The sequence below is a fragment of the Plecotus auritus genome, assembly GCF_963455305.1.
Source record: "Plecotus auritus genome assembly, chromosome: 9".
Lineage (NCBI taxonomy): Eukaryota > Metazoa > Chordata > Mammalia > Chiroptera > Vespertilionidae > Plecotus > Plecotus auritus.
This window is the reverse complement of record NC_137783.1, coordinates 148515389-148637284: the sequence shown is the minus strand read 5'-3', so window position 1 is coordinate 148637284 and position 121896 is coordinate 148515389. Positions and strand designations below refer to the sequence as shown.

The following is a 121896-nucleotide window of genomic DNA, read 5'->3' as shown; positions in this document are numbered from 1 at the left end:
ATTACAGCCACAGGAGACAGCTGAAATTTTTATTCTTTGCTTTTACAATAGAACCAAAGGAGTCAACTTAACAGCTAATATTACCTGCTACTTTCTGCAAACTAGTCAGTTTAACCATACTCTACCAACAACAATAGCTTAACAGTGATCATGGAGAAGTTAATTGGATAATAGAGCTTTTCCACAATTCAAATAGAAACACCTAAGAAACTAGATAAATTTCAGTCCCACAACTCAAGATGCTACGGATGGAAGCACGGCCGGTGTGCCCGCTCTCCCTCAGTGTCCGGGCGTTAGACGGGCTGATAACCCCTCGGCCCTGGGACACGCCCGCACTCAGATTCCTTGGGTATTCAAGGATTCTCTAGAGATCTCAGGTTGTATCTCAGCAGCCCACCTGGAGATGTTATTTCTAAGAATTTGGGGAGAAATCGTTATGGCTTTTATGCAGAGAAGCCTCCAGAGGAAACTCCCCGAGGGGATGAGGTCAATAGGGTCGACTCTTTCCTCTCCCGCCTGGTGTCCACCCACCAGCACTGGGTGTGTGTGCAGAGGTCCCCAGCTCACGGGAGCCCATGCTCCCTCCGGGCCCCGCCATGTAGTCAGTCAGGCCCCTCCTCAAACAGGGGCTGTGGATGCCAAGCCCTCCCAGATTAAGCCCCCTGGGTCCCCTGGCGCAGAGGGAGTGCCCCACCTCGATGGTGCAGCTGTGGACACAGACCGGCCTGGTGTTTCTTAAAGCAGCCCTCTCCTCCATGGATACCTGGAACCCCGAGCGCAGACCCGCGGCTCCCCTCTGCTCCCCACCTTCTCCTCTACTCCATCTTCAACCCTTTGGACTTAAACTCGATGTGGAGAATCTGGGACAGGCACCTCCCGAACTCCTCCAGGACCATCTGCTGGGCCAGGCACTCCGAGCAGCGCCCCTTCTCCGCCTCCTCGCCCTGAGCCAGCAGACAGGCGCACGTGGCTTCCACCACCTCCCAGGAGATGCACGAGGACCGCCTGCAGAGACACACCAGTCAAGGCCACGGTCAGAGGCCCGGCCGCTCTGAAATGGCGGCTGTGTCCAAGGGGACGGGCTTGTCATGCATTTCAGAGACTGTCACTGGCAAAACCAAATGTCGTCTTCTTGATATTGAAAGCTATTCACTAGAATAATATCAAGGATTGCTTTTAGAAGGAAAATACAGAGGAAGTTAAATCTGTCATCTTCTTGACATCCCTCTCGTGGTCGATTCTAAGTTTCTCAAAATTAGATCCTTACAAACCCAGAGGTCTGGGCTCCAGTCAAGCCCGTGGCTGGGTAGGAGGAGCAGCAGGAACCTCAGACAAGACCAGTCCCTGCGGACAAGCAGCCTGGGTCCCAGTGCCGTGCAGGGCTGTGCAGCCCTACTGGGCGCCTGCCTCCCCCACAGGTGCACATGGAACTGGGGAACCCCGGTGGCTCTGAGGACTCCCTCGTCTGTCACCCCTGGGGTGCGCTTGCTCTGACTGCCCAATGGGCCCTGAACAAGGACCTGCACGACACTGGGCTGTGTCCTGCACGGGAAGCCACGTCCCCAGGAGCTTGGGTCAGCGTTGCTCAGCTCAAGGCCTGCTCACACTGAACAATGTAGGAAAACTCTAAAGTATTAAAAAGTGTTGGGTTATGAAAATAGAGATAGATGTTGGGACTGGATAGATGTTAAAATCTCTCCACAGCCCTAGCCGGTTTAGCTCAGTGGATGAGCCTTGGCCTGCGGCCCGAAGGGCCCCATGTTCGATTCCGGTCAAGGGCACATACCCGGATTGTGGGTTCAACCCCCAGTGTGGGGCGTGCAGGAGGTAGCTGGTCAATGATTCTCTCTCTCTTCCTCTCCCTTTCTCTCTCTGAAATGAATAAAAATATATTAATAAAGTAACATACTTAAAAAAACAAAAACCTCTCCACAAAGGTAACACGCAAGAACTGAGTTGAAGGTGAGAGAACAGGGCTGCTCAGGGCGCAGCCATTACACTGAGACCAGAGTCCACGGCTCGGAGCGCCTTGTCACTCTCCATCGGACACGCGGTCCCGGGGGAGGCGGTCACACTATCCCCTGCAGTTTCACAGAGGACTGGGCCACGCCTGGTCAGCGTCCACTGACACAGACCTCCGCAGGCCACAGGGATGCCACCTCTGATGTCTCTAAGCAAAGAAGCATGAACGTGGCTTTTCAACAAAATTAATAACATTTGAACGCAAAGGCATTTTTTAAACGGATAAATCTAGTCCAATATATAGTGAAGTTATTATTCAGTCTTTGAGACCTACGGGGACCACCATATGGCCGCAGAATAATTAATGGGAAAAATCCAACTACATGGGCTCATCGCGCTGGGGAGGCCTCAGCCCGTGCCCCAAGCATCTCTCCGCTACCACCACACGGTGCGGTGACGCGTGGCTCAGAGGTTTGCTGTCTGGACGCCACACCCCCGCAGCCCGAGGCCAGTGGCCTGCTGGTGGCTCCTGCTCGGAGGACAAACAGGACAAAGCAGCGGGGCCTCTGAGGACAGTGTGGATCCAGGGTGAGTCTGGAAGGGGGAATGGCACCCTCGTCCAATCCTTGGCGCCCGCCCTGCAGACAGGCACGTCCCTTCCAGTGTGTGAATGAACTCCCTCAGATTAGCCCCGTTCCCCGTCAGGAGGGTCAGTCAGTTCGAGCACCTACCTCTCCTTCCTGAATTTGGGTGGTCCTGACACGTGATGGCTGCCTTCCAAAGTGCCAGCTTCCGTGTAGCTTGGCACGGCCATTAGCGTTTGTTTGGGGCTTTCTTCATAATTTTTGCAGCCAATGCATTTGCAGATAGAGGAGCACATGATTTTGGCCTGGAAATAGAGAATTGTCCTACAATCCACCCAGAAGAACAAATTCTGTTTGGACCTGCAATAGCTTTATGTTTGCGTGTGCACGTAATCTGCAATTTTCATACCAACAGTGCAGGAGTGAGAGGAGCCCATGGCGGTGCCGCTGTAGAGGGGACATGGTGTAGTGCGCTGACAAGGGGGTGGGGAGGGACTTTGGGAGGCTGGGTGAGTGTGGGTGGGTCCGCAGGGGGCGCTAACTCTGGTTTTGAATGCAGCTGCGTCAGCTGGTTACACAATCCCAGCTCGGGGTTCTCACCTCGGCCTGCAGTTGAGGGCACCTCGTGCTCCCACTGCGGCAGAAGATGGGCTGGCGGAGGAGTCTGAACCCGCCGGCCAGCCTGTGCTGGGTGTCCTGGGGCAGGCTTCCTCACTCCCAGTGGTGGCCTTTATTCCTTGTTACATGGCAGTGTTGCACCCCGGGGGCAGGGAGGGGTAGCGGCTGTGTCCAGCAAGCCTGGGTCCAAGCCCTTGCTCGTGCCCTGGGACCCTGGGGTTTCAGCTTCCTCTCTGCCCAACCCCTGCCATTTCCCTCCGTTCCTTCCAGCTCAAAGGTGTCCGGTGTGTTTTACTCTGCACCTCTGGGTGTTTTGAACAGAAGGTTTCTCGGGATTTTTACTCTATAATGCCAGGGACTACAGGTCCCCTGCACCTCACGTGGCTGTGGCTGAGCAGAGGCACGTGGCTGACCCAGCGTCACCCGGCAGCCAGCAGGGCGCAGTGAGGAGCAGAGAGATGCCACAGCGCCTGGGGCTGCGCTCACTTTTAGGATTCGCTATCTCTGCACCAGTTTGGACTGTATTTTCAGGATCCGCACGGGGTAAAGATGGGGGGACGGCTACGTCTGCTTGCCGGACCTTTCAGCGCCTATCTCCAAAATCATGAGGCCTTTCTTATGTCTGAGCTTTTATGACAATTTTTTTTTTTTTTAAATGAAGCTCACAGCCCTGGCCGATGTGCTCGGTGGTTGGAGGTCAGCCCATGCACCGAAGGGCTGAGGGTTCAATTCCCTGTCAAGGTCATGTACGTGGGTTGGGGGTCCCCTCCCAGCCCCAGGTCAGCTTTGACCGTCACTTGCACTCACTGTTCCCTGGAGGAACCACAGTGACCGGCTCCGCCATCCGTGAGAAAGGCACCGCCCTTCCAGTCACTCGGTTCACACGCTGGAGGTCTCCTGCAGGCAGCCTTTCGGGCTTGCTCCCTCCCACCCCCGAGGGTCAGCGTCATGTATGTTTGCTGGGTTTTTGCTGTAGAAAACGAATGGCTGGTGAAGATGCCAAGGAAGTGGCTGTGTCTGTGGACGCATCTCCTCCCAGGGCTTCTTGTTGCTTTTCCTGACAGTGGGACCCTGGGGCTCTGCCGTTGGCTCACCACTGCCCACGCGCCGCGTTCCACATCTTCCCGTGGGACCGACACAGCCACGTGGGGCGTGCGCACGCCTGCTGCCCTGGTCTTACAGATGCAGAAACCGAGGCGCCGGAGGCTGCATAGCAGACGGCAAGTGATGGCATCGACTCCGAGGCCCAGAGGCCACTGAGCCTGGGTCTCGGGCGCTGGGCTTGCTGTTCTCATGCAACTCAGCTGCCTTTTATCCGGCTTGTTTACATGTCCTATCCATCTACCTACTTTCCCTCTACATACAGATGTGCACATGTTCTTAATAACAGTGTGACCCGATGCTCTTCATAAACAGACACGAGTCACAGCGCAGTCCAGTCCCGTCCGCAGGCTGGCAGCTGGGACCTGGGCCACGGGACCTGCCGCCTGGAGCGAGGCTGCGGGTGCATTTCCCTCCGTGCTGCAGGATGAGCGAGGACTCTGAGCAGGCTGTGCCCCTGTGTGCCCACCCAGGCCAACTTAGGGGACGGCCCAGCCCCGCAGACTCTGATGACGCCGGCCCATCGGCAGCCCCCGGGGACCCTGTCCTGACTTTGGTGCTTTGTTCCGCCTCTGCTGGAACTTCATGCGGGTGGAATCAGGCAGCGTGCACCCTTTCCGGCTGGCTTCCTCCCGCTGCTGCATGCAGCCCTCCTCCTTCCTGCGCCGCTGACGGCCAGCATTCCAGGTGGCCAGCGCTCAGGCTCATCCGCCCTTCCACGGACGGACACTCGGGTCGTGTCCGGTTTGCAGCTTTTGGGAGCAAAGCTGTTGAGGGCCTTCTTGTAAAGGCTCTGGTGGACATTCCCATTGGCTGTATTGTTAGAAGTAAGCAAACTGCGAGGTGATAGTACATGCCAGGGTCAGCTGTCGTAGTTGGTGCCAAACAACTCCCCACAGTGGTTGTACCAGTTTATATTCCTTTCAGCAATGCCCGGGGACTCCACCCCTCTTTAAATAAAGCTTCTTACACTGCTGCCAGTGCCTTTACCTGAAAGAAAATGCTGCTAAACTGAAGTCATATGTGTCATCATTTCCAACAAACGTGTCTCTAATTCAAGAGGGGAATTGGACTATTGCAGGAACAATGAACTGACCAGCCATGGCTCACGGCGATCCCCGGTCCAAGGTGATGGCCTCATCCCCTGTGCAGACGAGGCCCCGCCCAGCCTCACCGTCCTCCCTGCTCTGGGCACCTTGTGTGTCCACAGAAGGGCGGCCTGCAAGCTCCCGCGGGTAGCCTCTAGCAAGCGGCCTGCAGGGCGGTGGCCCTTGAAGGAAGCCCGGGTTCTCCCGTCACCCGGACGCCCTGGAGCACATTCAAGACATTCGTGATGGCTGAGAGCTCTCCCCATTTCCCCTGGACAGTGGGCTAGCCACATGTCTGCAGAGCACGCTGCTCCAACGTGGGCCTCTCTGCTACATGTATGACCCAATTTCTCAGGTCAAGACAACATGGACATGTGCGTGTTCTTGAATCAGGACCTTCCGAGACCGGGGTGTCCCACGGGGAGGGCAAAGCTCCGTCCGTGTGACGAGTGGGGCTGCCCTCAGGACAGTCACGTTCGGCGTATATTCTTCAACACCCGGCTTTCCCCAAACTGAAGTGCAGAATCTCTGGAGGTGGCTCTTACGCCTCCGATACAGTCAGTGCTTCTGAGATGCGTTCCCTGAAGGGGAAGGTTCCTTACCTGAAGGGCCTTAAAGCGCTCGAGTCCGTGGCGGAAGGTGCTGCAGCAGGTATCACAGCTGCAGTTGCTGCAGAAGTCCCCGCTGGCAAAGCAGTCGCAGTACCTGGGGGACAGTCACACAGCGTGTCACAGGCCGTGGCCGAGTCAAAACAACCTCCTGGAAATGTCCACGGATGCCCCTTCCCCTGGCCCCACTGCTGTTGTCCCAGGAACACAGCAGGTTGGGGTGGAAACATCAGTTAATAAAGAGCCATCTTCCCATCAGCTGTCCCCACCCCTCCGCCACGGCAGGGGAGACCCAGAGTGGGAGAGAAGACGCGGGGGACCTGGAGGCCGCACTGCTCTAGGCTTTGTCTTACTGTCTCTCCCGTCGGGTGCTGTGGGGGGGAGATGAATGCTGAGGACACACGTGTGACAGGGTTCACCCTACGCCCCTTACTTGCAATCAAACCACCTCCTCCTTGGAAAACGGAAAGACCTCGTCACTGCGCCAGCTCCCAGCCGCTGTGGCACTTCCAGCTCCGGAGCCCCTTCCTCGCTTCCCCCTGGGCACCCCCCTCTCACCACCTCTCTCATCACTGAGGCTTCTCTCTCTCCCTCTCCCATCCTCTCTGAATCAATACAAACATATTTTAAAAGTTTCCAGAAAAGCGGAAACTTCATATTCTTTATTATAGCCGTCATTACGTTACCAGAAATAACAGCGGCCACGATGCGTCAGAATTCACACCGATGCTGGTGCTCGGATCATTGGAATGACACCGGGTGGCGGACGGACTTTTATCAGCATGATAAGCTAGTTAGTAAGTTAGCAGTCACACCCAACTCTGAAGGACGACTGGGAGTGAATTCACCCATTCGCCTGCGGGCCAGACCCTGCGCTGACCTGTGCCCACATCCCCTACTCGGTAAAAACCGTCCGAACAGAGCTCCTTCCTGGTGTCTCAGACCCGGCGTGACCTTGTCTTGTGGAAATCAAAAAGGAAGCTGATGAAGAACCTAAGAGGTGCGAGCTGTTGGCTGGGGCCGGTCAGAATGGAGCAGCAGCAATCCTTGACCGCCCCTCACTGCAGACACCAGGCCGCAGCACAGGGCGTTCAGATGAAGATAACCGGCTGGGTCTGCGCAGTGACAGCAAATCAAGTAATTATTTGGAGCAAAAAAACACAAAGCTCATGTTGTTCCTGGCACATCATTTATAACAAAAAAATTCGTTATGGCCTGTATAATTACTTCCAAAAAAGGGGACTGTGCCGAGAAAACCTGGCAGAGGCTGGAGAGGGGGAGGGGCACGGGAGAAATGGGCTGCAGGGAGGATCCCTCACCACGGCTCTGCCCCACGACCTCCAGCGGCGCCCGGAGGGACCGGGGCTGTGCCCTGGCTGTGGGAGCAGTCCCCTTGGGGTCCTGGCGGCGCCGAAGCACACAGCAGAGCTCCCGATGACAAGGAGGGGAAGCCAGCGTCTTCGGCCCATGACCCTCCCGCGGTGCTGCACAGCCACACCTGCCCGCAGCCAAGCGGGGGCCACATTGCGCTGTGCTGGCCACGACCACAGGACCAGACAATAGCAGCAGCGCACCCCGAGGGAAGCCCGAACGGCCTCGTCTTCCTCCAGGGAATTAACTGAAATTCATCGATCGTCGGTGCTCACTCCTCACGGCCACGCAGCCTCCAGAACTGAATGGGGTTCCCTCGGCCTCTCCCACTGCCCGCGCCGCCCGGTGAGCCTGTGCCCCTGGGCAGCACCGCAGGAGCCCCTCCCCACCGCCCGGGCTGGCCTCCTTCAGGCCCACGCACGCCGGCTGCCTGAGGCTGAGTGCCCCGCACCCCTGGGGGCAGGACAGACGTCTCCAGGTGCGGAAAGGGCTGCCCCTCCCGGCTGGTCCGTGAATGTGAACACGGAGTCTCAACCAGCTGGGCTATTTACTGAGTTGCAATTAAAGCCACCACCTGAAAATGGCAATCGAGTCCCAGGCAGGAAGTGCAGCCACGTCCCCTGGAGACCGCCTCGCCGGCCGCGCTGCTGGAGAGCGTGAGGGACCTCGCGGGGAAGGCGCACAGTAAGTGGCTGCCACACCACTGCTTACGCTGATGACAGCAAAACAGAAAAAAGAAATACAACAGCTCATGTGAACCCATGTGAAACAGACGAGCCTCTGACACACAGCCCAGCGGCGGCATGGGGCCGTCCCGGCGACACCAACCCCACGCACACGACACTGTCGCAGCGCTGCTCCATCCAAAAGCTCTTTTATTGCTCATGAGGGCTGCAGGAAAGCTAATTTTTCCACTTAGAAGAAAATGACAAATGTACCCACGAGAGCCTCTTAAATTCTTGAATGAGTGACAGTTGATGGCTTTGGTCCTTACCCAGCCAGAGTTATCCTGGGCGGTCCGGGGAGGGCTGGTCCCGAGGGCAGAGCAGACCCCGAGGCGGCGGCCGGCTGGGCTCCGTGGTCCAGCTGCAGAGAGTCAAGGCCAGCGTATTTTGAATTAGTGGATGTTTTAAAAGTTCCTCCCAGTCAGCCCCTCGCTACAGAGAAAAACAACCCTTTTTCTCCTGCTTTTCCCTCACAATCTCTTCCCAACAAGCCTGGGTCTGTTAGCAGGAACGTGCCACAAGCCCAGAAGGCTTCAGCCCGGGTGGTGGCCACAACTGGGAGCCTGGCCACGGGGCGCCGAGGCCACGGGCCCTGCCTGCGGACCGGGGGAGGGGTCCGGGACCCAGGGCCAGGCCACCACCAGCTGGCAGGCAGCACACACAGCGGTCAGCCGCTGGCCAGAACACTGTATTGGAGGTCTTTTTCATTTTGTGAAATAAATTTAATTACCAATTTCTGTAAACTAGAAATGGCCATTATTATTGTATCCTTAGTATAACATGAGAGATCTTGATGTCTCATTAGCAGCCATTACTTATTCATCTATTCAAGAGGAGCATTTCATAGTCAACGTTAACAAATTCAAAGGCAATGTGGTAACCTCTGCTTTTCCCGTGGCCTCGGCTCTCCTGCGTCTAGCTTATTTTTCTTTGTTCCTCAGCAGCATGGCTCACAGGGAAAGGAAGAGCTAGCGAAATCGCTGACCTAGTTTTCTCCCTATCAGAGCTTGAAGAAATGAAAAGTATTGGGGACATTTAGGTTTTGAGATTGTCTGTATCACAGCTAAACATCCTATCCTTGTCCCTCCACTGAAAACTTGAAACTTAAAAAGAAGCTTTACTGAAGCAGACAGTCTGGGAAAAACACCATTTTACCCATCCTCCTCATTGTCCCCCTTTCGCCTCTTTTTAAATTGTGTGTCACCGCTGCCTGTTGGGGCTCGAGGACAGTGAGCAACCACCCTGGCCCAACTCCTCTGTGCAAAGCCTCCAACTTGCACGACTCCGTTTACAGGAGGGACGTGCCCGCGAGTAACTCCAGCCAATGCTTCCTCCGTCCCAGACACCCGTCCCCACGTCCAAAGAGCTGCGATTCTTTTGGAGAAAGGATCTCACGGGGTTGAGGCCATTCTTTGCATAAACCAGGTACAGTTTCTCCCCCCACTCCCCCCGCCGCCTCTGCTTAGGCCCAAAGTAAAGCAGAGAAAAAGAAATGTCTTCTAAGTACCACGCAGTAACAAATCTAGGGCAACCTTTTGCTAGAACCCACATCCTTCTTCAGCGGCGTTTGGCCACCAGGATGGAGACAGGGAACCCGTATCACCTGGACAGCTGCAGGGATGCCTACGCTACGGGTCCTCAAAGCACACCCTGAGGAGTGAGGCTCTAACAACACTCGGAACTGGGGGTTGGCAAGGAAGCAGGGGTTCCAGGGATGCAGCTAATGCATTGCTGGGATAATGGCCCAAGGTCCACAGGGTAAGAAGTCAGGGGAGCCCAAATGGGGACAAGAATAAGCACAGCCAAGGAAAGCCGGGGGGAGGCTGTGGTCTAGAGGGCATTTCTCGGGCAGGAGCTCAGAGGAGGAAGGGCAGTGCAACGTGGGCCTCTCGGAGCTGAGGCAGCAAGGAGCGTGGGGGTGGTGTGGGCGGCCAGGAGGGAGGAGGTACAAGGCGGTAGGAACAGACTGAGTCAGGCGCTCACAGGACCACGGCCATTTGATGTCTCATTAGCAACCCTGCCCTCCTGGCTACTGTATCATCTGAGAAACATTTACTCACTCACCAGATATGAACTCTACACCCACATGCTCAGAAATCTCTAGTCTGCTGGCTGTCAATCCCAGGTGTGCGGACTCCTCCCTCTGAGGCCTGAGCTCCACATTCCCAGGGGCACTCAGGCTGCCCCCCACCCCCCTCTCTCAGCTCCGAGGGCACTCCCCCTTGCCCGTGTTCAGGCTGAAGACCCTGGCATCCTTGGCTCAGCTGATTCCCACATCCAGCCTCTCACAAACATTGGCGCAGCCGTCAAGGTACCCTGAGGAGCTGCTGCTTGTGGCCACCTCCACTCCCGCCGCCTGAGGTTGTCGGGGCAGCCGTTTACCACTGGCCTTGCCCTCCTCTGGGCCGGCCCCTTGAAGCCCAGTGAAGGCACAGCCCTTCCATCACCTTCCTCTTCCTCCTGCTCACTCACCCCAGCCCCGCGGTCCTGCTCTCCGTGCTGGGCCCTGCCTGGAATCTTCCTCCATGAGGCACCACATGGCTCCCTCCCTCCCTCAAGGCCTTCTCAATGGAGCCAACGGGCCGGGCCGCCCTCCTCCCAAGGACCCCCGTGCCCTGTGGCCATCTTTGGCTGTCCTGGCGCACAGTGTTACTCCCTCATTAGGTCTGTTTGCTGTCTGTCTCCTGCAGGAGCGTAGAGTCACGTGTCTTACGTTGCTTTGTTTTGGGGTTCACTTCGCGTTAGCTCACTAATGTAACCCAGGTGCTCACACCTGCACCCCCTGTTGAAGGGAGTGATGCCAGGCTTGTTCCCGTTCTCAGTTTAGAGACAAACAGGACTCACGAGATCCCTGCTCCTGCGGAGCTCGCGTCCCAGAAGGGATGTGCAGACACACATGCGCACACCCCAAAAACAGAGCGCGCTAGTGCTGTGCAGGGAACAGAAGGCGTGCGGTGACAGTGGATTATGGAAGGCTCTTCCGGGGAGGTGACATCTTATATTGGGAAAGCCCTGGCTGGGTAGTTCAGGTGGTTAGCGTGTCGCTGGTTACACCAAGGTTGCAGGTTCACTCCCCAGTCAGGGCACAGAGTCAACCAATGATGCATAAATACGTGGAACAACAAATCAATGTTTCTCTCTCTCAGATCAATAACAAATTAAACAAATACTTAGGGGAAAGATCATATTTGTCTTGTAGTTATATTTAATATATGCACACTATAGTGCAATTATAAATTTTAAAAAAGCATTTTCATCACACTGAGAAAGGTGAGGACTCTAGACCAAATGGCGGCAGTGCTGACGCAGAACCCCCACGGGCAGGTTCAGCAAATGTGCGGAGGATGGTCTGAGGGTCCGAGAGAGGACAAGCCGTTTCACAGGGGGACAAAGAACCCTGTCTTGGACGGACCCACGCCTCCCAGGCCTGTCACTGTGGGGACGGGGCTGAATACTTGGTAAACGGTTCACTGTGGACCTTTAAATGGAGGATAATACTATTTCCTGAGAAATTCCAACTTTGACCATCAAAATTTCAAGACAATAATGCCCAGTTGTTATTGTTTTGTTAAAACATGACTCACTTGTGTAATGAGATTTACTTTTGCTGGCACTGGCAAAAATCTTCCTACTAAAGTAGTCACTGGTTTAGGGACATCTGTAAGGAAGACAATTAGAATTAATTGATACCATATATTGTTTTTCTTCCACGTGCACACGGAAGAAAGTTCAAACATGAAACTGTATCATGGATTTATCATCATCCTCTTTTTTATCCTATAAAAATTTTCAAGTCAGTGTAAGTTTTTACTAATTACACCCTTTTTCTTTGCCATAGAGCTACTTAGCTTGAGCTCCAGGGATAGTCTATCCTAAACCATGTTGCATACCCGGGTCCCCAAACTGCTGGCTGAAGTACCCTGGAGTAGGCAGCAAACTCGCCAGGAAGCCGCCAGAAATTTTATTTTCAAAGCGAGCACAGCGACATCTGTTGGTCGCCAGGTGAAGTACTTTCCATTTATGTGTTTTCTCTTTCAACTGGTCGCTAAGTTGTTAGGATGTAAATACTGATCAGGCTATTTAGCCCAAACTACCTGAGGAGTAGAACTGATGGGTGTTTCTTGGGCCCAAGGGCACAGTGACAACCATTCCTGAGACACTAGGGCTTGGAGGGTCCCAGGGGAAGGAGAGATATGCCTTCGTCTCCTGAACCACCCACCTGCAGCCTCTGAGTGATGCTACCTTAAGACTTAGGTCAGGATGCAGTTATTTCATGCTCATACTTAGTATGTTTACAGCATAACAAAGGGGACTAGGCAAGGGAATCAGGATCATCTGACAAGGAAGTCCTTCTGCGGATCTAAAGGCACTAGGGCTTGCCGTGGGCCAGAAGGGGGGGATTGGGAAAGAACCCCCTGCCTGTGTGAGGACCAGAGGCAGCTCTAACCGACAGGGAACGGAGCCTGAAAGCTCCCGGCTCTGAGGACCAAGCCCAGCCCTGCTCTGCACGCTGAGACAAAGCAAAGTCCTGAAGGCCTTGTCTGTCCCTGGATGAAGGGACTGTCGGATGGAAGAGGGTCACAGTCTCTCTGCCCTAGATTCTACAGGTCCATGGAAGTGACATCTGGGTTTAATGTTGATTTAGATTATGGGCAGTGAATCATCCAGTAAGGGAATATTCTGGTTAAATCAAGATTTGGAGAAACACAATTACATATACAGTCCACATAGAAATGCCCAGTTTTTAAGAATTCTTGTCTAACTTCTGTAAGCACAATCCTAAAGCTATGCCATTCAGTCTCTCTTTAGTCATGCATAAGGCATTACAGGATAATCAAGTACTTGCATGTCGCTTATTACTATTGTGCCAGTTTGAAGAAGTTTCTGAGTAAATGAATGTCAGATAGTCAGCATTTTATGCTGTTATTTCAGAACTCCTGGGGATTAAATGAAGGCATTTCCATTACATGCAGTTTATACCACACCTGAGGGCCAACCCCCCACCCAAGCTGGGAGAGGCTGATGCTTCAGCCAGGCCCCTCCAGCACACCCACCTGCTGAGAGGAATTGCCACCTGTTAGGATGGCAAGGCTGTCCACAACTAGCGGAAGAAGGGGACGGCTATCCCCAAATTTGAGACAGTCAATACAATGCACATAAATTGGTCTATAAAGATATTTTTCTATTCGTCGCTCACTGCTATGGAACATGAAGTTTGCCAAATTGCCTCCTTAATACCCTCACTGCCTATTTCACTTATTTTTCTATATATAAAGCCAAACATGTTCACTTACCAACTTACAGATATGACATAATTTTTGAATTAATGTACTTTGTACCTGACTGCAGAGAATTGTTTTGGTCTTGATACTGAGGAACCAAATGGAGCGCTTTTAGTTCTCTCGTGCTCGAATTGTCTGTGCACAGCATCTGTGTCCCCCCTTTCAACTGACACAGCACCTGGAATGAAAAACAAGGTCTCTCTTGTCAAAGCCGCCCCCGGGGGGAGGGGACTCTTTCCCCTCCCACGTGGGAGTCTGTGCTGTGAGATTCTTCCCCCCTCCCACGTGGGAGTCTGTACTTGCTCTTCAATAAATTTCCACCTTTGCTATAAAAAAAAAAAAGTCGCACAGAAACTTCCACCGAGAACATAGCTTTCATCCAGAATTTACGTTTTCCTGGAAAATGGCGAACTGCCCATCTGTTCCCGATTTCCTGCTGCGCAGCACGCTCTCTGAGACGCGCGGGCGGGCTCACCGAGGTCGCTGCCTCCTTCTCCAGGCCCCCGTGAGCGCAGAGTGCGCCGAGCCGCCCAACCCCGGCCCCACTCAGAATCTTCTTTAATTTCATGACAATTGTTTTTCCTGCCACACTCATGTGTTATTAGTTAACATGTGGGATTTTTTAAAACATCTATTCAAGTTATTTCCTACAAGTACAGCTTAGAAAGGTTAATCCAGCCCTAACCGGTTTGGCTCAGTGGATAGAGCGTCGGCCTGCGGACTCAAGGGCCCCAGGTTCGATTCCAGTCAAGGGCATGTACCTTGGTTGCGGGCACATCCCCAGTGGGGGGTGTGCAGGAGGCAGCTGATCGATGTTTCTCCCTCATTGATGTTTCTAACTCTATCCCTCTCCCTCTCTGTAAAAAATCAATAAAATATATTTTTTAAAAAAAGAATAAGAACTTTATAAAAAAAAGAAAAGAAAAAAAAAGAAAGGCTAATCCAAGAACTGGGAAATTCTAAGAAGCCACGCAGTGTCCTGGGCCTGGCCAGCACTCAGGCCACCTGACTGGGCTCTGACCATGAGTAAACCCTCCGTGAGGCAGGTGCCTGCCACTCAGGCACGTGGGTCAGGCAGAGCCCGGCTGGAGCCCTCGCTGGTGGCCCCGTCCCAGGAAGGCAGCAGCGGGTTTGCGCACACAGCTCTCACCTCGGATGGGAAGCCACAGATCCCGGCCGCTGTGCTTCTGCCCGAGGTGGCCTTTGGGCTCTGAGACAGGACAACTCCAGCCTAAAGGGTCAGTGTCACCAATCACAGGGGAGCCCATACTCCCGGCAGAGCTCCGGGCACTCTGACCCTGGACGAGAGGCCAGCATTCACGTTCAGTGGGAGTTTATTTGTATCTGGAGGATTAAATTATAGCCACTCACGTCCTCTCTCTCTCTCTCTCTCTCTCTCTCTCTCTCTCTCTCTCTCTCTCTTTCACACACACACACACACACACACACACGAGAGAGGCGCAGGGTGGACCCCAGGCCTCTGTCCATCGAGCACCCGGGGCCTGACTCAGTGGTCTGGTGTAAATGGAGGAGGTCCCGCCCTGCTCACCGTGTCCGTGTGTCCTGGAGAGGCTCTGCCCTCATTCCCCGGGGGCCTGACAGGGAGGTGAGTGCCGTGCATGCCAGAGCTAAGCCGAGTTCATTCCCTGGCAAAGCGTGGGCTTAGGGCGAAGGCCTCTCTCCCAGAGTAAAGAGCTACAGGGCTGGGGGGCAATCTGGGTTGTTGGGCTCTTTGTTCACGGAAGGCTTGGGGCGGGCCCGAATCCTAGAGGCGCCGTACAGGCCGACTGTGTAACATCTGTTTTCTTAGCCATAAAATGAAGACAAAAATAATGCCCACCCTACAGACCTGATAAGAGAATTACAGGGAAGTAGCACATAGACCACACGTGTCACTGCCTGCCTGTCCGAGGACAGAGTTGGTGGTATTAGGGACTTGGAGGTGGGCAGGGAGGGCAGCAGCCTCGGCCCTGCAGCCGCAGCCCCGCCTCCCACCCACATGCCGCCACCAGCTCAGCCGGCTGCTGTCGGGCCCAGGGTCTGCGCTGACTGATGTGACGTGTGGTCACTATCCTTAAAAACACAGCCATGTCCTCGTCCTTGTTTGACTTGCTACATCTGGCTGGAGTGAGAATCTTAGAGCTGGGAGGATTAGGCAGGCACTAATGTCCCTCTGCAGGAGACAACCAAAATGTTGCTTCAACAGGTAAGCAATGACAAACCACCAGTGCAGCTGGCTCAGCCATAGTGATGAAGGCCCAGCATTCACACAACAGCCGCTTTCTCGCTTTCCCGGCAGGGTTACCATGGTGTTCGCGTCCTTCTGAGAGCCGCCCGGGGTGTCCTCTGCGTCCTGCGAGGACGGGAACTTGCAGGGCTCCTGGGACGGAGGGTTCTGCAGAGCGGCCTCCTCCGCGCTCTCTCTCGGCACAGCGCCACCTCCTTCCTTCACTTCCACCTGGAAAAGCAGTCGCTGCTCAGAAACCACGTGGGGGCCATGGGGTGCAGCAGCTGCACAATACAGAACATTCTCTGGGGAAGTCACACTTGGCCCTTCCTGCCTCCTTCCTTCCTCACCCTCTCTCCCCCTGCGGGCACAGTCGTCCCCCCAGCCTCCGTGGGGCTGAGGGCCCAAGCCACCTGGCCGTGGGGTGCAGAGGTGTGAGCTCCATGTGGCCCCGGTGTGACCGAGCAGACGCCCAGGCCAGTTGGCGCCCCTCGAGCTGCTCGCCATCCCCCATTCCACCAGAGCTGCAGCCAGCGGGACCGTCCTGAAGTGCCCACCCTTCAGTACCACCCTGAGAGCAGGCTCGTCAGCTCTGTGGAATGTTCTGGTCCATTGTTTGCTGTTTCCTCGCAAAGCCTGAAGTCCCTGCTGCTGTTTGGCAATATTTATAATGTAACTTACAATGCGCTGCTAGCGGTAGTAGGAGAGCTTTCCTAACTGAACAGTAGGACAACCTGAGTGTGAAACAGTGAGGGTAGGAATGACTGCCACCTTCGTGTCCAAGCTATGCTCTACACAACTGTCACATCAGTGACACACCAGCAAACTGCCAAGAACAGGGAGAAATACCATGATATTACTGAAAATCAACAGAATAAGAAAAACACTAAAAAGTCTCAGTTAAAAAACTTACCCTCAGAATTGAGGGCTTTGAAATTGAGATACTTGGTAACTGATAAGAATGTAAGGAGGCTGCCCTTGGTTTTTCTCAGTGGTTAGAGCATTGGCCTGCAGACCCAAGGGTCTTGGGTTCGATTCCCTGTCAAGGGCATGTACTTTGGTTGTAAATTCAATCCCCGGGCCTGGTCAGGGCACATATGGGAGGCAACCAATTGATGTCTCTCTCTCATCGATGTTTCTCTCTCTCTCTCTCTCTCTCTCTCTCTCTCTCTCTCTCTCTCTCCCTCTCCCTCTCTCTCTCTCTCTTTCTCCCCTTCTCTCTTTCTAAAAATCAATGGGGGCGGGGGGAGATGAAAGAGAAATAAATAAAAACCAATAGGAAAATATCCTTGAGGATTAAAAAAAAAGAATGTAAGGAGGGTTGCCCTAACCGGTTTGGCTCAGTGGATAGAGTATCGGCCTGCGGACTCAAGGGTCCCGGGTTCGATTCTGGTCAAGGGCATGTACCTTGGTTGTGGGCACATCCCCAGTGGGGGGTGTGCAGGAGGCGGCTGATCGATGTTTCTCTCTATCCCTCTCCCTTCCTCTCTGTAAAAAATCAATAAAATATATTTAAAAAAAAAAAGAATGTAAGGAGGGTTGAAAACACAGTCAACCTAACTGTGCACCCTCTGCCCCCCACCCTTAAGCTCCACCCGCCCAGCTGCCTATGAGACAGGGCAGGTAGTCCTTCAAAAAAGATGGCATTTGTATGGGAGCTGTGCCAGGACCAACAGGCAGAAGCTATCAGGGCAAGTTTGGCAAATGGACATTCACACCATCTGAGAGGTTCTGGGGGAGACCTCCGTGCGAGGAAGGCTTGGTGGCTGCCTGCTCTGTGGTCCCTCTCAGTCAGATGGGACCTTTACACCAAGGAGCAGTGATTGTGCTAACATAACCCAAAACACCAGAAAGCAGAAATCCAAGGTGCTGCTGCTATGGCTTAGGGGACGTGGAGTCTGGCTCCAGCCATCTCACCAGAGCAAAGGCTTAGCCTATGACCTGCTCAAGGGATGTAATGGATGTAATGGATGTAATGACTTAGCCTATGACCTGCTCAAGCTTTCCAAACTAGATCCTTTTGCGGGGAGGGTGGGGTGGGAAGTGGGGAGGGGGGCACAGCATACATTTCCTTGGGATCCTTTGCTTTTTAAAAAAGTAAATGTGTTGCCCTAGCCCAGTGGTCAGCAAGCTGCGGCTTGCAAGCCGTGGTTTGCCGCTCTGTTGACTAATGAGTTTGCTGACCACTGACCTAGACTCTCGATTCCAATAATTACAGGCTGTTCTTGTTCCTTGTGATTAAACCCCTGTCCCAGTGGTGGGCAAACACATTAGTCAACAGAGCAGCAAACCGCGGCTTGCGAGCCGCATGTGGCTCTCGAGCCACAGCTTGCCGACCACTGCCCTAGCCAATTTGGCTCAGTGGATAGAGCATTGGCCTGTGGACTGAAGGGACCTGGGTTCAATGCCAGTCAAGGGTACATGTCTGGGTTGCAGGCTCAATCCCCAGTAGGGGGTGTGCAGGAGACAGCCGATCCATGATTCTCTCTCATCATTGATGTTTTTTTCTCTCTCTCCCTCTCCATTCCTCTCTGTGTGAAATCAATAAAAATATACTTTTTAAAAATGAATGTGTTTAGCGAGGACAGAGCAGAAGATTATCAATGATTTTCTTCAGCAAAGGAGGGTAGTTAGCTGAGAATTGGCAGGAAGTTGCTGTGCTCTATGACATAGGCTTGAAGAGCAGAGCATTCTAAATATAATTCTAAGTCTAAAGCGGGAAGAAAGTAAAAGGCAAGAACATGAAAATTCAACCATGTTCCGTTTGTTTTCACCAGTTACTCTGACAACCAGGGCTTCTTTCCGAAAGCCAGTGACAGCACCCTGATGTTACCCACTTTCCATCCTTTTCCTCTGTTGTCGGGCGCCCCCTGCAGGGCTAGGCCAGGTGTGAACCAGGGACCCAGGACATAATTCACCTGCAGTCAGAGTGGCTTGGCTGGCCGGTGTGTCTTGGGTTACAAAGGGGCGCACCCTGTGTGGCGGGACACCAGCCAGGGGTGGGGCTGACACAGGGACATGCGGTGGCAGCCAGCAGTCTCCCCGCCCTGCTCTGGGAGGGGTGAGGGGGTACCGTGCCCATTATTGCCCCGGATCTTACTGGGATCACCCGGACGCCGGCGTGGGCGGCTCCGTCCAGGGCCCAGGCGCCCAGGGGCACGAGGGCAGGACTCCGGTGCGGGGTCAGCAGGGAGGACAGTAGGTGGACGTTGTAAATCGGCGGGGGCGGCGGGGCCGCGGGGAGCACGGCGTCCTCCAGGGGGTCAAGCTCGGCGAGACTCGGGAACTGGCCCAGGATCTCCTCCTCGTGGTCATCCACCAGCAGCTCCACCTTGACCTTGCTCCCGAAGTCCGCGCTCAGCGGGGGGTTGAAGGCGTGCAGCAGGGGTTCCTTGGGGCCCGCGGGGCTCAGGTAAGGGTCCTTAAACACGTGGAACTCCTCCTCCTCCGCCTTCACCACCACCGGCGCTTTCAGGCCTGTGTTTTCCGAAACAAACCGACCCTCTGCGCCGAACAGGTCCGGCCCCATCTCATCTTCGGGACTGGACATCCCGCTCAGCAAGGGCGCCTCGTCCATGTTCCCGACGGGACCCCGCACCTGGTGCCAGGTGAGATCGGCAGAGCCGCGCACCTGCAAAGACGCGGCCAAGTAAGAGGGCGCTTCCGCACCGCGGCCCCCGGGCTGATGTGGGGAGAGGGGTCCCACCGTCCCGACCAGGGGGTCCAGTCGCCCCGAGGGGTTGACCAGGGGCCCACCGTCCCCCCCGCCCCCGCCTGCAGACCCGAGGCCGGGCCAGGGCCCTGGGAGACCCGACGGCGGCCGGGGATCTCAGGTCCGGAGACACTGAGACAGGCCTCCTCGGAGGGCCAGACCTGTCCTTGGGGTTACTGGAGCACAGTGTGGCGGTTAACGGTTGTGGAAGGGGGCGGGGTTGGGGTTGGAGTGGGCGGGGCATAGAAAGGGGCGGGGGCGCGAGGCAGTGGGCGGGGCTTGGAGGCAGGGCCCGCCGGTGCGTGGGGCGTGAGCGGGGCGGGCCCTGGGAGTGGATTGGATCGCAGGCTAGGGGGAGGGACCTGTGACAGTGGGCGGGATCTGCAGGGCGGGGCGCGCAGGTGGGGCGTGGATTGGGTCTCAGGCGAGGGGGGCGGGGCCTGTGGCAGTGGGCGGGGTGCGCGGAGAGCAAGCCGGGACCAGCGACCAGCCATTGCGTGGAGGTGGGCAAGGAAGGACACTCTGGAGCTCAGCAGCTCCAGGCTCAGGTGGGGAAACTGAGGCCCCTAGACCCCTCTGATGCAGCGCTGGTGGGACTCCCTCGCTTGACTTATGCCTTTAGTCTTCAAAATATACTTTTTCTGCTCCTCAGAGCTCCACACCCTGAGCTCCCCCCACCTCCCACCATCGCTGCGGGTGGACAGAAGGCCTGGCCAAGCACACACTTCACATCCTTGGTGCTGCAGCTTGGGGTGTGGGACTGAAGACTGGGTATCCCTAGTTAAAGATAAACACCCAGCCTTGATGACTGATGCTGGGGAGGAGGTGGAGTCCCGCAAACCTAGACACAGCTCACACTAATGTGACGCACACTTTGGGTGGGGAGTGAGCTAAATCCACCCTCCATAGCAGTGAACGCTGCAAGAAGTGAGAGCTTATTTAGGGTGATGGCCTGACCTGCCACCCCAAAGGGCAGAGCTGAAAGGGATTCTGGGGATGCGAGGAGAGTGCCAGGGGTGAAGATTCACCATAACTCTCAGGTACCCTTTCACGTGCAAGTATTGTTTGGGTAAAATTAAAATGTAAACACATCAACTTCCTAATCTCATTTTTAAAAATTTAAACTTTTCAAACAGTAACCAAGACAGCAACACTGTATACTGCCATTTAGCTGTACACCTTACCATTCAAGAAATCCCAAGGAAATTTCATGCAGTTGAGAATTCCCAAATTCAAGGCACAGCCTTAAGTGTCCTAGGGCTTATCTGAAATTTTTTTCTGGGACATTAAAGTTTAGTTCAAAAGAAGACAATGTAATTAAGATACCCCTGTTGGAATTTTCCTGCCATGTGAATGACCTAAAACATATTCCCAGTAACTAGTTTATTACAAACGTGCTTGACTTGAAAGGAAGCTCACGCCCACTTTTTGGACATTCACTTCCTGTTCCTGTGATCCACAGGGCAGGACTCCATAGAAGGCTCGGCTTCTTCAGATTAAAGCTGGGATGGCTTTATAAAAATTATATTAAAAACCCCTACTGAAATATTTAAATATCACAGACAAAGCTGACAGTCCCTTGAGCACCATGGTGTCCCTAATCACGCTGCCTTGCAAAGGAGGGTCACTGTGAATGAAGTCCTTCTGGGGGATTTGCATACATATGTGTGGAGATGGTTTTACACTAATAACTTTATGGTTGTAATAATCATATTGAACTCAGTTGAGTTTGAGGGGTCCGGGCGGTGGGGTGGGGGGGTGGGGCGCGCTCGCACAGAGAGTACAACTGCAGGGACCTAGAAGGCAGCTAATGTAAATCCGAGAGCCCAAATAGAAAAGCGAGTGGCTTGAATAGCCTGCACAAGCACACCGCCCCATCCATTCATTCACACATCAGACATATTTACAGCGCATGCTCCCAGGTGTCAGGCATCACCTCTGATGCGCACAGCCACCCGGACACCAAGCTGGCCACTCGCTGCTCTCCGAGCCCTGCTGGGTGTCTCCCCTCAAACCTGTTTCCAAATGAGCCCCCTTCCTGGGCCTGCTACTCGCCCCTCCTCCTGCGAGACCCGCCCATGCCCTTACCTGCCCTTTACAACCCTTTTGACTGGTTCTCCTGGTGAACTGCTCCCACTGGGATCTGATCTCCATCCACAGTCAGAACCTCGTGGGGTCCCCACTGTATTCCCAGTGTGTAAACCAACGCTTAGCACAGTGGGCGCTCAGAACTGTGGAGAACACGGAACCCATGCCGTCATTGGAATGATAGTTACTGAGCAGCTGCTGTATGTCAGGCACTGTTCTAGGCACAGGACAAAGGCGTGGATGAATGAATGGATGGATGTGGAGTGAAAATCTACAGCCCTACTTACCAGCCTCCCTTCTCAGCCAGAGCACGAAGCCAGTGCCATCCACTCTGCCCGACCCCAGGCCTTTTTCTGCAAACCTTGGTTTCTTATCTTGGTCCCAAGTGGCCCAGCTTGGTGGCTGACTTACAACCTCCTTGTTAACAGAACAAAAGAGTCAGAAACAAAGGCTGTAGTAGTCTGGATTAATGCTTTTATTAATGGTAACGTTCATACCGCATTTCTAAGGTTTACTACCGAAAGAGCATATTGTATTTACATGCAATGGACAGTCCAAGCTAACAAAAGCAAACCACAGTTCCGGTTAAGACCATGGTTTGTTCCAAATTAAATTAAATACATAATACTCTTACCTCTTCCTTTCAACATGTACAGTAAAAACCCACTCTTCCATCTTTTAAGGAATATAAAAATTGCATTGACAACTGCACTGATTAGCAAAAATATTTAAAACCTGAGAGATAAGCCCAAATATATTTGAGTGCTAACACGTGTACATTTGAACGCTTGGTAACACACACCGGTCAGTGGTCGATAATGCATGATGCAGGTGGCTCTGAGTGCCTGCCGGGGCTCGGCCTGGGACCCCCACCGCCTGGGGCAGAGCGGGCTATGACCCCCCACGCCTCCTGGGCTGTGTACCACAGATGAACTGGGGTTTTTCTCATTATGGTTGTGTGTTTCTCTGTTTTCATTTCTTCTTACTTTAAGAGAAAAAAAACTCTCTGGCCCACTCAGGTGGGATTTTTACATGACAACACAGACACAGTACACCACGCACGAGCTCCGCGGCCGGCACCGTCGCCCCCTCCTATAGTTCAGCCCACCTGGTGTCCCTGAGTGCGGAGCCCTCGCGAAGCAAGCCCAGCGGGGACAAAGTGGCCAGAAAACACACACGCAGTTCTTTAAACGGACAGCCGCACCCGCAAGGACACGGAGACCGTGGCAGTTCAAATTCCGGGATCCTTTCTTTTTACATTAAATACCGAGGGCGATTCAGTGCATATGTGTTTTTTGGTCACTCGCCCTCTCTTGGTAAGGCACTCCCATCGGAAGGGTAGGCTGTGTGAAACCCAGCACCCATCACTCGCAATGTTTTTTTTAAAGTACATTTTTGCTGATTTCAGAGAGAGGAAGGGAGAGAGAGAAACATCCATGATGAGAGAGAATCATCGATCCGTCGCCTCCTGCACATCCCCACTAGGGATCGAGCCCACAACTGGAGAATGTGCCCCCACTGGGAATCAAACCTCAACCTCTGGTTCATGGGTCGACACTCAGCCACAGCCACCCTGGTCGGGCTCGCTCACGACATTTTCGCCGGTCACCAAGGGCGCACTGTTCCCCGGCTCCTTGGGAAACAAAGTGGGTGCTCTCTCGCCAGGTGGGATAGAAAGCTCCCCGCCTGGCGCATCGGTGCTGCCCTCTCCTGACACTTTGGAGGGTCCTCGTCCCTTTTCTCAAGTTTTGTTCCTTTCTCGGGGGCAGATGTCTCGTCTGCTTGCCATGAGTTTGGTAAGCGGTACTGCCGAGGCACACAGTATGTTTTATTGTTCAGGGGATGCTCCAGACACACAATATTGAACCATCCAACGTCCCCATTTCTGACGCACGCCCACTCTCGCTCGAGGCAGGCAGTGGGGTGGGGGAGCCCGCAGAGCTGCCCTCAGAAGGGCGCCGGTCTTTCTAGGGGTACAGGAGCCACAGGAAAAGGCCTACTTAGGGTTATCCACTCAGTAAACTGAGGAGTAAGATGCCCACAACTCCACCTAAAGACTACAGAATAAATCCCTTGTCCGGTCTCGCTTACATGTAGGGCCTCCTGTGTTTAAGGCACTGGGATTTGAATACTCACAAGGTCAGGGAAACTGAAGATGCGCAAACTACATGCTTGAAACGCGGACAGGCAAGCACACGCAACCAAACTCGACGAGGGCGGTTCCCACAGGGACAAATCGGTGTTCAGCAGCACAGCGTTTCCGTTAGTGCGTTACGTGTGCGTCAGCTGTTGGCTGCTAACACCTCCACCCCCCACAGCGCTGTCTCCCTGGACGGAACGCATTTTAGTTTTACTCTGAAAAAATTAAACACCCCTAAGTACCAGGTCCCGGGTCACCACCGAGGAAGTGTGACTGTCCCACTTTCAACATGTGTGAAGTCACAACCCCAGTGATGTTTTCATCCCTCAGTAAACGCGAGCTGATGCGAAGACGTTCGGGGCGCTTCCTCAAGTGCCCCCCGACGTGGGGACCTGCCTGGAAGGAGTAAAGTGGAGCCCGCTGTTCTGGAAAAACAAGAAAACACCAAGCCTTCGACGGCAAGAACAGTTCCGAGTTTTTTAGAGCAATTTTCCATCCTGAACTAGGATCAGGAGTAACAGCTATGTTTCATTTGGTTTCTGTCGGAAGAGCCCCCTTTCCTTCCCGCAGCCGTCCTGGGAATTACTTTCTGGAGTTGGAGCTGAACCCAAAGAGAGAGATGATGTCGGTCATGGCTTGTCTCAGGTGCTTCCCGAAGCGATGAGAATCCTTTCGTTTGAAAACAAAAAAACGCACGTTACCACGTGGCCACTCCCCCTTTTCCGGCCTCTCCCCAAGTAAAAGTACATAATTGAGAATTTCTGTCAAATTAAGGACATGATTCGAGCCCGGCTGGCGTGGCTCAGTGGTTGAGCGCCGAACTATGAGCCAGGAGGTCACAGTTCGATTCCCGGTCGGGGCCCATGCCCAGGGCTCGAGCCCAGTAAGGGCCGTGCAGGAGGCCACCGATCCATGATTCTCTCTCATCATTGATGTTTCTATCTCCTTCTCCTTCTCCCTTCCTCTCGGAAATCAATTAAAAAAATATTTAAAGAAGCAGCCCTGGCCGGTTTGGCTCAGTGGATGGAGCGTTGGCCTGCGGACTGAAGGGTCCCAGGTTCTATTCTGGCCAAGGGCACAGGCCTGGGTTGCCGGCTTGATCCCCAGTAGGGGGCGTGCAGGAGACAGCCAATCAATGATTCTCTCTCATCATTGATGTTTCTATCTCCCTCTCCCTTCCTCTCTGAAATCAATAATAAAAAAATAATTTATATATATAATAAAACAACCACCACCACGAAACACACCCCATCTTCCGGGGTCGGGGGGCGGGGGGCTTTGGTCTTTACCGTCTCAGGGCAGGAGAACTTGGAGGATATGTGGAAATTGATGAGGTTCTCTCCCACCAGAATGTAGGACACGCCGTAACCATCGTCAGCAACCTGCAGGACAAAGTAAGTTGAAATTTAAGCTCCGGCTTTTAATGGTGACAAATAACAAATCCTATTTGTGAACGAAGAACCATAAAAACAAAACCGATCTGTATGAATGACCAGCAGGAATTCCTGTGTGGCGCTCTGAACCCAGACAGGCGGGCCGGGCAGTGCTGGCCCGGGACCTGCCGCTGTGTGCCCACCGAGGCCCATTCACTCACCGGCCCGAAGCCCCCGCCGCTGCACACATACTCCGGGTTCCTCTCCAAGTCAAACAGCTCCACCTGCTGCTGAGGGGTCTGGCTGGTGGACAGCCGCCACGGCTCGGACAGGACCTGGGAGGGAGCAAGGATGTGTTCTGTGACCCTCTTCCCAGCCCCGGCCTCACGGTCCCCAGGAGAGACGAGGACCGGCCGGCTCAGTTTTGGAGCAGGTGAGGACCCCTGGTCTGGAGTGCGTCTTTGGCACAAAAGGTGGCAGATACATGGAGATTCGTAACGGGTCCCTGGGCAGACTGGCACCAGGTGAGCCAACTGATGACTTCCAGAAACCTCTCAAGCTGCTGGTGAAACACAGCCATTCCTAGAAATTAAGTTTTATCAACTTAAAACGAAATAAGCTCTAACAACAACACAGGTAAGACATACTCAGGGCTCGGCACTTCTGAACGGTCTCCGTGCCTTTGGCTAGTATCTGTGCTCTGGGCTGGTTACGCCCGTCGGTCAGGATGGGCGGTGGGAGAGCAGAGCGGTCCGGGGCTGAATCTATGCAGCCGGAGACACAGCGCCAACTTCCGCTCCTGGTGACAGTGGAGCCCTGGGCTCCGCCGGCTCTGCCCGGCCCGGTCCATGAAGCGGTCCCACTAAGTCAGCGGTCGCCAGCCTTTCAGATCTCGTGGGCCACCGGTTGGCGACCGCTGCCCCTCCTCACTACGCTCTGGTCCAGGCCTGAGGGGGGCGGGGTGGGGGGCGCCACAGGAAGAGTGACTCACTTCCTTCAGGAACGGGGACTCGACGGCCAGGTACTTGGACACGACGTACAGGCAGAAGAGGTGGCGGTCGATCCCCGCACCGGTCATCGCCAGGCGGTACATGTGCTGGTGCTTCTCCGACGCGATCTTGAATAATCGCAGTCTCTGCTCCATCTGAGTGACAAAGGACATGGCCTGTCAGGTTGTGGGGTGCAGACCAAGCTCCAAAGGGAAGGTCCCAGCCCTCCTTGGCAGGGGTCCCACAGGACGCTGACCATCAGGCCACTGGGGTGTCCGGGAGACACGGCCAAGGCGACCTGCTCAGCGCCCCGCGCCCCCTCCCGAGGCTGTGGAGGGGCTCTCTGGGGTCCTGCGTGCAGCCCGCCGGTGGCATTACACCTTTTACACCGAGGAGATCGGTAACACAAAAACCATAGTAAATGGAGCCACTTTCAAATGGAGTCAGTGCTGCAACCCCAGACGCTGCCTGCGTGTCTTACGCCTCAAACCTTGGGAACGTTAAAACAGGGAAACTGATGTCTGGACTGGGCCTAAAGCAACACCGTCTCCCCAAGAAGTGTTTGCAAAGATAACCAGGAAGCAGGAATCATGGCTACCCACCGCCTGACAATGAGGAATGCTGTTGGGAACCCGCGTCACTAAGTTAGGCTATGTGCGATAGACACGCCTTCCTTCCGCGCGTGGAACTGTTCCCCTTCTCGTGTCAAACACCGTCGCTTTGTCTCCCAGGGGAACATCCTTTGGGCTTCTGCCTGAACTGGTGCCCCCCATCTAGCTATTCTTCTGTGATCCCACAGAGACGCCGCTGCCTCTCACCGAGGCCTTTTATTTTCAGGTGAACACAAAGCAGGCAGGAGGGCTCGAGGCCCCGAGTCTCAGTCTCTCTTCTGGAAATGAAGTTCTGTCTGCAACGTCACCAGAGGCCGTCACTGCCCCCCACCGTGGCTGGCTAACAACTCTGCTAAGACAGCCTTCTGGACGTTCGCGTCTGACCCGGAAGGCGGCCCCAGGCTCCGCTGGGCTCTGCTAGGCCAGTCACAGACGAGAGGAGGCCCGTCCAGGTGTGACCCCCCTTGCAGACCTGGCCATCCGGGAGACCCACCTCCACACCTGCGGCTCCCTCCTCAGAATGGAAGCCTTTCCGGAACCAAGCGCCCGTCCCCGCAGAGCAGAGCGAGCCGAGCCCTGGGGGTCTCCGTGCTCCGGGTCAGGCAGACCTGGGCTGAGCGCACCTGCGTCTCGGTTCCTTTAGCTACAAAAACGAACGGCTAACACTTCCCGGGCCACCGCCGGGATGTTCCAAGGCAGTGCACAGGGCGCTGGGCCCCGCCTGCTCGGGCCCCGTCCCCGAGCTCAAGGCCCCCGTGGGCTCACCCTCTCCTCACTGCACACCGACTGCCCGTCCCGAGCGCCACACCCTGCCCGTGCCTCTGCTGAGCGCTCTTCGAATGGAAAGGCCCTCGGGGAGCCTGGCCGGGTGTGCAGAGTTACAGACGACAGAGGACTGGCTCCAACGGCGGTCAGCCCCTCTGTGTGTGTCCCCACCGGTACGCTTTAACTTCCTGCTCCCGTGAGAGGGTGGAGGGAAGGAGGCGGCGAACATGGAGTCGCTGGATAGGCAGGTACGCACAGGATTTCATCGGAGACCCCGGGCGTCCTTCTAGAAGCGTAAGAAGCGGCGTCTCCTTACCGTTTGGGAGGGGTCCGCCATGGCGAGCACAAAGTTGCACGACTCCACGGTGCAGGATCGCACGGTCTCCGTCCTCCCCTCTCGGAAGAGCCGCGTCATGGACGCCTCGTACGTGAGGCAAAACTTGCCCATGTCCTGGGAAAGGAAAGGCATTTTCATACAAGGCACGCCGAGGACGCAAACACATGAGCAGGGCCGGTTAAGGTCGGCAAGGAAATGAGGCCTTGGCCGTCAGCTGTAGCTTTTAGCCATCGTCAGTTTTTACACGGGGTTATGAGCCGGCAGATGGAGACGCCGTTAGCTTTAGAAAGGCTAGGAGTCCATTCCCGATGCAACTGATGCCATGGCACACGCCTCCCCGAGTGCTCACACGCCTCCCCGAGTGCTCACACGCCTACAGCATGAACATGACAAGCAGGCCTGCATGCACCTGTTTTGGATTATCGGTGGGGAGTGGACGGGAGGTCTCTTTGGGACACTCTCGCTTTCTCGGTGACACAGGTCACCTGCCGAGAGTAAGGACGTCAGAGGTGCTGACATCTGAGGGGTGTGAACCAGGCATTCAGGGCCACAGAAAGCAAGGTGCCCGGCAGCCGCCAGAGTCACTGCTCATCAATCGAGTGAGACGAGCCGGGGGCTCGGCGTTTTCTCTGGCCACACGGCTTCCGGGAGCCGGATGACGCAGAGCGCTGGACGGAACCAGGCTGTGCTTGGGGTCACAGGCCGAGTCAGGGGTTGGAATCAAGGGGGACGTCTACGGCTGAGGAGAGAAGGCGGGCACACGATGGGTCCAGGACTAGAAAGGGTGGGTGGCGGGCAGAAGGGCCGGGTGCTGGGATGACAGCCCGGCAAGGGCTCGGAGGGCAGCAGCAGGGGTGAGGACAGAGGCGGGGCCCAGGGCATGGACATCCAAGCACCGTGGGAGGAAATCACTTGCAATCTGCACTTCCCACGGCCACCAGGCAGCTCAGGGACGCCGGGCCCAGCACGGAGCGGGAACGGTGAGTGGCAGTTTGTGGGCCCAAGTGGTTCCTGACCAGACAACGCCAGGCTTTCAGGTGTCGCCTGGCACAGGCCCCGGGGACCCCAGGGAGACAGAGGATGCCCTGCGACACCCAGGAGAGGGCCCAACACCAAGGCTGGCCTTCCCGGCGTGCGGCCCGGCCCTGGGAGCTCTCCCTCTCCCCACGGCTGTGGGGTCGCCGGGACACCCCCTTCCCTTCGGTCCTGCACGAGAAGCCGGCAGGCCCGGGCGAGGGGCTGGAGCCCTGCGTGAGCTCCTCTCGCCGCTGTGACTGCCCAGCCTCCTGGGTCCACACTGAAGGCATCCCCGGTGCCCCCAGCAGAGACCGCCAGCTCCCAGCGCCGGTCAGTAAGGCACCGCCGCCCCGTTTCCCTCGGACAGGGCCTGCGAGGGCTCTCGCTCCTCACCCGTCCTGGGTGAGAGGGATCCCAGGTCGTTTATCACACAGCCCTTCAGAGCGCCCACAGGCCCCGTACCACAGTGTTTTCAAGGGGCTCATTGTGAAGGAGTGGGAGGGTGGAGGGAAGGAGGGGGACAGGAAAAGTATCAGGCATTTTAGTCACTCAACAGAGATTAATGGGGGACACGGGATGCAATGATTTATCGGAAGTCAGCTTTTCCAACGTCAAACTTGAACGTTTAGCACCGTCATGCACAAGAGCCACACCGGCAAATAGGACCCTCTGAAACCCCTCGGCAAATGCAGGCTATTAGTGCGTTCAGACCCCACAGAGCCAGGCCCACGCGCCTGCCGCCCACCTAACCTGCCACGGCCAGCCGCCACCGGGAGCGGCCGCTCGCCGCCGCCAAAGCGCCTCCGGCGTCTAGCGCGCAGGATGGAGAGGCAACGTCTACAAAGACAGTAACACGCGCAGAACACGTGAGAACAGACCTGTGACGCAGCGACTGCCGCCCGGCGCCCCACCGTGCGGCGTGGGGCGTGTCCACCCCGGTTCCCTAATGAAAAATGAAAACGCCTAAAAGAGGAAGCGAACGACTGCAGACTAAAATGAGGGCCACTGTCCAGTGCCGCATTCGGCCAGCCATTAAACATGTATTTGCTGACGTCTCTTCCTGCGTGGCCGGCACGTTACCGGCTCTGCGGATCCGGTGGCAAACAACTGACCACGTGCTTGCCCTCGAGGAGCAAACAGTCCGGCAGGAGAGATGGCGTGAGGTCACATGGTGAGTGACAGGTGCACCGAACAGAAATGACGCTGCTGGGTTAGTGGAGAGTGATGGGGTGGCGGCTATTTCCAACAGGAGAGGGTGCACCATGAGAGACCTAAGCAACCACACCTCAGTCTGGGAGAGAGCACCTGCCAGCAGAGAGCAGGTGCAAAGGCCCTGTGGTAGGAATGAGCTTCACATATTCGAGAGCAGCAAGAAGGGCAGCGTGACAAACACAGCGCATGAGGCTCAAAGTGGTATCCGAGAAGGCTGGGAGGGCAGCCAGGGACCAGATCACTGGTTACTAACCTTGGGGCTGTGTGAACTTGGCAGGGAAAATACAAATATTTTAATCTCCACTAACCTCAAGCTGGAATATCACCTTTAGAAGCATGGGCCATAAACCACAGTAATCCTAAGCCGTGCCTGTGACTTTGAATAGAACATCCACGCTTATCACTGCCTCAAAGTTACAGCCATTCTTAGACCTGCTGCTCGAACTTTAGTGCACAAAGAATTATGTTTCCTGCACCACAAAGTCCTGTGGAACGTTCTGACACCTGCATTTTAATTACCTGGTTCACCTTTGTAACTGCGGTATTTCCTGTTATGCTTTACAAACATTGTTCTGGGAAGGGTCCCCATGGCTTTGCCAAACTGTCCCAGGGGTCCTGGTGCAGAGGAGGTTCAGAAGCCTGGAGCAGACCCCAGGACCAGGCAGGATGTCTGGACTGAGGCCGCGCCGCTCCGAGCTGGGTCTGACCCTTAGCTCCACAGAGAGCCCGTCCCTAACAGAGCTGGTGCTCAACTGAGCAGCATTAAAATGTTCCTGGTCAGCGGAGCGTGCCGGGTTGTAGGTTCGATCCCCGCCCCGGTCAGGTGCATGCAGGAAGCAACCAATAGATGTATCTCCTCATCATTGATGTTTCTCTCCCTCTCCCTCTCCCTTCCTCTCTGAAATAAAAATGTATTTTTTAAAAATACAGCCGTGGACAATGTGGGAGAGTCTATTGCATCTATAATCACGAGTAAACTTAGTCCATGTCAAAGGTCAGAGACATCAGTCATCTGCCCCAAGGGTGTCCGCTTCACCAAACCCTCGGGGTCGGAGCTGAGTTTAAGGGTTAAGTTTCCAATTTGTAGGGCGGTGAGATCTGGCTGTGCTCCCCTCCCTATCCTGTGGGATGGGGGACACTGCCGCGCCCCACCCAGCCGCCACGTGACGCCACACCCTTGCAGCACGCTGGGCCTCTCCCCGACAGGCCTCAGCCCCCAGTGCAGGGGCCCAGCTCCCGACAAACCCGCGCCTCACCTTGTAGTGCGCCAGCTGCAGGGCCAGCTGCACGAACGCGTCCGGGCTGGTGCGGGACTTCTTGATCAGCCCCTTCCCGAAAGTGTCGAATGGAAAGGAATGGAAGTCCACGTCGTTGGCCAGAAGGTTGGCGCTGCTCAAGGACGTCTCTATCACCTCCTGACACTGGAGGAGGAGGAGGGAAAGGTTTCCCTTGTGGGGGAAGTGCTGACAGATGCCGAGGAGGATCCCAGCGCAGCCAACAGAGGTGTCGCTCAGCGACACAGACGCCCTGCTTTCTTGTCGGCTCTTTCCAGAAAGGTTACCATGTATCCGCCACCTGCACCCGCCCTCCTCGAGGCGCCGCGGGGCCCCCGCAGGCAGAGCACAGGTGGGACACGGGGCTTCCTGGTTCCCGGTCAGACCCCAAAGGGCACTCCCAGCAGCCACGGTGTGCTTTGTAAAACCCATTATTCTGCAGTGGCGATGGAGGACCCATTTTAAAGAATAAACGGACTGTGGGCCAACCCTACAATGGAATGAGCTTTCAGGCTGTGAAGTAACGTGGAGGAGCCTTAGCTGCGGCCACGAGGTGGGAACGGCCCCTCTGAGGCGCCGGACGCAGCGCGCCCAGCAGTGATGGCCGGGAAAGGGCAGCGAAAGGGGACGCAGGGCGAGAAGACGTGGCTGGAAAAGCCTCAGCACTGGACCCTTTATTTTCTACGTTGGAAACTACTTCCAGCCCCCAATAAGTTCAAGTCTTACAATGAAATGAAAAATGTGGTGCAGCCCCGGCCAGATGGGGTTGGAGCATTGTCCCATACATGGAAAGGTCTCGGGTTCGATTCCCAGTCAGGGCACATATCCCGGTTTCCGGTTCAGACACCGGTTGGGGCATACGGGAGTCAACTGATCGATGTTTCTCTCTCACATCCATGTTTCCCTCCCTCTCTTTATCTCTATCTAACTTCCTCTCTCTGAAATCAATGAGCATGTCCTCAGGTGAGGATTAAAATAAAAATTTAAATCCGGTGTATGCTGAGGTCTGCAAGGATACCTTAGTTTACAGCCAGGGGATTTTAAAAGTGCATCGCTGAAAATTGTTCCTTTCATTAAGTGAGAAATAAATATTTTTTAAAATAAAAAAATATTACTTCTTAGGTCCCATGAATTCCTGCTTGGATCAGACGAGCCAGGATTTGGCATTCCCAGCCCTAAAATTCCTTCCCGAGAAAACCTGTACTGAATGGATGACATCTGAGAATCTTGAGGAGAAACAAATATGATACATGAGTGACTTAGAGGATTTCAGCTGTAAAAGGAAGCGATTCTGCGTGTCACGTTTTTCACTGCGTCGTGTAGCTGAGTCTGAGGTGGAACTCTCCCTGACCATCTCAGCTAAAAGCTCTAAACGGAAGAAGAAGTATTTACTGGGGTTTCTATGGCAACAGGAGCTGGAGCCGCTCCACGGCCTCAGCAAAAATTTGTGAGGCGGACGAATTTCGGTCACTGTGGTCTTCCTCTGAGCTGCGAGCACAGGCCCCGCCACGGGGACTAGCGCCTGTGACAGGCCCACTCACCTCCTCCGGGAGGTCCCACTGCAGCCGGGTGGGGGGTGGGATGTTCGGGTTGGTGTCCCCTTTACAGTGCCCATCCTCCAGGTAGCCCAGCTGGAAGCTGTCGGTGGCCAAGACGTACTGTCGGGGGAAAGACACACGTGGAAGTCAGAGAAGGTGATGCAGTTCCCAGTGTTAGGGAACACGTATGTGTCCCACCTGGCCAGTGTGCTCAGTGGTTAGAGTCCCCACCCGAACACGAAAGGGTAGAGGGTTTGATTCCTGGTCAAGGGCACATGCAGGAGGCAACCAGTCAGTGTGTCTCTCTCACATCGATGTTTCTCTCTCCCTCTGCCCCCTTCCTTACACTCTCTCTGAAGAGCAATGGAAAAAATATCCCCAGGTGAGGACTAACAAACGAAAAGAAAAAACAAAAATGTATTTGTCCTCCAAAGTAGACAAATCCTTGTTCTTTATACAGATACTAGAGGCCGGGTGCATGAAATTCCTGCATGGTAGGGTCCCTAGGCCAGGCCAGCAATCAGGGTCGATTGGGGCCTTCCTTTGTTCTGTGCCGCCCCCTGGTGGTCAGCACACGTTATAGCAAGCGATCGAACTCCCAGTCTCCCAGTGGAACCCCTGCCGAGGGGACACTTTGCATATGAGCCCTTTATACATATAGAAGATTTTGCTAAGACTTCCCAGCAGCTACTGAGGGAGGGCGCATGCTTACAGCATGCTGAGTCCTTTGTGCAGCCAGGACAGGATATGCACAGGCAAGATGGTGCTCATCTCCACTTCAGAGCCGAGAAGAGAGCCCCGGAGAGGCCCACCCACCCCAGGACTGGACGCAGGAGACACGTGAGGCCCCACCCACAGGGGGCCGCTCGGAGCTGCCTCTGCATCCGGCTGCGGGCCAGTGTTCTCTGGAGTCACCCCGCTGAGCATTTATGTCTAGACCGAAAGGTCTTTTGTGTAAGTGAGGAAACGGCTCAGAGAGCAGAGGAAGCCACTTTTCAGAGCTGACCCTCCTCAGGGGCGGGACCTGAGGGCAGCGGTGAACAGCCCTTTCCACAATTCCTCCCACACAGAGTTTATTGTGCACCTATGATGGGCACTTGTGACAGAACGGTCAACAAAACAGACAAGAATGGCTGCCCTCCCTCCACAAGTGAATACAGCCAGCATATGTTCACATAAAACCTGTGCACACATGTTCATGGGAGCACTGCTTACAGCAGTCAGAACGTGGAAATAACCCAAATGCCCATCAAGTGATAAACTGGATAAAGTATGGTCTGTCCGTACAAAGGAATACTATACAGCCATGAAAAGGATGAAGCATGCTAACGCATAGGCAGACCTTGTAAACACACCAAGTGAAGAAGCCAGACACAAAAGACCACATGTATGATCTCGCTTCTATGGAACGGCCAGAATTGGCAAATCCAGAGGCAGAAAGCGGGTTAATAAGTTGCCAGGGGCTGGGGCAAGGGCAGATGGGGCGTTTCTTCGGGGGGTGATGAAAACGTCCTGAAATTAGATAGTGCTGATGGTTTGCACAACCACCTCGTGTATATTCAAAACCCACTGAATTGTACATTTTAAGAGGGGAGGGGGGATTTTATGGTCTGTGAGTTTTCTCTCACTAAAAAAATAGTAATTTAAAAAAATGGAATCCCTGTGCTCAGGGGCTTCTATTCCAGTGGGGGAGGCAGATGGTGACCCTGTCAGATGGTTAGGGGAATGAGGGCTCCGGGATGGGGGGATGTGGGGGACCCACGTACACGTGTGGCGAGTGCCACGCAGACTGAGCAGCGAAGGAGGCAGGATCCTTGCATCTGAGCTGATGGGCAGCAGGACCGAGGGTGCAGCACATTTAAACATCAAAAACCCACTGAGAGCAAATGGGGTGCAACTCTGACCTTTGACTAGATTTGCTTTTTACTGGCACACATTGCTGAGGACCTCCACAAGAGATGGTCAGTTCCCGTCGGTCCCCGTGGGGAGCACCTGGGCTCCTGTCCAGTTCCTGGACTCCCAGGCCATTCTGTCCGCTGAGCAGGGACAGTTAAATATACTACCTGGTCCAAGACCAAATCCCTGTACCTTATCTTATCCGGATATCTAAAAAATAAAATAAACCTCACCTGCCAGCAAGCGTGGCTCAGTGGTTGAGCATCTACTTATGAACCAGGAGGTCACGGTTTGATTCCCAGTCAGGGCACATGCCCGGGTTGTGGGCTGGATCCCAAGTAGGGGGCGTGCAGGAGGCAGCTAATCTCTGATTCTCTCCCGTTGATGTGTCTCTCTCTCCCCCTCTCCCTTCCTCTCTGTGAAATCAATAAAAACATATAAAAAAACAGCCAGACAAATACCACATGAAATCCATGCCCGGGCGTGGGTTTCCCACAGCAGCCGCCTCGCTCAGGTCACCCCTGCGAGCACTCACCTCCCAGAGGTGCCCCACGATGGGCGCGTCGGCCCAGGAGTGCTCGGCGTTCATGCCAATCTTCCCGTTTTTGAAGACAATAAATGTGAAGGACTTGTCAAACCACCTGCGGGAAACAGAGGTGTTCGTGGAAAGAAACGACGATATACAGACACCGAAACTGCTTCCTTCTGGACGGGGTCCTGCCTTCGCACCCGGCCCGGCCAGTTCCCCGAGGCCGCGAACCTCTGTGAAGCGGAACACAGGCTCACACGGGACGCGCGGCCCTGCACGCTTCCCTCGACACACAGGTAAGACTCGAGAACAAGCTGTTATAACAGCAAGGACACAGGCGGCAACTCCGGAGAGCTGGGAGGCTCCCCGCGCCTGCACCCCACCAGCGGGCAGGCGGGCCTCACTCTACGGGTGAGGAAAGGCGGTTCTGGGAGGTGGAACTGCCGCATAACCGTCTCAGGACCAGAGCCCACAGCCAGGCAGGCCCCGCCCGCCACCTGCCCCGCCTGGGGAACCGGCTGCCACGCCTCACTAGCATCCACAGAGGGGAAGGCTCTCAAATCCGCTGCTTCAGCTGTGAGTGAGTGCACGTGTGTGGCTGTGTGTGTGTGTGTGTGTGTGTGTGAAGACAGACAGACGAGAGACAGACACGTCTGGGTGCAGAGGGAATTAGAAGCTATGTTTTAACCTAGCCTTATTCCTTCAGGGTCCAGATGCTTGAGGCGGGGTTGGCCGCACACCTGTCCTCCACGGTCACAGGCAGAGGCCACGCTCCCAGGGCAGGGACGCTACCTGTCAAAGCAGCGGCCGTGGAGCAGGGACTTGGCGTAGCTGTCCAGGGACGCGTCGGGGTCCTCCTTCCGGTAGCCCTGCTCAGTTTCGTCCAGCGTCACGAAGAAGGCCGCCTTCTCCACGGCGTCCAGCGACTGCTTGTTCTTCCCGCGCGCAAAGTGGGCCTGGCGGCACCGGGCCCAGGGCACCCTGCGGGGAGGGCGCGTTAGGCCGGCAGCGACTGGGCGCCGCCGCCTCCCACGGGATGTTTCTCATGACGTCGTTTCCCTGGTTTCCACGGGTTTTTAGGAACTTAGGGAAAAGCACACGTCCCATAACCATCCCAAGTTCTGGCCGCGGGGGCTGTGGCCAGAGCGTGGGAGCCGTCCCCTGCCAGCCGTCCCCTGATGTGCTGGATGGTGTCTGCGGCGGGTGCGGGCAAGACAAAACCCCCACAGGTTAGAGGACGGGGGACGGGCACCGCCACACCCCGCCGGCTCCACGCGGCTCCCGCGTCCGCTCCTCCTGTCTGGGGCGGGGGGCGGGGGGAGGGGGTTAAGTGCAGGGTCAGAGCCGAGAGCTCTGGAGTCAGAGCCCACCCCTCCTCCAGATGAGGAAACCAAGGCCCAGAGGGAAGTCACGGCGACTGTGTGGCCGGGAGGGGTTCAAACCCAGGCCAGCCTGCCTGAGCCACGCTGCTGTGACATCCCGCGACGAGGGACGCCTGGGAGCCATACCCGAGGGATTCTTTTCTGTCCCACCTCACGTGGGACCTGCAGCCCTGATGGGACACCTGGCGCGGCTTCCTCTGACAGCCCCTGGCCCCTCACTGTGCCTCCCCAGGCCTTAGGCCCCTGCCCACTTCCAGGCCAGACTTCCTGGCCCATCTCCCACCCGCTTCTCTGCCCGAGAGCTTGGCCAAGGTGCCTGTGGTGCCAAAAGGCCCATAAACACGACAGGTCCTGAGACCCACCAGCCCCAGCCGCTTCCTCTGAGCCAGGAGACCGGGGTGACGAGCACTAGGATGCACTTGGCGTCTGGGCACAGGGCGGGGGTGGGGGAGAGGGACGGTGCCCCGTGCAGGAAGTCAGGCTGGGAGCTCGCTCACCGAATCCCGAGGGGCGAGTGGTCCCGGGTGCCACTCCTCCACAGCACCCGCACCCACACCACCTCCACCCAATCCCCCCGGCCCCCATGTTCAATCAGCACTCGGGAAGTGGGGCTCGGTCCCCCAGACACTCCCCTACTGGTCCTTCTGCCGAGTCCATGCCCCGGGATAGCGGAATTCTCCCAGCTTCTCGGACAACCCTCCCCCTGCCGTGTCCCATCCTCACATATGAGGACCCCCTGCCCCACCCCCTTTCCAGGCCCCAGGACCAGAACAATCTCATAAATCTGCTCGGCGCACTCTAGCCGAAAGTGGTCCCTTTAACGCCACCCGGCACAGGCTCAAGCCCCAATGCGGTCGGGCATGCGGGACCATCCCGCCTCAAGCTCCAGCATCCCGGATGCGGCCCGTAGTTCCAGGGTGCTCCTGGCCGTCCCCACCCCCGCGTGCCCTCGTCCTCAGGGAAGCAAGGCCGCTAGGTGATCTGTGGACAAGGCAGGAAGGTGACCCTGGCACAGGCCTTGGTTTAAACTCTTCCATTTCCTAAATTAAACACGGGGCAGCCTGTGAAAAAGCCAACTCCTGACTTCTCTCGGCCGCGTGCCCTGGCGCCCATCACACAGAGGCGGCCAGATGACTCGGGGCGGGGGCGGGACCTGCTGCCCCAATGAGGGCTCTAGTCCTGCTGGTGCCCCCGCAGGCCGCGGGTACGCACTCCCTGCCAGGGGGCCCCAGGGCAGAGAGACCAGCGAGAGCGCCCTCACCCCGGAGGTGGCCGCTGCCCACGGGCACACACCTTTCTCCCGCAGTGAGGGCCGCCAGCTTGGCCTCCCCGGCCTGAGGCTCCGACGGGTCGTCCAGGATCCGCTGTATCTGCTGCTCGAGCTCGCGGGGCCGCAGCAGCCGGCCGTCGTGGTACAGCCAGACCTTGAAGTAGCGGCCCTTGTGGAACACGACGATGTGCCTGCTGTCCCTGATGTGCTGGATGGTGTCTGCGGCGGGTGCGGGCAAGACAAAACCCCCACAGGTTAGAGGACGGGGGACGGGCACCGCCACACCCCGCCAGCTCCACGCGGCTCCCGCGTCCGCTCCTCCTGTCTGGGGCGGGGGGCGGGGGGAGGGGGTTAAGTGCAGGGTCAGAGCCGAGAGCTCTGGAGTCAGACAGGCCTGACTCGAGGCTCCGCTCGGCCATCTGAGACATACTGGCTCAGGCCACTGACTGAACCCTCCCGGAGCCTCCGCTGTTCATCTGTGGAAGGAGCTAGTAGGGTGTCCCCCACCCAGACGCGCAGGAATGGAGAGAGGACCTAGTGCCTGGTCTTAGAGGAAGAGCGCTCGGCTTCGAGTGTGTCAGCTGTGGGCTGATCCAAATCCGGAGGGAAGAAAGACAACTGTCACTACTCACAGATGACTTGCTATTGCATACAGAAATCCCTGACGGCTGCACCAAAAAACTGTTAGAACTAATGAATTCAGCACAGCCCTGGCCGGGTGGCTTAGTGGGTTAGAGAACCGTCCCAATACACCAAGGCTGCAGGTTCAATCCCTGGGCAGGGCACATACAAGAACCAACCCATGAATGAATGCATAAATAAGTAGAACAAAAATTGATGTTTCTCTCTTTTTTTCTCCCTTCCACTCTCTCTCTAAAAGTTTCATTTAAAAAAAATTCAGTATAAAATTGCAGGATACAAAAATCAGTTGCATTTCTATATACTAATAATGAACTACCAGAAAAAGAAATTCAGAAAAAAATCCCGCCCTAGCCAGCCTGGCTCAGTGGATAGAGCGTCAGCCTGCAGACTGAAGGGTCCCGGGTTCGATTCTGGCCGAGGGCACATGCCCAGGCTGTGGGCTCGATCCCTAGCAGGGGACGTGCTGGAGGCAGCCGATCAATGGTCCTCTCTCACTGATGCTTCTATCTCTCTCTCCCTCTCCCTTCCTCTCTGAAATCAATTAAAAAAACACTAAAAAAAGAAAAAAAAATCCCATTTATAACTGCATCAGAAAGGATAAAATACCGAGGGATAAATTTCACCGGGAGGTGAAAGGTCGAGGACGCTGGCGAGGAGACCGTGGCGGCGCACTCACCCGTCTCCTCTCCTGGGATCCTGGACGTGTTGAACATCCGCTCCCACTGCGCGGAGCAGAGCGGGACTGTGGAGCCCAGAAGAAGAATCTGCAACAGAAACACGTGTCAAACGGGGAAATTCCGCGGAGGACGAAGGAGCAAATGACCAGCACACCTGCCATGCTGGCTCTGTGCTCTGCGTGGGGCGTGGTCTGCGTAATCCTCTCCCAACTCTGTAAAGAACAGCCGTTCCCGGGGCGCCCGCTTCCCTGGGGACTTGCGGGACCTCGCCAGGGCACAGCTTCCCACGCCACCACCCCTTAAACGACACACTGACCGGTCGTGTATAAACCGACACTTCAACCAAAGGGTTTTACAAAAGACATGTCTTATTCCTGAGCGGTTCACCAGCTAAATTGTTTTCCTTCAAAAGTAAACAAGAGGGAAGGGGCTGGAGGAAGGCAGGATTCAGCAAAAAAGAAAAAAAAGAGACTCACGGACACGGTCAAGAGCGGGGTGATTTCAGGGGTGGAAAGGGATGATTGGAGGTGGAAGAAGGCATAGAAGGGATACATGGTGATGGAATCAATAAAATAAAATTTAAATAAATATTTCCTTTGTATTAAAAAAAAGTGAACAAGAGTTTCTTCAAGGGGCAAATTATAGAAGTCCATCAGACGTATCCATCCCCGAAAGCGCACCCTGATGCTCCCGTTGACATAAAGCTTTGGGAGACGCAAAGCAGCCTGGAGCAGCGGTCGCCAACCTTTCGGACCTCACGGACTGCCGGTCGGCGACCGCTGGCCTGGAGTGATGGAAGGCGGACCAGGAGTGACCTGGCGGGCGATGGGTGGGGAGGGGGCGCAGGAAGGGACGGGGGCAGGAGGCAGGGTCACAAGCGCCCAGGGAACTCTGGAGGGTGGCTGTGCTGGCCGTCAGGGCTGTGGGTGTGAAGGGTGTGCACGCGGCGGCAGAGCTCACAGGCTGTGCGGCAAACCAAGTGTGCCTCAGTAAGCTGCAGGAGTGTTTCTGAAAAAGCGGTTTGTTCGCTCACCGGTTTGAGCTCCTCCCGGTCCAGCTTGCGTCTGTACAGCAGGATCGCGTGGATGGCGTTGCCCGCCCTGGCGGCCTGGATGTGCGTGGGCAACACGTACAGGAAATCCTGAAACGGAACGCGTGTCAGCGGGGAGAGGGCTCGCAGGGGCGGACAGGCTGGGGCGAGCACGTGGCGGAGCCGTCGGCTGCAATCACCCCCACGTGAGGGAACGCACGCCTGCTCTTGGAGAAAATAAACTCATCTCTCTTCCTACACTTGGCCGACTGTATTATTATTTCTTTTTAATCCTCACCCGAGAAGGTTTTCATCGACTGAGAGAGAGAGAGAGAGAGAGAGAGAGAGAGGAACATCGATGTGAGAGAGAAACATCCATCAGTTGCCTCTCAGACCAGGAATCGAACCCACAGCCTTTTGGTGTACGGGACAACGCTCCATCCAACTGAGCCACCCAGCCAGGGCTTTTCCATGTTTTGTAAGAACACAAGCCCCCAAATAATTCCTGGGCTAGGAAAGGTGAGAGTATATTTTAAAATTAAATTTTAAATGGCTGTCATTCAAACTGCAAGAAGGTAACGGTACCTTGTCCCAAACACCCTCATATGATGCACAGGAGGGATACAGACAGAAGAGCGGCGGACAGACCGTCCTGGGACGGGAGTACAGGTTAAAGGACCCTTTCCCGCAAGCAGCACCGCACCCGCGGCTTCTACGACTGGAGATCCGTTTCTAAGGGCCATTTTCCGTGACGGGAAGAGAGGGCGGGGGAGGGACACGGGTCCGACTACACTTGGGAGCGTGTCCCCAACACTTTGGAAGGCAGAGTAGCTGGCGGCAGCGTCCTCTCAGGGTCCCATGAGCAGGCAATAGCTTCTGCCAGTCGGAGAGTGTTCTGATGGGGAAAGAGTTAAAGGAAAAGGAAGAGAAGACTCTAACAGGGAGAAAAGAAGAAGGAAAAACAAACAATAAAGAGGGGGAAAAATTAAAGGAGGTGCCGAAACCGGTGTGGCTCAGTGGATAGAGCGTCGGCCTGCGGACTGAAGGGTCCCGGGTTCGATTCCGGTCAAGAGCATGTACCTTGGTTGTGGGCACATCCCCAGTGGGAGGTGTGCAGGAGGCAGCTGATCGATGTTTCTCTCTCATCGATGTTTCTAACTCTCTGTCCCTCTCCCTTCCTCTCTGTAAAAAATCAATAAAATATGTATTTTTAAAAAATAAAAACTAAAAGGAGGTAAAGAACAGAAAGCGAAAGAGAAAGAATTCGATTCGCCACTTAGTAAACGATACCCTGGAACCCCAACTGAGGAGCTGCTAACGGAAGAATGGCATGTGGCGTGTGCCTCACCAGACCAGACACGTGACACGGACACGCGACCAGCCCGTGACTCCACAGTGTCTCCGGGAGCGGGACAAAGCTCGGTGCTCGGTGTGCAGGCAGGGGGCCGCCCCCGAGCCCTTCACGCCTCGGTGGCCCTGCCGTGTATGCAGCGCCCTTAGGAAGACAGGCGAGGCATGCACCCTGCTGGGAGGAAGTCCTGCTGCACACGGGCATGTCTGCAACCCACGTTTCTCCGCAGGCGCCTTGAGGGACCCTGTAAGCACCATGGTTCTCTGGTGGGGGGAAGTGGGTGCTGGGCGCCCTGGTGGGTGTGAAGCCTTGGGCAGAGGTGGCAGAACAGGAGGGGCCCGGTCCAGCCCTCGAGCCTCCCCAGCAGCCGGCAGGGCCGTCAGCCACCAGCGCCTGGAGGACTCACCATGGCGTAGTAGTTGCTGTTCACCATCAGCGGCCCCCGTCCGCGCAGGTAGATGTATTCCTCCCACCAGTCGCTCACCTGTTGGTGCGAGCAGAGAAGCTCAATCGGAGGGGCACTGGCCCCACGGGGCTGGGGTGTTCAGTGTGAGAAAACGGGGGTGGAAAGTGGACTTTTTAAGGTCACGTGTTGAAGTGCTATTCGCAGATGGGTGTGCAGGGAAGAGTCTAAGTGCACGTTTAAGAATTCAACACACCGGTGCACCCGGCACCTGCTCTGAAGAGGAACGTGCCCCCACCCATGCCCTGGTCTCTCACTCCCCACACCACGCCCACTCCTAGCCCCCGACGCTGGTTGTGTCTGGGTCACAGCCAACACCTCTCTTCCAGCTGTTCCTCAAAACCTAGACCCCCACCCCCACCGGGGTCACCTGCCAAAGGTCCCCTCTGGCCGCCATGCATGGGGACGCCCCGATGTTCCGGGAACTGATTAGTATTTCTCACATAAGAAATCTAATTTCTTGCCCTAACCGGTTTGGCTCAGTGGCTAGAGCGTCGGCCTGCAGACTCAAGGGTCCCAGGTTCGATTCCGGTCAAGGGCATGTACCTTGGTTGCGGGCACATACCCAGTAGGGAGTGTGCAGGAGGCAGCTGATCGATGTTTCTCTCTCATTGATGTTTCTAACTCTCTATCCCTCTCTCTTCCTCTCTGTAACATATCAATAAAATATTTTTAAAAAAATCTAATTTCTTGATTAGAATTCCATCAAGAAAAATCGTGGGCATGCACTTACGTAGTTGGTAGCCCACCAGGATTTTAACTTCAGATACCACTGCAACTTTGGCCCGAGGCTGACGGCAAAATCTTCGGCGAGAGCCGTCATCCGCTTAAAGTCCGCTTCCTTCATAAGGGGCTTCACCGAGTCCAGGTACTGGGGTTAGCGAGGAAGACACAAGCCCGGTTAGCACACAGCTCCCTCCGAGAAAATGTAAACATATGGAAAGGGTGGCCAAGTCTCCCCCCAAGTTGCCGGTCCTCACACCAGCTGGCTAATTAACTCCAACGCTAAACAACGACCTGGGTTACTGATAAACAATTACTCCTGTTCGTTCTTTGTTGGCCTGCAAGCGCCCGGATCCCGCGTCACCAGAAAACCATCAACGTGACTTCCAGATGGACCAGATCAGTGTTTTAGAGATGTTCACAAGGACAATGCAGGGGTGTCCCTGGCCCTTCCGAGAGCTCCATTCTCACCGGGCTGCAGCGTGACGGCACAGGGGCGCCAAGCGCGGGCAGTGCTGCCCAGTGCCCCGGACGCCAGGACAGAAGGAGGAGCCGGGACAATGACAGGGCACAACTTAAAACAATTAGTAATGCCCCGCTGGGTGGCTCCGATGGTCGGAGTGCCATCCATACCCCAAAGGTTCTGGGTTTGATTCCCAGTCAGGGCACATACGTAGGTTGCGGGTTCAATCTCCAGTCCAGGAGCGTACGGGAGACAACAGATCAATGTTTCTCTCTCACATTGATGTTTCTCTCTCTCTCTCACTCTCTCTTTCTTTCTCTCTCTCCCCCGCCCCCATCCAGTCTAAAATAAAAATGTGTCCTCAGGTGAGGATTTAAAAAACAAAACAATTAGTAATGGAATCCAACAAAACCAATGACGTGGACCCTTGGAGTGAGTTATATGGTGTGTGAATTATATCTCAACAAAGTTGTTTTAAAAATGTGCCAAGTGGTTTCACTACCATGTATATGCCTTTTATTAAAAAACATCTAAGCGGAGGGCGGGGGGGGGGGCGGGGGGGAGGGGAGAGAATAAAAACACCTTAAGATGTGCTGATAGGAAAAAATATTCCCTGTAACAGCCTCAGCCACTGCTGGGCGCTCACACACCCAAAGGACAGTGAATTCACTGGCAATTGTCTCTAAGTCATAACCCTCAATCCCTCGACGACGGGCGTTTCCGAGTGGGCGTTCTGTGACGCTGAAGCGACACCCACCCTGCTCACGGTGTCCCTCACGGCGGGCACGGGCAGGCGCGGCAGGGACGTCTGGAAACTGTACAGCATGGGTTTCCGGCCTGAGAAGAGCTTGACCATCCCCTTAAGAAAAAAGGTACATTTCAGAAGTTGAGACAACCTGACACCAGTTCTCCAGGATCTACAACTTATCATTTTCTGTGGTTTATTTTCCCCGACTCCATTTTCTGCCCCTGCCCTTGCAGGCCTCAGCAAAGACACAGGTGACCCCAAATAACCAGGCTGAGCGGAAGCCCAGGTCTGCCGGGTGCTGCGAGATGCCCCTCCCCGCCCAGTGCTGTCCGGCCCCCGCGCCCCTGGTGGCGCAGTCTGACCGCCTCTGCACTCAATCACCCTCCTGCTCCTGCGAGGCTCCTGGCTCCGGATCGGCTCAAGGCTCTGTCAGCAGCGAGAAGGGCCGACCGAGGCGCCTGGGCCTCGCGCCAAGCCCAGCAGGAGCAGTGTGGCCCTTCCGGTCACCGTCAAGGCCAGGGGACAGCACGCCTGCCTGCCATCGGCCTTGCTTTAGGTTGCAGTGATCTAAACCTGGTCATGTCACGCCGACCAGACCTCAAAGGAGTGTCCAGGGCTCACGGGGCCTGGGGTGAGGGGCGTGATTCTTGACCCAGCTGGGCATCAGCCATGCAGGGAGCCTCATGGAACTTGTTTTGTCAAGTGTGGGCATGGCCTCTAGGTGTTAAACGCTGCTTCTCCGAGATTAGAAAACTGAAGAAGCAGCAGCAGAACTCGGTTTGGGAAAGAGTGGTGGGGTGGGGGGTGGGGCGGGGGGGTGCCGTGGGCTCACACACGAGGTGGCGCCCAAACCTCTCTCACTAGCAGCCCCGGGGGCGGCGGCAATCAGCCCGCAGACAGAGCCAGCAGCGGCTGACAGCGGTACAGACAGCCACACACACCGCGGATGCCCGACTCGCGGGCCAAGGGTGACAGAGCAGGCGGAAATTACTAGAAGCTCAGGGTGAGTCAGGGAGGCCTGGTCAGCCAGGGAAGCCACTTACTTAGCTGTGACCTCAAGGGAGAAAAGCTACAAAAAAGTGACACTTTTATTTCATGCACGACCTGGAGGACCCACCTAGTGGACAAACATAAAATGCTCAGGACTCACATCTTTTGGCCCCAAACTTATGAGTCACAATGAATCCATCCTCCCCAGCAATTAGAGCGACACCCAAGACACCAAGGGTCAAAGGGAGAGAAGATCCTGGGAGGATCTTTCTTTAAAAAGTAAAAGCTGCCCTGGCCAGGTGGGCTCAGTGGATAGAGCGTCGGCCTGAGAACTGAAGGGTTCTGGGTTCAATTCCGGTCAAGGGCACATGCCTGGGCTGTGGGCTCGGTCCCCAGTGTGGGGCGTGCAGGAGGCAGCCGATCAATGATTCTCTCTCATCAATGATGTTTCTATCTCTCTCTATCCCTCTCCCCCTTCCTCTCTGAAATCAATAAAAATATATTTTAAAAAATGAAATTTCAACTGGTTTAAAAAACAATAATAAAATAAAAAATAAAAGCTCGCTCTAGCTGGTTTGGCTCAGTAGATAGAGCATCAGCCTGTGGACTGAAGGGTCCTGGGTTCGATTCTGGTCAAGGGCACATGCCCAGGTTGGGGGCTCGATCCCCAGTGGGGGCCGTGCAGGAGGCAGCCAATCGAGGATTCTCTCTCAACATTGATTCTATCTCTCTCTCTCCCTCTCCCTTCCTCTCTGAAATCAGTAAAAATATTCTTAAAAGAAAAAGTAAAAGCTCCGTGGGATGAGCCAAGCACAGAAGGACAAATGCCGGGGCCTCGCTGTCCTGTGGAATCTGAAACAGTCCAAGTGACAGAGCATCACGGATGGGCCTGCCCGGGGTGGGGAACGAAGGCGTGATGGGTAAGGGGTAGAGTTTCAGCTCCCTGAAATAAACACGTTCCGGAGACGGACTGCACACAACACAGGGCCTAAGACTAACGGAGAAAGGGGGGACCTGAGGAAACTTGGGGGGGATGTTACGTCTGTGTCACTGACAGTGGTGACGGCCGCCTGGGCGTCCACGTCTCTCCAAACACCGCGGCTGCCCAGGCCCCACAGCCTCGCCTTGCGCCGGTCCGTCACGCCTGGGTCACACGGCTAGGAAAACCCACACCAACCCTGGGCCCAGGGCGCGCCCGCTTACAATCCAGACTTTGGTGGCCCGGCTCATCCTGCCGTGCTCGGTGAACATCCAGCCGTGGTAGGACAGCAGCACCTTGAGGGAGTACCGCATGGTGAAGATCAGGGCCACCCACAGGCCCGTGCCGAACAGCACGCCGCTCACCACGTGCTTCGTCTGGCTGGACATGTTGCCCCTGCCGGGACAAGACGAGACAAGCCGGGGACACGTGAGCGAGCAAAAGAGGCCGAGGTGAGACTCTGCACACGAGGAGTGCAGCCATGCACACGCCTCGGTGCCTTTGCTCCTAGCTTCCGTGGCTTGGGGAACGGCAGAATGTTTACAAAGTAAAAACTCAGTGTTTTTACCACTAAAATCACTAAAACCAACCAATGTGTGAGCGGAAGGAGTCTCCGAGATTTGGAAACCATCCATTGAACACTCGGTAACACTTCCGTGGCACCAAACACCCCAAACGCCTTTGCTACGGAACTCGCATCTTTCTGAGCCTGTCGAGCCTTGAGTTCAAGGGGAACCGTCCTCTCCACTGAGGACCTGTACGTTCTTCTCCGATAGCCGGCCCACGAGCAAACCTGGACGCGGGGATGGGAGACCCTCCTCTGAGACGACCTGCAGCTTAGCTGTCTACGCGTGACATGACCGAAGGAGGCAGACACACACACGTCCTCGGCGCACAAAATCCACCCAGCGTTCCAGCATTAGCAAATACGCAGGTCCAGCATTGCTTCCCTATAAACCGAAGGCGCTTCCGTGAAAAGCAGGAGCAGACAAGCGCCCGTAAAAGACGTGTCCACGCGAACACGGTGCCGGCCCCAACTGCGCTTTCTGAATATGGGCCGGGGGTGGCCCAGGAACCACAATCGGGTGAGAGGGACAAAGACACAAATCTGGTAAAAATCCACATGAAAGGGCTTTAACTAGCCAGCACTTATCCAGTGCTACGAGCAGCCCACAGTGGAGAGTAAATTAAGCAGCTGTGGTCAGCCCACGCCAGTGTGAGGAGCAGGTAAGACTGGCACAACGGCTGCAGGGTGGGAACTGAAGGATGAAAGGAGAGCGGCCGGGGCCGGGGTGGCGAGGTCCCTGCCCGCAGGCAGCCCGGGCACCTGGCAGGCGTCCAGGGCAGGCGCGCTTCCGCTGACATGGCAGCGAGCTCTCGCAGGGCCTCGCAGATGCTTACAAAGGCAGGGGCCAGCGCCCCCGAGGCACGTGAGGCTGTGGGACACTCAGCTGGAGTTGAGTCCAAGGGCTTCTGAAGGAACAATATTTAAATCTGAGCTATCAGCAAGGTGCTGGCTTATGCTCAGGCCAGACCCCAACAGCAGCCCAGGAGCCAGGCAGGCACACGCACACGCACACGCACACACACATGCACACGCGAGCTGCTTCTCGTCCCTAAAGGACCCAATTCCACAGCAAGTCCTGGCCAGAAACACAAAGCCCGCTCGTGGCACGAGGACGTGGGGCCTGGTATTTCCCAGTGATGGGCCTGAACTGCTCAGGGGCGGTGGGAGCCTTAGCCGGGACACGGGAGGAGAGCCGGCCCAAGAACACGGAGGATCACTCACGTCGTGTCCAGGGTCCGGTTGATCTTCGCAATTATCCCCAGCGAGGGGTCGATCTTGGCATACATGGTGGACATCACGCCCACCACGACAATGAGCCAACTGGAAGGACTCGCCGGGTACACGCCAGTGATGATGCCGTTCTGAAAAGACAGGCGCCGGGAGCAACGTCAGGCCGTGGGAGGGGGTGTCTGCAGCAGGTGACCACGCTGTCACCACTGACAATCTCCCCCAGAGCCTCCAGCTGCAGCTGCAGGAGCCTCCAGCCATCCCTTCCTCGACTTCTGAGCCAAAGTGACCCCAGAGTGACCCCAGGACATTAGAATCACCCGAGTTTAGCATACAGATTCCCGAGCTCCACCCAAACTGAGGAATGACACCCGTGGATTAAGGATGTCGCTGAGCCAACCACAAGTGCTCTCCCTAACCTGCTACACCCGAGATGCCCGATACTGCCCTCTCCAAATCCACCCCTCACTCCTCCACCCCTCGCTCCCCCACCCCTCGCTCCCCACCCCTCGGCCCCCCTCCCTCGCCCCCCCTCCTTTCGCCCCCCCACCCCTGCCCCAAATCGAGATGCCATGTCATCCTGAAGTGTTTGCAGGAGACCTCACTCCAGGTAGAGAATGTGCTGTAAGATACTTCAGACAAACCCTCCCCTACCCCCCCTTCCAAAAATATCCCTAAAGAGCAGCAGGAAGAGGGGTGAAGGAAAATGAATCAAAACTGGCAAAATGTTAGCAGTGGACCCTGGGAGGTGAGCAGTGTGACTCCTTCTCTTGACTTTTGTGTATGTTTCCAAATTCCAAGTGAAAAAATTCTTACTGGAGCCATAAATAAGAGATTGATTTGACCAAGACAATGGATTAAAAACTCTCAATACTTTGTCTGAATTTTTTAGAAGATGCTTGCATCCCTACAAGATTGTTTAAAAGGAGTGGGGTGGAATTAAGCTCAATGAAACCGGAGGGAGGAGGGTTCTAGATAAAGTGTCTCCCCCTCACCCCGCCCGCTGAGCCCTGCCCGCCCCTCCTCCTCCGCTGGGAGACGGCATGCTCCCATAAAACCCTTTGGCCACAGAAGGCCACGCACTGTTTAGGTCATTTGTTTTCGTATCTATTGTTCTCGCTTTCCCAGCTGCACGACAGGAACAGTATTTCCACGGGGTTGAAATGACGGCCACCCCTCTGCCCCCCACTTTCTATTTTCTATTTGGAAGTAATGAGGAGCTCTCAGCAAGGCCAGGTGGACAAACTCAAGTTTCCCGGTAGGTGGCACCCTCCTCCACTTCCGGTGCCCATCGGGGGACGGGGTGTGATCCCTCCGGTACCTGGGCCCCAGAACCCACAGGCTAAGCCCAGGCATACCTGTCCAGCCAGGTCCACCTCCTAGAGTAGGTCACTGCTCTCACCTACTCTAGTTCCCCGGCCTTTTGCCATCCTCCAAAAAGGAAAATGAGAGTAAAAACATTAACTGGCCCTAGCCGGTTTGGCTCAGTGGTTGGAGTATCAGCCCACGGACTAAAGGGTCCCGGGTTCCATTCCGGTCAAGGGCGCATACCTGGGTTACAGGGTTAATCATCGGCCCTGGTCAGGGGTACATGTGGGAGGCAACCAATCTATGTATCTCTCTCACATGGATGTTTCTCTCTCTGTCTCTCGCCGTCCCTTCCACTCTCTAAAAAAAAAAAAAAAAAAATCAATGGAAAAATATCCTGGGGTGAGGATTAATAACAAACAAAAAACACCAACTGTGTAATCTACCCTGAGGGGAAGCGGGGGGGACATTCACTTTTCACTTGAAGCCCTTTCATTTGCTTGAATTTTTTAAACATGGCATTTATTTATTCCTTCTGTGATTTTTACTTTATTTTATGTTTTCCTCTCTTATTTTTTCTCCATCATCATTAACCCTCCTCCACCTCCTCCATGCCCTCCTCCACCGCCGCCCCTCCTTCTGTGATTTTTAAAATAAACTAAATTAAAAACAAGACACGTGCTTAAGACAGTGATTAACTGTCCTCTTTCAAGGAAACAGAACTGAGAACAAGCGAAGGCAGCTGCACTTGAATTTACGTGCGTGTCTGTCAGTGTTTGACTATTTTATCAATGAGACACCTGTTCGACTGACTCGGGGCAGTTTCGCCGGAAACACCACGTTTCCAGAAGGTGAGCAGGAGGCACGGATTGTCGTCCTTACTCTGCTCCCTCCAAGTGGGCCACTCACCCTCTCTGAGCCCCGACCTCCTCACCTGCCCCACAGGGGGCCCCACCTGCCTCCAGAATTTCTTCAAGAATTCAGCGAGTCCATATATGTCAACGTGTTTCATGAGCCTTAGGTGCCACGAAGATACGAATTACATGCCAATAACCACTCAGAAATATGGATACTTCACAAGCACCCCGAGAACGGTTCTGTGTTCCAGATTTAAACAAGCGTCCGCAAACCTTGAATCTGATGAACTTCTTCTTCCAGGAATGAAGTCCAGACAGATAGATCTGCTTAAGGGCCTCATGACTCAGCCGCAGGTCGATGCCATCGGGAGTGACCGTGAACTGGAAGGCCACAGCCTGGTGAGCCTCTGCCATCGTTAGGGTCTCCTGGGAAGAGACGGAGACGATTATGTAGAGTGTAATTTGTCCTTACCCTTGGGAACCCTTACCCTCCGACCCTTGGCCCTGGCCCTCCCATCCACCCCCCCTCCTGGCCAGCAGCCCAGGCCCCACCCAGTTGACACAGGAAGGTGGTGGCTGTGTAGCAGCCGGTCCCATCCCTGCCCTCCAGCCACCTGGAGGCCACAAATGAGTCACGGTGGCCCTGAACCCTTATCTTCAGGTGGGGAGGTGGACTGACACCTTGGCCTCCGGTGCACCAGTGCTTGGTGCCTGAGAGCCAGACCCAGGATGAAGCAGCTGGCCTTCCTCCTCGGAGGCTGGGACTGAAATCAAGCCCCAAGGGGTTGAACATTTCGGGAGCACTTACCCTACCCGAGCACAGACCCTGGGCAGGCTCCCCCGTCCCCACCCCCCACCATCACCTCCACCCCACAAACGAAAGCACATTTCATTGGAGCTGTTTCAGAGTCTACAGCATGTCCTTTGTCTCCCATCATCCCGGCTCCCATCTGCTTTCTTCCAGGGACACGCAGCCCCTAGAAGCTACTACTGCCCTCACAGCCTCCCCCACCTGCCCGCCTCCTGAGGGTGAGCGAGTCCACCATCTCCTGAATGGTCTGCACAGAGCACCATGTGGATAAAGTGGATAAAAAGGCAGCTAAGAGCCCTGGCTGGTTTGGCTCAGTGGACAGAGCATTGGCCTGTGGACTGAAGGGTCCTGGGTTTGAGTCCAGCCTGGGTTGTAGGCTCGATCCTCAGTGGGAGGGGGGGCGGCATACAGGAGGCAGCTGATCAATGACTCTTTCATCACTGATGTTTCTATCTCTCACTCCCTCTCCCTACCTCTCTGAAATCAATAAAAAATATATATATTTTAAAAGGCAGCTAAGAGGAAAAAACCATCACGCACCATAATAAGAACCTAAAATCGCATGGTGTCTTTTCTCGTTATGTGCAATTTCCCCCGTTTTTTACCCATTTAAGCCTGTTACGTGTAGAGGTGGGACCGTTACAAAGAAGCCCAGTTACTAAAGTCAAATTAGCCTAACCTTCAGCTGACCAGACCAAACGATGCCATGAGCAGGTTTCGGAAAGGCACCGGACTTTCGTTCATTTGTTCACTCAACAGGGCATGGGCCTTAGGGGTGGACCATGGAAGCAAGACCAGGGAGAGGCTGGGGGTGTTCCAGGCGAGTGTCCCCGAGTGGGAACAGAGGGGACAGGAGGCTGCCCGCTCCCAAGAGGCCTCAGGTTGAGCCATCAGCCCAGTGGAGCCCTTCTCAACCAGGGAGAGGCCCAGTGTGGGAGGACGGGGGGTGGGGTGGGGGGGTGGGGGGGGCAGGGAGTGCAGGACTGGGGTGTGGCCCGCCACAGGTCTGCCTTTGGGGAGGAAAGGCCTGCCTTGTGGCTGCTTCTTCACATCTGATGTCGCCAGGGGCAGAGGGAGAGGCCGGGATGGACACACCTGGGAATGTCTGTTATAATGATTTCGGAAAAACAAACAAACTATAAACAAATAAACAAAAAACAACCAACCATGGTATAACCTTAGCTTAGTATAATCTGCAAGCACTCCAGAATATTCACATACTATTTAGCAGACATGGAGCAAGCTGCCGGAACCTGTCCAATTTCGGAGAGAGAGGCATCGACTGGTTGCCTCCCATAGGGATCAAACCCGAAACCTAGGCCCTGACTGAGAATCGAACCCACAACCTTTTGGTGGATGGGACGACGTTCCAACCAACCGCGCCACCCAGCCAGGGCTAGATCCGGCTTCTGAAAGCAGCAAGCTCTCTAGGCAAAGGCTTGGCACAGGTAATTGTGAATACTGAAGATGGCACCCAAACCAACAGCTCTGGATCCATTTCTCAAAAAATACCCACGGGGCCCTAAGATTCTCCCAGAGCCTCCCGCAACTCAGCTCCCCACCCCACCCAAGGCAGGATTCTGCACAGCGGGCGTCACGGCGAACAAAATTATGTGACCGGCCACCCTCACAACGATATGCACAACCTCTCAAGGGCTTTGCACAGGACACGAAGGGATCCCAACGGCAGCCGATTCAATATAAACCTAGCGTTTGTAGGCAACTCCGTGCGAAGGCGCGCGTGGGCTTGTGCTCGGGAGTCTGGCCGCTGCTGGGGAGAGGCAGACTGAGCGCTTGCAGTTCCCTGCGGCCTTGCCAGAACTGCATTTAACTAAGGACTTGCTTGTTTTGATTGGCTCAGCCTAACGACAAAGATGAGCGTCCTAAATGCCCCTGAAACAGACAACTTGCTTCTCCTTTGCAGTAGCCACGATGGCTGTCCTGAGCCGCCTCTCCCTCCTCCAGCCCGAAGCGGGAATTAGTGAACGGCGTCCAAGCGGCTTGAAAAGCTCCCTGTGCAACTCTCATGAGCTAAAATGCCACCTCAGTCGGTGGGTGCTTAACAGCATTTATCTCTGGAATTCGGCCTCCTGTCGCCATCAGCGGATCAAAACCCCAGCCAGCCCTCACCAGGTGGCTGCGTTGGTTGGAGTGACAACATTGATCTCTCTCTCAAAATCATTCAAAATTTTTAAAAATAAAATCCATAGAAAACATCCTCAGGTGAGGATAACATAAAAAATAAATTAAATCCACGTAAGAAAAAGAAAAGGCCATGCCACCCCCACCAGCATGGCTACAACCAGGAAGACGGAGGAGGGCTGGCGAGGGGGTGGGGAAAGCAGGATCCCGCCAGTGCCGGTGGGTGTAAGACGTGCAGCCCCTTTGGAAAACAGCCCGGCTGTTTTCTGGAAACCCCTGGGTCAGAATTAGAATGTTCCTGCTCTGACCGAGGCTCCCAGGCCTGCGGAAAGCCATCCTGCCCCTCTAGATGGACAGCTGCTGAAGCCAATGAGATCAGTGAGTGCCAGCAGCTGAACCAGGACGAGGCCACCTGGAGCGCCCTCCCCGCAGCTAACCCACCTGCCTGCTGAAGCTCCCGGTGGGAGGAGGCAAGCAGTTAATAAATTCATGGGCAATTAGGAGGACTGTCCTCTGTCCTTAAGTCTCGACACTCGGCAAACACGGAGGAACACCTAACACCGGCCTCCCCTCCCGGAGTGAGCAGCTGTTAGCATTTGGTGCACTGACCTGAGACTGCCATCTCCAGCTCTCCCTGGTGTCCGAGACACACCCACCCCAGCCAGGGCTGAGCCCAGCTGGGAACCCCCACCCACTGTGAGAGGAAGGCCCTGGGGCCAGCTGGCAGGCCAGGCCTGGGTCTGGATCCGGGCCACCTACCCTGGACAGCCTCTCCTCGGGATCCCTCCAGCCCTCTAGGAGAGCAGCAAAGGGCACCAAAGTCAGGCGAGCAGCTGCCCCACCACCTCTGGGGGGCTGGGGCTGGGGCTGGGGTCTCACAGGAGGGGCACAGCTAAACCAGCGGTCTCGCACACCAGCCACTTCCTCCTGGATCAGGTCTCCAGGTGCTCGATGGTCTTACTTCTTACCTGCTGCTGCTGCCACCACCGCCCTGTCTCCTGAGCTGGGGCACCTCTGTACCGCAGGCCCTGCCGGGGCTTTAACTTCTACCTGCACAAAAGGCTGGATGTCTCAGCACAAAGCACGTACCACTGAGGATGAATGAATCTTGCCATCTTTCCCCACCGTCCCCACCATTGCTTACCGCCACACCACCGCCCACTGAACCCGGGCCTCACCCGACACCTGCTGGTTTTGAGAGGTATGCACCCCCCACCACCCCCACCTGGGCACCTATCTACCTGGGTGGAGAGAGGTGGCTTCCCTGGGGGCAAAGCCACATGGCATGACCGTAGGGACTCGCCTGCACAGAACGTGCACCTGTGCCCGAGTTCTCAGGTGGCTCCAGAGAGAATGCATGGACTGGCAAGAAAAGCAAGGAGAAGGGGCAAGAAAGGTCCCAGAGAAGAAATGAGAAGAGAAGATACAGACGGAGGAAAAGAGAGCTTAACCTCTCCCCGTCAGTCACTGCCCCTCACGTCGGCACGAGCAACTCCTGCAGGGAACAGGGTGAAGGAAGAAGCACCTCCCGGGGACGCAGGTGGCTGCTCCTCCCCAGGGCTGGCTGGGTGACAGGAGGAGGCCCTGGGGGCTGTGCACCTTCACTTTCCAGAAACCACTTCTGGGGCGGCAGTTGGAGCGCGCCCACCTGAAGCCACACCCCACGGGGGGCTGGCACAGACCTCCTTCCTGGAACACACCTGGGGCCAAAGCCCAAGCAGAGCGTGGGATCCGGGAGACCATTCCGAGGGCCACTAAGGGAGAGAGATTCTCCGAGGTCTGCACAGAGCACTTAGCACCTCTCGCTAATCGGCTCTCAGGGAAACACCCAGACCCAGAATAAGAGGCTCTGAGTGAGAACAAGGACCCATTTATCACCATTTTTAAAAATCCACATCTCTGTCCTGTTGGGTAGCTCCGTGGGTTTGAGCACCATTCCCATACGCCAGGGTTGCAGGGTTGAGCCCCTGGTCAGGGCACATACAAGAACCAACCAATGCATTTGTAAATAAGTGGAACAAAATTGATATTTCTCATTTCTCTCTCTCTCTTTAAAAATCAATTTTAAAAAATATCCTGCCCAGCCCTAGCTGGTTTGGCTGTGGATAGAGCATCAGTCTACAGACAGAAAGGTCCCAGGTTCGATTCCCAGTCAAGGGCACATGCCCAGGTTGTGGGCTCGATCCTCAGTAGGGGGGCGTGCAGGAGGCAGCCGATGATTCTCTCTCATCATTGATGTTTCTATCTCTCACTCCCTCTCTCTCTTGCTCTCTGAAATCAGTAAAAATATATTTAAGTATATATATCCACATATCATGCTGCTCTTAGCTGTTCCCTACACCTCCCCAAGCTCATTCTCCCGGCCACCTGGGCCAGGCCTGGGAACTCACAGCGGAGAGGCCCGCGTTCTCTATCCGTTTCTACTTTCCGGCTTCACACCTGCCTCACACCTGGCTTGAAGCTGCCCTCTCCCAGGGCCTGCTCTGGTCAGCCTTCGAACTGTGTAGCCTCACAGGGTGAGCTGATCACGAATCCCTAACTGGGCAGGTCCTGGTGGGGAGCCAGGCCCCAGGCCCCAGGCCTGTGACCTTCCAGTTTATCTTTGCCCTAAGCAGGCCTTGTCCACTGTTTCTGTGCATCTAGGTTAACACGCCTTTCCCTCTAAACAGCCTGGAGTGTTTCCTGTGCTTCCGGGAAGTGGCAGTCCACAGCCCCGAGGCACCAATCCTGCCATCCCATCCCCACCTTGGCTTTCCCACCTCCATAGTGATCTTCTTTGTCCCTCCTTTTTTTAAAAATATATTTTATTGATTTTTTACAGAGAGGAAGGGAGAGGGATAGAGAGTTAGAAACAACGATCAGCTGCCTCCTGCACACTCCCTACTGGGTATGTGCCAGCAACCAAGGTACATGCCCTTGATGGCAATTGAACCTGGGACCCTTGAGTCCACAGGCCGACGCTCTTTCCACTGAGCCAAACTGGTTAGGGATTCTTTGTCTCCTCCTTAATCTCAAGGCATAAGAGAAGCCTGAGCACTTGAGATCTTGCTCCCAGGCATGTCACACGTTGTCAAATCAGCTCAAATAAACTCTCATAACAATTCTCTACAGGTTTAGCTGCTTCTGGCGTGGACAGAACCCACATTCCCTGCGGGCGACTGTCACTTGTAAATTATTTGTTTAATCTCCCAACATCAGTTAAACGCTGCTCCAGGCCCTGGCCGGTTTGGCTCAGTGGACAGAGTGTCTGCCTATAGACTGAAGGGTCCCGGGTTTGATTCTGGTCAAGGGCACATGCTCGAGTTGCAGGCTCAATCCCCAGTAGGGGGCGTGCAGAACGCAGCCGATCAATGATTCTCTCTCATCACTGATGTTTCTCTCTCTCCCCCTCTCCCTTCCTTTCTGAAATCAATGAGAAAAAAAAAAAAAAAATATATATATATATATATATATATACACACACACATATATATAAAAGCTGCTTCAGGACACACGCATCCGTGTTTAATTCTCTGAATCAGATCACGGGCCGCAGACAGCTCCCTAACACTGAATGTCAAACGAATGATCTGGGGAGGGGGAGCTCATTCAGTTTTGGTAAGATGACCTTCAATTTAAACATTTTGCCCAATGCCTCCCCCCCAAAACCCTGGGCCAATCACCGTGTTTTTCAAATGCATTCACTTTGTCCTGCTGTCCACAAGCAATTCCTCCTCACCTAAAACCTCTCACCTCAGAGGTCAGCGGCCTACAAACCCTAATACTGCCTCAAAACCCAGAAGCCAGGTCTGTCTCCCTGGAGGAGAAGACTGGGCCCTCGGGCAGACAGGGGCTTCCACCTTCCCAAATACCCTCCACCCCCCACCCCTGGTCCTGAACAGGGAGCCCGAACAGGGAGCCCGTTATGGAAAGGAAGTAAAAGGTCATCATAGTGCAAAGTTTGGTGCCAGACTGCAAAGCTTGCCCAGGGGGGATGTGGAAATTGTCTCTGTAACATAAAATACACAATGAAACTCGCCCTGTGACGAAAGCGGGATCCAAGAATACAGTCATTACAGTAACGGAACTATGCAACTGAACTGGTGTGGTCAGAAGACTTTCAACATCGCCTTGAAAGTGAACAGGGACGGAGAGAGGCCGGGGCAGGTGGGAGGGTACACACGGGTAGGTGGGTAGATAGATGCAGCAAACAGATTGTGTGCTGTTAACAACGAAGACACAAACTATTCTTTCCACCAAACTCTGGCACATGGCGGACAATGGGGTCACATTTCACCTGCACTGGCCCACTTAATTCCCACTGACCCCCAGGAAGGAGGTACTATTGTTATCCCCATTTACTGGCGAGAAGACCGAGGCTCTTGAAACTTGCCCGACGTCACAGCCGGCAAAGGGCAGAGCTGGGCATCAGACTCGGGTCCAGCTCGAAAGGCACACTCTGAGCTGCCCAGTGAAGTGGTAAGTCCACCACATAAAACGTGCCAGCCCTGGCTCACGTGGCTCAGTTGGTTGAGCATCATCCCATGTACTGAAAGGTCGCTGGTTCGATGCCTGGTAAGGCACACACTTAGGTTTCTCGGGTTCAATGCCCGGTTGGGGTACGAATGGGAGGCCACCGATCAACGTTCAACGTTTCTCTCTCACATGGATGTTTCTCTTATCTATCTCTCCCTTCTCTCTTAAAAAAAAAAATTCCACTTAAGGTCCCTAAAGTTACAACAGATATAAAATTAGGTCACCCTGTTGGAACCAAAATGACATGACTGCAGCCAGCAATAAAAGTACAGTAACTGCAAACACGACAGTGCCAACTCTAAAATTATTCGCACGCCGCTCGCCTTTCCGCTAGAATTGCACAATTCCCCGCCACACAGGAGCCGGCCCTGCCTCTGTTAAAGTCCGGCTGACGGCCTCGCCGGGTGGCTCAGGTGGTTGGAGCACTGTCCCGTATACCAAAAGGTCACCGGTTCAATCCCTGGTGGGGCACATGTGGAGAGGCAATTGACCGATGTTCCTCTCTCTCCAAAATCAATAAAAAGATATCCTCTGGTGAGGATTAAGAAAAAGGAATCCAGCTGTCAGTGGGCCCATCTCATGTCGAGGTAAATTACTGTGCTGGCAATTCCCTAAGAAAAGGTTACCCACAGGGGGCAACAGCTTAGCATAGCACGAGTGCCAGGCAGGGTCTCCAGAAGCACAGCCCTAGCCCACACTGGGGAGAAAGCCTGAGTCTGTGTGACACGCAGGCCACCATCGCTGGAAACCACTCCTGAGAGAAGAAGCCGAGGAGGAGAATGAGCAGCGTCATCTTTAGTGAAAGGCAGCGCAGTTATTACCGACAGCATGTACGGTCAGCATGTACGGTCTGGTGAGCAACGCCCAGGAGGGTTCTGTTTGCACCCGGAAGTACAAGCTCCCACGTGGGAAAACCACACCCCTGCCATGCATGCCTACCAAGGTGGCACCCCGGCTGGCCTGGGCACTGCTACCCAAAGCACTTCAAGGGAAGTACCAGGAAGGATGTGGAAGGGCATCACCAGCCCGGGGATTTCCCTGGCCCCCGCCTGCGCAAGACTCTTCTCCCGCCCCTTCTTCCTCCTTAGCATTTGGCATTCCTGTGCTATGCTGCTGACTAGGGCGAGAAGTCAGGTGCAGAAAAAATTAGCAGTAACAGGAGGAAGAAAAAAACAGCCCCTCTCCCCTCCTTTGTGGGCGAGAGCCCTCCGTGCACCCCGTGGGCCATGTCACCCCCCACATGCAGAAGTGATGCCTGTGATTGTGCTCCAGTGTTTGTTTTTTCAGGAAGCGTGAACACAAACACCTACAAACTGCTATTTCCCCAACCGGATGGCCCCGCAGACGACAGTGCAGCTCAAAACTCACTTTCTGTGTCTGGGAGGGCGGGAACTTTCATTTATGAAACATTTTATCTTCGATTCATGACTGGGCCTTCAATAGTTGCATTTTTAAAAGGGCTAATTTCTTGCAACGAAGTATCTTATAATTAAACCATTTACATTTGCTGAGTACATGTGCAGAGTCAAGCCAGGTCATAAAGGGAATTCTGAATCATATTTTTCCACGGCTTTTGGAATGCAATGAGGCTACTGTCCACCAAGATTCTATAAAAATAAAGCAAATTCAAAGTTAAGCCTATATTGCCCCACATCAACAATGGGGAAAGGTCATTGAGGGTCACATTTTTGTAAAGAACCCGGTCAGCATGATGGCAGGGAGAGGCGTGCACCTGCCCAGAGACTCCCCAACCTCTCCCCCTACCAGGATGCCGTTGTCACAAATGTTTCTAAAACCATGGGGGGGGGGTGCCCCAATTTCCCACGCATTCTTCACCTTTGCACCCGGAAGTACAACCGAACTTGTTACACTGCTCGTTCCAGTGGAGGCACTGCAGGGCACTGTCTACTCACCCAACCCACCTGCAGCCCCGCACTGCGTGCGAGGACCTGTATTCACTCTCTACCCTGAAGACTGCTCTCATGCCGGCCTCTTACTGGATCCTCATAAAACCCGTGTGACAGAATGGCAGGGGTCAGGGCACCACTTCCCAAATGAGGAAATGGAAACCCAGAAACCTCCACGGCTGATTCAGCGTCACGTCCAGTGGGCACGGGGGTGGGGGTGCCTGCACCGCGGTCTGGAAAGCAGCGGAAAAAGGGAGGGAGACCCGCTTTGGAGAACACAGATCTGGGTTCATGTTCCAACTCAGCCCCTTACTCAGTCGCACATGCACGCATGCGTGTGTCCGCTTTGAGAAAATGTCACTTCGCCTTTCGTAAGATCTGTTTATTGGCATATAAAGTACAGATGCTCCTTGATTTAATATCCCAATAAACCCATTGTAAGTTGAAAATGCATTTAATAACATCGGAGCTTAGTCCAGCCGACTTTCAGCACGCTCAGAATACAACATCCAATCATAAGGCAAACCATCTTCATAAGTCAGGACCGTCTGCCTGAGTAATACCCACAGCCTCGCACCAACAGGACAGCGAGTGACGGGACCAAGTCCACATGAGGTGCTCCCACAGGAACAGTCTTTCTTCCCTCCCAACGGTAGCGGGTGCTGAGCACGAGTCCTCCAAGAATGTGGGCGGCCGTGTGGATTTGCCTTCTTCCTCTCTCAATGCCCACACGCCAGGGTCTGGGACCTTGGCCGATGTCTCAGACATTTAACTTTCTGCAGCGTTGCTGATTTATTTTATGCATACCTTACTGTACCTCATATTACTCAAGGTGTGCTTGAGAAGGTAGAAAGAAACCCAAACTATGCACATTAAATCCTTTTAAGGGCAGTACAGGAACTAACACCTGGGGAATCAGTGGCAAACGCCTAAATTTAGAAATGAGGAATTCTTCCATAAAAAGCAAAGTCCGAGTTAGAGCACATGACAATTCCTTAAAAGCAAGGTTATTTTGTGTTTGCTTTTAACACAAACATGCATTACCTTTTTAAAAAATATATATATTTGTATTGATTTCAGAGGGGAAAGGAGAGGGAGAGATTGAAACATCAATGCTGAGAATCATTGATCAGATGCCTCCTCCACACCCCACACTGGGGATTGAGCCCGAAACCTGGGCATGTGCCCCCGACCAGAATGGAACCCGGGACCCTTTAGTCTGCAGGCTGACACTCTGTCCACTGAGCCAAACCAGCTAGGGCCGCATGCATTAATTTTTTAACAAGGGGTGAAGGATTCTAAAGAGAGCAAATCAACCCCTAATCAAAACCTCAGAAACTGAAAGGACAACACAGCCTGCGGAATGCTGTGCGTGTGCTGGGGATCAAGAGCCGCGGGGACCCCTCAGGAAGCCAGGACTGGTGAGAGCGAGAGGAGAGTCGTTCCCTTTGATGTGGGGAATGAATGAGCTCGCTGGTACCCAGACCAGACGTCCTTGATCACAGTGATAGGGTAAAGCGAGGTGCATGGTTAGGAAGGAGCCAACAGCTTCCGCTGCTTCTGGCTGACCTGGCACCAACTTCCTGCACCCCAAAGGATCCCCACCACCTTAGGGGGTCGCAGCAATCCGGGACAGAAAGTTTGCTCAAACATTCTCTAGTTTGTTCGACAAATATCCAAATGCTGCTCTGGCTCAGGGAAATGGGAGGAAGGCCGGTTTAGGGGCCATTTAGGAAGCAGATGTAGCAGGTGGGCTTGGGAGACAGTCGGAGGGCATCCAGGGTGCCCCTCAGGTTCCCGGGATGGGTGGGTGGGTGAATGACCACATGAGGAGCGTGGGCGATTCTTTTCCTTATCACCTAAAGAACTCCGTGTCCAACGATTAGTCGATAATCCTTGGGAAGGAGGGCAGTAGCCAGCCTATTTCCCAACCCTCCAGTGGCGGAACCCTGCCATACAACTGGGAGGGGCAGGCCTCCGTCAGCAGCACCACTTCTTTCAATGATCAACTTCCAAGGAACAACAGGGCAGGACATAAAAATAACACACAGGAGCAAAGGTGGACATTCGGTAACCCTGAGGCTCCCAGTCACCTAAACAGGTCACGTTGGCCCGCGTCCAGGGCCTGCTGGGAACCCAGCATCCACCTGATATTTGCTTGGGGTAAAAGGTGAAGTTCACAAAGGCAACAAAACATTACAAATCAACAGCAGAAAACGTTCCTTACTGGTGTTAAGTAACAGTTGTTTTTTTAAGCACTCCCTGTACGGCCTCGATTATTTCTGGAATCATCAGAGAAACTGTGAACAGTGGTGTGTTCTGCAGAGGGAACCCCGAGTGAGGAGGCCGACTCTGCACCCCACCCCCCATACACGGTGTCCTTGGACTTACTTATCTTTAAACGAGAAAAGACCTGGCTCAAGCCACTCAAAGAGTAAAGCCTCAGTCAAGTGTGAAGGTTATTTCTGAAACACACTTTAAACATACTAGTTTGAATAACAATGTTACTCTTAAAAGCACACTTCTTCGGGAATTCAAGTCCAGGCTCCCATCGGCAACAAAATGCTGGCCTGCCAATAATAACCATGCAGAGTGACTAAACACTTTTTCCAACAAAGGGTAAAAAAATGCTCCCGATCAAAGTGCAGAACCAGCTCCGGGCCGGAGCGGGCGCGCGTTTCCGCCTCCCACCTTCTTCCCACCGCCTTTGGAGCTCCGGCCGCGCCTAATTGCTCGATTGGAACGCGTCCTCTAAGGCTCTGCCAGCAACAGCGCCCAAAACACCCCGCCCCCTCCTCCGCCCGCCGCGGGGGTCACGTGACGGCGGAGAAAAAGTAGGGGAAAGGTTAGCGGGAGCCCCGCCCCCGGCCTGGCGTGCCCCAGGCGCTCAGATCCTGTTCCACCCGCCGCGCCTCCGCAGACCTTCCGCAGCTTTCGGGCGCGCGTCCCCAGCGCTGCCACCCAGGCGACAGCGAGCGGAACGCAGTGCCTCTTCGGAAGGCCGAGGCCTGCGTGCTCAGCCTTGGGGGCAGCTAAGAACTTAGTGTGCCCGATGACATCCCACACCCGAAACGCAGCCCCGCGCCCCCGCGAGCCGGGAGCGCGTCCGGAAGGGGCTCGCCGGGACGCACAAGGAAAACCTAATTAACGGCGTTTCTATGAATGAGCACACGGGGCCAGGGTTGCGTAAGCGCGGGCCTTCGCCCCGGGACTCCCGGCAGGCCCAGGCTTGACCGCTCGGTGAGCACTGGGCCGAGCCAAGGCCAAGGGCGCAGCGGCACCGGGTTTCTTCTCATCACCTCCGGGCTAGGCCGTTTGTTTTCAGTACATACTTGAAAGGTTATTTTGAACTGTGCATGATTCCAGTTTCTGCCACTCGTATACAAAGTATGCACGCTCCTAACCATGGCCCTGTTTCTGATTCAAACAGCTGCTCAGATGGCGATCAATGTGCAAGGTCCGGACCAGTGGGACCTCGCTGCACCGGGAGGAAACCGGACGTTTGCTTGCAAACAGAGCCGCAGGGCACACAGACCCTTGTCCAAATGCGGCATTCCGTCCCAATCAGACGCGACGGCCCCAGACACTCCCTCGCCTCCACCACTAGCGTTATCAGCCTTCCTGGCCTGCTATCTCTACCACACTCACACTGCAAGTCACCTTAAGTAACTTGGTGAGGGGAGGGCGACGCTTGTTGGCATAAATAAAAGACCAGTGAGTTCGGCCATATTTTATTCATTCGGTGTGTGGGTTTATAAGGAAATAAACATGCTTGAATATCTGGAATGACCAGAAATCGGACTCCTGTGCAAGAAAATGGTGTAACAAAAGACAAGTTTCAAAAGGTTAAACTGATTTCCATTTCCTACCGGTTCTCTACTAAAATCTGCCCTTGGATATTTTAATAATACACGGAGCCCAGAGGGACTGAAAGCCTGTCCCGACTTGGGAATATTAAATCTGTCCTGTATTCAACCTGGTGAATTACTTGGCATTTTTTACCGACGGTGTTAAAAAAATGAAAGTAAAATCAGTCGTCATCTTTGTTCTCTGGGTCTATAAGGAAAGCCAACCACCATTTACATTATAAAGAAACTGACACACACACACACACACACACACACACACACACACACACACACACACACACACACACACAGCCAGGCGAACAAAACGAAACAAACTAGCAGTGGCCTCGCGGAAGGAGTTGGGGTTAGGGACTCGCCCGGGACGAACTCGCAGGCCGGGAGGGTCCTGGTCACGTGAGGCCCCCCACTCCCGGCACCGCAGCTCCCGGGTCCTGTGCGACCTTGGGCAGGTTCTTCGCTCCCACCTGCCCTGAAACCCGCGTGGCACGGGAGAGATGGGGTATTCGCAAGCGGAGACACCGGCCCAGCGCCTTTATCCCGTCCACTGCGGACTCTCAGACCGCGTCTGCAGTACCCATGCGTGGAGTACCCGCGCCAAGGGCGTGTCCTGGAGGCTGCACTGCGGGGGAGGGCCTGGGAAGGGGGCTGGGGTGCCCCTCGGAGTTCCAAGGACCTAGCGTCCCCTGACTCCTGCATGGGACTGTCGTACCCCAGACCTAATCCACTCCGTAAGGTGGGTTTGGAAGACGGTGAGGAAAGCCGCGGCCCAAGTGTTTCCAGGCCGGAGTCGTCCTGCCCACGTCTGGAAAACCAAGCATCCCCCCATCTCTGTCTCCTGAACTGTACCTGCCTGCGGGTCGACGACCCTCGGGCGTACCCCCAGACCCACTCCTCTCCTGGAGGTGGGGCGGGGAAGGACGCTGGTGGCCCGCTGGCCCCGAGCCGGTGGCGTCTTGCCAAGTCCGGAGCGTTGAGCATCATCCCTCCCGCCGCAGCATGGAACCTGCCCGCGTGCAGACAGACCCCTGGGAGGACCCCCAGACCAATCCACTGCGGCGGTTGGGGAGTCCCTGCCCCGCTCCGGTTTCGGGTTCTCTACGGACCCCGCTGTCCAAGAGGGATACTGGGGTTCCCCTCCGCGTCCAGGCTCAGAAGGCGACCCCCGCCCCCCGCTCCGCTTGCGTCCGGGCCACGGCAGTCCCCGCGCGCTCCCCGCCCTGGAGCCCGCCGCCGCCCGCCGGCAGCGCTCGACAGCCCTCCCCACGGCGCGCGGCTTCGGTCCGGCCTTACCGAGTCCGGGGACGGAGGCGCGGCGGCGGCTGCGGCGGCGGTGGCTGCTGCGGCGGCGGCGGCAGCAGCAGCGAAGTGAGCGAGCAGCGATCCGGCGCCGGGAGCTGGAGGACCGCGGGCAAGGCTGAATGCATCCGACGCCGGCCGCCGCGGATTGGCTGTGGCCAGTGAGGGCGGCGACTCCGGACGCCCGGCGGGCCGGGGGCGGGACCTGGACGGGGCGGGACATCAGGAGGGGCGGGGCCTCGGCGGGGCCTTCCCCGAAGCGTGTCAGGTGAGGAAACTGAGGCTCTCAGGGGCGCTCACCACTAGGTTTCACCAGCATGGAGCCTAGAGCAAGATTCCTCACTCTACGAGCCTCAGTTGCCTCCTCTGAAAAGTGGGCCAACTCATGAGGGTCATACCTGTAAAAGCGCTTAGCACGGTGCCCAGCTCCCGCTCGCCCTTTAGAGGCATTGCCCTGTGTAATCCTCATGGCACCCCTATAAATAGCCGATCCCAGCCCGGGGAGTGCGGGGGGAGGATCACTAAGGTGCTCACGATCACACAACTAAGAAGATGGATCCGACCGACATTGGCCCCAGGGCTGACTCCAGGGCCCTCGCCCGAAATGGGACCGTATCCCCCGCTCCACCCAGGGGCAGCTGATACAACGTGGCTCGAAGGGCTCACACGCTAATGGGAATTCCGGTGACCTTTCTGAGGGCCCTCCTCAGCTAACTGGGATAAAAACACTTTTTTTTGAGGGGCTTTGGTGAGATTTCATAAAGTAATTAAACAGGCGCCTAAAGCATGGTAGATGCCAGGAAAGGAGTGGCTGGAGGTGGTGACAGAGAGGCTGAGACTCCTGTGCCCGCTCCAGAGAGGGGCTGGGAGTGGAAACCGCACCGGCCCATCGCAGGGATCCAGGAAGAGTGCGCGCGGCCAGGGCTCCGCGCTCCCCGCCAGCGAGCCCCCCGCCCCTCCCTTGGCCAGCAAAGTTCCCAGGCCCGAGCTGGTGGTCTGCATCCAGCAAGTGCTCCCTAAGTGCACCTGTTTATGAACAAAGTCTCGGCTCTCCTGAAGGTCAGTCTCTCCCTGTGGTTATGGAAAATGCACGCTTGCCTCTATCTTTCTGGCTGAATTATTTGGTGGTTACCGCACAAGGATTTGGAGGAGAAAATGAAAGTCCCCGTCAGTTCCCGCCATCACGGCCACTGCCACAGCTAACTGTCGGTGCACGATGTCCAGGCTGTTCTCAACCACGTCCGAGGACCGGGCTGTTGGTAAAACTTCTGTTTTCACTTGGCTTCTGTCGGGGACAGAGTTCCTGTCGAGGCTCGGAGAGGACCGCGTTTTTCATGGTGTTTTTCCCGCCGCGTGGACACTGAGCCCCGCCCTCCCCTTTTCACCAGGGCGCCTATAAATAAAGCTGCATTGGCCCCGGATGTGGTAGGGAGCTGCCCGTTTCTCTCTCTAAATCCCTAGAAGTGAAGCAGCCAGGTCAAAGGGCAGGCACGTGAGACATTCTGGTGACATTTTGGTGCCAGGCAGCCCTCTAGAAAAGCTATCTACCATCCGCACCTGGGAGCGCGCCCGTGTCTCCAGGAGCTCACAGCGCAGGCTGTCTTAACTATTTATTTATTTATTTATTTATTTATTTATTTATAAATATATTTTATTGGTTTTTTACAGAGAGGAAGGGAGAGGAACAGAGAGCCAGAAACATCGATGAGAGAGAAACATCAATCAGCTGCCTCCTACACATCCCCCACTGGGAATGTGCCCTCAACCAAGGTACATGCCCTTGACCGGAATCAAACCCGGGACCCTTCAGTCTGCAGGCTGATGCTCTATCCACTGAGCCAAACTGGTTAGGGCTGTCTTAACCCTTTTAAAAATCTTTGCCAAAACCAAAGGTGGCGGTAGAGATCCCTCCTTATTTTAAATTGCATTTCTTTGCAGTTAAAAGTTGGCCCCGACCCTCGCACTCTCCCCTCCTCTCCCCCTCCCCCCAGGTTGTGCCGCCCAAGTGAAGGCAGCTGATCTGGGCCAGAGCACACCTGCCCCACGCGGCTGCACCGCATCTGCCTCTCCAGGGTCACCTGCCTGCCCCTTCCTGCACTTAGGCCGTCCAGGTTTGTGCCTCAGAAGCTGGACTGTCACCCTCATTTCAAATGCCCTTCCTTCCTCTCCCTGGAAACCGGGCTGCCTGCAGGTCCCGTCCCAAGGTCATTTTCTCCCTCGCTCCATGCTCTGTCATGCGCCCCACTCGGGTTGGCCTGGTGCCCGGCCTGTTCCCAGGGCTCTTCCGCCTTGACTGCACCCCTCCCTGAGCGCTGCCTCGTTGCCACCTGTAGGCCTAGCGGTGGGTCAGAGCTCGGCCGCACCCACAGGGCACCGCACTCACCTGTGCCCCAGTGGCCCAGCTTGGGGTGGCTGCGGGCGGGCGGCAATTCCTGCCGCACCCTGGAGGCACCATTGCAGGCCCGCGGGTGATTGGCTGAGCAGAGGAACTGGGCCCCTGGGGAGCTGTGAGCCAGGTCCCATCCGAGTTCCCTCTCCCCACACCAAAATGTCCCAGTCAGCCTCAGAAACTAAAGAAGTCTTTCTTAAACTTTTTTTTCTCTCTCAAATTCTTCCCCAGTGTGAAACGAACATAATTGAGCAGCTGCTTATTGTGGCTATAAAGAAACCTTAAAAGTTTTTAAATGCATATATTAATATTTTTATTATCACTAAGAGATTCCCCCCCTTTACTCTAAAATATCTTTGTAGGGAAAATTTTAAACATTAAAAATTAATGAGAATAGTATATTAGTATATAATAAAATCCTATATAACTAAAACTCAGGTTCAACAGCTATGAAGCTAGGGCCAAGGTGTTTGTCTGTGCCCCTGCCCCCCTAATGTCTTTAAAGCAAACCCAGCCCTGACTGGTTTGGCTCAGTGGATAGAGCGTCAGCCTGGGGACTGAAAGGTCCCAGGTTCGATTCCAGTCAAGGACATGTACCTTGGTTGCGGGCACATCCCCAGTGGGGGGTGTGCAGGAGGCAGCTGATGGCTGTTTCTCTCTCATCGATGTTTCTAACTCTCTCTCCCTCTCCCTTCCTCTCTGTAAAATATCAATAAAATATATTTAAAAAATAAAAATAAAAATAAAAATAAAGCAAACCCAGAAATCCTACCGTTTTTGTCCATAAGCTCTTGAGTACAAATCTCTAAAAGATAAGGGTTCTTTTTTAAAAAGCTCTTGAGTACAAATCTCTAAAAGATAAGGGTTCTTCTTTAAAAACATGACCGCAATACCATCGTCCAACCTAAAGAGGGGGAGCAATGTAACAGAAAACGTTTAAAGCCCTCTTCGCCTGCCAAGAACCCAGCTGAGCCCTCTCCCTTTTGCCAGCCTTTTCCTTGCTGGCAGCTCCCAGCAGGTTCTGATCCAAAAGTGTGTGAGACTTTTTGGAACTCAGCTGCCATTTCCCATAGGAAACAATTTTGTAATCTCAGCGTTCTGCGCTTCCCTCTCCTCTCCAGCGCTTTGAGCCCCTCTGAACTTGAACCTTGAACCCCTGCAGGTGGCTGTTCCACGTCAGGGTGGTGATAATATTTGCTGAGAATATTTGCTCGGCCAGCATCCCCGGGGTTTGGTGAGGACAAAATGAGGTAATACAGATGCGAGCAACCCAAAGGCAGCCCGCGGAAGTGGCAGTGAAAGGAACTCACAGCAACAATGAAAATGTATTCTTCATTGAATAGGCTTGCCCTCTGACCCAGTAATCCTACCCCTGGGTGCACACCAGAGATCTGTGTTCACGAAAAGACTGGTACAGGGATGTTTACAAAAGATTCATTCAAATTGACAAAAATCCAGAGAACAACCCAATGTCCACCGACAGGAGAATGGGTGGATAAATGGTGGCTTCTCCGTACAGTGTAACAATCATAAGCAGCAAGACACACACAACATGGATGGAGCTTGCAGATCTAAGAAAAAGACAGCTAACAAGCACACAGAAAATACACACGCTGTGTGTTCGGCAAGGTAAGTGATGCACCTTAACGGCAGTGACGGGTCCTGACTGAGCACCCCATGAAGGGTGCCCAGGGGTGACCATGCATGGAGCTATTTGCTTAAGATTATGCACATGGTGCTCTTTACTACTGTGTGTTAGGCCTCCATTTTTAAAATTAAAAATGATTGAGCCCTGGCCCGTGTGGCTCGGTTGAGCGTTGTTTCATGCACCAAAGGGTCGCTGGTTTGATTCCCAGTCAGGGCCTATGCTCAGGTTGTAGGCTTGATCCCCAGTAGAGGGCATGCAGTAGCCAACCTATCAATGTTTCTCTCTCTCTCTCAAATCAACAAAAAACATATTTTAAAAAATGATTGGAAGTTGAGAGGGCATTGACTGTTAGTGGGAAGGGTGAGGCCATGACATGAAGAGAAGGTGATGAAGCTGAGACACTGGGATCACCTGGGGAGAGGCAGGGAGAGTGTCCCAAGCCTGGGAGGTGGCAATGCCTTGGGCAAGAGTGGGAGAAGAGGCCTGTGCACCCCATCTCCTCTCCCTCCTCCGCTCCAGGGCAAGGATTCCACCTGGTTTCCTCTGCACTTTGAAGTACCAGCACCCTGATGGGCCGCCTTAGAGACAAGGACGGTGGGCAGATGCTTGCCTTCCTGAGGAGCAGGCCCCCCAGCACAGCAGCAAGATCAGTGCCAGGGAGTGTGCATGCCTGGCCACGTGCCGGGTCTGCCTCTGGCTGGCTGCGTGGACGCCTTGCAGCCCCACCTTGGCCTGTTTCCTCACGTAAATAAATGAGGATTCAGCTGGCCATTGGAGGCCACAGACTTTCCATCCTAGAACCTTGGCCCAATTTGTCTGTAACGTAGTGGAGAAGGCCCTGGTGCTGGTAGACATCACTGTGACTTACCTGAAGCCTCGATTGGCCATGTTTTGGCACTTACCACAGTTGAGCTGGTTCCTCCAATCCTGCTGAGATCCCTACAGCTATTCAGAGCTTGAAAAAACTAGTCAATGGTGCTCAAACTGATGGCTTCAAACAGGTAAAGATGCTCTGCTGAAAGGTCTGGTGGCCACGCAAGGGTGGTGTCATTGGCGACAATGTTTGAAGAGCAGTCTTTAACATCGGATTCTATTTGCTTTATTATTTGAATGTCCTTGGGCCATGAGTGATCAGAATGTTATTTGAATAAAAAAAGGTATGTCCCCCAAAATGACATAAAAACAACAAAAATCTTGTTGATCTAAGAGATTAATGAGCAAACGTTCACCACCATATTTTATTTATTTGGAGAAGCAGTAATCCTAGTTGCTTGGTGATGTGAACTCCAGAGCCCGATGGCCTGGGTTCAAATCCTGACCTTGCCACTTACCAGCTGAGTGATCTTAACCTATCTGTGCCTCAGTTTCCTCACCTGTAAAATGGGAGAGTGATAGAAGCTGCCTTGGGGAGTCTTAAGAAAGATTATATGAATAGCCGAGGGGAAGTACTCAGAACATCCCCAGTGCACATTAAGCGTTAGCTAGGATTATTTTTTCTCTATGGAGCCCATTTTTAAAAGCATTTGTCTGTAAACAGTAAAATTCAATGAAATAAAAACTTATTTCCTTGTTTATTAACCAGAAATGGGGTACACCTGCCAGCCAGAGAGCATTCCTGGAACAGATTCCTCCCTGGGGACCGGGACTGCCGAGACCCACAGAAGCCAGCCAAGAGCAAACAGGTCAATGTGTCAGATAAATGTGGAACCCCTTTCAGAGAGCAAGGGAGAGGGAAGAGAAAGATAGAAACATCAATGAGGAGACTCATTGTTCGGCTGCCTCATGCATGCCCCACACTGGGAATCGAGCCAGCACCCGGGCATGTGCCCCAACCAGGAATCAAACTGTGACCTACTGCTTCACAGGTTGATGCTCAACCACTGAGCCACATAGCCTAGGCCCTTTCAGGGTTTTTGAAAAGGCCAGAGTAGTTCAAATGTCAGTGTTGTGACCTCTTCAGATCCCAATCACCTCTGAGGCCCCACTAGTGCAGCCCACCTGAGCTTCTTGGTGTGACCACGGCAACAGGCTGGGCCTAGAGCTGGCAACATCTTAGTGGGCGTGCCTTGAGGTCGGTGTCTTGACTGGCCTATAGCCAGGGCCTCGCTAACCTGGACACAGGGTCTCAGGGGTGGAGAAGGGAGACATTCTTGTAGCTCATTGTAGCAGATGCCTGAATATCCATCCACATGAGAATACTGACAGAAGGCTTCTGTGTCAAGACGCAAATTCTTCTGCTTTGGAGGGAGAAGGAGCCAGGCAGCTGATACTGAGTCAATAGTTTTTAAATTTTGGGGTGGGGGTGGCGTGGGCGTGCTGTCACCGACCCTTTGAAAACCCGGACACAGCTACAAACACTTTCCCCAGAAAAAAATGCGCACGCACACGAACTGTTGGGAGATAACTTCAGTCTCTGACCTTCCAAAGCCCATTCATAGACTCCTGGCCCGCACAGGCTAAGGGAAATTCTTCGAAATTTGGAAATAAGGCAAAAGGATGTCTGAACGTCCTTCCACTGGCCCTGGTCCAGCAGGCCTGACCGAGGATCGGCTCCTTCTCCAGGAAACGTGTGAGACTGGGCCCCACGCTGGGTGAAGTTGCATGGTAACTGGTAGACTTTGTCCAAGAGCAACACAAAGGATTTCTATTGTTCAACAGTGTGTTCCCCAGCCCCACAGGTATGGCTCAATGTTTGAGCGTCAGCCTGTGAACCAGGAGGTCATAGTTTGATTCCCGGTCAGGGCACATGCCTGGGTTGGGAGCTCAATCCCCAGTAAGGGGTGTACAGGAGGCAGCTGATCAAGGATTTTCATCATTGATGTTTCTGTCTCTCTCCCTCTCCCTTCCTCTCTGAAATCAATAAAAATAAATTTAAAAAGAAAAAGAAAAAAAGTAGTCCCCGGAGTTACGGTTTATTGCCCTGTTTAGGAAAAACTCAGATTTTGTCTACCTTTCTGTGTTGGGAAAAAAACCTACTGTGTTTCTTCCCTACTGTGTGTTTCTCTCCCAAGAGTCTCTTTTATGACTAACACAAAACACTGCATTTCTGCCACCTCTGCTCACAAGCGTGGAGGTTTTCCCCCACACCAACAAGCAATTCAGCTTGATTCTGACACTATCTTCCCCAAGACAGCGTCAGTTCCCACAAGTCAAGGGCTGAGTCCCACAACACTGCCCCCGGGACCCCCACTGCGAGGCCTGTGGGAACCCCTGGACAACTTGCACACCCCGGAAGCTGGCCCTGTCTCCAAGGCAGGCTCACGAGACTCAGGATCTGCACCCAAAGGACCCCCCAGCTGTGCTTATCAGCCTGGATGACCTCTGTGCTTCTTCCACTCAAGCTCTCCCGCCACTTCCTGCTTCTGGGCACCTGTTCTTGCTGTCCCCGCCAAGTGCCATGCCCTCCCACGCACCTCCTGTCGGTGTGCCTAGCTGTGGGCTAAAGGCCAGGAAGGGAGACAGGGTAAACCAGGACCCTTTCCACATGCTTGGAGGGCACCTGACTTCTGGCTCAGCTGCAGCCCTGCCCAGCTGTGAGGCCCAGAGCAGATAAACTTTCCTCTATTGCAAAATGGGGTAACAGTCAGATGGTGCCAGTCCCGTCTGGGGCTCTGCCCACAGCCCTCCTCCCGTTAAAAAAAAATCTGCTAGGATATTACTCATGTATACCGTGAACGCCATCCTTTAAAAGTGTATCCTTCAGTGGTTTTTAGTGTATACACATGATTGTGTAACCATCATCACAATCTAATCCCAGAAGTTTCCCTTAACATGCTCTTCTAACAGAAACCCCAACCTGTCCCCCTTAGCAGTCACTCCCCACACGCCTCACACCCCCAGCCCCTGGCGACCGCCAATCTGCTGTCTGTTTCTGTGGGTTTCCCTGTTCTGACAGTTCCTATAGATGGAATCACACAATACGTGTCCGGAGTCTGGATCTCTCACTGAGCACCATGCTTTCAGGGCCCATCCAAGTTGTAGCCTGTGTCAGAGCTTCCTTCCGTTTTGTGGCTGAATAATACCCCATTGTGTGGGCGGACACGTTTGTGTATCCACCTCACTCGCCAGCCCCAATCCACCTGTCGGGGGTGGGATGGGGGTGGCGCTTCCGCACTGATCTTGACCTCATGGCTGCCCCTCCCCACGACCCCCTGGAAATGCTTACTAAGCCTGCAAGCTCCAACTCAGACGCCGCCAGCTCCAAGAAGCCTCCCAGAGGACCTCACATCGTCCGATCACCCCTTCCCAGGAGCCCTCCCCCAGGGCACCGCCTTTTCGAAGGCCCGCCGGGCCTCCCCGCCCCGCTCCGGATCCGGAACTGAGGTGGAGTCCCTTTCGGATGACCCAGACTCTGCCCGCTCGCCAAGCCCTTTGTGGAAAGTTGAAGAGGGGAGTTGGCTGGGCGTTAACAGCCGCCAGATAAGCTGATTGCTTCCCTGCGGTCACTCGCTTTTGACACGAGGAGAGACGAGCCGGGGAATTCGGGGATGGGGTGCGGGGAGAGGAAGTGACCGGCCCCCGCGGCGGAGGCGGGGGAGGTGGGCCGGGATGGGCAGACCCGAGGGTTTGGGCAGCTGCCAGAGAGGCTGCATAAAAAAAAAAAAAAAAAAAAAAAAAAGCCCAATTGGCTGCTCTCTGGCATTTCTGTATCTCCTGCAGGCGAACGATCCTGACGCTCAGCCCCACCCCTGCCCGCTGGGTGCCCGACTGAGGCCTGGGAGGGGTGATGCCCAGGGCGCGACCCAGGTCCCGGGCACCGTGCGCAGGCGCGGGTGCTGCCGCTGGGGGTAGTTGGAGGCGCCCCTCCTTCCCCTCCCCGCCAGCTTCCTCCGCTCACCCTCCCCGCTAGTCCCGGCTCCTCTGGGCGCCCACCCACAGCCCCGTGTGCGTCCCAAGCTCCCCTAGAGCCCCTCTTTTGCGCATGAAGCGGAGCTGGGGTGGGAGGGGGAAGCAGACTCCGAGACGCGCTAGCCCCCGCCCCGGCGGTCAGCGCCCGGGGAGGTCGCCTCGGGTCAAGGTCGACCGGGCCGTTCGCAGGGCCGAGTTAGACTGCGGGAGGGACCGGCGCGCGCCAGTGTGACTTGGACCCTGGCGGACGCCGGGCCGCTAGTGGGGAGGGCGGCGGGGTGGGGGAGCGCGCCGGGGGGTGGGGAGCGCGCCCGTCCTGCACCCCTCCACGCGCGGAGCCAGGACTCCTTCCTGGGCCGGGCGCCCTCGGTCCGCCCCGCTGCCAGGCCGGCGGATCCGCCTGCGCCGCCAGCGCCCCCAGGGGCTGGCGCAGGAGTTGGCCTCCGGAGCTGGCTGCGAGGCCCCTCTTTTGGAAGTTCTGAAATGACGCAATTAAGGTGCCGTCACTGTGGAAAAGAGGAAACACTGGCCCCTAAAGCAAAAAGGTTTTACAAGTTGCCTGAAACCTCACTCCCTGATAACCCTGGGCTGCATTTCCCGTGCATCTTTTGTGCTACCTTCTGTGCCTGCACACTCCCACTTGCTGCGCTTTTACAAAATGGAAGCCATATACACACGCCACTTTATTCAGGGGTGGCTTTGTGATATGAACCGACAGGTTGTGTGTGTCGTTCTGGAACTCGTCCCCCGACCCCCAACAGTACGATTTGGAAATCACTTGCTCGGCTAGACCAACTCCTCAGCTGCTCCATGAGGTGCCCGCGGAATGCACCATCCTCCGTGGCAGGCATTCTTGGTGCCCCTTGTTAGCAGTTCGCTTCCAGTTTCTCTAGCCCAGTGGCCAGCAAACTCATTAGTCAACAGAGCCAAATATCAACAGGACAAAGATTGAAATTTCTTTGGAGAGCCAAATTTTTAAAACTTAAACTTCTTCTAACGCCACTTCTTCAAAATAGACTCGCCCAGGCCGTGGTATTGTGTGGAAGAGCCACACTCAAGGGGCCGAAGAGCCGCATGTGGCTCGCGAGCCGCAGTTTGCCGACCACTGCCCTAGGCACCCATTCCTCCGCAATGTGCTTGTCAGTACCCGCTGTGCGCGGCCTCTCTGAGGTTAACCAAGTACAAGGATGACCGGAGAGATGCCACCCTCTGAGGCCCGTTTCTAGAAGGAGTGAACAGGCACACTGCAGGTGGATAGCTTGGCTTTGAATAGGGAACATGTTCAAATCCTTACTATGGTTCAAATACCAAATCAATCTAAGAAGTATCTAGGGCAGTGGGCAAGGAGACGCCAGATTGGTGGTGGTGTTCTCATGTCCGCCGGGAGCAAAGCAGAGGGAGTCTTACCCGGGTAGTTCATCCTAGCTGGACACCCGTGTTGGTGGCTGGAGCTGTTTCATGCCTGGGGCACGTTAAAAAATATCTAGGGAAAAGTTTTACTCTCACCCCTGTCCCAACTAACACACAGGTAACCACTCTTACTAGTTCCTTGGGTTGTCCTTCCAGAATTTCCTTCTGAACATACAAGCAAAAATGAGAATGCGTGTATGTATATTTCCTTCTTATTCATGTAAAAGTGTTGTAGATGGCGGGACCGGCACCAGGTGTCTGTCTGACAGGTGGGGTCGGATGGAGCCTGGGTTCAGCAACCTCGATTCTTGGGTTCTGGCTGGAAAAGAATTCAGAGCCAAGATTCAAACTGTAAGAGAACATTTATTTGGTATATCATGGAGGTAGAAGAAGTAATTCCTAAAAGAAATAGGCTTAGGAAACAAGTTCTAGAGGTAAAGGAAGGACTTGGGAGTGAGGAAGCTAATGGTACGTGCCTGGGGCAGGGGATCAGGGAGGGTGAAGGAGGGGGGGAAGGGCAGGTGGGTGGGCGGGTGTGCTCCTGGGAGGGAGAGCCACTGGGTCCTCTGCCCTGAGGGTTTTAAGGGTGGAGATTCTTGCTCTAGTTCAGCAGTCCGGCAACTGGTGGACCGTGAGGTCCAAAAGATTGGTGACCGCTGCTCTAGTTGCCGACCACTGGGTTAGAGTATCATCCTGTACACCAAAAGGTTGCAGGTTCGATTCCAGGTCAGGGCCAAACCTAGGAGGCAACCCATCCATGTTTCTATCTCACATAAATCTCTCTCTCTCACTAAAAAAAAAAAAAAATCAATAAAATCACAAATTTGGGGCCTTAAAACAAAATAGCACCAAGACATATAAGAAATGTTTGCCAAAACCGGTTTGGCTCAGTGGATAGAGCGTCAGCCTGCGGACTGAAGGGTCCCGGGTTCGATTCCGGTCAAGGGCATGTACCTTGGTTGTGGGCACATCCCCAGTGGGGGGTGTGCAGGAGGCAGCTGATCGATGTTTCTCTCCCATCGATGTTTCTAGCTCTCTATCCCTCTCCCTTCCTCTCTGTAAAAAATCAATAAAATATATTAAAAAAAAAAAAGAAATGTTTAAAAGGCAAACGGGCAGGGGGCTGTAGCAAGCTTCCTTTTGTGACAGGCACTTAGACAGACATGAGCAGAGTAAGGACCATGGGCCAGGTACAGTCACCAGTCCCAGGTGCCTAGCAATAGACAATCAATTGTAGGGAGGGACCTGACCCCCGGGTGACTTTTCCTCCCCTAACACATCGCTGGCCATGACCTTTCCTCCCTAGAGATAACATCTATGCCTCAGTTGTTGGTGTGTTTTTTGTTGTTTTTAAATCCTCACCTGAAGATATTTTTCCATTGATTTTTAGAGAGCAGGAAAGACAGAGAAATGTCACTGTGAGAGAAACACATCAATTGGTTGCCTCCTGCGCCAGCCCTGGCCAGGGCCTGGGTGAGGGCCTGGGCCTAGGAGGAGCCTGCTACCAGGTACATGCCCTTAACTGGAATCGAACCCGGGACCCTTCGGTCCGCAGGCCGACGCTCTATCCACTGAGCCAAACCAACTAGGCCGTGGTATTTTGTGGAAGAGCCACACTCAAGGGGCCAAAGAGCCGCATGTGGCTCGCGAGCCGCGGTTTGCCGACCACGGGCTAGAACCTAGAAGGGTAGAGGACAAGTGTTTTCTCCTCACACCTGGGCACATTTTCTCTCTGCTTGAGCGGGGACTTCCTTCTGCTCCTACCCTCACGCGCCGCCAGAGGTGAGGACGCTTGGTCTGGTGGCAAGCACCAAGTCAGGGCTGTGGGGTTGGCTCCACCATGACCCCAGCCAGCTTGCGCTGCACAGTCCCGGAGGGGTGCAGTCTCCAGGGCAGGGGCACCGGCTGTCGAGGAGTCTGCTTGGCGCTGGAAGGAACGTGAGGCACCGGCTGGACCTGGGCACAGCCACAGCTGGACACCGAGGAGTCGGTGCTCGGCGCCCCACATCTTCACCACTGCCTCTTTCCGGGGCACACACTAGAGCAGCCGTGGGCAAACTACGGCCCGCGGGCCGGATCCGGCTGTTCTATCCGGTTCTCTTGCTCTCCCCTCCATTCCTTTACTTTGAATTTATATTAGTTCACACAAACACTCCATCCATGCTTTTGTTCCGGCCCTCCGGTCCAGTTTAAGAACCCATTGTGGCCCTGGAGTCAAAAAGTTTGCCCACCCCTGCACTAGAGGCTTCACCTACAGAAAAGCACTCTCTCCCGTTTGGAGGCTGCAAGTCTGAGATCGAGGTGTTGGCAGGGCCATGCTCCCCCCGAAGGCACTGGGGAGGGGTCGTCGCCCCTCTGCTGACTCTGGAGGTTCCTTGGCTGTGGCTGCATTGCTCCGATCTCCACGTGGCGTTCTCCCTGTGTGCCTGTCTGTGTCCAAATTTCCCATTTGAAAGGACACCAGCCATGTTGCATTAGGAGCCATCTTTCTCCAGTGTGACCTCATCTTAATTAACAACATCTGCAACGACCCTCTCTCCAAATATGGCCACATTCTGAGGTGCTGGGGCTAGGACTTCCACACAGGCATTTCCGGGGACACAGTTCAACCCCTAACGACCAGAGCAGCTGTTCTTCCAGCCCAGCTGTCCTGTTGGGTCCCTCCCTTCTCCGTGTCAGCCCTGGTGACAAGCAGACATGTGCTCTGGGGGGTGGGCTGTGGAGCGCCCTGTGCCCCACGCCTCCTGAGGTTGGGAATCGGTGTCCCCGTGAGCAGCCAGAGGCCTTAGACTTGCTGCCTGGGCTCTGACCCCTCACTGGGCACAGGACACGCCCATGGGGCTGCCATCAGAGGAGAGGCCAACACACCTGCCCACAGCCCCCTCTTCTTAAAATGCAAAGTAAGAGGCAGCCGCTCTCCAGCCTCTGTGACGCCCACCTGGGACGTGGGTGTCCAGCAGGTAGCACGGAGGGACCGCGCGCCCCAAGGCGGAGCTCCGCAGGGCTGGGCTCTGGCGGGGAGCTGGCCCAGCTGTCGCGTTCTACACGGGGCTCAGAATTTCATCAGGCGCTTCCCCAAGCAGAAGTCCCCCTGAAGTACACGCGCACCCCAGCCCGAATTTACTGTTGCCACCAAGAGCGATTTTATTCTATGAAGTCCGTCTCTTTGGCCATCTCCTCTGTAGGGACCGCCCCAGGGACAGCTCCCAGAACATTCCGGCTCTTTCCCGCCTCTGCAGTGCTGGGAACTTCACGCCTTTTACGTCCCGAGTGGCCTCACTGTCACCTGACCCTCCCTCTGGGGTCCCCTCCTGGTTATTCTCTGCCACAGCCCGTGATGCTTAGTAACCTGCCCGCTGGTTGTCCATTCATTGCAGTATCCGCAGCACAGTCCTCGTGGCCCCGCGAGGGGTCCCAGCGAGACGCTGAGCCTCACAGGGTGCTGTGTGTGTGTGTGTGTGTGGGGGGGGCTGCCCTCAGGAGAAAGGCCAGGACAGGGCTTCCCCATGCTGGGCACCTTGATGTGACACTCGCTTCAAACAAGTCTGCGTGGGAGTAGTTTACTCCGCTGGGCGTGTGGGGAGATGGAGGCCCCGAAGGTCCCGGTTTGCTGTGCAGGAGGGAGGGAGTCTGGGCTTGGACACAAACGCAGTGTCTCTCCCCACTGCCCGAGGGCACCTCCCTCTTTGTACTTTCTGTCTTCTGATTCTCAGGCATCCGGGGCCTTGCTGACGTGGAGGGACGGCCCTGCCCACATGAGCTAATGTCTATAGACGGTAAACAGCCTGCTGAGAGGCCCCGTTCAAGTACAGACCAACCCTCCAGCGCTAAACCCGACCACCTCCCATGCCACACCCTCAGGACACTGTCCCCTGCCCTAAGCACCCAGGGTATCTGACAACCAGGGACATCCCTTATGCCCCAGGGCCCCCAACGAGCCACGCCTAAACCTGCTCACCCTGTCTCACCGGCTCCTTCCCATGGAAAACACAGCCCAGGCCGCTGCCCACAGGTCCTGGCCTCCCTCTGCTCGTGTGCCCCTGCCTCCTGTGGGGACCTGTGAGTGACAAACCATCATTTCAGTGGCAGCTGCCTGCTGAACCTGTAGGCCTCACAACGCCTGAATGGTAAGAAAACCTAAACTTTAAAACAGGACGGCACCTGCGTGGAGGCCCCACCGCGCGTGCCCTGGGGAGGTGTCACCGCGCCCTCCCACAGGGGCAGGCTGATGCCCGAGGCTGTGCCCCAGGAAGCAATAGTGCTTTTGCCCCGTTTGGCTGAGGAGGAAGCCAGAGGTCAGAGAGGTGGCCTTGCCTATCAGAGCCGGGGCTCCGGACCAGGTCACCTGTCCTGGGAGGGTGGAGGGGCCCCAGGAGAGGACTCCGCACGCCCTGCAGAGCTAGCATGAACTCCACTAACGCTGTGCCACCATAGGAACATTATAACTGGGGAGGGGACCATGGGCTGTGAGAGGCGCGGGTGCAGAGCGGTCAGTCTTCTGGGGTCACTGAATAGCCCCACTGCCCAGGATGTCCTCTGAGCCTCCTGGGACCTTTGGGTGCAATTCAGACACTCAGGGGGAGGGGGGGCAGGCGGGGGGTTCAGGCCTCAGCGGCTCCGTTCCTGCAGTGAGCTCAGCGACGCCTGTCAGCGGGGTATGCGCACAGGCTGGGCAGGCGTGGGCAGGAGGGACGGCAGAGGCAGCCAGGCCTCCAGATTCAGCCTCAGGCCGGCCTTCAGGAGATCTTCTCATTTCGGAGATTTGGCAAGTTTTCTCAAGGACAACAGTCCTTCTCAGATGAAACGTCCATTTTAATGTCAAGGTTTAGGTTGACAGTTAAGTCATTAGTTTCTGTTTCTATGCATCAGAGCATCCTGGGAGAAGAGAAATGTTTTTTGTTGTTAATCCTCACCTGAGGATATTTTTTTCCATTGATTTTTTTTTTTTTTTTTTTTTTTTTTAGAGAGTGGAAGGGAGGGGAGAGACACAGAGAGAGAAACATGGATGTGTTGCCTCCTCATGTGCTCCGACCAAGGCTGAGGGATCGAGCCTACAACCGAGGTATGTGCCCTTGACTGGAATCAAACCCACGACCCTTCAGTCCATGGGCGGACACTCTAACCACTGCAAAGCCAGCTAGGGCAAGGAGAATTTTCTGGAAGGCAAGAGATGTCTGTGAGGTTGCCCTAGCTGGTTTGGCTCAGTGGGTAGAGCGTCGGCCTGTGGACTCAAGGGTCCCAGTTCGATTCTGGTCAAGGGCACATGCCTGAGTTGCAGGCTCTATCCCCAGTAGGGGGTGTGCAGGAGGCAGCCAATCAATGATTCTCTCTCATCACTGATGTTTCTCTCTCTTTCCCCCTCTCCCTGCCTCTCTGAAATCAATTAAAAAAATATCTACAAAAAAAGAGATGTCAGTGCGCTATTAACGATTAGCAGCCACCATGATGATGACAACGATGGCAACATGTACCCCGCCACCAGGGCAAGAAAAAGTGGGCACATTAGTCCCCACTTCACAGATAAGGAAACTGAGGCACGTGGCATGAACTTCCTCAGGGTCACGTTGGGAGTAAAGAGGGAGGTGGGGGCTCAGCTCCCACCCCAGCTGAGGTGGCCCAGGAGTCTGCAGCCGCGGGGTGAAGGTGCAGCGGGGAAGTGCCCCCCCTCGGGGATCTGCACTGGGACAGGCTGTACTGTTAACACTTCCAGAGCCACATTTTCCTGTGGTTCCGGGAGACACCAGTGACTCCATCTCTCCCACAAACCTCTGGGCCGGCAGCCTCTGTGACACCACTGGGCAGGCTCCCTGACCCCTCCGCTGGGGACCCCACAGAGGTCTGCACTGAACGGGAAGAGCCACTCCAGCCCTTCCTGGGACTTGGGTCGTCACTGGCAGTGTGGAATTAGGGGTTCGGAAGGAGGCATTCACTCGGAGCTGGGGCTCAGACTACTCCCACCTGGCGGCACTAGCGGGTGCTCCACCTTCTGAGGTCCCGCCCACTACCCTCCCAGCCCAGCATCCGCAGCCAGGAAACAGCATGGCCGCCGCCCCCTGCTGTCCACAGTGGGTACTGCTGGGGAGGGAGTGTCCCCAAGGCCTAGGCCAGCATCTCCCAGGGTGACTGGTACCTGAAGAGGGTGCGGGAGAGGGAGAGAGAAGCAGGAGAGGGGAGAGGCCTCCTGGGTAAGTGCTGTCTTCATGTTCTAATTCCCACATCCCAGAGGGACTCTTGAAGGAATCTTGCCAAGAAAGGGTTTACTCTGGTTTGTGCCCCTTGAAAGCCCCAACTATTGTCTTGGAGGAAGCACAGAGCCAGGGCCTGGGCGTCTGAGAACCCCTCCTCCCCACACTCAGTCCCCAAAGTCCTTCGCTCCATTCCCTGGGCCACGCCGGTTCAGGGTTCAAGACCCGTCCCTTCTTTCCTGTTGGCTGCCTGCCTGACCGCCCAACCCTTCTGGGGCAGGCGGCTGCTTTCAGGACCAAGTTCAAGCCTCGTCTGGCCCTGCTGTCTCTGCTGCTCCTCAGCACTGGCCCTCAAGCCCCGGCCCCACGCGGCAGTCCTCCCTCCTTCCTCCTCCCGTGATTCTGAGACAGAATCTGCTCACGTTCCAGCGGCGCCTCCCCCAGGGTCCCCGGGCCTGCGCCTGCAGTGGGGGGTGGAGGGCGGGCAAGCACGCCAGCCCGTCTCTTACGCAGCACCAGGCTGCCCAGGGAGGCCCTCCCAGTGATTCTCCCCCAATTCCCAGCCTCTGACTCAGGGAGGCTGTGCTCAGACCTGGCGCGCAAGCCAGAACTTTGGCATCGGACACAGAAACAGACTCCTGGAAAACGGGTTTATTTTTATGTTTCTGCAAATGCCGGCTCGACGATCAGCACAGACACGGAGCAATCTCAATGGTGTTTATCCGGAGGACAGTCTGCGAGCTTACAATAACTGGAAGAGAGAGAACGTGGTCACAGCCTGACCACAACTCTGACCTTGTTCACCAGCTACCAGAGACCCGCCGTCTGACACCCCCCCTTTCCACGAGGCAGGGATTCCCACTGTGACCAAGGGCTGTACACGACACGCATGTCCTGAGACAGGACAGCTCAGCCTGCAGCGTCCCCGCTGGGGGAGCCCTGCTTCATGGGGTTTGTGACATCCAGGGAGGTCCCCGCCTGTGTCTTAGCCCCCGACCTTGTCAGACCCACAGGGGCGACGCCCAGAGCAGGCAGGACCGCAGGGCACCAGCTCCGCTTTCTATAACTTACTTTTCTTCTTCCTGTAGTTTTTCCTTCTCTTAAACTTCATGTTGACCTTTGGCCATGATTCTGTCTTTTCGATGACAGTGGCTTCTACGCGAACAAGATCCTTCCTGGAAATAAATGACAGACCTTCCCGATGAGCTGGCAGCGTCGCTGATGCTTTACGTAAGGTTTTCAAAAATGAGGTTTACTTTCCTTTTTTGCTGATCATAAAAGTGATATGTGACCCCTGTAGACATTTTGAAAGCTACAAAGAAGCGTAATAAAGACAGTGTAGTCTGTCCACAGGTCTTACGGGCCTTGTGGGAGCGAGTTAGTAACAGCCCAGTGACCTGGTCTGGGTGTCCTGGCCCCGGGGACGCTTCGCATCCGCCATCATGAAGTATAAGCCTCTTGTGTTTGGCGATGGTTGGAGTGATGGAAGCGCCCGCCTAGTCTCACCGCCCGGCCCTGGGCAGAGCCCCACATCTAAGAGCACGTTACCCTAAGAGCGGCTTGCCCAGCAACGTGAAGTCATCAGCGCCGACCAGCAGGACCTGCGACGTGAAACAGGGCGTTACCCGTGAGTAACAAACGTGGCAAGAACAGGGAAGGCCAGAAGCCCTGGGACGTGGGAAAGGTATCGTTTGGAAACTGTGCTGCGGGCAGGATCTGCTATCTCACTGTCGCTTTAAACAAACTGTGAACAGCAGCGGACTCGGACGCAGGACGGGTAAAACTGATTATCTGATGTGGCGATCACTTACCAAGTTGTGTCAACCTCCTGTGAAAATGGTGGTGTTTTAATTTAAACAACAAAACCTTAGTGAAGTCTAACACCCAGGGAAAAACCACACATCAGACAGCGTGTCTTTGAGGCTGGTTACAGGACTGCGAAGACGCGAAGGCTCAGGCTCAGGCGTATCTGCTGCCAGCAGAACCCCGTGCCGCCGTTTTTATTAGACGTTGGAAGACTGTCTTAAATTTTACTGGTAAGAAAAAAATCCAATTGTACTAAAATTGAATGTCTAAAGACAAAGCACATCTGTAACACCGGTGGCCCACGTGCATTAGTGACAAATAGCGAACTGTTTTAGAGTCACTTTCGGCACATGCTCTCGACTCCTGGATTGCCAACGCTACAAAAAGCAACCTGCATTAATGGGGCTTTCCACCGCGTTTTGTTAACGTGAGACATTCCCAAATAACACCTTCTCAGAAACCTCCACAGCCGCTCCCCAAGCCAGTTCCTCTAGACCAGGGGTGGGAACGTCCGACCCGAGGGCCTTATAAAGCCTGAGAGATCATTTGGCCTGGCCCTGCCAAGGCATCAGGGGTGAGGTAATTAAATGTTTGACCAAATAGAGCAGGCTAATTTTTTTAAAGCTGATAATGTTGCATGGCCCTCGGATGATGTTATAAATATCCAGATGGCCCTGGGCGGAGAAAAGGTTCCCAGCTCTGCTCTAGACACACAGTGGATGTGCTCCTGCCCAGGAGCTCAGGGCGGAGCCTCCAAGGCCGTGTGGAGGAGCGCTTGCGGGTGGCCGCCGTCCCGCTCAGATCCTAGGCTGCGGGACCGCCTCAGCAAGAGTTAATACGCAAAAACTTGACAACCGCAAAGGACGGAGGAGGTTTCATCAATAAAGGAAATCCTGTGTCATATTCCATCATGTTGACGTAACGTATATATCCTGGGAAGCTGACTTAGTATAGAGTGCTTAGGTTTTTTTTTTAAAAAATATATTTTGATTTTTTACAGAGAGGAAGGGAGAGGGATAGAGAGTTAGAAACATCGATGAGAGAGAAACATTGATCAGCTGCCTCTTGCACACCTCCCACTGGGTATGTGCCCGCAACCAAGGTACATGCCCCTGACTGGAATCGAACCTGGGACCCTTCAGTCTGCAGGCCGACGCTCTATCCACTGAGCCAAACCGGTCAGGGCGAGCGCTTATGTTTTATACATAGTTTTATAAGTAGGAGCAGAGCAGGCAAAAACCAAATACATTTTGACCACAGCAAGGAGAATCGTAACGGAAGGGCAGGAACGCTTAGCTAAATACACAGATGGGGCAGGCAGCTCCCAGCGGTCAGGGAGAGCCAGTGCTCAGGGAAGGGCCTCAGAACAGGCCTCGCTGTTTCAAAACAGAGAGGCTGGCAAACCGAACGGCGGAGGAGTGTTCCAGCCTGAACTTAATATAAACGTGGGCTTGAAAGCTCTACATACGCAACCGGGACTTCTATCGTATCTGCGATGGAGTATTGTTCTGTGGGATATGTTAGCCACCAGGATGTGAGACAGTCAATGGGCACCGCTGACCGTCTCCGCTGAGTGAACCCCGAGCCGGGCCATCACAGCTCGGCCACCTCCCGGGGCCTGCCCGCACTGCCCGGCCAGCCGCCTCCTCACTCACTCACTCTCCATCCCCTGGTTTTCTCGTGGTCACCCTGATCTGAGGAACCCTCTCCAGGGACGATGCTGGGAGCGGGGATCGCACCTTCCAGGACCGAGTCCCCGAACGCACAAAGAGACCGAAATCTTACCTTCTCCAACCGAATCCTCTCTCCACACGCAAGGTCTAGCTCGTTTTCGATTAGAATCAGGTCCTCGGCGGTCACCTTCCACTGGTGGCTGGCGAAGTGCACCACAGCAAAGAGCCGGCCGTACTGGCCCGTGGCGATCAGCTCGTTCACCTTCCGCACGACCTCTGTGGGGAGAAGGCCGCGGGTGTCACCCCAGTGGAAAGGCAGCATCGACACCTCCACACGGGCCCCGGGGACTTTATTATATCCCCCCGCCCCCCGCTCTCCTGCAGCGGTGTGGTGGGGGTGGAGGAGGGGCGCCCGGTGGTGTGGTCGCAGGGCAGGTGACAGCTGGTGGCCGAGCCTCATGCTCGCCACCGCAGGCACAGGCGCCTGGGCACGGGGTCCCCTGCTATCCCAGGAGCACTGGCAGCGTGGCATGCAGGGCACACGGGCCCTGACAGATGACGCTCCCCACGCTTCCCAGGACGCCCTGCCTCCCGCCATTCTCTGGCCTGAGCGCACAGCGGGCCTGCCTCGGTTCTGACTCTGGGTGGAAACTTCGCACCCTGTTTGGTTCCCAGTTGTTATTAATAAAGAGCTGGGGGCCAGGAAGGGTGCAAACCCTGAAAGGGAGAGCAGGCCTTTCTGTAAACAAGGGAAACCCGGAACAACACCCTGCACGCCTCCTGCACGGCTGCCTGCTTCCCGCTTCTGTGGTCACTGCCTCTGCTCAGGTCACAACCCTCTGTCCACAACCGGTTACTGTCCGAGCAGCGTCTGCTGAGACCCGACCTGCCGGCCTCGCCTGGGGCTGGTGCAGGAGCGGAACCCGCACAGTTCCTGCCCCGGAGACAGTCCCACCAGAGGCTGAACGAGGCCAAGGGCCGGGACCCAGGCTGCGCCTTATTTTTCTCTAAGTCTCCAAAACAGCGTTTAGAACTAGACGATTCCAGCCCTGGCTGGTTTGGCTCAGTGGATCGAGCATCAGTCTGCGGACTAAAGGGTCTCGGGTTTGATTCCGGTCAAGGGCACATGCCCGGGTTGAGGGCTCAATCCCCACTGGGGGATGTGCAGAAGGCAGCCGATCAGTGTTTCTCTCTCATCATTGATGTTTCTACCTCTCTCTCCCTTCCTCTCTGAAATCAATAAAAATATACAAAAAAAACCAACTAGATGATTCCGTGCATTAAGGTGGACTTCCAGCTTTTTGGGGAAACTGAGGATCTCACACTCCCTCCTGGCAGCGGTGGCTGTGGTGACAGGCGCTCCAGGTTGACATGCCCCAGACACCCTGGCGGCTTCTCCAACAGCCAGGCCGTGGCTGGCGGCCACTGGCTGTCACGCAGCTTCTCTTCCGTGTGGGGAGAACCCTGTCCCAAACCCACGTTTCTCCCAACAGCGGGAAGACAGATGGACAAGTGCCTTCCCTCCCGAATGCCACCTGCTTTGAACACGGCAGGTGCGCAGGGGCCTCTGCTGAAAGAGCGGCTCTCGAGTCCGCTGCTCAGTGGCCAATGAAGCAGAGGTTCCCTGTGTGGGTCTGGAGCACGGAGCCGACACCCTGGCTCTGCGGCCAGGTGACTGCCTGTGTGGGGGGTGCTGCCCGCCTCTGCCCCTTCCTTACCTGCGTGGTGTCTGGTCTCCTCGACGGGGTCTGGCAGAACGACTTCAGGCCAAGGGGGCGAACTCAGGGATGTCTTAGGAACATACCTGTAAAAAACATTTTATGCACACGTCACATGTGTGAAAAGGCAGTTCGAAATCGTAAGTCATGGCTGTGTGCAACTGCCGGGAAGGACAGGGTCTAGCGCGTCACCCGGTCACGTGTGCACACCCCCGCTCCACCGGAATGCTAGCTAGCGCCTTGTAAGCACGTATATATTGTTGTACGTTCATTATGGGTGTATCCCCACCCTGGACCAGTGTTTGACTCATAACAGGTACTCGATGAATGATGAATGAAACCTGTTCTGCTCAGTCAAATGAAGGCCCTGGCTTGGCCTCAAACCACAGCACCAAGTGCCTGTGGGTTCAGATCCTGCTCTGTGCCGAGTGCAGGAGCCTCCAAGACGGCCTCGCGGACCCTCCCACTGCGGAGACTGGTGCGGCGGCGGCGGCAGCGATGTGTGAATGCTCCACTGTACACCAGGCACTGTCCTCTCTCTTTATTTTTTTAAATTTCATTTCATTTTATTTATTTTTTTTGTCCACTCTCTTTAAATGTAGAATTTACTTAGTCTCATAAAACTCCACTGAGCTACACACGCACAATCCACTTTGCGGACCAGGAGGCACAGCTCAGATGGACGGCTTCGCTCCGGCCCTGGCTGCAGAGTCCCGGGCGCAGGGCCGGGCAGGCCCCGGGCTTCCACGCGTACCCGCCACCCTGTCCTGCTCTTGTCTGTGTACACCCACCAGCCAGGGGGACTTGGCCAAATCTACCTCCTGTAGCTTACAGTGCAGTTTCTTCCCTCAGTATGACATTTAACACGGAATTTGCTGTTTCAAATTCCACAGGTTCCTCCGAGAGGTTCTGACCCCACATGCCCGGGTGCAGCCTTCCCGGTTAGAAACCTCCCATGGGGAGCGACAACGTCCCCTTGATAACTAGAGCGCTGGAAGGCCAGGACACCTTGCTCTTTGCACTCTTGACGTTCTGTCAAGGGTCTGAGAAAAATACTATCAAAACAGTTAGAAAACAGAAATATTCCTAAAAACCCAAATGTCTGAAGTTTTGCATCAGAAAGATGGTGAAAGGAAGAGTCACCCAAACCCACGATGACATTACCCTTCTGGACGCGAGGTGGTCTGCGACTGGAACCTTCGAGAAGCGGACCACAGGGAGGCTGGGGAATAGAGAAACAGGGGTAGTGACTCCCGTGAAATGCAAACCTCCCTTGAAGACACTCAACGCACAGCTGTCGCTGGTATGGCTTTAAATCGCATCACAGCTTGTCTACAGAAAATCGAGGCCGACAAAGCTCAAAGAACATCACGTGCAGTCACTAGTTGTTACCATAAGCATCGCGATTCATTCATCACACCACCTCAAGGGCCTACAACCGCACCGCCCGCCCATTAACCCACTCCTTGACCCCCAAGTGCCGGTGGGTTCAGATCCTGCTCCGTGCCAAGTGCGGGAGCCTCCAAGAGGGCCCTGTTGAGCCATCCTCCGGGTATTCTCACCCCATTGTCCCCCCATATGGAGCTGGTTTCCGTGACTAATGGCATGTGACTGAGGTGATGGAACAGCTGAGCCCCCCGGCCAGGGCTGTACCAGTATTCTGCTGAGACTCTCCAGAAGCTTCCATTTCATTCAGAGAAAAGGCAAAAGCCGCTACAGGGACCCACTGGGCGGTGGCAGTGTCATCCCCGCTCTCCAACACGCTTCCCCTTGCTCCCTGGGCACCTGCCTCCCTGGCTTCCTCGCTCTTGCCGGACCACGCCAGGCACGCACTCGCCTAGAAGCCTGTGTGTCGACTGCTCTTTCCCTGAAACCCCTTCCCACATCAGGGACCTACAAGGCTAATTCCCTCATTTCTTCTGGGTCTCCACTGAAACACCACCTCAGTGGAGAGGACTTTCCCAACCATCCTATTCAAAACGGAACCCCTCCCTCCTAAGACTTATTTTTCTCCACAAGACTTATCAGCTCGTAACACACTATGTCATTTGCTTATTTAAAAAGCCTGTCTGCACACCCCCTCTCCACCAGAATGCTAGCTAGCCCCCTTATAAGCAGGAGCTATTGTCTGTTTATTATGGGTGTATCCTCACCCTGGACCAGTGTTTGACACGTAACAGGCACTCAATGAATGACGAATGAAATCTGCTTTGCTCAGTCATCAAATGAAGCCCCTGGCCTGGCTGGTGTGGCTCAGTGATTGAGTGTCGACCTATGAACCAGGAGGTCATGGTTCCATTACCAGTCAGGGCATATGCCCGGGGTTGTGGGCTCGATCCCCAGTGTGGGGCATGCAGGAGGCGACCGATTGATGATTCTCTCTCATCATTGATGTTTCTATCCCTTTCTCTTCCTCTCTGAAATAAATTTTTTTAAAAAATGAAGCCCCTGTTGTAATTCTCTGTGACTGGAAATTCAGCACCTCTCTTGCGAGCCATCCCACTGTTATAAGCTCAGTTAGAAAGTTTTTGTACCTCTGCCTATGGTCTTAGCTTAGTCTTGGACCCCCCCCCCCCACCCCAGGGAAAAAAGTGCCCCCTTGTCTTCCACGGAACCGTCTTTATAGCTCTGAGGACAGAGACTGGTCCTTCCTTCCTGTTTCCTTCACTCACTCTTCAAGGTCCCGCCTGCTCACTGTTTCGGTTACCTTCTCTGTACTCACTACACTTCGTGATTCTCTCTTAAAAAGTTGCATCTGGAATTGAACACTGCATTCTAGAGGTGGTTTTACGTCAGCAGAACAGAGAAAGTCCCCCTGCTTTTGTAAAAACTTCCCTGCCTACTTCAACCCACGTTTTATTATGGAAAATGTTGTGCACAACACTGAGCCCTCAGCTACCCCTCCCCGGATTCCACAGAGAGCAACTCGTGAGTAATCCTGTTTGATGTACATGGCCTCTTGCCCAATTCTCAATTAGTTTAAAGCAAACCAGGCATCGTTTTATCTGTGAAGAGGTCATATTTCTATGCATGGATGAAAAAGGGGTGCTATAATAAATCATAAATTCCTAACTGGCCAGACAGCCCAGGCCTATCACTTCCTTAGTGAAAGGTTTTAAGCAGGGCCTGCCCACTGTTTCTCTTCTTCTAGGTTACACACTTTGAGAGCCAGAAGTAATGCTCCTCGAAGGCATAACCACCCGCAAGAAAGCACATAATCTCACGGCCCAATTCCTGCCTCGCCCTCTCCCACTGTTATGTAATCTTCCTTACTTTCCTACTTAAGTCCAAATGCATAAAAGAAATTGCAAAACTGTTATTCTCCAGAGTAGTTGAGATCTTGCTGCCTAGCAATTGTCGTTTTAGCTCAAATCCTATATAATCCTATATAATCCTATGTAATAAATCCTTAATATGCAAATCGACGGAACTGCGGGCAACCGGTTGCTATGATGCGCACTGACAACCAGGGGCAGATGCTCAGCGCCGGAGCTGCCCCCTGGTGGTCAGTGTACTCCCACGGGGGAGCGCTGCTCAGCCAGAAGCCAGGCTCACAGCTGGCGAGCTCAGCAACTGCAGGCGGGCGGTTAGGAGCGAGGGGCCCGGACTGCAAGAGGGCACAGGCTGGGCTGAGGAAGCCCCTGCCCCCAGTGCACGAATCTCGTGCACGGGGCCTCTAGTAAACTTATAGTGAAAATTCTCTACAGGTTTGGACATTTATGTTGACACACCAAAGACAAGTCGACATACAAAAAGATGATGATTTAAGAAACAAAACAACATAACCACTACACTATTATTGGCATCTAAAAAGGTGAAATTCTTTAAAATTGCCATATATACATTTAGGTCAATTTAAAAACATACATAAGCACTCCTGCATGCAAACACACACTCCAACCATTTTCAGGCTGAATATAACCTTTTTGGAGCTTCATAACCCAGTGACTAAAATACAGCTACGTGTTTGCTGAATGGGTTAAGATTAGGCAAGGGCATCCATCTATTTTCCCAGATGCGGTTGATGATGCTCAGAGAGCGGCTCAAAGCCTAGGGTAATGGCAAAGCACAGGTTTTGTAGCGGGACCGCTCTGCCTGAAACACTCCTCTCCCACTTTCCCGCTGGGTGACCTTGGGCAAGTTACCTAACCTCTCTGACCCTCTCTGCTCCCCACTAACACAGGGCCTATACACAAGTGGAAGAGCTATCCTCAATGGTTAAGCTACTAACTAAGGAACCAGGATCTGAACCTCGGTTTCCCCAACTCCAAAGCCGGTGTTATAAAAAAAGGAGATCAGCACCGAAGGCATCAGGTCGGACACACACATACACACATGGCGGGGTGGCGGAAAGCACCGCTTGCCCCACTTCCTCCCTTCACCCGCAGCCCTGGCCTCACCCGCTCCGGGCCCCGACGGTCTGAGGATGCTACGGCCGCAGGCGGACACCAGCCGCCCGAAGGCGACTGGCAGGGCCGAGGCCACCACGGCCGCCGCCATTTTAGACCGGAAGCGGAAGTGGAGGCGCCGCGAACCTGGTGCGGCGACGCACCGGGCCCGGCGGGGAACATCTCCCCGCGCGGCGACGGGACCTCGGCGGCTCCGGCACGGGTCGCGCGGCGGCGGCGATGGCCTCGGCGGCTGTGGAAACCTTCGTGACCAAGCAGTTAGACCTGCTGGAGCTTGAGAGAGACGCGGAGGTCGAGGAGCGCAGGTACGGCCGCCGGCCCTCCTCTAGGGGTCGGTCCGGCAGTTCCCCAGCCCTGATCTGCTCAGACCTAGGCGGACCCTCCGGGGCCCGGTCTCCCCCAGAGGTGGAAACCTCCTCACCTCCCTGGGCGGCCCGTTCTGGTTTTGGACCCTTTCGTTTTTCGGTCCGAAGTCCCCCTCCCCGAACTTCCATTGCGAGATCCTGCCTCTGCCCAGTTCGACTCCCAGCGCCTGCTCAGCCCTCTTCCTCATCCGTCCGCGCTGTAGATGTTGGCACCTGTGTGTGCCAGGCCCCATTAAGGGAGTGATTGGCACTGGGAGCCGGGGTATGAGCTCAAGGGGTGGATAGACGCCTAAGCAGCCCCCTTCCAGCGTGACAAGTGGCCGATGCTGACGCCTGTGCGCGGAGCTGGGGAAGAAACCCTGAGCCGGGAGCGGGCGCGGGGGGTGGTTCAGGGAGGAGGTGGAGCCTGAGCACAGCTTCAGGAAAATCGGGGTGCAGGTGTCCCGGAGGGGGAGCCGCCCTGTGTCTGAACAGGAATAGGCGTTTCACCGAAACACTAAGCGCACAGTGATGGAGGCTGTAAACCCTTCCCACCCATCGCCAGTTCCTCTAACCCTCAGGCCTAGTCTACAAAGCACGTTACTGTTACTCTCACGTGGGAGGAGTTGAGGGGAGAGGTGAAAGAACCTGCCAACGCAGTGCAGGCAGAGTCAGGACCCGATTCCAGAGCTTACACACAGGGATGGGGTTTGTTTGAGAGGATTTGACTGTAACAGTTAAGAGCTTGTGGAGAATCCCAGCTCCTTCATTTCTGGCTGTGTCGCTTTGCAGGTTATATCTCTGAGCCTTAGTTACCTTCTCTGTGAAATGGGGTCATTCCCACCTCACAGGTTTGCTGAGAGAATGACATGATTTTATTAAAAGTCAAGGGCTCAGCATGGTACCAAGTGCAGAGTAAGCCCTGTGAGAAGGTGAATGGGCAGTTGAGCAGGGCCTTGCCGAGGAGCTTGTATGATGTTCTGGTGCAGAGGATGGCTTTCACTGAAGTGAAGCCGGTTTGGGGCTGGGGAGGGGGGTGAATAGATTTGCATTTTAGGAGGATCACTTGGGTGCTGGGAGCTTCTTTTTGTTTTTTTATTTTTTTTAAATATTATTTATTTTTTACAGAGAGAAAGGGAGAGGGAGAGAGATTAGAAACATTGATGAGAGAGAAACATCAATCAGCTGCCTCCTGCACACCTCTCACTGGGGATGTGCCCGCAACCAAGGTACATGCCCTTGACCGGAATCAAACCTGGGACCCTCGAGTCCGCAGGCCGACGCTCTATCCACTGAGCCAAACCGGTTAGGGCTGTTGTTGTTTTTTAGAGAGAGTGGAAGGAGGGGGAGAGAGAGAAACATCGATGTGAGAGACACACTGATTGGTTGTCTCCCGCTTGCACCTGACTGGGTCTGGGATGGAGCCTGCAACACAGGTACCTGCCCTTGACCGAATCGAACCCAGAACCCTTCAGTCCGCGGGCTGACGCTCTCTCCCCTGAGCCAAACCAGCTAGGGCCTGGAAGCTCTGTTTAATCCAGGCTGCCAGTGATGTGGGCTTAAATCTGAGTCAGGGCTCTCGAGGGGAGAGGGAGAGGTAGATCCAGACTAAACAGGAAGGGCCCGATAGGACTCAGTGACTTGAACCAGGATGGGGGAGAGAGTAGAGAAGGGGAAGGTGGCCGGAGGTTCTGACTCGGGTGCCTGGGAGAAGGGCCGCGTCATGAACTGCCCTCGGGGAGGTGCGAAGGGCAGGTCTGAGTGGGGCAGAGCCAGAATTGTGCTGGCTCGTGTTCGGCGCCTGTGCCAGGTCTTCATTTTCTCCCCTTTTCCGTTTCTCCTGCTTGGGTGGAAATGAACACAGTGAGGACAAAGGGTGGGAATGAACACAGTGAGGACAAAGGGTGGAAATGAACACGGTGAGGACAAAGGGTGGGAATGAACACGGTGAGGACAAAGGGTGGGAATGAACACGGTGAGGACAAAGGGTGGGAATGAACACGATGAGGGCAAAGGGTGGGAATGAACACGGTGAGGACAAAGGGTGGGAATGAACACGGTGAGGACAAAGGGTGGGAATGAACACGGTGAGGACAAAGGGTGGGAATGAACACGGTGAGGACAAGGTGGGAATGAATACAATGAGGACAAAGATTGACGTTTACTCCTGGTGTCTTCCAGGTCCTGGCAGGAGAACGTCTCTCTGAAGGAGCTCCAGCGCCGCGGCGTCTGCTTGCTGAAGCTGCAGGTGTCCAGCCAGCGGACCGGGCTGTACGGACAGCTGCTGGTCACCTTCGAGCCCCGGAGATGCACATCTGCAGGAGTGCTCCCCAGTAACAGCTTCTCCTCTGGTCTGTGCGTTTCTGACGCAGGCACATAGCTGAGTATGAGCAGCCTCAAGCTGGGCGTTTTGTCTAAGGAGGCTGAGAGGAGAGGTTCAGGGACCTGCCCAGTGTAACGCGGAGAGTCAGGACCTGATGCCAGAGTTTGTGTTCACGTGGCCAGTTGCCAAGGGCTGCCATGAGCAGGGTGAAGGGGGTTGCTGAGTGTCTTTCAGGAGTGGTTGAGCAGGGCCTGTCTGTGCAGGTGGCTTGGAAACTCTGGAAACGCAAAGGTAAAAGTGTGTGTTCAGTTAGTGAGCGCTGTGGCGTGAATGGTCGCGGAGACGGATGGCTCCTCGACAAGCAGGAAGTCAGAGGGAGTGGCATTTATGCTGAAAAGTAGCGTGCTGAGAATTCAGTGTGTTGCTGTAGCTATGGACAGAGTCAGGTGGAGCTGTTTCTTCTAAGGAGTGGTTTTGAGGCTCAGTAGCTTCGAGATGCATTCGGAAGCAGGGCTCCTATTCCGGGCACTCGTGGGGCAGTCACGGGGGGAGGTCCCCATGGCGGGCCCCATGCACAGAACTTGACCTCTGCCCCGGGAGTACTGTTGCCACCTGATGTTTCTCTTTAAAAGTTGGGGAAGGAGGCAGAGAAAAGATTCAAGGTGCAGACGGAACTCTGCTTACAAGAAGAACCCCTCGGACCGAGAACACGCTTGGCTCATGCCTGGCACACTCTTGCAGACATGGAATAAGTAGGGTGTAAATGTGCGGGTGGCCCTGGCTTTATCTCAGAGTGGATTCTGTTTCGGTCGGAACTGTGGTCAAGTGACAGAACCCAAGCCAAACGGGCTTGGGCAAGAAGGCCTGCACTGAAGGGCCACTGCGAGGTGGGCATCGGGGCTGGAAGGAGGACGCCGGGCTGAGCCTCCCTCCATTTCTTGGCTTTGCCCTCTGCTGGGTTGGCTTCCTTCTCAGGCGTCACGCGGGAGCCGTTCTGGCCCTACGTCCTCTGAGGTCCTGGTCTCGCTGCAGAGAGTGAGGGCCTCTGTCTCGGTGCCCAAGCAAAGGCTCGCTGTGTCTTGGGCTCTGATTTGGTCCCATGCCCGTCCCTGAGCAGTCACATGGCCAGGGGCGTGTGAAGCGCTGATGGGCTCAGGCACGGGTCACACACTCTGCATCCCTAAGGTGGCGAATCACCGAACAGTTTTCACAGGATGTGGGGAGATCCCTGCAGAGTGGGCGGCAGGTACACACTGTCCCTCTTTCATTGGTCTTTTCCCCCAGAGGTGCTCGTGGCCCCCACTTCATCCAGGGCCCCCACCTGTCACCACTCACCACTCAGGGAGGCCCTTACCTCACAGTCTTTCTAGGATGGCGCCCTCATCCCTCCCTGTCCCCTCCCTGAGCTTCATGTTTCCTTAGGCCCCTGGCACTGGCCTGACAGGCGCTGTATTGGTCTCTCCCCACTGAGGGAGCGCGGGGACCGGCTGGACTCCTCACCAGAGCAGCGCCCAAAACAGTGCCTGGCGCAGAGCGGGCCCTTGACATACGGTATTTTATCCATGGTCGGTCCTGTTTCTTTTAAACAGTTCATTGACCTCACGTGTGTGCTTTTTTAAAAAAATAATTTTTATTGATTTTTTACAGACAGGACGGGAGAGGGATAGAGAGTTAGAAACATCGATGAGAGAGAAACATCAATCAGCTGCCTCCTGCACACCTCCTACTGGGGATGTGCCCGCAACCAAGGTACATGCTCTTGACCGGAATTGAACCTGGGACCTTTCAGTCCACAGGCTGATGCTCTATCCACTGAGCCAAACCGGTTAGGGCTCACGTGTGTGATTTAGATGTTAACCGTTTATTTTCTAAAGAAAGTAACAGGATATTTGAAATGACCTGGGACTTACTGTGTAAAATAATTCACATTTAACTTTGCTCAATGTTTACATAACTGAGTCTTTGTTTTGCAGGTGATATTGTGGGTCTGAATGATGAAGGAGGTCAGCTGGCCACTGGGGTCCTGACCCGGATCACCCAGAAATCGGTCACAGTGGCCTTTGACCAGTCCTGTGATTTCCAGTTGAGCTTGGACCAACAGAATTCCTACCGACTGTTAAAACTTGCCAATGACGTCACTTACAAGCGCCTGAAGAAGTAAGCATGTGACTGGGTCTCACATGTAACGTTTTCCTTAAACACGCTCACTCAGCCCCCCACGCTCGGGCTGGGCAGAGAGCCGTGGGTTCGTCCATGCGCCCTCTCTGGAGCTGGGGCTGCAGGCGGAGGGGGGGCCGGGGCTCTGCCCTGACTTCATGGCTGGCTCTCCCTAAGCCCCGCACTTGGGTTTTCTCCCCGGGCAGAGCCCTGATCGCCCTGAAGAAGTACCACGCCGGCCCCGCGTTCTCGCTCATAGAGGTCCTCTTCGGCGGCGCAGCCCCCAGCCCTGCCGGCGACACACGTAAGAGCGTGTGCTTTTTCTCTTCTGGTTGAAACCACGATGGAAGCCCGCAACCTGGACATGTGCCCTTGGCCAGAATTGAACCTGGGACCTTCCGTCCGCAGGCCGATGCTCTATCCACTGAGCCTAACAGACTAGGGTTCTTTCATCCTTTATTTTTGTCATTTTATGGGCACGTACAAGGGGACAATATGTTCCAAGAAACACTTACCTTGAAGAGTCTGTTATCCTGGAGCATGAGTGGTGAGGGTTTTCAGTAAAGGGACAGATGATCAGCGTTAGGCTGTGCGGGCTGGTGCAGGAGCAAGCAGGCAGGGGCCGCGTGGTGGCGTGGCTGGGTCCCAGGAGAGCCCGGCTCGGAGGCGGGCGGCAGGTTGGGTTTGGCCTGGTCTGCAGTCCACTGCTTCCTGTTCTAGTGGAATCCTTTGAAAACAAAGCAGGTTGATTTTGTGTTGATCGGGTGCCTCCCGGGAAGTCCCGCTCCCTCCTGTGCTCCTCTGCCCGGAGAGCCTGCCCAACCCTGTTGCCTCTCCCGCAGGGGCGCCGACCTTCTACAACGCCGCCCTGGACGCCTCCCAGCAGGAAGCGGTTTCGTTTGCGCTGGCCCAGAAGGAGCTGGCCATCATCCACGGGCCTCCTGGCACCGGGAAGACCACCACCGTGGTGGAGTTCATCCTCCAGGCCGTGAAGCAGGGCTGCAAGGTGGGCCGGGCTCTCCCCGCAGCACTGCCCGCCCCAGGAGGGAGGGGCGTGTCGGGACGTCCCTGACGTTAGCTGAGCACTGGTGGGCCCTTTCTGGTTCCTGACAGCCGAGCGGCACACGGGATGCGCCCTGGGCCACCTCGATGGGGTGGCGGTGCCAGGACACGGGGGAGGCCGGGCCCCTGTTCTTGGCGTTGACTGAGGCGGGACTCCCCTCTCCGCCGCCTGCTGTAACGGTGGGACTGCTGTTCTGGAAGCAAGGCTGAGCCGTTCAGAGCTCCCCGTCCACTTGTCAGGTGGTAGCGAGACGTGATTGGTGATGAGACGGCGCCCCAGCCGGGTTATGTCCGGGCCTATGAGTCCGTCCTTTCCAGTTACCAGTCTCCGCACGTCTGGTGCTCGGGGACCAGGAGGTTCTCCAGCCCAGATTCTCGTTATCCAGACACTGTGACAGTTTGCAGTGACATGTCCCCCGTCCCCGCAGCTGCAGGTTCACACCTTAGCATATGGCGCCCACACTGCACCCTCCCTCCTCTCGGAAAGGCTTTCTGTTTGCTTCAGTGTAAACCGAGGTGGTTTCCTTAAACACGAAATCCCCAAACCCGACCTTGCGCTTTGCGCCCCCAGGTTCTGTGCTGCGCGCCCTCCAACATCGCCGTGGACAACCTGGTGGAGCGCCTGGCGCGAAGCGGGCGGCGGGCGCTGCGCCTCGGGCACCCTGCCCGGCTCCTGGAGTCCATCCAGCAGCACTCGCTGGACGCGGTGTTGGCGCGCAGCGACGGCGCCCAGATCGTGGCCGACATCAGGAGGGACATCGACCAGGTCTCGGTACGTATGTCTCAGCCGGATGCGCTGCAAGGCGGTTTCAGTTTGAGATGGCATTTTCTCACGCCCTCGGTGCTGCGAGCTTTCTGGTTCTCCAGCTCCCGCGTTTGCCCTGGTTTCCTGAAATGCCCTGCCCTGTGCGTGCTCTCCGAGCTCGGTCTCACTGTGGGCCCGGCGCTCCCCGGGGCCTGGCCTCCCAGGGCCGGTGCTTGGAGTCAGCCTTTCCTGCAGGGCAGCGGGTGGTGCCAGGCGGCCAGCGCGGGGACAGCAGGGCGGGGACAGGACCCGCGGTCCCTCAGCCCGGGAGGCGTGCAGATGTCTGCGGCGTGCTGGCGCTCGTCACAAATGCGCAGGAGGGCCTGGCCCTGCTCCTGTCTAAATCATGCTGTCTGCTCGGAGCTGGGCACAGTGGCCCTCCTGTCACTGCCGCCGGACCCTGTCCTTCAGAGCGGACGTCACAGGGAAGGAAGGGGCGACGTCTCTTTAGTTCTCACCTGAGGATGCTTTTCCACTGGGAAGGGTGGGGAGAGAAACATCAACGTGAGAGACACATGGATTGGTTGCCTCCCAAACGCACCCCGTCCGGAGCCTGGGATTGAGCCTGCAACCGAGGTATGTGCCATTGGCCGGGAATCGAACCCTTGACCCTTTGGTCTGCAGGCCGATGCCCTAACCACTGAGCATCTGGCCAGGGCAGGGGTTACAGCTCTTTTTTAGTATTAGAGTAAGTTGGGGTTTACGTAGCCATTTTATGGGCTAAACAAGACATTTTAAATCTCTTGACAAATGTGGGATAAAAAGGAAGCTCAGCCTCCCTGTGTACGTGCCACTAAACCAGGTCCTGAGGGGCAGGAGCCTGTCCGTGACTGGGGGCGGGGCTGGGCTCACAGTTACAGCACCGTCTGCTGTGAGGACCGGACCGTCCTGTCTGCCTCGCCCTGTGCAGCGACACTGGCTCTAAGGCCAGGCAGGTGGCAGGTGCTTAGCACTTGTGTGTATCTGTTGCTCCTTCAGGAAAGAGTTTGACTTTATTGCCTTTTAAGAAACTTAGGGAAGTGGACCAAGTGATTATAAATAAAAGCACTTTGTGAACTAAAAAGAGCTAAATAAGTGCAAAGTTGTGTCAAAGTGGTTATATTTTCTGCCTCGCTGGTGTAGTGGTTGGCACATGAACCGGGAGTTCACAGTTCAATTGCCAGTCAGGGCACATGCCCGGGTTGTGGGCTCGGTCCCCAGTAGGGGGCGTGCAGGAGGCAGCCCATCCATGATTCTCTCTCATTGTTGATGTTTCTATCTCCCCGTTCCTTCCTTTCTCTGAAATCAATTTAAAAAAAGGGATTATGTTTTCTTTGCTTTCCTTTGTAGGTGAAAATTAGAAAGACCCAGGATAAGAGAGAGAAAAGTACTTTTCAAAATGAAATCAGGCTGCTAAGGAAGGAGCTTAAGGCGAGGGAAGAATCCGCAATGCTGGAAAGCCTCCGTGCGGCCGACGTGGTCCTGGCCACAAACACAGGTGAGGAGGGCGTGTCTCCCCCCCCCCCCCATCGGGCCTCAGGTGCCCCCTCTGAGTTTTCTGGAGCCGTTTGTGTAGGATGGTCCTCCCTGCCGGGTAGAATTCACCAGGAAGCCTTCTGGGCTTGGAGTTTTCTCTGTGGGGAGGTTTTTAACTGCACAGGGGATTTCTTTAACTGATACAGGACTATATTCAGTTAGCTCTTCTTAAGTGAACTGGTATCTTTGAAGGAATTAATCCATTTAATCTAAGTTGTTGAGTTTATTGGCGCGATGTTGTTCATAATATTGTCTTATTATCTTAAAGATGAGGAGCAGGCTCGGGGCTGGGGGAGGAGCTGGTGCGCTGGTTCTGACTCATGGAGGTTTTGTCTCTGGGTGTTGGCTCAGCAGTTAATTGTTCTGAAAACACTTTAGAGGAGAATTAGTTACATTTTAAATTCAGAAAATGATGCAGGAATGTTTATAAATAAGACGGCCTTCCAAGGACTTGGGTCGCAGCCCCGAAGGGGTGATGGGTTTTGGTGACTGAGGCGTCCGAGTGGCCCATGGCCGGGGATACACCGCCTCACGTAGGACAGGCGCTGCGGGCCTTTGCCGTACGCACCAAGTTATTATTCTGGGCTGCACGTTTGTTAGTCTGAACGCGAGGCTGGGTTGTGGAGCCGCGGGCCTGTCGGCGTCTCTGTCGGCGCCCTGGCAGCTGCTCTCACACAGCCCGTGCCCCTGTGAAGCCCGTGGCTCCCATCTCCACCAGGCGCTTCTCCCGACGGGCCCCTGAAGCTGCTGCCCGACGGCTACTTCGACGTGGTGGTCATCGACGAGTGCGCCCAGGCCCTGGAAGCCAGCTGCTGGGTCCCCCTGCTGAAGGCCAGGAAGTGCATCCTGGCCGGGGACCACAAGCAGCTGCCCCCCACCATCGTCTCCCCCAAGTAAGCCCCTCTGCTGAGCACCTTGGCCCCTCCCGGTCACCCTTTGCTCTGTCCCCCGAGGGCCGGCCCAGAAGTCCCGGCTCCCAGGAGGCCCTGGTTGCCGCCCCCACACCTGCTCATTTAGACGTTGCACCTCAGCCTGTGCTCCTGGAGGCCAGGGCTTGTGTCATGGTCCCTGTGGCCTTGGAACCTGGCCCGTGCTTGGATTGAACACCCCGACGGGCCGCGGGGTGGACGTCCGCGCTCACCCGCTTCTGTGGGCTGTGCTGCCTGCCCTCGGGGTGGGTCAGCACACGGCCCAGCGTGGATCCCGAGGCCTGGTCTGTAGGCACCTCCTTCCACAGGGACGACACCTTCCAGGCCTGCCCGCTGTGGGCACAGTGTCCCTCCCGAGCACAGGCTCCTGTGCCCCTCCCGTCTTCACGCCACAGCGGCGCGGCCTCTGTGGGCTGACTGAATCAGGACATTGGGCCCGCAGGCTGGTCCACGGTCAGCTCCCGCCTCGGACCCCTAGCTTCACCACATCTGCACGGTCCCCCTGCCACGTTCTCTCAGGCCCCAGGGTTAGGAGGTGGCATCTTTGGAGGCTGTTATTCAGCCGACCACACCTTAGTTCTTGGTCAGAACTGGGGAGTGAGTCGGGTTCGAGGTTGGAGGACAGCTTCCTCCCTGGGCCCTGGTCTCACGCTAGACTCCGGGCTTAGCCTCCCTCCCGCTTCCTCTCTCGGGTGCAGAGCTGCGCTGGCCGGACTGTCGCTGAGCCTGATGGAGCGCCTGGCCCAGGGGTGCTGCGCGGGGGCGGTGCGGACGCTGACGGTGCAGTACCGCATGCACCGGGCCATCATGCAGTGGGCCTCGGAGGCCTTGTACCGCGGGCAGCTCACGGCACACCCTTCTGTGGCAGAGCACCTCCTGCGGTGAGTGACGTGGCCACGTCCGTGTCCTGACGGAGCCCTGTCCCACCGAGGGGTCTTACAGGTTTTAGAGGAAGAGTCAGTGGGCGGGGCAGTGCTGAGGGCAGGAAGGGAAATGCGGGTTCTGCTTTTAGGACCTCGGCGCCAGGGCCTTAGGTTCAGTCTCCACCTGTGCAGGGACCTCCCGGGAGTGGCTGCCACGGAGGAGACGGGCCTGCCCCTGCTGCTCGTGGACACGGCCGGCTGTGGGCTGTCTGAGCTGGAGGGGGAGGAGGACCAGTCTAAAGGGAACCCAGGTGAGCTCGCTCGGGAGGGTCAGCTCTTCTGTCTAAACAGACCCCGGGCTCCTCCAAACACACACGTCTCTCTAGTTGCCAACTTGGGAGCGGAGGGGAGGGCAGCGCCGAGCAGCCTTGGGCGGTTAGGAGCCGGAGGCTAAGCCTGAGCGTGTTTAATACTCTTCTCCGAGAGCAAGAGATGCTCGCCGTGGTCTGGGCAGATTCGAGACAATTCGAGGCAGCCATGGCCTGCGCCCCTGTAAAGCCCATGTCCAAGCAGTGTGGCCAGCGCTGCCTGGCTGGTCTTGGATGAGGTCCTTGCTCAGCCCTCAGGACGTCCACTCGGTTCCACTCCAGGGCTGCCACTAATAGGACACGTGGCCCTGCTTACACTCAGAGAGTGTTTGTTGTTTTTGGCATTCAGGTTGGCTGAGGGTCCTGTAGTTTTTTCATTTTAAAAATTTATTTGAGAGAGAAAGGAAAGGAGACAGAGAGAGCGAGACATTGATGTGAGAGAGAAACATCAATGGGTTGCCTCCTGTACACATCCCAGCTGGGGACTGAACCCGAAACCCGGGCATGTGCCCTGACCGGGAATAGAACTGGTGACTTTTTGGTGCACAGATGATGCTCAACCCACTGGCCACCCAGTGGGGGCAGGGGGTCCTGCATTTTTGTTTCTGAGTCTGGGGACACTCCGACTCAGGTGTGGGGTCCCAGGATGACCCAGATCAGCTCGACATAATAGAGGGAGAGTTGCTGGGAGAAGCAGCGCTGACCTCGGTGTCAGCGTGCCCTATTCTGGAAGCCTGCTCTCTGTGCCTGCAGGGGAGGTGCGCCTCGTCAGCTTGCATGTCCAGGCTCTGGTGGACGCTGGCGTTGCGGCGAGCGACATTGCCGTCATCACACCATACAACCTCCAGGTGCGAGCACCCCTTTCTCTCCGTGTCTGTCAGGGGGGCCCAGCCATCCCTCGTGCTGAAAGGAAAAGGGCAGTTTATTGGTTCTTATGACCGAAAACTCCGGGCTGGAGTCGACCACGTCATGTCTGGATTGAGGCTCAGATGACATCAGCAAGAGCCTCCATCTCTCTGTTTGTCCATCTCACTCGCTCTGCACCTCCCGCCTCATCCTGTCCTCCTGGCCAGGCTCCCTGTGTTGGCTTCTGTTTCCCGCCAGCTTTCCCAGTGTCCCCAGCCACCTCGGGGACATTGTCCGTACACAGGCAGCCCCCGGGAACAGAGGTCCTTTTGTGGCCTTTGCCACGACAATCTCAGTTTCCATCTCGTTGATCTGGCTGTCCCCCTGCCCGAGCCAGTTGCTGTGACCTGGAGCTGGGTCCTCGCCCGTCCCTGGGACTGGCGGCCGGGCTTTCTGGAACCCGGGGGACAGAGGTGGGAGGGGGCGGTTTCTGAAGAGAAGGCAGGTGCTGGCTCCCCTGCAGAGGGCAGGTGGTGAGTCAGCAGAAGCGACGCTGTTCTTCCCTTCGGATGTCAGTGTTGGTGGGGGTGTGGGTCCTATCTGGCAGGGGCGGGGGGTAGCGGGGGTGATTTTGTTGGCTCTTTTGCATGCCTGTGAGGAGGGCCGTGGTGGAAACCAGGCCGGGGCGGTTCTGCAGGCGAGGCCCTCTGCTGAGTGGAAGGACAGCGTGTCTGAGCCGCCTGGGCCCAGGCTGTGCTGGGGCCACGGTCTGAGGCCACCGTCTGCTTGGTGCTTCAGGTGGACCTGCTCAGACAGAGCCTTGCGCACAGGCACCCTGAGCTTGAAATCAAATCGGTCGACGGCTTCCAAGGCCGAGAGAAGGAGGCGGTGGTGCTGTCCTTCGTCAGATCCAACAGGAAAGGTATGGAGCGCTCGCCAGAGTCCCAGAAGTGAGTCACGCACGCGAGGCAGCTGGGTTTCCCAGCCGTGCCGTCCCCGGAGAGTGAGCATGGAGTGCAGGCTGTCCTGGGTGAGCTCAGCGTGAGGAGAGACTGAGCCGGGGCGGGGGGCGGAGGGGAGCGAGGCGTGACGAGGCCTCGAGTAACAGGGCCCCGCCTGGCCCCCGCGTGCACAGCAGGGAGAACGGCGCCAGGGGTGGGAAAGGTGTTCCCGGCACAGGGAGCAGCATGGAGGCTTAGGGCCCGAGCATGCGGTTGGGGTGGGGGGCTGGGAGCCAGGCAGGCTGGGGGGCCGGACACCGCCCAGGAGGTGGAGCCCCCTCAGGCTCAGAGCTCGTCTTCTGGCCTCAAGGCTGCTTCAGCCTCCGGGCACGGCATTGGTGCCCACAGAGCTTGTGGAACTCCGTTAGATAAGAAGGTTGTACCCGGAAACAGTGTTTCGGTTAATGGGCTTGGAAAAGCGTTTTCAGTGGGAGGTTGAAAACAGGTGGGAGGTGGGACAGCTGTGCTGGGAGGGAGAAGGCACTGGAATGGCCCTGCACTTCTGTGTGTCAGCTGCAGCCCCGTCTGGGCCCCGGCTGTAACCTAGCTCTGGCTCGGGGCGGAGGAGTGGTACTTACTGAGAAATGAGTGACAGTATGAGAGCCACCGCAGTATTAGCCGGGTACCGTCTACCATCCTGATGCGCCGTGGGGAGCAGCAGAGTCAGCAGCTCTGGCGTCACGGTGGGGCCTCAGGGCCTCGAGTCCATGGGAGGTGGAGCCGGGAGGCCGTCAGTGCTGAGCCTGGAGCTGGTCCTTCGTAGGGGTGCCTGCGAGAGGGCAGGAGAGCCTGCTTCCTGTTCCTTAGGCTTAGATCCCGCTCGCTCGCCCCGCCTCGTTACCAGGTGAAGTTGGTTTCCTTGCCGAGGACCGGCGGATCAACGTCGCCATCACCCGCGCTCGGCGCCACGTGGCCATCGTCTGCGACTCTCGCACGGTCAGCAACCACGCCTTCCTGAAGACGCTGGTAGATTATTTCACGGAGCACGGGGAGGTGCGCACGGCCTTTGAGTATCTTGATGACATTGTCCCTGAAAACTATTCCTACGAGAGTTCCCAGGGACACGGCCAGGCTGGTGCGAAGCCCCAAGGCTCAGCCGGGTCCGCCAGGAAGCCTGGAAGCCGGAGGCCGGAGGGAGCTGGGGAGGCCAGAGCGACCGCCAGGCTGGGCCAGAAGGTGCCGGACGGGAAGCCTGTGGGCTCTGAGGCCCAGTCTCAGCCCAGCCTCAACGGAGGCAGCCCCGGGGGCGCGGGGAGCAGGGACAGTGCGGACCACTTCAGGGCCCTGATCGCCGAGTTTGTGGCCAGTGAGCAAGTGCAGTTGGAGTTTCCTGCTTCCCTGAACTCACATGACAGGATGCGCGTCCACCAGATAGCGGAAGAGCACGGGCTGCGGCACGACAGCTCCGGGGAAGGGAAGCACAGGTTCATAACCGTGAGCAAGAGGGCCCCGCCGGCCACACCGGCCCCAGCGGCTCCACCGGTCCCACCCATCCCACCCGTGCTGGCAGGGACTGACAGCAAAGCCCCTCTCCGTCCCGAGCCCCCCAGCCCCGCGCAGACGGAGCCCCCCGGGCGAGAGCCGAGCAGCGTGGACCTGAGGGCTGTGCACCTGGAGAGACTGCAGAGGGAGCGGGGCAGGCAGGAGCAGCGAGCCCAGGAGGGACCGCGGGCTGTGGGCCCGGGGCTGCGGAAGTTACCGGAAAAGAAAAAGAAGAAAGATGCAAAAGGTGAGTCGGATCAGCTAATGAGAACACAGGCTTGGTGTCCCCTTAACTGGGCTGTTTGCACCACTTGCAGCGCACCTGCCGCCCAAGGAAGAATCAGGACTCCTCCTGGGGGGCCTGGTTCTGCATTTCGCGCTTTATGTTTAACGGGTTGGAGTGAGTCCCTGAGGGTGGCGACTGGTCAGTGACCCTCGCGTCCCGGGAGGCTTGCGCCGGGCCTGGCAGAGGAGGTGCGCTCCCTGCAGGGAAGGGCCTGGAGGAGCAGACAGGGACGGGAGGGAAGAGTCCCAGACCTCTGCCGTGGCGACAGTGCTCCTGACTCAGACCCCGAGGGGCCGCGTGCTCACCCCTCCTGGCGGCGACTGGTTTCTACCTCTGAGGACGGACACCGAGCAGGCATGAGCTTGCATTTGCTGGTTGCCTTGACCCCGAGAGCAGGGAGCAGGCGCAGCTGCTCGTGGGGCAGCCATCCCCCCTTCTCCCCCCGCCCCCGGAGACTTGTCTGACCTTGCTCTTCCCTGTTTGAGTGGCGCTGTTCTCCCCAGGACCTGCGGCCCTGGATCTGCCCTCCACGGAGGACTTTGACGCCCTGGTCTCGGCCGCCATGAAGGCTGATAACACCTGTGGCCTCGCCAAGTGCCGGGCCAGCGTCGTGACTCTGGGCCAGCTCTGCCCACACTGCAGCCACCGCTACTGCCTCAGCCACTGCCTGCCCGAGGTGCGCGGCCCCCTGGGCGTAGCTTCCTCCCCTTGGTCCCACTCCTCCATCCCACCCCTCTGACAAAGTCTGCCAGTGTGGGGCAGCATCCTCCACAGACACCCCAGCCAGCACCCGCTCGGGTCCAGCACTGGGTCCATATGATGGAAAATCGTTTTCTCCCCAGAGGGGGTCATAACTCTGCTGTGGGCGCATTTTGCCACATGAGCGCCGTGGGGTGGGCCTGAGCTCTGTATCACCTGTGCGCAACTGCGTCACCCCGTCAGGGAGGCTGTGGACTGGCCTGTGCTCACCTCCGCTTGAGGGTGGTCCGGGCTGGGGCCAGGCCATGGGCGAAGGAAGGGAGCCTGGGGGTGAAGGATCCGTGTGTGGGAGGGGACGGAGCCCCTCCAAGGTCTCACGCTGGGGCTTCATGGTCCCCAAGCTCCAAGATGGGCAGAGTGGCGGGGCCTTGTCCCCACTCGCCTCGCACTGACTCTCGTGTCCCCCCAGATCCATGGCTGTGGGGAGAGGGCTCGCGCCCACGCGCGGCAGAGAATCAGCCGGGAAGGGGTGCTGTACGCCGGCAGTGGGACCAAGGACCGGTCCCTGGACCCCGCCAAGAGGGCCCAGCTGCAGAGGAGCCTGGACAAGAAGCTGGGCGAGCTGAGCAGCCAGAGGAGGAGCAAAAGGAGGGAGAAGGAGACGTGAGCCCATCCTCGCACCCTCCGGCCTGGTCTTTGCAAATGCGGGTGGAGGCAGGTGGCCGTCCTGGTGCTTTCTGTGCCTTGTAGCTGCTCCGGGACATGTGACCAGGCTGACGGGCGAGTGAGGGGCCTCTGGGAGGGGTGGCCTCGGGCCCAGTGCGCCCTCCCTTGCGCGGGGTGGCGGACGGGCTGCAGTGGCTGTTCCCTGGACCTTCCTGGGGGAGAGCCGCCCAGGTCTCAGCTTTGCTGGCACCAGGCCCCGTGGGGCTCTCCAAGGTCCCTCGCCAAGTGCTTTAAGAGAACCTCAGGTGGATGTATATTTCAGCTGCAGAGTTTTATTTGTTTCAGAGGAATATAAATTATTTAAGAATTAAAGATATGTGCACACTGCCCACAGTAGGTCATGGCATTCTTTCCCGTCTTGCTCACTTTCCTGAGGTTGAAGGTGTGGGGTCGCTGTGGGGGCAGTCCTTGTCCTGTTAACAGGTGACAGGGAGAAACCCCTTCCTATTCTGCTTGGCTTCCCTCCCCGGCCCCCCAAAGGTCTGTAACCTGGGGAGGATCCCAGGGCGGGCCTTTCCCGGGGGCTGCGTGGTCAGAGAGGCGGCCTGTCTGGGGCCTGGGGGATTGCCCTGTGTCACAGCTCTGCCTCCCCCTCACCTGCATGGCCCAGGTCTCACTTTGGGGGTGCCCTCCCTCCCAGACCCTCCTTAAGTGCACGCAGGTCCCTTGGCCTCTGTGAGGCTGTCTCCTGACCTGGCACCAGGGCCTCCGTGTTTCAGGCCGTGTCCCTCAGGAGCCTGTCTGTCCTGCACAGTTATGTGTCCTCCACGCCGGCCTGACACTTGAACCACTTTGCTTTTGCCAGTGCTGGGCCGCCCTCTCGCGGGCACACCATCCTCCTCCCCAGACCCGATGCCCTCTGTGCACCCCATGGCCCCCTCTCCTCCCCTGCATGCATGCCTTCCTCTCGCACCCTTCAAGTGTCTTTGGGACTAGACTTTGGGAGGGGCTGGGGCAGGGACCCTGTATTTAAGTGCCACGCCATCCATCCAATGACGCGTGTGAGCAGAGAGCCTGCCCACATGCATTTGAGACGTCACGGTTGCTGGGTGCACGGGGCAGCCGTTGTGCCTGCTGAGGGTGCTTGCTTTATCTTCCCGTCTGTGTGATGAGCAACTCTGATGCCCTGGTCACGGGAGGCTGTGTGTCCTTGGCCGGATCAGAGACCCACACCCGCCTGGCCACAGCAAGGCCGGGATCAGGGGTGGGCCAGCATGCTAAAGGGCCCCCCAGGGTTCCACCCTGCCACCCACACAGACACTCTTCCTCCACTGCGGGCGCCTGTCTGCAGGAGAGAAGGCCAACGCAGAAACAGCCAACAATGGGGTAGGGGTCACCTGATCACATTGCTGAGCACCTGTATCCAGCCACACCGGCCCCCTACCCCATTCTTCCCAGTGTCCCGAATAAATTCCCTTTTTTAGCTGAAGAAAGTCCGCCTTGGGTTTCTGTCTCTGCAGCTAAAAGGGTCCTTGCTGGTCCAGTTGTGCCCACATCTGTATATGTCATTGGTGTACCCCGTCCCAGCATGGTGGGCAGGGCCAAATCAGTGTTAGAGAAAGATCAGGACCTGCGCCTTCATCCACATGTTCTTCCCACGGGCCATTCCGCCAGGAAGAGCATGGGCAGGGCTGCTGAAAGGTCCAGAAATGGAGAACCCCAAGTCTGAATGCTGGCGCCCTCGAACGAACACGGCTTCAGCAGGTCTCGTCCCCTCCGACCTGCCTGCTCCTCTGCACGGGGATGGGAACAGCCTCCACCTCGCCAGCTGTGCTGAGAAGTTCCTGCGGTGAGCAGCCGGCGGTGTTGTGTGTTGGCCTGGGCCCGGGTTAGTGGGCTCCTCGGGGTACCTGGTGCAGTGTTCGCCCACCTGCCCCCCGCATGGAGCATTCACCCCTCCACCACTGACGTCCACTCCAGCCGGTACTGACGCATCGTTAAAATGTCAGAGTTGACGATTGCAATGCAAAACGTTTCCATTTCTCATTCAGAGAGACCTTGTTAGGAAAATGTTTGTAGCTGGTTGCTTGAAAAATGTCTCCAGTTGGCCTGGACAGGGGAGCCTAAAAAAAAAAGGAAAAAACATCCCAAGCCAAACATCTTCCCAGCCAGCGAGTGTGACCGGGTGTGACCACGGGAGACCTGCAGGAGCAGCGGAGCCAGCTGACGCTTCCCGTCCGTGGGCGTGCCTCCTGTCCCCTGGGGCGGCACCCAGAAGCGGGCCCTGCTGGTTCCTTCTTTTGGGGCGGGGGCCACAGGCACAGGATGGAGGCCGGTTTTGGAGCCTGTCTGGGGTTCATTCCCAGATTTACCACTTTCAGCCTGCGTGGCCTCAGTCTCCCCGCCTGTAAAGCAGGGAAAGCACAGGCCCTATCTCAGGGGTGCCTGAAACATCACAGAGCCCTGAGAGAGAGCGTCCGTGCTCCAAAAACGCCCGCGAGGCTGCAGTGACGATGGGAGAAGCACGCGTGGCTCCGCACATGGGTTTAGCAAACAGCCGCTGCTGCTCAAGGCCAAGGCCGGCGTGAGGGCCCCGGGAGCCGGGCAGCTGCCTGCGGAAGTGGCTGGTTCGGGAGTCCTGCCCGTGGTGTGGGCACAGGCTTCCCCCTGAGCAGGGTTTGTCCTCACCACCTGCCCGTGGGCGGAGGTCAGCAGCCGGCCCGGCTGCTCTGTGTTTACCTGGGTTTGTTTGGAGCGTTACCCAGAGGGACTTGTGGGCTGATGGGCACCATGCTGCTTTGGGATGTTTTTGGGCAGAGCTACAGCGTGGCACTTAAAAAGAACTGCGTTCTGTGCCAGGAGCATTGCAAAAGCTGCGGCCTTATTTGGTCTGGAAACTTCTTTGCTTGGAGGAGAAGCGGAGGGAGTGAGCAGGCTTCTCCTCTGGGCGGGCAGAGTTTGAACGCTGCCAGGAAGGGTCGCCCCATTTGTGAACTACTCTGTCGATTCTCTGGTGTTTGGCTGCCTGCCTTTTTAGCAGCGGTTTTCCCCTTTTCCTCCGCAGCCCCGCTCAGCTCTCTCTTCCACCCTCTTGTGCAACCTACAGAGGTGCGATGATCACGCCGCGAACCTCACCCGTGGCCTGTGTGCGGCACTGAATGTAGGGAACGTCAGGGATGTGCAGACTCGCCCCACAGCCCCTGGGCCCCTGTGCGGACGGCGGAGTTTCCTCCATCTTTCCTTTGCTGAGAGTTGCTGTTTACTTGTACATTTTTTACTAGAGTGGTTGTTTTTAAATCGTGAATCGGTCTTGGACTCTGTCATGTGCTTTTTCTGAGCCTGTTGGGATGGCCATGTGGGGTTTGTCCTTTATTAAGATGAAATATCATCAGTTGATTGTTGAATGTTAAACCAACCTTGAATTCCGGGGATACATCCCACTTGGTCTCAGTGTGTCATTTTTATTTACGTTGTTGATGGGGGTGTTCAGAAATATCTGGAAACCACTGTTTTGGGGTGTGCTCCCAATCTGAGGTGAATCTCTTTATGGGGAGGCCGTACTTAGATTCTTTTCGTGAAATGAGGTAGAGCTCTCGGGGCCCAGAGAAGCAGAAACCCACCGAAGGGCTTTTCACGCCCCTTCATTTCCTGTTAAACACAATGCCCACACCATTAGATTGTCCTGTCACTCAACTTAGTGGTCAGCCCCAGGGAGGAAGACTTCAGCCGTCGGGTGGTCCTGCCCCGAGCTGGGTGCACAGAGCAGGCCCTGCGTGAGGCTATGCATTGGGCTTTTAGGGGTGAGTTGGGCTGCAGGACCCCTGTGGCCTGCCCATCAAGTCACTCGGAGGGAGGGCTTCTAGCCTCTGATTTGTGCAGAGATGCTGCCCAGGCAGCTGGGGCCCTGGATGGATGGAAGGAAGTTGTGGGCGGGGCTGGGGCACCCAGGGTAGATCCCACAGCCCAGTGGTGCTGGAAACTTCTGGTGTATCATCGTTAGCAAATGAAGGAGTGTCTTGGTGCCCCGGTTCCATTTGCGCCCTGTCCTCAGGTCGAGAGGACAGAGTGTGCAGCTTGCTGGTGCCGTCTCCTCCCCCTGATTTGTGGGGCCAGGGCCCGGCAAGTCCCCCAGAATGCCAGCTCTCTCTCTGAATGAACTGGGGGGGCGCCTTAAAGCGGGAGCCCGTGGGGCTCTGAGCTGGGGTGAACCTGTGCTGTGTCCCCATGCACAGATAAGCCAGAGCAGGCCCTGCTGCACAGCATGCTCAGGACCACGGGGAGGCGCAGGCCCCACTGGGGGCACCCCGGCCCCCACCAGGGAGGGAAGCCGGTGTGCAGGAGGCACAGAATGGAGACTTCTGGTCAGGATGACAATGCAGATCTTGCTTAGAGACACAGCACCCCCATCCACATGTGGCCCTCGGTCATGATACCAAAAACCAAAAACGTTTTCAAAACATGGAGCCTTTCTTAAAGGGAGATACAGACCCTGTATCCCAGGAAACAGACAGGACCGGGCAGGCTGAGGGTGGGAGTGTGGGCCGAGCCCTGCTCTGGCCGCGCGAGGGCTGTTTTCCTGTGGGCGACGGGGACGAAGGGCCAGGGGATTGGAGCCAGGCAGGAAGACTTCAGCCGTCAGAGGGGGGACTGGAGCCAGGTTCCCGAGGGCAGGGCTTTCTGACGCGTCGGAAGGAAAGATGTCTGCGCCCGTTACTATGGCTGCATAACAGATTTACCCAAAACCTTGGGGTTTGCTCCTGGTTCTGGGCTCAGGAATTGGGACAGCGCAGTGGGACTCAGAGGTTTAAAAGGCGGCCCCTGGCCCAGAGGCCCATGACGCGGTGTCCCTAGGCTGCTGTGGCCAGGCTCGCTCTGCTCCCCACTCTTCCTCTGAGTGGCCTGTCTCCCAAAACCACATGCACCCGAGGCCCCACTGGGCTTACTTCAGGGAAACTGGGCCAGAGCCACTTCTCCAGCCTGGTCGCTCTGCCATCTCCCCCCAACTCCAAACAGAAGCCACTCATGCCTCACTAAGAGGCATCTCTAACTCGGTGTGTCCCAGTCTGAGCGTCTGGGACTAGCCAAGCCTGTGCCCTCCCGAGTGTAGGGCCCTGTGTGTCTGCGGGGGCATCACCCAGGAGCTGGCCAACACCGGCTCAGTTCTGCCCCATCCCCCCCACCGGCAGGCCCACATTTGGTCAGTTTTCTCCCATGTACTGCCCAGCGGGCTGTTTCCAACCTCTATCCCACCCCTGGCAACCTAGTTATCACCTGGGACTGTATCCCCATCTCCCCATCTCCTCATCCCCATTTCCATCTCCATCTCTATCTCCCTCTTTATCCTCAATCCCATCCCATCCCCATCCCCATCTCCATCTCCCCATCTCCCCATCTCCCCATCTCCTCATCCCCATCCCCACCCCATCTCTATCCCCATTTCCATCTCCATCCCCATCCTCATCTCCATCTCCATCTCCATCTCCATCTCCCCATCTCCTCTTCCCCATTTCCATCTCCATCTCCATCTCCCTCTTTATCCTCAATCCCATCCCATCCCCATCCCCATCCCCATCCCCATCCCCATCTCCATCTCCATCTCCATCTCCATCTCCATCTCCATCTCCATCTCCATCTCCATCTCCATCCCCATCCCCATCCCCATCCCCATCCCCATCCCCATCCCCATCCCCATCCCCATCTCCTCATCCCCATTTCCATCTCCATCTCTAGCCTCAACCCCATCCCCATCCCCATCCCCATCTTCATCCCCATCTCCATCTCCATCTCCTCATCTCCATCTCCCCATCCTCAACCCCAACCCCATCTCCATCTCCCCATCCTCATCTCCCATCTCCTCATCCCCATCCACATCCACATCTCCATCCCCATCTCCCCAGTTCCTCATCTCCATCTCCATTTCCCCAAATCTCCGCCTCCATCTCTCCATCTCTCCATCCCAGGCTCCGTGCTGACCTCGCCCCGCACTTCCTGTTAAAGGCACTTGATACAATGCCGGTCCAATAATGAACCGTGTGATTTGTTGTGTGGCAGCCGCTGCCCCTGCGGGAGTGTTGTCAGCATGGCACGGAGCCTCGTGCACACAGGCTCACGGTGGGCGCTCAGCGAGGGAAGGAGAGGAGCACAGATTGTGGGCCACGGGCCAGGAGAACCCCTCCCGCCCGAGCCTCACAGCTGCCTTTGGAGGAATGTTCTCGGCCTCCACGCCAAGCGGGGAGCTGGCTTCAGGCCTCTCCCTTGCTTCCAGCATAAACAACCACTCAGAAAGCCATGGCGTGGACGGGGTTCTGCGTCCCTTGTTTGTGCTGGTGAAATAGCACCGTCTACAAGGAGAACAAAATTTGCCCAAAATTGTCCCCCCCCCGCAATTATTCACAAATCAACCCCCCCCTCCATTAAAGTAGATGAAGAAAATCATTCCACTCTTTCGAGTCTGCTATCTTTTCTTTGAACTCATAGAAGCTTGGCATGTGCTGGAAACCATCGGGCGCAGGCGCATTCGCCAGGGCCCTGCTTTCTCAGCGGGCATTTCCCCATGCGGCAGCGTGGACAAGCTGGTCAGCCCTCAGGGTGCTGTGAGTGTCTGGTGTCCTGTGGGCAGAAGAGGAGGGGACACTGACAAAGGTCAGAGGAGCGGCCCAGGGTCAGCCAGGGGACAAGTGAGTGGCATGTTCCTAACCACTGGGCCCCCCTGCCTCCCACTCCACCACGGGAGTCGCGCACCCAGTCCTCTCACCTGCGCTGGCGCTGCATCCCGTCCTGGGGGAGGGTCTCGGCCACTCCCAGGCCCCTGCCAGTGCCCATGGCTGCTCCCCGGGCAGGGCCGGCTCAGGGGTCTCCTGGGGCTCCTGGGTGTCCGCCAGGTGGCGATAAATCTGGGCCGTGAGCACTGGCCTCAGGTGGCGAGGTGCCAGCCATGTGGGTCCTGGGAGACCAGGCAGCTCCCGTCCCTGAGGGACACGGTTTATGTCCCTGCTCAGCACTCTGTCTGTCTGACCTACGCGGGGAAAGAAAGACCTGATTAAAGCCTGTGGGGGCTGCTGAACTGATCGGCGCCCAGAGAACAGTCTGGAGAAAGTACAGGAACTCCTCGGGGTCCGATCGGCCGGGGGTCTTCCCTGCTCGGCTACCTGCCTCAAGCCTCAGTTCCCCGGGAGTGAGAGGGCCACCTGAGTCCATGTAAACGTGTCCTGGGGCCACCACAGCCAGTGACCACAGACTCAGTGGCTTAAAACGAAGGTTTCATTCTCTCCCGGTCCCGGAGGCCAGAAGTCTGGGCCCACGGTGCCAGGGGTTGTTTCCCTCCAGAGGCCGGGAAGGATCCGTGGGGCCCCCCTCCCCCCAGTTCCTGGCTGTGGCCGCTCACCCCCTGCTCTGCCTCCTCTCTGTGCCTCTTTGTCTCTTCACATGACCTTCTCTTGAGGACATCGGTCTTTGGCTTTAGGGCCCATGCCAACCCAGTGTGACCTCATCCTGACTAGTTACAGACCCTATTTTAAAGTCCCACTTTGCCCGGCCGGTGTGGCTCAGTGGATTGAGTGTTGTCCCTTGCATCAAGAGGTCACTGGTTTGATTCCCCCATCAGGGCACATGCCCAGGTTGTGGGCTTGATCCCCACTAGGGGGCGAGCAGGAGGCAGCCGATTGATATTTCTCTCATCACTGATGTTTCTCCCTCACTCGTCCTCTCTTTCTCAAATCAATAAAAACATTTACAAAATTTAAAATCCCACTTTGAGGCTCTAGATGAACACGAATTTTGGGGGACAGTATTCAGAAGCCATGGCCACAGCCCTCAGTCGTCTGACGTGATGAGAAGAGGGTTTGCAGGAAGGGGTCCCTTTGGTTCCCGTGGCAGAAGGTGCCAGATCGAGACTGGGGGGAGATGGGCCTGGTGCAGCCACTGTGGGAAACAGTGAGGAAGTTCCTAAAAAATGAAAGCTAGACCTGCCATATGACCCAGCAGTCCCACGTCTGGGACTATATCCAGAGGAAGTGAAATCAGCATCTCCAAGACCTGTCTGCACCCACGCTCATCGCTGTGTTAGTTACAGCAGCCAAGACATGGAGGCAGGAGGCAGCGTAAGTGTCCGCGGACACAGATGCAGGGATAACGGAGGTGCATGCGCACCCAGCGCAACACTGTTCAGCCGCAGAAGGAGGGGACCCTGCCGTCTGCACCCACACGCGTCAACTCCGGGGACGTCATGCTCCATGATCAGCCAGACACAGAAGGACGGATACTGTAGGAGCTCACGTATAGGTGGAGTCTAAAAAAGTCCAACTCGTAGAACCAAGGTCCAACCATAGAGAGTAGGGTGGGGGTCGCCAGGGGCTGAGGGTGGGGATCTGGAGACATGCTGCTCAGAAGGTACCAGCCTCCAGGTATGAGATGAGTGAGTGCTGGGCGTGATGCACACATGGGGGCTTGAGCTACAATGCTACATCGTAAACTTGAACGTTGCTCTTTCAGATGTGTTCTCACCACACACACACACACACACACACACACACACACACACACACGGCAGTGGTGGTGGACGGGTGATGGATGTTGACTTGACTGTGGTAATCATGTCACAATGTAAGTGTATATTAAATCACTATGTTGTGCACCTTTAAAAACCCACATCATACAACCTAACAATAAATAAATAAATAAATAAATAAATAAATAAATAAATAAAGTCTGGGAAGCCATTCCTGCAGAGGAGGTTGTGGTTTCTCTCAAAGGGGATTGGACGTTGGACCACCTGGCGACAAGCCCATCTGCACGCCCTTTTCCTAATCCACTCATTTCCAAAACATCCGTCCCTCCCTGCCCAGTGTCGTGGAGTGTCCTGGCTCTGCCTGCTCTGGGTCCCTCGGGGTCCTCCCTGGGGTCGTGGTGGGTGCAGGGGGACCCCAGGCCACATGCCCTCCTTTCCCCCGAGGACTTGGGGTCCTCCCATCTACATGAAGCTGTGAACTCTGTTCTCTGCCACCTGAACCCCTGGCCTGGGGGAGTTTCGGATTCGTGTCAACTGATGTGCAAATGCCTAGGACCACGTCCAACCGCGTGGGCGAGGACTCGGGTACGGTTTCTATAAACACACGCGTATCAAGGCATTCCTCTTGGTCTTAGTAAGCGAGCACCTCCCCCGTTGTGCTCTCCCCTAAACCCATTCCCTCAAAAGTCACCCGGATGCTTACTGGTGTAGTCTGAACGCCTGCTTTTCTCTCCGCCCCACCCTGCACACGTGGGGATCCATCCACAGCAAGGGGTAAGGGGGTGCAGGAGGAGAAGCCACAGGTGGTTCCACAGATGTGGGCTCCTCAGGGCCAGGCTCCGCCCTGTGGCTCCTGGAACCTTCTCGATGTCTCCTTTCCCGTGGACAGACGTGCAGCCCCTTGGGAGCCGTGCCTGGCTCACAGTAAGCGCTCGTAAACGTTTGCTGAGTGAATAACAAAATTGTGAGGTTGTGAATTGCACAGATTCGGCAAATTGCAGAAGTGCATGGCTCTCCCAAGTCAATCAACCTCCAGTCAACAACAACAACCACAGCGCTGCTTTCAGCATCGGCACAGGAAGTCCTCGAGTTTCAGTCCAGATCACAAAACAAGAAATTGGGGATCTGGGTTGCCATTCTGTTGACCTGAAGAATTCAGTGTTGTCGGAAGCAGCCCCTGCCCAGGACCCCGGGGCTGTGTGGTGGCCCCTCAGCTGTCCCAGGGTCCTGCTGACCGTCTGGGGTCTGAATGGGAATCCCTCTGCCTTCCATCCATGCTAACCTTTGTGGAGCCCAAAGCTTATCAGCAAGAGGAAGGGTGCTCCCTAAGAAAAAGGACTGGTATTTCTCTCATCACTGATGTTTCTCCCTCACACGGCCTGGCTGCTGCGGCTGGCTTGGAGCGCTGCCCCGTGCACCGCAAGGTCGTGGGTTCGATTCCTGGTCAGGGCACGTGCCCAGGTTCTGGGTTCAGATCAGGGTACAGGAGGCAACGGATGGATGTTTCTCACATTGATGTTATTCTCTCTCTCCCTTCTTCTCTCTCTAAAACAGAAACTTTTTTTTTTTTTAAAGAAAAAGAAGACCAAGTTAGATATAACAATGTTTATTTAGAATGGGAAAAGTCATCACAGCAGATCACGGATTTTAAAAAGCGGGCTGATACCACAACTAATACGAAACACAAAACATTGTAATATTTTTTCTGCCTTTCTTGGCTGCACACTCTTCGACTGCCTTTTCACATGTCAACAGGTTGGAATATTTTCCAGAGAGCGAGCTGGAAGGCGATTCAGCCTTTTCCAGCGTGGCTGACCGAAATGTGTTTTGCATTACTACTAGTTCCACAGTGTTTCTCGCCCTCGCCCCTGGGTCTTGGTAACGTCTTATACTTTCTCAGGATTGTTACAAACCTGGGAAGACCTCTCTCAAGGTTTCTCATAGCGAACGGCGAGACTGCAGGGCACATGAGGGTGTCCTGTGTGCGTTTAACCTGAAGCGGACTTTGAGTTGACCACACCCTTAACTCTGTTGTTGCCAGTGCCCCGGCCGTCGTGGGAAGCTGTGTGCATGGGTGTTGTCAAATCAGCACACGATTGAAATTCTGCCCCCCCACCCCCCCCGCCGTGTTCATACGATGCATTCCTGTTCGTTTACTTTATAAACCCAAGAGCCTATTGAAGCCTTCTATTCCCGAATGGCCTCTTCCTCTTAATGAGCTTTTTAAATTTTTTATAATTACAGCTGACATTCAAAATTAGTTTATATTAGTTTCAAGTGTACAACATGATTAGACATGTATATAACTTGCAAAGTGGTCCCCCGATAAGTCTGGCACCCACCTGACACCATACATAGTTATTACAATATTATGGACTATATTCTCTGTGCTGCACTTTACAATCCCATGACTGTTTTATTTATTTACTTTTAAATATATTTTTACTGGTTTCAGAGAGGAAGTGAGAAGGGAGAGATAGAAACATCAATGATGAGATCCCTACTGGGGACTGAGCGGTGCAACCCCAGCATGTGCAGACAGGGCCACGCACGTCTGCAGGCACGTCTTGCTGCCATGGGCTAACATCTATGGACCATTAGTGGGTTTCTCAAGCTTCTCTGAGGATCTGACTTTTGCCCCAGCTGGCTCGAAGCCTCCCTCTTTTGGGAGAAGACTGGGAATTGCTTCATAAGGTGCCAGTTGGAAGAACAGGTACTGACACTGCTAATGGGCTTACACAGCAAGACGCCAGCCCTGTGGGCTGGGCCACGGTCTGGAGAGATGATCTTTCCACTTCTTTCTTTCCTCCTCCCTCCTCTCCCTGCAGGGCAGCTCTGCGGGGACACCCTGCCAGGTGCCCTCCACCCGAGCCCCCAGCCCCGAGGCTGGACACGAGACGGCAGCAGAAGCCCAGTCCTTGTTCTGACCCAGGGAGGACGGCAGAGCACGTGCCGACATCTCCCTCTGGGCTCTGTGCCGAGAGAGGCAGAGGGTGTGGGGCAAGCTGAGGGGGACTCTGGGAGGGGCAATTGATCAGGGGACAGCTGCCGACCCTGCTTGGCATCGCGTGGGCCTCGGGAGGAAGCTGCCTCCAGGCACCGTCCGGGCACAGTCCCTCCAAGCTCAGCTGAGCAATCCAGTGTGACCTCCAGGGAAAAGCGAGCTGGCCTGCCATGGGTGCACGGCGACCTGAAGGCAAAGGTCAGGGGTCGAGGACAAGGAGCACGAGGCAGTCTCATGGCCTGCAGCCAGCCACGGCTGGGTCAGCAAAGGCGACATGGTTGACTGGCTGCAGGCTTGGAGGGTGTCAGCAGGACACTGGTGGAGGGGACCAGGGGCATCGCCTGGGGGCAGTGGGTGCCGCCAGCACATGCCCAAGGACCAGCAGGGCCAGGAGATCCCAGGGGCCGCACCTGAGGGGGAGGAGGCGGAAAGAATGTGCTAGGTCAGGGCTGATGGCTAACCTTTGTCCTCTAGCCGGAAGATCCTCAGACACCAAGAGATTACATTTCATCTTCCAACTGAGTGGCACCTGAGGTCCGGACCTGGGGGGTGGGGGTGGGGGGGCTTTGGCTCGTAGGAAAGGGACCCCGACAGGGGAAGTGCAGAGTCCCCGGGGCTCCTAGCAGCAGGCCAGCCAGGCGCTGGGCTGGGCCAGGCCTTGGGGCATGGGAGGGAGGGGCGGCTCAGACCCCCTCCTCGTTGGTGTAGAGGGGGTCTCCCTCCCCTCCAGCTCCGGGGCCTCCTCCAGCGCCCTCCGCAGCACGGCCTCCAGGGGCTCCCGAGGGCCTGTCTGGCGGCTGCCCACCAGGAAGTAGATGACAGGGTTGGCGCCGCTGCTCACGGCGGAGGACAGGCGCGACAGGCCGCTGTACAGGAGCACCACCTGGGGCCGCAGGTGCAGCCAGTAGAGGAGGAACCAGTAGAGGCCCAGGGGCAGGGCGCAGACGAGGAACACCAGCACGGAGGCCAGGATGACCACGTACAGCCGCGTGGGCCGCCGCCGCCACCGCCGGGAGGTCCTCCGCACCTGCACGCACAGCGTGGCGCTGGACACGGTCATCACGGGGGTGAAGATGCCCAGGATGAGGACGCTGAGCACCGCGTCCACCGCGAAGCACTGCTTCTCGTCCGAGCGCCAGTACCTGCCGCAGAAGAGGGCGGCCAGCGTGTTCATCACCAGGGACAGCGCCCAGAGCGCCGCGCACACCCGGGAGGACAGGCGCGGGGACTGGTGCCGCCGGTGCCAGACCGGGTGGAGGACAGAGACGCAGCGCAGTGTGCTGATGGCCGTCAGCAGGCTCAGGCCGGCCGTGTAGGCGAAGTACTTCACCCTGCGCAGCACCTCGTAGGCCACCAGGTGCGCGTCGGCGGGGCTGGCCTCCAGGCTGAGCAAGGAGGCCATGCAGAGCAGGAAGAGGAGGTCGGCCAGGGCCAGGTGCAGCACGTACACGGTGCAGGGCGTCCTCCGCACGCGGCAGCTCAGCAGCCGCACCACCAGGCCGTTGCCCGCCACGCCGCATATGCAGGTGAGCAGGGTCAGGGCGCTCAGCACCCAGTAGGCCACGCCCAGCGCTTGCGTCTCGTGGCTGCTGGGGGCGGGCGCGGGCGTCTGGCTGTCATTCAGAGTCTGGTTCATCCTGTGGAAGAAGATGGACCCGCGTGAGGTTCTGTGCTGCGTGGATCCCGGGAACTTCGGGGAGCCCCACCCCGAGTTTCATGCTTCAGGGCCCTCAGGCTTTTGACAACAGGCCTTGCCCAGGAGGCGACCCTTTGCCCTCGCAGCGGCTCCCAGCCCTCCTGGACCTGCCACCAGGGCCACCCGGAGGCGCCCAGCGCTCTAGAGGCCCTTAGCCGCATTAAGAGGCTCTTCTAGTTTTGAGTTTAGTTTTTTCAGTCACGAAGAGGCATCGATTGACTTTTCTCAAAGGCTTTTCCTACATCTATTTTTTAAAATATATTTTATTAATTTTTTACAGAGAGGAAGGGAGAGGGATAGAGAGTTAGAAACATCAATGAGAGACAAACATCTATCAGCTGCCTCCTGCACACCTCCCACTGAGAATGTGCCCGCAACCAAGGTACACGCCCCCGACCGGAATCGAACCTGGGACCCCTCAGTCCCCAGGCCAATGCTCTATCCACTGAGCCAAACCAGTCTGGGCCCTACATCTATTGATAATATCATTTTCCTCCTATAATCTTCAAATCCTGTGAATTTTTTAAAAAATATATTTTATTGATTTTTTACAGAGAGGAAGGAAGAGGGATAGATAGTCAGAAACATCGATGAGAGAGAAACATCGATCAGCTGCCTCCTGCACACCTCCCACTGGGGATGTGCAGCAACCAAGTTACATGCCCTTGACCGGAATCGAACCTGGGACCCCTCAGTCCGCAGGCTGACGCTCTGTCCACTGAGCCAAACCGGTTTTGGCTCCTGTGAAATTTTTAAGTGAACTTCAGGTGCAAAGAGCAGGATGAGTTTCACCCTCACTTTCTGGCACACGGGATCAGCAGGCTGTTTAAAGTGAAAGCAGCCGGCCAGCCTGGCGCAGTGGCTGAGCGTCGACCTATGAACCAGGAGGTCACGGTTTGATTCCCAGTCAGGGCACATGCCCGGCTGCGGGCTCAATCCCCAGTGTGGAGTGTGCAGGAGGCAGCCGATCAATAATTCTCTCTCATCATTGATGTTTCTATCTCTCCCTCCCCTTCCTCTCTGAAATCAATAAAAATATATTTAGAAAAATAAAATCATCTAGTTTCCCGCTTCATCTCTATCCCAGGTCCCCCACCCCCAGCATTTGCCTGGAAGGGTTTTTAATTTACATGAATGCTTGCTGTTTGTTTTTGCTTTTTTGTTGTTGTTTGTTCAACGCTGTTTTAAGATAGTTACAGGTGATGGCATGGAAAAGCAGTTTTTTGTGGTTTGAAATTTTATTGCTCCAACCAACTGAGCCACCGACTAGGGCTGTGGTATTATCTTTTTTTTTTCTTTTTAATATATTTCTTTATTGATTTAAGAGAGGAAGGGAGAGGGAAAGAGAGAGAGAGAAACATCAATGATGAGAGAGAATCATTGATCAGCTGCCTCCCGCATGCCCCCACTGGGGACTGAGCCCACAACCCGAGCATGTGCCCTTGACCGGAATTGAACCTGGGACCCTTCAGTCCACAGGCCAATGCTCTATCCCAGTGGTTGGCAAACTGCGGCTCGCGAGCCACATGCGGCTCTTTGGCCCCTTGAGTTTTTAGCAAAGGCCAGCTTAGGAGTACCCTAATTAAGTTAATAACATTGTACCTACCTATATAGTTTAAGTTTAAAAAATTTGGCTCTCAAAAGAAATTTCAATGGTTGTATTGTTGATATTTGGCTCTGTTGACTAATGAGTTTGCCGACCACTGCTCTATCCACTGAGCCAAACTGGCTAGGGCCGTGGTATTATCTTTTATCAAGGTGAAGAAGTTCCCTTTCTGGTTTTCTGACCGTTATCATAAATGAATGATAAAATTTATCACAATTTTTTTTCTGCATCTACTGAATCATTTTCCCCCCTCCCTGAATCTGTTTCTGTGGTGAATATACAGGGACAGGCTTTCTGATGTGTATTCATCCTTCTATGTCTAGGATAAATCATTTCCATTTGCTGTTTGCCCCCTGCCTGGGTGCTCGGATTTTTTTTAAGCAAATTTTCATCCATGCCCGTAAGTGAATTGGCCCGTGATTTTGCCTTCTGGTGCCGTCTTCGTATGTTTTGTATTCAAAGCTGTAAGGTTCCTCTGGCTTCATGAAGGGACTCAGAGAGATTGCCCGCTTTCTCTCCCCTCCAGAACAGTTTCTATCACGTGAGGATTATCTTTCTTTGAAGGTTTGGCAGCAGGTGGGACCATCTGGCCTGGTGATGTTTATGTGGCTGCGGACAGGCAGAGCTGTGATAAAACCCTACACCTCCAGTTCACTTGCTGTGTCGGGTGTGTTCAGATTTTCAATTGCTTCTTGACTTAGAGTAGGTAACGTTATTTTTCTAGAAAATTGTTCCTGTTCTCTGGTTTCATGTTATTGGTATAATGCTTTTATAATTTTTATTTTATTTTTTATTTTTTTATTTTTTTGTGATTTTGGTTTATTTTTTATTTTTATTTATTTTTTTATTGTTTGAAGTATTACAAATAGTAGTACATATGTCTCCTTTTTTTTTCCCCATTGACCTCCCCTACCCCCCAGTACATGCCTTTACCTGCCCCCCCTGCTTTTATAATTTTAAAAGTTCAATTCTATCTGCCATTTTAAATTTGTGCTTTTGCCTCTTTTGTCCTTTATCTGTTTGCTAAAGGATATTTTGAGAATTGTTTTATTTCAAAAATCATCTCTATTGTTTCTTTGCTTCCAAGTTCCATAGGTGCCCTGTGGCTACAATCAGAAGCCTCTTCCTTAGGTTCAAGACAAAGTGAAATAATACTTATCGAATATATATATAATATATATATAATATAAATAATACTTATCAAATATATATATAATATATATATAATATGCACCTCTAATATATATATTAGAGGCCCGGTGCATGAATTCGTGCATGGGTCGGGTCCGGCCAGCCTGGCCAGGGGGAGGGGACATGGGCGGTTGGCCAGCCTGCCTGCTGGTCGAACTCCTGGTCGAGGGGACAATTTGCATATTACCTTTTATTA

The 121896-nt window shown here is 55.5% G+C and overlaps 5 protein-coding genes across 5 annotated transcripts; 1 reads left to right on the top strand and 4 right to left on the bottom strand.

Moving 5' to 3' along the window:
- Positions 1-727: 727 nt before the first annotated feature.
- TESMIN (testis expressed metallothionein like protein) lies at positions 728-19143 on the bottom strand (the record flags this gene model as incomplete). The annotated part of the gene is made up of 8 exons (XM_080640735.1): positions 728-1005; positions 2694-2851; positions 5956-6058; positions 8327-8418; positions 11642-11715; positions 13397-13517; positions 15645-15797; positions 18667-19143. 8 exons carry the CDS (start codon positions 19141-19143, stop codon positions 816-818), a joined length of 1368 nt encoding a protein of 455 aa, XP_080496861.1. The 3' UTR covers positions 728-815.
- A 2676-nt stretch (positions 19144-21819) lies between these two features.
- CPT1A (carnitine palmitoyltransferase 1A) lies at positions 21820-64464 on the bottom strand. Its single transcript, XM_080641675.1, has 19 exons — positions 64260-64464; positions 49999-50151; positions 47555-47694; positions 45990-46161; positions 43806-43907; positions 42596-42733; positions 41806-41883; positions 40052-40159; positions 39018-39105; positions 37723-37918; positions 35840-36028; positions 35054-35159; positions 32626-32742; positions 31067-31231; positions 27561-27695; positions 25871-26023; positions 25101-25214; positions 24796-24888; positions 21820-24175 (listed from the first exon to the last, which is right to left on the bottom strand). The coding sequence occupies exons 2-19, from the start codon at positions 50137-50139 to the stop codon at positions 24089-24091; spliced, it is 2322 nt and encodes a 773-aa protein (XP_080497801.1). The 5' UTR covers positions 50140-50151; positions 64260-64464; the 3' UTR covers positions 21820-24088.
- A 16917-nt stretch (positions 64465-81381) lies between these two features.
- MRPL21 (mitochondrial ribosomal protein L21) lies at positions 81382-90618 on the bottom strand. Its single transcript, XM_080642319.1, has 7 exons — positions 90343-90618; positions 87107-87164; positions 85943-86028; positions 84337-84500; positions 82294-82346; positions 81817-81920; positions 81382-81496 (listed from the first exon to the last, which is right to left on the bottom strand). The coding sequence occupies exons 1-7, from the start codon at positions 90440-90442 to the stop codon at positions 81432-81434; spliced, it is 630 nt and encodes a 209-aa protein (XP_080498445.1). The 5' UTR covers positions 90443-90618; the 3' UTR covers positions 81382-81431.
- On the top strand, positions 90499-106089 carry IGHMBP2 (immunoglobulin mu DNA binding protein 2). The gene is made up of 15 exons (XM_080642318.1): positions 90499-90656; positions 92877-93046; positions 94992-95175; positions 95382-95479; positions 96018-96181; positions 96809-97009; positions 98372-98519; positions 99276-99450; positions 100185-100367; positions 100542-100660; positions 101471-101565; positions 102362-102485; positions 103409-104293; positions 104836-105008; positions 105501-106089. Exons 1-15 carry the CDS (start codon positions 90571-90573, stop codon positions 105696-105698), a joined length of 3003 nt encoding a protein of 1000 aa, XP_080498444.1. The 5' UTR covers positions 90499-90570; the 3' UTR covers positions 105699-106089.
- Positions 106090-117826: 11737 nt separating this feature from the next.
- Positions 117827-118843, bottom strand: MRGPRD (MAS related GPR family member D; the record flags this gene model as incomplete). Its single annotated transcript, XM_080640734.1, has 1 exon — positions 117827-118843. One exon carries the CDS (start codon positions 118841-118843, stop codon positions 117827-117829), a length of 1017 nt encoding a protein of 338 aa, XP_080496860.1.
- Between the last annotated feature and the right edge of the window lie 3053 nt (positions 118844-121896).

Coding starts and splice junctions, on each gene's coding strand:
- CPT1A (XM_080641675.1), bottom strand. CDS start 50,139: ATGGCAGAGGCTCACCAGGCTGTGGCCTTCCAGTTCACGGTCACTCCC. Junction 42,734..43,805: donor TGAGGGACACCGTGAGCAGG/GTGGGTGTCGCT, acceptor CGCTAACCCCAG/TACCTGGACTCGGTGAAGCC. Junction 32,743..35,053: donor TCGTGGGGCACCTCTGGGAG/GTGAGTGCTCGC, acceptor TTCCCCCGACAG/TACGTCTTGGCCACCGACAG.
- MRPL21 (XM_080642319.1), bottom strand. CDS start 90,442: ATGGCGGCGGCCGTGGTGGCCTCGGCCCTGCCAGTCGCCTTCGGGCGG. Junction 84,501..85,942: donor GGAGACCAGACACCACGCAG/GTAAGGAAGGGG, acceptor TTCTCCCCACAG/AGGTCGTGCGGAAGGTGAAC. Junction 82,347..84,336: donor AGAGGATTCGGTTGGAGAAG/GTAAGATTTCGG, acceptor TTCACGTCGCAG/GTCCTGCTGGTCGGCGCTGA.
- IGHMBP2 (XM_080642318.1), top strand. CDS start 90,571: ATGGCCTCGGCGGCTGTGGAAACCTTCGTGACCAAGCAGTTAGACCTG. Junction 93,047..94,991: donor CAGTAACAGCTTCTCCTCTG/GTCTGTGCGTTT, acceptor TTTGTTTTGCAG/GTGATATTGTGGGTCTGAAT. Junction 95,480..96,017: donor CAGCCCTGCCGGCGACACAC/GTAAGAGCGTGT, acceptor CCTCTCCCGCAG/GGGCGCCGACCTTCTACAAC.